This window comes from Haliotis rufescens, unplaced genomic scaffold (genome assembly GCF_023055435.1).
Source record: "Haliotis rufescens isolate VD_foot unplaced genomic scaffold, xgHalRufe1.0.p SCAF_23, whole genome shotgun sequence".
NCBI lineage: Eukaryota > Metazoa > Mollusca > Gastropoda > Lepetellida > Haliotidae > Haliotis > Haliotis rufescens.
In genome coordinates, this window is record NW_025963924.1 from 6,709,686 (window position 1) to 6,831,581 (window position 121,896).

General features: G+C 39.6%; 8 protein-coding genes and 1 long non-coding RNA gene across 12 annotated transcripts; 5 read left to right on the forward strand and 4 right to left on the reverse strand.

Annotated features, from left to right (window-relative positions):
- The first annotated feature begins 18,125 nt into the window (after positions 1–18,125).
- Positions 18,126–21,082, forward strand: LOC124129134. Its single transcript, XM_046492630.2, has 3 exons — positions 18,126–18,258; positions 18,822–18,876; positions 19,150–21,082. The coding sequence occupies exons 2-3, from the start codon at positions 18,847–18,849 to the stop codon at positions 19,975–19,977; spliced, it is 858 nt and encodes a 285-aa protein (XP_046348586.2). The 5' UTR covers positions 18,126–18,258; positions 18,822–18,846; the 3' UTR covers positions 19,978–21,082.
- A 5,328-nt stretch (positions 21,083–26,410) lies between these two features.
- LOC125383499 lies at positions 26,411–46,601 on the forward strand. The gene is made up of 3 exons (XM_048401822.1): positions 26,411–26,419; positions 26,628–27,984; positions 46,565–46,601. The coding sequence occupies exons 1-2, from the start codon at positions 26,411–26,413 to the stop codon at positions 27,456–27,458; spliced, it is 840 nt and encodes a 279-aa protein (XP_048257779.1). The 3' UTR covers positions 27,459–27,984; positions 46,565–46,601.
- Positions 36,965–46,557, forward strand: LOC124146542. The gene is made up of 11 exons (XM_048401739.1): positions 36,965–36,985; positions 38,028–38,058; positions 40,563–40,596; positions 41,182–41,249; positions 41,420–41,510; positions 42,878–42,912; positions 43,169–43,235; positions 43,438–43,454; positions 44,224–44,398; positions 44,945–44,999; positions 45,198–46,557. The coding sequence occupies exons 3-11, from the start codon at positions 40,592–40,594 to the stop codon at positions 46,023–46,025; spliced, it is 1,341 nt and encodes a 446-aa protein (XP_048257696.1). The 5' UTR covers positions 36,965–36,985; positions 38,028–38,058; positions 40,563–40,591; the 3' UTR covers positions 46,026–46,557.
- Positions 46,602–53,664: 7,063 nt separating the features above from the next.
- LOC124128578 lies at positions 53,665–63,257 on the forward strand. Its single transcript, XM_048401740.1, has 10 exons — positions 53,665–53,686; positions 54,635–54,679; positions 57,770–57,837; positions 58,008–58,098; positions 59,447–59,481; positions 59,736–59,802; positions 60,005–60,021; positions 60,772–60,964; positions 61,539–61,593; positions 61,861–63,257. Exons 9-10 carry the CDS (start codon positions 61,564–61,566, stop codon positions 62,656–62,658), a joined length of 828 nt encoding a protein of 275 aa, XP_048257697.1. The 5' UTR covers positions 53,665–53,686; positions 54,635–54,679; positions 57,770–57,837; positions 58,008–58,098; positions 59,447–59,481; positions 59,736–59,802; positions 60,005–60,021; positions 60,772–60,964; positions 61,539–61,563; the 3' UTR covers positions 62,659–63,257.
- Positions 63,258–66,219: 2,962 nt separating this feature from the next.
- Positions 66,220–73,895, reverse strand: LOC124128579. Its single transcript, XR_006860208.2, has 4 exons — positions 73,804–73,895; positions 70,862–70,948; positions 70,241–70,296; positions 66,220–67,166 (listed from the first exon to the last, which is right to left on the reverse strand). It is a non-coding gene; the product is annotated as an uncharacterized LOC124128579 (long non-coding RNA).
- Positions 73,896–74,396: 501 nt separating this feature from the next.
- On the forward strand, positions 74,397–75,803 carry LOC125383500. The gene is made up of 2 exons (XM_048401823.1): positions 74,397–74,400; positions 74,803–75,803. The coding sequence occupies exons 1-2, from the start codon at positions 74,397–74,399 to the stop codon at positions 75,801–75,803; spliced, it is 1,005 nt and encodes a 334-aa protein (XP_048257780.1).
- A 5,940-nt stretch (positions 75,804–81,743) lies between these two features.
- LOC124146509 (universal stress protein PHOS34-like) lies at positions 81,744–88,419 on the reverse strand. Of its 2 annotated transcripts, XM_046516826.2 has the most exons (4): positions 88,263–88,417; positions 85,020–85,106; positions 82,955–83,046; positions 81,745–82,497 (listed from the first exon to the last, which is right to left on the reverse strand). In XM_046516826.2, the coding sequence occupies exons 1-4, from the start codon at positions 88,330–88,332 to the stop codon at positions 82,303–82,305; spliced, it is 444 nt and encodes a 147-aa protein (XP_046372782.2). In that variant the 5' UTR covers positions 88,333–88,417; the 3' UTR covers positions 81,745–82,302. The 2 variants fall into 2 exon arrangements, with proteins under 2 accessions (XP_048257557.1, XP_046372782.2); XM_048401600.1 differs by lacking the exon at positions 85,020–85,106 and having other exon boundaries at positions 81,744–82,497; positions 88,263–88,419.
- A 2,075-nt stretch (positions 88,420–90,494) lies between these two features.
- On the reverse strand, positions 90,495–102,406 carry LOC124146540 (universal stress protein PHOS32-like). Its single transcript, XM_046516859.2, has 4 exons — positions 102,239–102,406; positions 96,100–96,186; positions 93,750–93,841; positions 90,495–91,834 (listed from the first exon to the last, which is right to left on the reverse strand). The coding sequence occupies exons 1-4, from the start codon at positions 102,306–102,308 to the stop codon at positions 91,640–91,642; spliced, it is 444 nt and encodes a 147-aa protein (XP_046372815.1). The 5' UTR covers positions 102,309–102,406; the 3' UTR covers positions 90,495–91,639.
- A 5,590-nt stretch (positions 102,407–107,996) lies between these two features.
- On the reverse strand, positions 107,997–118,918 carry LOC124146538 (sulfotransferase 1B1-like). 3 transcript variants are annotated; one of them, XM_046516857.2, is made up of 7 exons: positions 118,771–118,918; positions 116,510–116,676; positions 116,041–116,197; positions 114,890–115,071; positions 112,203–112,306; positions 109,533–109,713; positions 107,997–108,645 (listed from the first exon to the last, which is right to left on the reverse strand). In XM_046516857.2, exons 2-7 carry the CDS (start codon positions 116,670–116,672, stop codon positions 108,548–108,550), a joined length of 885 nt encoding a protein of 294 aa, XP_046372813.2. In that variant the 5' UTR covers positions 116,673–116,676; positions 118,771–118,918; the 3' UTR covers positions 107,997–108,547. The 3 variants fall into 3 exon arrangements, with proteins under 3 accessions (XP_046372813.2, XP_048257699.1, XP_048257700.1); XM_048401742.1 differs by having other exon boundaries at positions 116,041–116,275; XM_048401743.1 differs by lacking the exon at positions 118,771–118,918 and adding an exon at positions 118,589–118,723 and having other exon boundaries at positions 116,041–116,275.
- Positions 118,919–121,896: the final 2,978 nt, after the last annotated feature.

The window sequence follows — 121,896 nt, forward strand, 5'->3', positions numbered from 1 at the left end:
AGTCCATAACGTTTTATTGTGAGCTCTTCTCTAAAAGTGCTTAGTGTTCGACTCCCATTTCCAAACACGTAGTACTTCATCAACAATCCACATACCTCTAGTGCAGTGGTCTTCCGGAAGATCTTACTCTTGACCGTATTAGACAACTGACGAGTGCACGCCTGACCTGTGACCTCGTTGCAACCCTCATGAGGTGTTTGCCGAAGGGAGAGGGGTAGGAAATGTGTGCTCCAGCCCAGCGCAGAGCTCGCGACACACTGTATACTGAATGTTGTATACAGTATATTGCAGTTGATATACTGTATACTGCATGTGATACTTATTAGCGGAAATGTTGCAACTTTCAAGATTCAAGATTCAATTTGCATTTATTTCATATACAACAGACCGCCGTCATATATCACTGGAATACTGCTGAGAGCGGCGTTAAAACAATTTGTTTTCATAATGGAGCGCTGCAGTCATTTAAAATAGAACCGTAAAGATATGTAGTACCAACTCACTCACTCTGTTTCGAATATTCAGCAGAAAATATATTATTAACCAGGTCTTTGGGAAGAGATATCAGATTTTTATAAGCAGTCACAGGGATGATAAAGGACCCCTCGCTGATTAGGTTCTTGTTTACTTAAAAACAGAGTTGGCCATGTTAGATGATATAACCAAAATCCAGGAGCTCCGGCGGGGGGCAATCTGGTCTTGTTAGTGTATGGTATGAGCTGTGGCGTTGACCCAAGAGAATAATGCAAAAAATGAGACCAACTCAAGTCTATAATGATTGGGAAAGTCTAGATTTCCACAGCCCTAGCCTGAAATTAAGAATTGTTCTTGGCTCCATTTTAATTGTATTATGTTCATTTTGTAGACATCGACCAACCAGGAGAGAAATTGATGGAATATTAATATCACATTTTACCACTGATCCAGTTAAATTCATCACACAATAGTATTTGACATTACGGCATTTGATTATTAGGGCATGATCATGTACATGTTCACTGTAGTAATGTACACACCAGTCAACTTGATTATAATTTTTATTATAGTGTAGCGCGGCATCAACGATTACTTTATGATATCCTCACTTGTCATCGATGTATTGACATCGAACAATGGACGACAATTCGAAATTCTCATAAATAGCTTCAATAGGGACAGCGCCGGTGTCAGTACAATTTTCCTAGTTAAAAATATGTCTCTACAAAATATAGTCTGAAGCAGACAAGAACAATATTTTTTTATTAATGCTTACCTTCATGGATAGAACTGAGGCAATCTAGGCTTGCCAAATCGTTCTAGACTTGACCTGGATTCCTTTTAAATTTATTCTCTATGGTCTGGGAGACGAACGGGCGTCAGTATCGCATGGAGAACTGGGACAGCCTGAATAAGTGTAATTGGATATCATGTGGAGTTTCGGTTTTGGGCTGTTTGCTGAATAGAACAAGGGCTCACGAACAAGGGCACAATGTAGAGATTAAATCATTACCACCTCTCTTTATATCAGATATGTTATTGTGATTTGACATCTCTTTTGGAGAATTGCGAGTTATGTATACTCTGTATTCTTTCGTCATGGTAGCATATATATTTTCTATGTTGCTTTTTGAATTATCAACAAATAATGATAACTACAATGTAAACCTCTCTTGGGAGATATACATAATACTACTGAAGGGCATATCTGAAAAATGGGACTTATCGACAAATATTTCTTTCTTAAATACTACCCGTTACAGGCATTCTGATCATTATATTATACTTTGTACAGTTTAAAAGTCAAATAATGGCAAATTGTGTATCTTTCTACATTTTGAATTAATTATATTTCTGCAATAAAACCTTAGCATCAGATAGTGATATAAACGAATATGATCTATACTGTCATAAATGAATTATCAATTTCGTATTATGAATTAGATAAACAGAAATATGATAGTAAAACTAATTATTTTAATCTGTTCGTGTGAGTAGGTAACGAGAGATCTAGGCAACTCACTAACGTAGCCATTTGTGAAAAATGAAATATTAAAAGTTTAGGGGGTTGAACATGTACATTGAATGACAGGGAAGAAAGCAACGCAATAATTAAATTATGAATCAAATTATGTTATAAATATAACAGAAAATATAGAAATATAAGTTTAATTTATCATTGTTGGAAGGTGTTTAATAATAGATTTTGTTTGTTTGTTGTTTAACGCCGCATTCAGCAATATACCAGCTATATGACGGTGGTTCGTAAATAATCCAGTCTGGACCAGACAATCCAGTTATTGACATCAAGAGCACCGATCTACGCAATTGGGATACGATGACATGCATCAACCAAGTCAGCGAGCCTGACCACCCGATTACGTTAGTCGCCTTAGTACAAGCATGGGTTGTTGAAGGCCTATTCTAACCCGGATCTTCACGGGTATTTTTTCAATAATAAGGTACAATGAAATTCTGTATATGTCCATAATAAGTGTGTATAAGTAAATGGATGATATATCCATACACGCCAATTAAATGGCTGCATATGGTTCTTTGATGAACTCTTTTAAAAGTCTATATTTCAAGACATGTATTTGATATTCATAATAACTCCACAATAGCTACACAATGGCGACAAAACGGTACCAGCATCACAGATATCTATATAGTTACTTTTAAGTTAAATCATGTATCTAAATAGTAAATTAGAAGGATTAAAAATATACACTTCCCACACTTTTCGGGTTTTTTTTCGTTTGGAGAGAGGAGTAGTGACAGTAGTGACTGGTATCTGATGGGTGCAAACAGGTGTCGAGTGGCTGTCTGAGATGGCTCTAATTTCGTAGCTCTAAAGATCACGACGGCGATACAGATCGTGATGTAGTCCCTGAACCATATTATTTTCCCTTCCGCCCAGGCCTTACTGCAATGCTATAGCCCCAAATGAAACAAGCCTAGATGTTCAACGGGTTCAGGCTGAAATTTCCATCTCACTAGGGCTCCTTTTAAATTTAAATATAGTTTCTCGTTTTAACCAAAATAACGTATTTTCAGAGACTAAGCGTTTGTCTAACCGTGAAGTACAACTATTCAAAAGATACCATGCATGTCTATATTTCTTCAGACAGACTCTCCATGTTCATATCTATATGTATCAAAAGACAAATGAATTAAATATTACAGCACTGGTGAATAGTTTATATGCGCATGTAAGCGTCCATCTACAATATCCTTTGCGCAAAATACATATATACTGATGAATTAACGTAGTAATACTACGCAAATACATGCCCAGATGTATACATAAGTTTCATCTCGTGATCTTTATTCGTGCTTTTAGCTCTTTTTCTACATTATATTATGGGGTGGTACATCACACCAGAAAGCCAGGTCCAAATTCAAGTCATAATTTCATGGTCCGTCTAGTATGTTGGAAACCAATATCGCAACATGGCTGAATATTGCTAAACGTGGTATTTACCCGATTACTCACATAATTATTCCATTTTCTTCGTGCACGTTCTACAATCATCTACGATCACTATCTATAAGGAGGTATATCTATATTCATCCAAATGTACACACATATATGTCCACATACATATGTATTAAGCAAGTCCCACATTCTTCCTTAAAAGATAAATGCTAATCATTTCCTCGGTATGTATTTATATATGTAAAAATCGTTTTTATGTCAACGCTGATGCAGTGAACGTACCACAGACCTGATGCTAGAATAACATCTTATCTCTGAAATGAACATATTTTACAGAAAAAACCCAGTTGTTAAACAATAATTATAAAATATAGCAAAAAAGGAGCCTTTTTCTTCATTTTGCCAAATTTTGGGCTGTATTGGACATATTTGTTTCAGGGTCTGTATGACAGACACACTTATTCTTTAAAGTATAAAGATAAGTACATGTAAGTATAGATGTGGTATATATTCAAATATGTTTGTGATTAACCCGACCTTGAAAAATATTGAAGGGTGAGTGGTAACTATTTATGTCATTATTTCGAATTAGAATGATAGCACATCAGAAAAGCATGGCACTTTAAAATACGTATCTTGTTAGCCTAATAGTGTTTTAAGTAGGAGCAACATGTATATCGAGAGTATAGGTTTGGTGCGTGACTTATCACACAGTACTTTCAGAAAGTGTGCATGCTCTGTTTATCGGGAATAAATGACATGAGGCGATTCATGCGGGTAAATACGATTTACTTCAGAACTAGTATAGATTACTTTAGGTTAGGAGAAAATGTAAGCAAGCTTCGTGCTCAGGGGGTTGTTTGGGCGGGTTTAAAGGATTCGGGTCCTGGCTTGGTCTTTGTATAGGACGTGTAGCTGGCAAATCCAGGTTTGACGTATCAATGACCAAAATGATGTCTGATGCAATTCTCTATTTTCACTTGTACCGTGTGTTTCCGTGCCTTTTCGGGTGAACAACTGGCTTGCCTTTGCATGTGTTTGTGACGGGTGCCACTAGTGGATCGGGATGAGCTCGCCTTTTCGCGAGCACCCAGTGTCATCATTTTATAAGGTGAATAATGAAACATGCATGCTCCTTGTGTTGTCGGAATCGTGCAGTTGGTGCTCCTTTTGGCAAGGGTTTCTTGTGATGATGGAACGGCTTCTGTCGTTTTTGTCAACTGATATAATCAAATGTGATATAATGTCAGGTTATATGGTCATGTAATTAAGAAACAAACCGCGAGTGGGAGTTGTTTATTGTACGATAAACAACGACCACGACTCATTTATTTCTTATATGAGATATCAACATTACGTACGACCGCGGCAATGCCAGATAAATCCATTTTATGAACAGGAGGGTTTGAATTTGGTCTTTCCCGCATATTCCGTTTTACGTTTTTTCCGTTTTTGTTGTTCTTTGTGTAACGCCGCACGCAGCAATATTCCAGCTATATGACGGTTGTCTGTAAATAATCGAGTCTGGACCAGACAATCCAGTGATTGATATCACGACCACCGATCCACGCAATTGGGATCAATGACATGCATCAACCAAGTCAGCGAGCCTGACCACCCGATCCCTTGAGTCGCCTCTTACGACAAGCATAGTCGCCTATAACGGCAAGCATGGGTTGCTGTAAATCTATTCTTAACCGGATCTTCAAAGGTCAAGTGGGATTCAACTGATATGTTAAGATGAAATAAAACTGAATTATATGTGCTGTTTACATATCAAAGTTTGCCAAATTGTTACAAAATGTTTGGCCACAGCAAGGCTACGTATTTACAACTTATTGTGGTAGGCACAGTATAACTCATGATTCTGGACTGAGGGAGGGCCGTTTTCCTCCTTGTGGGTCACCTGCTTGGCAATATGGGACGGGAAAACTGCAGGGGGTGAGGGCAGTTAAGTTGATGGTACAGACAGATAACAGAGATCATTTTACAAATGTGAAACCTCATTCCACAAAGGAAGAGGCGAAAGCTGAAACTTGGTGAGATTTACAGAACAAAGGCAGTTATTTCTAGTTTCTTACTGACTCTCGAGGATACATTTAATAAAAATTCGTGTGTGCGACACGGCCACCAGTCACTAAATTTGGGTCACAATCTTTCATTTGTCATCTGAAATACAATCCCTTCGTGTACTTGTGCTTCCTGCTCAAGTTACCAAACACATCCTGTTTACGTACACGTGCAAGATATATATTACGCCGAGGAGAATTTACGATTATACGTTGATACGTCCAACTGCTGGCCTGGTACGCAATGTCATATTTCTTATCGCCAGGGATCACAGGTGTGATACCAGTCTCCCTCAAGGAGACGTCTGATTAAACTCTTTGCTTCGTCAATGCTTCGTCAAGCCCAAACCGGTAACTGGTACCACTAGCAATGATACAATGGCGTACAAAGACTTACAATGAGTCAAGCATCCGTCACTCTATTTCCATTTTGATTGATAGATGGATAGATTGATACATTGTGAGTGAGTGAGTGAGTGAGTGAGTGAGTGAGTCGGGGGGTGAGAACGGGGGGAAAGATGATGGATTTAACAGTAAGTTATCTTGAGAGGGACGGTTTTCGTAGGCAATAGATGGATTAGCATATGAACCATGATTCTCTTTAGGTAGAAAAAGATCTATGATGTTCGACCTGGTAGAAGTGTGTAATCAAACCGCACAGCATTGGTCTTTGATTGACTGTGGCGTCAAAACAAACTCATTCATGTACTTGATCTGAATGTTCATCTTTATTGTTATGGATAGTCACGGAGCCGTGATCCAGAGAACAGGGTCTCATTAGATAAAAATGAAGTAATAATAGGATTACCAGAAAAACGGGGTATAACACCCAAGCCAATAACCTCCCCTCAGGAACACCAGAGTAAGTCAGTACAAGATTGAAAACTGCCCCATAAGTATATATGACAGGCTATTCGGGTATTGTTACTTGTATATGTGAAAACAAAGTAATTAAAATTAATAGCAAAACTGATGAAAGTCACCAATAAACGTGTATAAGTGTTATATCGTCAATGCAAAAATAATGATTGTTGTCTTTAGTATTAACATTCAAATACGTGATATCTGTATTAGCGATATTGTCTACGTTCCACCATTGAGTAAGCGTTAGCCTTACTATCTCGTAGTATAAATGTTGCAAGAAATTGTATTTCTGATGACATCACGATACAGTTTTTTACGATGCATCACGTCTGCACCAGCGCTTGATACCAGCCTTGTGTTTGGGTGTTTCAGTAGTTTACATTGCTGTTCTTGATGTTGTTGAATAAACTTTGATACTATGAACAATATAAGGTTATATGAGAGTATGACTTTAGAATGGTAACATGCGTTAATGTATATCTGATATAAATATATATATATAATAGGATGACATAAATAGAACAATGAGTAGTACGTCCAAAGTAGTGTATAGGCAACATTTAAAAGTAGATGAAAGAACACAATCGTCCGGAATACAATGTATAATTCTAGTGCACTTCCATGGGACTATATAGCATACAATAAGCTTTCGGGTCCCGTTTGGGTCGGTTTGGGTGGCAGCTTAGATATCCATAGAGTAGGTTCATCTCGGAATCTCCCATATAACTGGGGCTCCTCTTCAATTTAAATGGAGTTACTTGTTTCTTTCAAAACTATACAGTTTTAGAGACAAAGCATTAGTCTGAATAGATATCACCAGTTTGGAATTTGAAACTAATCTGTTTACTGTAACAGAACACTGTTTAAGTGTCATGTACAAATGAGAAAGTGGAATCCCGTCAATTAGGCGGACGAACCTTAAAACTATTAATAAACATTAAAATAAGCAATTTCGGGAAAATGTATATGCATATACTATCTGGCAATAAACACCAAGATCACCTTCTACAAAAATAAGTTTTAAAAGCCGGTTGATATTCTTTTGCGTATTTGACGATTATATAACTTTCGAAAGTATAAATCCTTTTCCTATACTTAGACGTTCCTGAGCCTTGCGCTTTCCTAATTATTTTGACTAAATATATTACCGTTATCATTGTATTTGTTAATGGGAAAATACGCGCCGATCAAGTACGTGCCATAAATTAAAGCGACATTGTACGATTCCGAACTCATCACGAGACTGTGTTTATGAATCACTGTCAAATAGTGGCGACATATAGTGGAAACAATACGCGAAATCGCGCATGCACAGAACGGAAAATTTGGACAAGGCATTAAGCAATCCGCATGCGCAGAACGATTGATTATAGTACCTCCGCTAAGCGCTTCGAGTACAGCGTCAAACTCGGGCCTGTAATCTAACACGCGAGAACTGACCAATGAAATCTGAGAAGTAGGAATACCGGTAGACGCTGTTGCTTGATTGACAATGCCAATCAAGAAAGGGAGGAGCTTGATGATATCGTTCTCTCCCAGTAAATTCCGATGTCAAATAACGACGTTATTTGGACGGAAAAACGATGGTTTGAAAGCGTCCAAATAACGTCGTTATTCCGTCCAATGACCATATACGGAAAAAAACCGACGTTTTCGTGTTTGCAGTGAGAGTGCCTGCGGCGTGTTCTGACGTTGGCGTACACGTCGATCGACTTCACCCCAGAGATGTTTGATTGGGTTGAGATCTGGAAATCTCGACGGCCAGGGCAAGTCGTTGATGCTGGCATTATTAATGTAATCTACCGTGACATGAGCTATGTGCGGTGGAGCGTTGTCCTGTTGAAACAGCTCCCTCTGGCGGTCAGTGATTGGAAGAAGGTGAGGTTGAAGCATTTGATTCATGTAGCGATTTGCTGTCAAGTTTCCCTTAACCAAAACCAAGTCAGACCTCGTGGTGTAGGATATTGCCCCCACACCATGGCACTACAGCCACCGAAATTGTCGAATTCACGTACACAATGTGGGGCAAAACGCTCATTTCAATGACAATAAACACGTTGTCTTCCATCTTGCCAGTGAAGAAGACATCTGATTCATCGCTAAACGATACTCGTCTCCAGTTTCTCAAATTCCAAGGCTGTAAGGTTTGACACCAACGCAAGCGTCCCTGTCGATGGATCTGTTGCAAAACAGGGACGATAACTGGTCTTCTGAGTCGGATTCAAGGCTCACGAAGATGGTTCCGGACAGTCTGGTCTGATATCCTCAAACCAGGGATGCGTCCTGCAGTCTCCGTAGCTGTGGCAATGCGAAGACGTACATGTAGGTGGTACAGTCGAATGTAGCGATCCTGTGCAGGGGTGGTAACTCTTGGTCGGTCGGTTCTCGGAAGGTCTGCAGTGGAATTGAACTGTGTGTATCAATAACATATCCAATTTATATACCGGATTTTTGTGTGTAATGAGGTTCAATGAACTTCATACTACCTGTGCGTTTCTCTTTTTTGAAGAGTGTATATGCACACAGTAAACTACGTTTATAATGAACACGCTTAAAATGAACTGTTGGATATAACGGAACTGTTTCCTGGTGCCGTCCATTTTCTGTATATATGATATACATATGCTTAAAACGAACTGCGGTTATAACTACTTATAATTAATGGTGCTTTTGAGTTCGTTATAACCGTAGTTTACTATACTCTTAAAACAACTGAAACTTGACACTGACTTTCAAAATGTTATATGATGCGATTGTTACAAAATAGGACACAGAAACCATAATTGAAACACTGTTTGAAGATCAATGTACACAATGTTCAAAACATTAATCGTGTCACCTAAACAGACACACGCACACGATACAGTTAATGTCACATGGGTACAGAAAATGTCAGTATCGGTTGTGCCCACCACGTGCATCAATCACAGCTTGACACCGACGTCCCATAGACGCAATCAAGTTGTCAATAACACGCTGTTGGATGTGCTGCCATTCATGCTGAAGTGCATCAAGAAGCGCCGGAAGTGTTCGGAGCGGTGGATTCCTTCTGCGAACGCGTCGATCCAACTCGTCCCACATATGCTCAATCGGGGACAATCTGGTGACCGGGCTGGCCTAGGTAATGTCTGGATGTTGTTGTGCTGTAAGAAGTCTTGACAAACACTTGCAATATGCGGTCGAGCGTTGTCCTGCTGGAACTGTCCGCCATGAACGTTGACGTGAGGAAGAACTTAAGGCTGTAGGATCAAGTCTCTGTAACGCACACCTGTCAATGCACCTGCCACATGCACGAGAGGCGTCCTACCACCGTGATGAATTCCGGCCCATACCATGACACTCCCGCCGCCAAATGGGACAACCTGCTGCACACAGTTGGGGGCGTAACGTTCACCCCGACGTCTGTAGACACGTGCGCGTCCATCAGCAGGTGTGAGTAGGAAACGGGACTCGTCAGTAAACAGTACATTTCTCCACCTTGCACGTGCCCATCTAACCCTCTGTTGGCACCAAAGCAGACGGTCCGCCAGATGACGTGGGGTCAATACATGACGTCGAACAAGTTTTCGTGCAAAATGTCCAGCCTCCCTCAGTCTGTTGCGTACCGTTTGATCTGATATTCTGCGTACCCCAGGGATCTGTGTGGTTGTAGACGTGGCTGAGGTAGTGCGGTCTCGGAGATGTCGCAGCCGGATGTATCGATCTTGTGCTTGGGTTGTCACCCTTGGTCTTCCTGACCTTGGTTTGTCGTCAACTCTGTTGTGTTGTCGTATCCGGTCGGAACGCTTTAACATGGTGTCACGTGGGCCGTAAGTTCGACATTGTACACAAAGGTTGATATTAGTTAAATATATACATGAAGCGTGTGTTCCTTCTTTTTTTTAAGTGAATCTAATATTTTGTTAATGAAACATGTTTTATTTTTGTAAGAAAAATTGTATATGTTATTACGGTATGATCATGAACATAATGAATGTTTCTTTTTCAGACGAATGAAACCATACAAGCATTACATTTGTGAAGTTAGAGCTTGCAAAGGGAAAATTGAAGTTATGTTCGAAGAAGGTTGTTTTATTATTCATTAAAGATGAAACAATATAATCTGATCATGTAAGTCAGGAAAAATAAGATAACGTACGCTACCTTGGCTCAAAGCAATCCATAAAGCATCCATATTAATACATTCTACATGAAATTCACATCGCTTAAATGATTTCAATTTGCTTCTTCAGTTGATGATGTTCTATGTGGTATGTGTACGAACGAAAACCATCGTTGTAAACGCGTCACAGTTTCACCCATGTGTGGAGAAGGGTAAGTATTGTTGCAGATTTTTTACACAGTTTTGTGTATCCTTACTTTAGAATTAGTGAGTTGAGATTTATCTGGTCCTACATCTCAACCACGTGCCGCGGATCGAATATTCTATTACGTCCACCAAAAGTAAAATATATCTAACGTGTGGTTCCTTTCGCCATGTTCATGCCTTATGATGTATTTGAAATAAAGTAATAGGATTCGAATGTTTATCGTTATTTCGTGCCACCTAGCAGAGCCACAAAACCCATTATAAAATTTATAGAAAATATAAATAGTTTAAATTTATTCATATTTGTCTACCAGCAAAATTTATCGTTGATGAGTTAAGAAAATAAATTGATACAACTACAAATATCTAAAAAAGTAACTGTTAATTTTATACAAGAAAAGTGATAAAAATTGTTACAAATAACACAATAAACAGAGCATAGAAGTACATACATGTACATGTTACAGTAAAACAAAATAGTTACATATTTGCAACAGATTTGGCATCTATTTTCACCCAAATTCAAATAAGTCCATACCAATATTGAAATATAATGTCTTTATTACATCTACCCAATCTAATTGGCTAGCAAGCCATCTGCAGATCTTGTGCCAAATTACTAAAAGTTCGGCAACATTTAAAAGTTTCAATTCTACAATCATATGAAAGATGCAGGTACATTGTATGCATGTCAGCTCAGGAATGACAAGGTTACTGGTTGTGTACCTGAAACAAAAATAGCTACCGGCCATTGTTCTTAAAGTGATCAGACCGTTGCAATACTCTAAAATTCACCCCCAAATGTACGCCAAAAGTAACATAGATAGAAAGAAACGAAAGTGCTATTTTCGATGGCAACAATCAATAACTAACCATACTGTCATAAACAATATGAATGAAATCAATGAAATTTCATCCCGCTGTCAATACCGACATGTTTCGCGGTCTGTAAATTCTATAAACCCGCGACAAGGCACCGACCGGTGTTTGACTGAGAGAAACAGTGTTTCCTCTTTTCAATTGCCACAAACTAATGTGTCCAATTATGTGTGGTACAATACAATTCCAGGTCAGTAGTAAGAACTCTTATGCCAAATTTAGCAGACGCATACATTTTCTGAATTGATAATAATAATACGGGTACATGTTAATCCGCCTATTTAGATTTTCTGTTTCAAATAGATCCTAGGGTCTGATGCCAGTCTCCGACTGTGCACAGGTGTGACGTAGACTTGTCTGTCCCTATGTGCAGCCAACCAATTTACTTAATGATACATAGCCGTATTTGAACCAAAAGATAAAATATTAAACGAGAATGCAAGAGAATAAAGGGCAAAGTAGCTATGAAAATATAAATGGACCACTGAAAATCAGTGATGACATCAGGCGTTCGCGAAAAGGGCTCGCTACCTACGGGTAGCACTCCTCATGTACTCCTGCCACACGACGACTGCTTGTGAACAAACAAGATAATCAAGTGATCGATAGACCAGAAAATACAATGAGGCGATAGTACGAACGTTTGGGATGACATCAGACAAAATGCCCACTTGCCCTCGACATAATGAAAAAGAAGTGTATTGAACTCCAATGGCGACCACAACAGGAAGTATTTGTATAGCCCTGTGACAACAATCACAAGAGGCGACCTTTCTTTCAGTCGCCATACAGAGAGTACCGCAATAGGCCGCAATAGGCCGGGTAGTTAAACTCAAATGAGTGAGCAAGCGAGTTAATATTTAACGTCACTTTGGCAGTATTTCAGCCATATCGTGACGAGAAGTTATACAATAATAACACATATGTTTAGACTAAATAAAAACATGTCATCGATGGACAGAACAATAACTAGAATATCACAGATTCGAATTAATACTGGTTGAAAACATTTAAGAGCAGAAAGTCAATGTTAACAACACAAAAAACAATGGGCTTGAGATAAAGGGAGATCACCATACCAGGGCCTATGGGGACTTACAGTGCCTTTATACTACGTTTAAATGTTTTGCCAGCATAAAAATACTTCGAATGATGTGGAACTTACTTACCCTCTTAGGGGGACAATACGCTACTTCAACCCCCCTTGAGGGTACCGCCACTAACAATCTAAGTTATTAATTAGCACTACCAATTTATAAAATGATACACTAAGTACATCTAAATTACTGAATTAATTCTATTTCTTTAAAAAAGCATATATTAAATGCGAATTTACATTACTAAAAAGATCCTTGATTGTTTTTACATTGAAATATTTATCCCTTGTGATGGCAAAATCAACACAGTCAAGCAGGACATGCCTGACCGTGATTCTTGCATCACAAGGGAGACAAAACGGAGGATCCTCACCTTTCAATAAATATTCATGGGTCTCGAGTGGCCAATATATACGAAATCGTTGTATAATAACCTCTTCAAATCTGGACTGTAACGGATATTTGGCTTAATTTCGGGTAATTTATTGATACCTACTCGGGTGTCTCACTTCTGATGCATAAGGTGTCTGATGTTACATCTGATGACAGATTTATAATCACTGTATGGGATAAAAAGTGGCGTCACAAATTTGTTGAGTGAGCATCGGCCATTGTGTTACCAATGATACCAACATGGGTGTGCAACTAACAAAAGAGGATGTCATATTGGCCAGTAGCAAAATCATTAAATAATTCAAGAATGTATGACTGTTTAATAATCTCATACCAACTTTGACTGAAGTAGGTCCGATAGTTTTTCAGATATTGTAGTAAACGTCGGTACCTTAAATTACCTTCCAGACTATAGCTTTACATTGAAAACACAGTATAAATAAGGATTGATCGATGCTGATTTACTCTAACGAGATTGATAAAGAAAGCTTCCGCCAATAGCGACTCAACTCAAAGTAATCGCGGTATACTTACCTTTAGCTCTAATATGTATGGACCACGTTCCTTGAACGGAAAAATACCGCCCACTTTAGCGATGTTATAACGATGTATGTTGCGATATATAACGATGTTCGGACATATCGTGCTGGTTATAAAATCGTGTATGTGAATGAAGCACAAACGACACCAGCACGATGGAAGTGCGAGCATACCACAAACCTACTACGAATATAACACGAGTTTAAGAAACCATGTCACTACGAATTCATCCCAATGTTGGCACGATATAGACTAGTTTCGTACGTGTTGAGTACGAGTTAGTTACGAGCTTACTATGACCTTAAACACGATCTCTACGAGTTTATCACGATGTCAACACAACTAAACCGCAAACACAGTGCTTTTTGCAGCAACATGGCACACCAGCACACCAGACTGTTGATTTCTGGTACAGTCGGTACGTAGTAGGGGTGGTTGCAGCCACCATCTTGGTTGCCCGCAGACATAAGTGAAGGGAAGAGGAGGACCGACGCCACGGTCAAGTCCAGCGCAAGGTTTGGGTGAGGACTTGGCTTCTACGTCGGCCGCAGCACCTTGCTGGAGGAGCTGGCACGATAGGACAGGATAAGACTTCCTGAACTTCCGGATCCGGAGTTGTTCCTGGAGCTTCTGAGTCGGTACGGCCCAAGCATAGAGAGGCAGTGGACCTTCATTAGGGTACCACTGGGGCCAACTCTACGCCTGGCGATCACTCTCTGCTCCGACTGGCAGCTTCTACAAGACCCTTGAGTACAGGTTCAGGTTCAGGGTAAACAACAACACAGTCTCCCATATTGTACTAGAACGCCAGACGAGTAGAGAACGGAAGCACAATGATTCTTGGACAAGTGGAACTTCCAAAACTGTCCTTGAAGCGCAAGCATGTTGCGATCGGAGCGCCCAGTGCTTCCGGATCCGTGTATTACAACTACAAAGGATTCCACACTGTGGTACACATGGCACTTGTCGACCGCGAGTACCTCACCCTCTCTACCTTCCCGGGACTCCTCCTCAGCTGCTGTCTTGTCCCAGCCTACTTCTTGTCATCCTTCGAGTTGGCATACTGATATTAAAACACCGAAAACCTGAAACTTGCTGCAAACTGATGACATTAAACTCAGAAAAATGCACTGGACTCTTCTGAAACTCGCTGTTAACTAATTGCTGGCGAGGGACGCAACCCGTATCTATACTCGTGATGATCGTGCTTCAGCCGCATGACCCGTGTGACCATATCCTAGCGAACTCGCGAAAAGTTCGTACTCAACACTTGATTATCGCAGTAAGATCGTGGAACATCGTAGCTAACTCGAACTATGCAAGTGTCAAGCTCGGGAAGACATCGGATTCACATCGTGTCTATCGTGAAAAGATCGTTTTCACGTCGGGTCGGAAATACTGCACGAGATCATAACGAGTGTAGTACGATATACTAGTATCAAGCTAACCACGAACAATACCGAGCACAACTCGTGTATAACACGAGCAGGACACGATGTAACTCGAGTATTGGAGATATTTTGAACATGACCAAAATATCTCCGACATCGCCAAGCAACCACGATCTCTTACGATGTATCAGGAGCCCATAACTTCGAGTATATCATGAACCAATCACGTGATACATCGTTGCCAACTTCGAGAAGGTGGACGGTTTGCATTAGTTTATAAACATAGCCTTCTTTGGTATAATTAAAATGATCTTTACACCTTCATGTAAAATGTTTTAGTTGAAACTTATAGATATAGGGCTAGCAAACATGACCCTATATATTTCAGTGGCGAGTCTGATGAGCTGGGACTTTGTTTAGGTGATGCAGGTAAGCACCATCAAAGCACATGAAAAAAGAGGAATTTTGATGTTATCTGAATTCAACATTTTGCATTTACACTAACTAATCTAAGTTTTAATAGTCAGTTTCCATATATAAAACAGTCACATATGAAATATTCATATATATGAGCGAGTGAGTTGGGTTTAACGCCGCTTTTAACAGTATTCCAGTTATATCGCAGCGTGTCAGCTTAATGTGGGAGGAAGGCCCGAAGTGATGCAGGCCTCGGACGTTTACCACTTCGATGAAACCCACGAGCACGGGTATGGTGCTGACAAACCTAGAAACATAATCGGGGCGAACCGGGATTCGAACCCACAATCATAGGTTTCTGGCATGCCCAAGTGACGCAACTCTGCACAGCGAATCGCGGCGCCTTGGACGACTGGGCCACCCGTGCCCCCTATACTTTAATACTACATCTATATTTATATTTATTGTTGTGTCCGCTTCCAAATTGTAACAATAAGTTTACCCATAAATCTATAAGGTCAGTGTGAAACCAACAAACAACAAAGAAATGATATTGAATTAACAACGTACAATAAACTCATACACTAGGTTTACAAATCAGTACAAACTGCTGCAAAGACTATACACATGGCAGACGACATTATAGAGGTGGGAGTGCAAAATTCATTCTCAGTACGATTACAATGGCAGTATAAAATACAATAGCAGTGGTAATAATATTCACCGAGCAGAAACAGTGGGCAAGTTTCCAAAATAGGCCCAGGCTTGATAATCAGGGCGGAAGCTATGATCCTCACACAAAACCTCGTCTTGATGTAATGTGCGACGTGATTGTCATAATCTTGCCCAACTTGTATAGTCTAAATACCTCGTAGAAAATTACATATATGGCTGGCCCGGTTTAGCTATCTAAGAAAATTCTAGATTAAACTTGACGCCAAAAAGGATCTAAATATAGTAACTTCCACACCACTGCTCACATTCGAAAGTAATACATTCCTGACAACTAATTAAATATTGTCAAAACACAATGCTACGAACTTCTACCGAATCTCATTTGAACAATGTAATAAGATTACAACATTGTTTAACAATACATTACACTGCCATATAACTACTAGTATATATGAATATTTTTTTCAGATTGTACGTGTACATATGATGAGTCATATTGCTGCACACCAGACATTTAATTCAGCCATGAGTAAGTAAAATAATCCTTTAGTATTATTGTGAACAATATTTGCGGATGAAAAATAATTTCTGTCATTCGGGGGGGGGGGGGGGGGGGGGGGGGGGGGTTGAAAATGGTCTTGGATATATCTATAACTAATCACACGCATCTGACAGTTAATCGCGACGGCGTCTGGACCAGACATTCCAGTGATTGGTATCATGAGCATCGATCCACGCAACTGGGATACGTATACTGTCTTCAAAGTTTATTGAATATGCATCACATGTATTACATATTTATCAAAGATGTCTTGCTTATTAATTCTCGTATGTCTCTTGCAGTTCTCGAACTGTACACTTCAACTGTGAGTATATAACCGTATTTCAAATTCATCATTGTACGTGTGAACAACATCTGGACAGTAGCAGTCCCGGTTGGCGATGAATAATAACATGTTCGAAGATGTGACTGCGCTTTGACTATTAAATGATAATGTGTCTTTCGAAATCTGGCTCTAATCTTCCGTCTTTATTTGATCTTAGTATGACTTTAAAGTAACTATATGCAATTAAGAATTTACATATCTACCCCAATAGGTCTCGTCAGAAACCTATGATTGTGGGTTCCAATCCCGGTTCGCCCCGTTGATGTTTCTAGATTTGTCAGCACCATACCCGTGCATATGGTAAACGTCTAAGACCTGCATCACTTCGGGCTTTCCTCCCACATTAAGCTGACACGCCGTGATGTAACTGGAATACTGTTCAAAGCGGCGTTTAACCCAACTCACTCAATCATACAATTACTCTCGAATATGCATCGTCAGGTTAAGATTCTTCCTACTGAATTCTTGAGGTACTCCTCGCTTGCATAGGGATCTGTCGGGCTTCTTTGATTTTCAATAATTTCTTGAAGTTTATTCGTTCTATTTATTCAACGGGTGGATTATTATATATTTTTATAGAATTTAATCTCACATCAGTTGCAAATATATATATTTATTAAACCATAGTGAAAGTATACCCCATTCTCAAAATAGGGAATATTACACTCGTCTTAAACAGATCACATCAGAAATTTCTATAATGAATAGTACAAACGATAACCACCTACTTCCTTGACCTAATTCATAATTTGTTAAACATATGGTTGTATTTACTGTATGTCTTTTAAGCAAAGTTTGTAGAAAGTAATCATTTCAAGTTGTCTAGATTCAAAATAACTTTGTTAAACATTTGATTATATTTACTTTATGTTTTTTAAACAATGTTTGTATGTACATCGACTATGAACTATCGTCAGAAAGTGAGTGAACTTTGCTGTACCGCCACTACATCGGTACTTTTAATCTTTCGGAATTATTAACACATTGAAAAGATAATCATAAAAAATAAAAAATTCCCATCCCACCTTAAATAAGAGCAAACCTGTATTGTAGACGTTCATTTAAGGTGGCAACAAGACTGGAACCTCGACAAACGAGCCTGGAGCCTCGACAAACGAGCCTGGAGCCTCGACAAACGAGCATGGAACCTCGACAAACGAGCCTGGAGCCTCGACAAACGAGCCTGGAGCCTCGACAAACGAGCATAAAGCTTCGAAAAATACAGAAACGTTGGTCGGAGGAGTGGTTGGAGGTCTCATCGGCGGAGTCATCATCACTGCTGTCGTCGTATTGCTGTGGCGTGTGTGTCGCAAAAGTAGAAGGTATGGACGTATGAGCTCACACAGGTGCTTATAAGACAACCTGCTACGTCAACAATTAATGTTCCAACAGAGGGAATGCAGCTGCATGAATTAACACGTTTCGTGTAGGAGATGGGTGGAACTGTAATCATTTAGTTGTACTGTAATTACTGTTTTCTTTCCTTGTATTGGATAAATTGGACCCCTAAACTAGTTCAATGGGACTGATATTAGGATCAGGTGATCACGAACATTATAGGTTTGTCTGATCGTTGTTTAACGCCGCACTCAACAATATTCCAGCTGTACGACAAAGGTCTGTAAATAATCGAGTCTGGACCAGACAAGAAAGTGATTGACATCATGAGCATCGATCTACCCGATTGGGGTAAGATGAAATGCATCAACCACGTCAGTGAGCCTGACCACCTGATCCCGCTAGTAGCAACTTACGACAAACATGGGTTGAAGAAGACCAGTTCTAACCCGGATCTTCGCGGGTACCAAAACTTACCTTATGAATGAATGCTTGTACATATTGTAATTTGACTGCATTTAATTGCCTGAAGTAATTCTTTGCACAGACATCAAGAAAGTACCGGAGAACAGATGGCAGACACTCACGCATACCTGGGCCCAGTACGTCCAGATTCAATACAGTTATAATCCTCATACAAGTTTTCTTTACACGTGTAAAGTTCAAAAACCTTTAATCTTTACGCTCTTCCCATAGATGTATTGTTTCACATATTCGCCTTCTGATTGAGACTTTCTCAAGAACAACATTAAGTGTAAATTGCCAATGGGTTCTTTTTCTATTCTTTCACAACGGATGAAAATTTGATTTTTTGAACTTGCTATAATATATAAACTATATGTAAGTAGTTAATTGGGTTATACCTCTATCCTTAGGGTCACACCAGCGACTCACAAGACAAAAAGAAAGGAGCAAATGAAAAGTCTTCCTCTGTCCCTGACGTAGTTAAGACTTCAGTAGGATCTGATACTGGCGAGTGTGCGATCATCTCAGAGTCTGGCGACCAGGGAGACTACACTGAAATTACAGATGACATCACTGGGGCAGCAGGAGGGGGTTCTGTGACAACAGCAAGTCATGGGATGGACCCACAGGGAGGACGTAAACCACAGCATGCTGCTGACAAACCTGACGGAGAATATAACACACTGGGAAATGCTACTGTGACCAAAGCAGATGCTAAGCATACCTATGACAGGTTGGGAGACACTAACCCTGACAAAGCTCGCCTCGGGCACACTGGGAACAGCGGATCAGGTGCAGATGATTTCTTCCTGGAGGAATCTGAAGGCAACTACAACAGACTAGGGCATGGTGCTACTGCTATTACGACTGGTGTCAACAGTGAGTACAACAGGCTGGGGGACACTACTGAGGCTGGAAATTCTGAATTAACGGACACAGATGCGCCATCTTTGGATTACTTAGTCCTCGAGGAACCTGCAGACACGTACAACAAACTTGGAGTTGATGGGGCTGCAACTACGACTGATACAAAGAATACCTATGACCGATTAGGAAACACGAATGTTGATACAAGACCTAGAGATTCGGAACCATACGAAATCTTGCTGAAGAAATCAGGTGACACCTACACCAAGCTCGGAGAGAAACCGTCTGCCGATGAAGTGGAACACACGTACAACAAACTTGGAGGTGCTACACACAAGAGAGAACCTGACGTCCCTCCTGATGGTACCTAGGGACCCTCGTCATAGGTCTCAGCATAGCATGTGTCTTATACATTCATTGTTTAGTTCTGCAATGTATATAGTACTCAACCATATTTTAGCATTATTTGTTTTAAGAAGTTTAGAAAATTGGAATGTGTGGTGAAACGTTATTGAGCAGTCTAGAGAACATAATAATTTTGTCATACATGTAGCTCATGAGAATAATTTTTTTCAATTCTGAGAGGTGCCTCTCTTTGGTGTGTATGTCCCATGTGAGGATTTAGTCACAGCAAATGAGGATTTCGTACGTAGGATATTTTTAGAAACTGACTACTTTGTGTTTGTGTTTGTGGTCTGTCACTGAAAATCCAATATTTTTATATTTGTCTGGTTGAAAATGTATCTCGGTCTGTGAAAACAGTCACCTAACCTGGTGATGTTTTCTTCTCATAATCGAAACTGTCAATGGACGCAAGAGAAGGCGTCAATATTTTCACTGGGACGCATGTACCTTTTTATGTCAACTATTTCTGAGGTCGGTAGGTTTTCAATTAAATCACAGGGAATATAAAAATAATAAATACATATAATTACATATATATACATACATGTATATTCGTTGTATTACCATCAGTTATCATGCCCTGTTACTATTATTATTATTATTATTATTATTATTCTTTCCTTATATTTATCTGAATATGTAATGCTTGCTGTATGTTGCACTATCACGTGGCTTGTTCTTTAATGTGTGTCTGTACTTGGAATATAACATTAAAAAATATGAAATAAATAATAATATTTTGCTTAGCTCAAACTGTAATAATTTCATACTTTGAAGTTTACACTGTTTCTTTCATGCTGATTGGCTGAAAGGGTAGTCACGTGATCTGATATTTGGAGTTCACACACGTAACATTTTTCACATTTTTTTTGCAAACTTTTTTTGTGAACTTTTGCCAGAACTACTTTCCGGGGTTTCCCCGAATTCTCGATCGGTGTTTACGATCAACTCGTTTTTCTATTTTCTTCTAAATCCCAGCATTTATCAGCAATATATTTAATTTAGTATTTTTGCCTGGTGTTGTAACATTTCACATGACTTATAAATAAATAAATGCTTTGGTTCTGGTGATTGATGTCGCCTGGCTGTCCTTGCGGTGATTTGGATATGGAATGGCTATCTTTCAATACTTAGAACGCAAGTGAAGAAAATTAATTCTGTAAAATTACTGAGGTGAACGAAATTAATTTATTGAGCGATATTGACTTTGATGTCTTGTTTTCGGAAATGAGAGGAATCTAGCACCAATGAAAACAATGTCGTATCCTGCTCAGATGTGGCCGCTGACACAGAGCAAACGCGACTGCTTCTGATCAATCCCAAACTAAAACCCGATTTACTATCGTATCGGGAACAAAATGGATTTTGATAAACCATAAAACATAAAAAGGTAAGGAAAGAAACTTAAATAAAAAAAACCCAACAACTTGCCTACCTGTTTTATCGATTGGTCATCGGAGACGAGTAAATATCCTTAGACGGAATTAGAAATCTAGATATATCTACTAATCCGCTTTCTGAGTTGGCCGACCTTCTCCGTGCATTATAGGCCGAGAAGCGGTGGCACAGTAATGAAGCTGGCATCAGGTCATACAGTAGGTCCATCTCAGGTGACAAGAAACACCAGCTACGCAAAGTATTACAGCACACGCGACAAATCCCAAACTCAAAATATAGCACCCTCACGTTGAAAATTAACACAAAACACACACGTTTCAGAGCACTCGGTTCAATCCCCACCAGTCCATTCCGCATCGTCCGAATTGGTTTGCGATTATCCAAACACAAGCAACACATTCATAAATCGGTGATATTCCCAATTTGCTAGTGCCATGAGAGGGTTCACGCGTCGGGTTGTTTTCCATAACTGCTCCATAAACTTCATTTTCAACAGCAGTAAGTATAAATTTCATCCTCAGTCATGCTCCCGTTCGACTCGAAATGCACCTATTTACAAACTTATGTGACGTCATATATAAATCCGCCCTTGAAGGCTGTCCTCGCCTCGGTGCATCGAGGTCATGTTTATATTTTTGTTCAACTTCCTGTAACCTATTTTCAAGATTTGGTTTTATCCCAAATATTGTTTGTCAATTTGTATCGAGAATGAAATTATGTTGACATATTACTAGATTATGTTGTATATATTCAAAGAACTATTTTCTTTGCGTAACTGAGTATGAGTGGGGCAACGCATGTGACCGAGAACCGGCAAATACCGACAAAATAACATTGTTGCAATGTTCTTCGGCGAAACCAGAGGACTTTAAATTTAAGCAAACATTGTTACGACATTATTCGGCGAGACCAGTAAACTACAAAGTAAGCTCGGAGGTTCACACAGTTTCACCAGCGCTTTTAAATCGTTCACACTTCAATGAACCCATGCAAACTGACGTTCAATTCTTAAGTGTTTACTAAACGTTTCATTTTTGGCATTCTCGAAGTTGGTGAGTAAATAAGTAAACATACAACTTTATTGAAAACAACTTCTGGTTTACTGCATTTAGCGACGTTTCTATGCAGATTCTTACATCGATGGAATGGTTTCAGCCAAGCGATAAGAGGCTATAGTCATCAAATGTTGTGATACTTATACAATATAATTGTTAATGCATCCGAACGTTCAGTAAGGGCAAGGCTTAAACAGCTGATTGGATACTAATGATTTGTTCGTTTGTTTGTTGTTTAACGCCGCACTTAGCAATATTCCAGATATATGACGGCGGTCTGTAAATAATCGAGTCTGAACCAGACAATCCAGTGATTGACATCATGAGCATCGATCCACGCAATTGGAATACGATGACATGCATCAAGCAAGTGAGCGAGTCTTACCACCTGATCCCATTATCACCTCTGACGACAGGCATTTTCCTGTATACCTTAAACCTTTTCTATTGCATAAAAAAGGTATCTGTACACAATTTTCATTTGGTATTAAGCTTGCAAGTGTGTGCGTGAATTTTCACGGGGTCAAAATTACTTAAATTGAAGGGAAAATGCATATAATTTGACAAAATTGGCTGTAACATTTTTATTAAGTCATTAAACTATCCAAATTATGTCTTTGATCATAGGTTGAATGTTCGGTTGTATGAATTTGGCAAGCAGTTTGTTTCATTTAACTGTTATTCTAATTCTCAGTGAAAACATTGATTAAAATGTTTTTTCTTCTTTTTCAAATCTTGTGAGTAGGTAAAACATTAATTCCATTGGATTTTGGCAATACAAACACTATAACTGCATATCAAAATCTGCATAGTCCATTGTGCTATCCTATACAGGAAACAAAATGAAAATATATTAAAAAGGGGCTGAGATATTGTATACAATGTTACCCCACCCCCTAAAACAAATTTTGACCAAAAATTGCTTATTGAGATATGGTGGTAGATTATAATAATGTAGTGGAATTATAACACACACAAATAATAAAATGATAAAGAAAAATGATGTTTCAAGTTTTTCTATGAACATCTATGGTGGCCATCATGAATTTCAAGAAGGCTGCCATTTTGACCTGTTTTCAAAATCAGGGTCTAATATAGTTCTTCAACATGGTCATGTAATATATCATATGAAAGCTGTTACATTGTCTTTTAAATGATGTACATTATTCACTGAGATCTGTGGTAAATTGACCCCTAACAATAAAACAAATGATATATTGAAAGCGATTTTCTCTAGCGACACCAACCCACCCCCAAAGTCAGATAACAATTAAAATTGACATAGTTTCGCTCAAAATCGTAGATATACTGCACTTTTGTCCGAGCATTTTACTAGTTTATCATTTGAGTGAATAACAACATATGTGAATACTTGAAGTATTATGAAGTATATAAAAATTACATCACAGAGTTAAGGGCTGTGAAATAATGTCACCTCAAGTCACCGTCAGAGTCCTTCTCTTCTGGAGAGGTAGGTAAGTTGTTTCTGTTTAGGCATGACATAGCACAATTGCATCAAAAGGAACATCAGATGTTGTTCTTGGCGCAGGTACACCTGGATGAGGAGCACCTGCTTATTGTATATTTGCGAATAATTCTAGACACAGTTAGACAACCAAAACCACATGTTATCATGGTTGGAAATGCGAATACAAAATGTCATCAGATGTAAAAAAAGGTGGTTGTTAAACAACAAACACCCAATCAGTTGTGTACTCAACAAAAATCATTTTATTTATTTTCTATTGTCAACCCTTTGTGATGAGGATGATATACATACCAGCCAAAAGACAAATTAAGGACCATCCGAATCGGCAATCACAATTGCATGGATCGATGCTCATGATATCAATCACTGGATTGACTTGTCCAGACTCGATTATTTACAGACCACCAACAAAAAGCTGGAATATTGCGGATTGCGGCATTGAAGAACAAACAAAGAAACGAAATATTGGACTTAATAATACACAACAGCCACTAATCTTGAGATGCACACAATATCTTTATTAAAAAGGAAACCCCAGGACGTTCTGATAATGATAATAAAGTCGAATGGTTTTTCACAATCAAGCATCCCCCTATCTCTATATTTTAACACAAGGAGTGCAACTACTATCGCCTATTACTCGTGGCACTCGTGGCACTGGTGGCACTTGTGTGTTTATGTGTAAAAGTGGGGTGTTTCATAGTAAAAATATATTTTAATCATAATCAGAACTACCGATTCCTGTGAAGAAACATACAGTGGATTTGTTGTTAGCTGATCAATCAAAGAGACCAAGTCATAGCCAAAGACTGAAGAGCGTAAACAGATGGAGGAGTACATCATGGCTACCCGCTACTACAGGAAGATGATGGAAATACCGCCCCGAGATAAAAATGGCATCGTTGGTTTACTTATGAAAGTGTATACGATCGGTGAAATAACGGACAGAATATAACAAAATAATCGGGGAATACAGTGGACACAGATATGATGTAAAATACAAGAAAGAACATGTTTTTTACCAGGTGATAGTTTCTTGAAATTTCCTTTTTCCCATATAAAAAATACGGTGGTTGTAATCCATAAAAAAGTAGGTGTGTTCCATTATGAAAAATAGAGTGACTTGAGTCAACTGAGGTAACCACATTTCTGGCAACCGGGGTTGATTAGAGTCAATCTGAGTTAACCAGTGTTAATCAAGGATAACCTAGGGCAGTATCCGAAACAGCTCATAAAATGCAACCTTAGATCTACTAGTTGCTGCCAGCAAACAGAGATACCCAACAACCCTACAACACACAACTTGAGTTAACAAGTGTTATATTTCTTGACAAAGCTCACTCCTGCATTTTACCCTTATATTGCGATTGTGAACATCGCTGTAGAGCCATCACATCGATACTTTTAATCTTTAGAAATTATAGTTAATTTGGTTTAAAAATAATAAATTTCCATCATCACTTAAATAGGAGCAAACCTGTTTCTTTAAAGGTCGCCGTGGTTAGCGTGGCTTGACAAACGCTCCTGGAACCCCGACGAACGCTCCTGGAACCCCGACGAACGCTCCTGGAACCCCGACGAACGCTCCTGGACCTCCGACGAACGCTCCTGGAACCCCGACGAACGCTCATGGAACCCCGACGAACGCTCATGGAGCCCCGATAAACAATCCTGGAATCTCGACAGACAAGCATGGAGCCTCGCAAAAGACAGGAACATTGGTCAGAGGAGTGGTTGGAGGTCTCATCGGCGGAGTCATCATCACTGCTGTCGTCGTATTGCTGTGGCGTGTGTGTCGCAAACGTAGAAGGTATGCACGCATGAGCTCACACAGGTGCTTATAAGACAACCTGCTACGCCAACAATTGATCATGTTCCAACAGAGGGAAGGCAGCTGCAGAAATTGACAGGTTTCGTGTAGGAGATGGGTGGAACTGTTTTCATTCTGTAATTAATGTCTTCTTTCCTGGTAGAGCGTATTGGATAAATTGGACCCCTAAACTAGTTCAAAGGGACTGATATAGGGATCAGGTGATCACGACCAATATAGCTTTGTCTGATCGTTGTTTAACGCCGCACTCAACAATATTCCAGCTATATGACGGTGATCTGTAAATAATCGAGTCTGGACAAGACAAGAAAGTGATTGACATCATGAGCATGGATCTACCCGATTGGGATACGATGACATGCATCAACCACGTCAGTGAGCCTGACCACCTGATCCCGCTAGCAGCATCTTACGACAAACATGGGTTGAAGAAGACCAGTTCTAACCCGAATCTTCGCGGGTATCAAAACTTACCTTATGAATGAATGCTTGTACATATTGTAATTTGACTGCATTTAATTGCCTGAAGTAATTCTTTGCACAGACATCAAGAAAGTCCCGGAGAACAGATGACAGACACTCACGCATACCAGTACAGTTATAATCCCCATACAAGTTTTCTTTACATGTGTAAAGTTCAAAACCTTTAATCTTTACGCCCTTCCCATAGATGCATTGTTTCACATATTCACCTTCTGATTGAGAATTTCTCAAGAACAACATTAAGTGTAAATTGCCGGTGGCTTTTTTTCTATTCTTTCACAACGGATGGAATTTGATTTTTTTGAACTTGCCATATAAACTATAAGTAAGTAGTTAATTGGGTGATACCTCTGTCTTTAGGGTCACACCAGCGACTCACAAGACAAAAAGAAAGGAGCAAATGAAAAGTCTTCCTCTGTCCCTGACGTAGTTACGACTTCAGTAGGATCTGATACTGGCGATTGTGCGATCATCTCAGAGTCTGGCGATCAGGGAGACTACACTGAAATTACAGATGACATCCTGGCAGCAGGAGGGGGTTCTGTGACAACAGCAAGTCATGGGATGAACCCACAGGGAGGACGTAAACCACAGCATGCTGCTGACAAACCTGACGGAGAATATAACACACTGGGAGATGCTATTGTGACCAAAGCAGGTGCTAAGCATACCTATGACAGGTTGGGACACACTAACCCTGACAAAGCTCGCCTCCGGCACACTGGGAACAACGGATCAGGTGCAGATTATTTCGTCCTGGGGGAATCTGAAGACAACTACAACAGACTAGGGCATGGTGCTACTACTATTACGACTGGTGTCAACAGTGAGTACAACAGGCTGGGGGACACTACTGAGGCTGGAAATTCTGAATTAACGGACACAGATGCGCCATCTTTGGATTACTTAGTCCTCGAGGAACCTGCAGACACGTACAACAAACTTGGAGTTGATGGGGCTGCAACTACGACTGATACAAAGAATACCTATGACCGATTAGGAAACACGGATGTTGATAGAGATTCGGAACCTTACGAAATCTTGCTTAAGAAATCAGGTGACACCTACACCAAGCTCGGAGAGAAACCGGTTGCCGATGAAGTGGAACACACGTACAACAAACTTGGAGGTGCTACAAACAAGAGAGAACCTGACGTCCCTCCTGAAGTTACTGAGGGACCCTCGTCATAGGTCTCAGCATAGTCTTATACTTTCATTGTTTAGTTCTGCAATGTATATAGTACTCAACCATATTTAAGCATTATTTGTTTTAGGAAGTTAAGACAATTGGAATGTGTGGTGAAACTTTATTGAGCAGACTAGAGGACATAATAATTTTGTCATACATGTAGCTCATGAATATCATTTTTTTCAATTCTGAGAGGTGCCTCTCTTTGGTTTGTATGTCCCATGTGAGGATTTAGTCAAGTTAATGATTTCGTACGTAGGATATGTTTAGAAACTGACTACTTTGTGTTTGTGTTTGGGGTCTGTCACTGAAAATCCAATATTTTCATATTTGTCTGGTTGAAAATGTATCTCGGTCTGTCCTTTGGTCAGAAATTGTAAATAAAAATTGTAGGATTTGAAAACAGTTACCTAATCTGGGGATGTTTTCTTCTCATAATCGAAACTGTCAATGGACGCAAGAGAAGGCGTCAATATTTTCACTGGGACGCATGTACCTTTTTATGTAAACTATTTCTGAGGTCGGTAGGTTTTCAATTAAATCACAGGGAATATAAAAATAATAAATAAACATACATATAATTACATGTATATATATATATATATATATATATATATATATATATATATATATATATATATATATTCGTTGTATTACCATCAGTTATCAAACCCTGTTATTATTATTATTATTATTATTATTATTATACTTTATTTATATTTATCTGAATATGTCATGCTTGCTGTATGTCGCACTACCATGTGGCTTGTTCTTTAATGTGTGTCTTTACTTGGAATATAACATGAAAAAATATGAAATAAATAATAATATTTTGCTTAGCTCAAACTGTAGTGTTTACTAAACGTTTCATTTTTGGCATTCTCGAAGTTGGTGAGTAAATAAGTAAACATACAACTTTATTGAAAACATCTTCTGGTTTACTGCATTTAGCGACGTCTCTATGTAGATTCTTACATCGTTGGAATGACTTCAGCCAAGCGATAACAGGCTATAGACATCATATGTTGTGATACGTATACAATATAATTGTTAATGCATCCAAACGCACAGTAAAGGGCAAGGATTAAGCAGCTGATTGGATACTAATGATTTGTTCGTTTGTTTGTTGTTTAACGCCGCACTTAGCAATATTCCAGCTATATGACGGCGGTCTATAAATAATCGAGTCTGAACCAGACAATCCAGTGATTGACATCATGAGCATCGATCCACGCAATTGGAATACGATGACATGCATCAACCAAGTCAGCGAGTCTGACCACCTGATCCCGTTATTCACCTCTGACGACGGGCATAGTCGCCTTTTACGGCAATCATGGGTTGCTGAAGACCTATTCTACGGGTCCTGAAAACAAGGCTTCCTGTGAGAATAGTGACCCTAATAACTTACCCTTGGCGGCAAAGATTGGGGTGGGCTAGACAACAGCATGGTTTACAGACGCATCAAGGTTTTGTCTCCGATTTACAGATGGCAGAAAACGTTGTTGGCGACGTAGCGGCGAGCGGTATGCCAGGGCAACAATTCTTGACCATGATCGGTCTGGGGGCGGTAGTGCCATGGTGTCACTGTAGGGCAGTGTCACACATGACAGGCGAACTGATTTGGTTATTGTGAAAGGAGCATCAATCCACGCACTTCGGATGCAAGTGTGTGCGTGAATTTTCACGGGGTCAAAATTGCTTAAATTGAAGGAAAATGCATAATTTGTCAAAATTGGCTGTAACACTTTTATTAAGTCATTAAACTATCCAAATTATGTCTTTGATGACAGGTTAAATGTTCGGTTATATGAATTTGGCAAGCAGTTTGTTTCCTCTTACTGTTATTCTAATTCTCAGTGAAAACATAAAGCGATTCTCAGTGATAAATTGTTTTTTTCTTCTTTTTCAAATCTTACGAGTAGGTAAAACACTAATTCCATTGGATTTTGGCAATAAAAACACTATTACTGCATATCAAAATCTGCATAAACCATTGTGCTACCCTATACAGAAACAAAATGAAAATATATTTAAAAGGGGCTGAGATATTGTATACAATGTTACCCCACCCCCCTTAAACCAATTTTGACGAAAATTGCTTATTGAGATATGGTGGTAGATAAAAAAATAATGTAGTGGATGAGTGGGATTATTGCAAGAATGCTTCAAAACACACAAAAAATAAAATGATAAAGAAAAATGATGTTTCAAGTTTTTTCTATGAACATCTTTGGTGGCTATCATGAATTTCAAAAGGCTGCCATTTTGACCTGTTTTTAAAATCAGGATCTAATATAGTTCTTCAACATGGTCAGCTAATATATCATATGAAAGCTTTTTACATTGTCTTTTCGATGATGTACATTATTCACTGAGTTCTGTGGTAAATTGATCCCTAACAATAAAACAAATGATATATTGAAAGCGATTTTCTCTAGCGACACCAACCCAACCCCTAAGTCAGATTTCAATTAAATTTGACATAGTTTCGCTTAAAATTGAAGATATACTGCACTTTTGTCCGAACATTATGTGAATACTTGTAGTATTATGAAGTATATAAAAATAACATCACAGGGTCAAGGGCTGTGAAATAATGTCACCTCAAGTCACCGTCAGAGTCCATCTCTTCTAGAGAGGTAGGTAAGTTGTTTCTGTTTAGGCATGACATAGCACAATTGCATCCAAAGGAACATCAGATGTTGTTCTTGGCGCAGCTACACCTGGATGAGGAGCACCTGCTTATTGTATATTTGCGAACAATTCAAGATACAGTTCTTAATACTTCAATGGATACCCTCAACAAATTCTATCAAATGTCAGGACTTAAAATAAATGTAGAAAAAACAAAAGCAATTTGGATAGTATCATTGTCTGAAAGTAATCTAGTTTTAGCACAAGACTTTAAACTTGATTGGCATAAGGGAGATTTTGAAATTTTAGGGATAACTTTAAATACATCATTGAACAACCTTTGGGTAACAATACTAGAAAAAGAATAGAACATATTAATAGACTACTAGCTAATTGGCGTAGAAGAACCTTAACTCTTATTGGAAAAATGACGGTTATCAAAACTCTTGCTATATCAACTCTGGTACACATCTTCTCTGCTCTACCCAATCCACCTAAAGCTTTTATTACCGACCTAAACACATTAATTTTTAGATTCCTTTGGAATAACAAAAACGACAAAATTAAGAGATCACCTATTAGTAGAAATTATGAAGATGGAGGTCTAAGGATGATAGATATTGAATGTTTTATCAATGCTCTCAAACTATCTTCATTACAGATTCTACAACAATCTTCCCTCTAAAACATCTTTTCAAACTTGGTTCTAATGCTGTAGAATGTTTATCTAAACATGACAACCCTTATTGGAGAGATGAATTGTCTGCTTGGAAGATATTTTACCAAAAAATGAAGGAATTTGTATGAATATGATTTAGACCACATTCTGAATCAACCACTGTGGCTGAATCATTTATTTAAATCATCTTATATTATAAAAAACTGGTTTAATCAAGGTGTCCAGAGTGTTAGAGACCTTTGCGACAACAACGGTTTTCTTAGTTTTGAAAATTTCAAACAAAAATATAAGATCCAGGGAACTTTTCTAGACTTTCAAAAATTACTGAACAATATTCCAAAGAGTTGGAGATTTCAAATCAGAGACAAAACCCTTGATGTTAATGTAGTTCAGCTGAACAATATATGTAAACACTTCTTTAATAACGTTAAAAAATCAAGGACTTTTTATGATGAACTAATTAGGAAGGATACTGTACCGAAATCATTAGAACACTGGAATATAGTTTTTGCTCAAGGTTTGGATTGGAAAGATATACTTCTATGTTATAGAAAATGCACGCGCGATTGTAAACTTTTAGATTTTCAATATCGATTTATAAACGGAATAATTTACACTAAGAAAGAATTATTCAAGATGAAACTGTAAAACTGCTTCTGAAGATATGTCTCATGTATATTTCGATTGCCAATCTGTTCAACAATTTTGGCTTAAAATTGAAAACTTCCTAAATAACAACCTGCAAACAAATTTTATCCTTTCGAAACTTAATATCTTTTTTGGTATTTCCACTCAAAACCATGTAACAAATCATATTATTATACTAGCAAAAAGATTCATCTACATATCAAACATAAAACAACAAGATTTATCTTTCGAGCAATTTCTTTCACTACTAAAAGACACAATTTGTTTGGAAAGTTTTATCGCTAAAAAAAAATAATCAATTTAACCAATATGCTCAGAAATGGCAAAACTTACATCTCATAATCTAACGAAGCAGTTGAAACATACTACCTGTTAGTTATCATCTATTTCTTGTAAACAAATATTTATAATCTCCCTCTAAGTTTGAGAAGATGACATATCCTACACAACCTGCCTGTCCTCACCTATGAAAACTATAACTTGTGTTAATAGTGTCATATATATACATGTTAATACCTACACTTGTAACAATATACATGAAATGGAATAATTAAAAAAAAGATTTAAAAAAAAAATTAAAAAAAATTGACATAGTTTCGCTTAGAATTGTAGATATACTGCACTTTTGTCTGAGCATTTTACTAGTTTATCATTTGAGTGAATAAAAACATATGTGAATACTTGTAGTATTATGAAGTATATAAAAATTACATCACAGAGTCAAGGGCTGTGAAATAATGTCACCTCAAGTCACCGTCAGAGTCCTTCTCTTCTGGAGAGGTAGGTTAGTTGTTTCTGTTTAGGCATGACATAGCACAATTGCATCCAAAGGAACATCAGATGTTGTTCTTGGCGCAGCTACATCTGGATGAGGAGCACCTGCTTATTGTACATTTGCAGGTGAACAATTCTAGACACAGTTCATAATGTTACTTTAACAACCAAAACCACATGTTGTCATGGATGGAAATGCGAATACAAATTGTCATCAGATGTAAAATAAGGTGGTGGTTAAACAACAAACACCATATCAGATGTGTACAAAAATCATTTTATTTATTTTCTATCGTTTTAAAATGTCTTCCAACTGTCCGCTCTTTGTGAGGATGATGATAAACATACCAGCCAAAAGACTACTCAAATCAATTAAGGACCATCCGAATCGGCACACAACCCAATCAATTAGGTCAGCACACAAAACATGTATACCATTTAGTTTGGAACTAAATTCTGAACAGCACTCTGTAGAATACTATTAAAAGAAGTTCAGGACCACAAGACAACCCTGTGCTTGTAGTAAGAGGCGACTAACGGGATCGGGTGGTCAGGCTCACTGATCATGAGTTGGTTGATGCATGTCATCATATCCCAATTGTATGGATCGATGCTCATGATATCAATCACTTGAATTTCTAGTCCAGACTCGATTATTTACAGACCGCCGACATATGGCTGGAATATTGCGGAGTGTGGCATTAAAGAATAAACAAAGAAACGAAATATTGGACTTAATAATACACAACAGCCACCAATCTTGAGATGCACACGATATCTTTAATAAAAAGAAAAACCCAGGACGTTCTGATTATGATAATAAAGTCGTATGGTATTTCACAATCAAACATCCCCTTATCTCTATATATTAACACCAGGGGTGCAATGTCATCTCTTCATATTTCGCCTATTACTCGTGGCTCTCATGGCACTCGAATGTTTATGTGTAAAAGAGGGGTATTTCATTGTAAAAATATATTTTAATCGTATTCGGAACTACTGATTCCTGCGAAGAAACATACAGTGGATTTGTTGTCAGCTGATCAATCAAAGTTCAAGTCATAGCCATAGACTGAAGTGCGTAAACAGATGGAGGAGTACATCAAGACTACTACTATGCACACAACTACAATTTACTTAATACACAACTCTACAAACAACTTCTGTTTAATCCAACACACTCGTACACAGGTATTTACTCGTTACTCCAAAACACTACTAAGCACACAACTACTTTTGCGTAATACACTAATATACACACAAATACTGTTTACGCAATACAAAACCATACAGGCAACTACTATTTACTCAATACACTACTATACAGACATGTACTGTTTACTCAATACACAACTATACAGAGAACTACTGTTTGCTCAATACACTACTATAGAGACAAGTACTGTTTACTCAATATACTACTATACACACAACTACTGTTTACTCAATACACTACTATACACTCAACTACTGTTTACTCAATACACTTCTATACAGACAACTACTGTTTACTCAATACTCTACTATACACACAACTACTGTTTACTCAATACACTTCTATACAGACAACTACTATATACTCAATGGACAACTATAGAGACAACCACTATTCACTCAATACACAGCTATAGAGACAACCACTGTTTACTCAAAACACAACTATACAGACAACTACTGTTTACTCAATACACTTCTATAAGGACCACTACTATTTACTTAAAACAGAACTATAGAGACAACTACTGTTTACTTAATACACAGCTATACACACAACTACTGTTTACTCAATACACTTCTATACAGACAACTACAGTTTACTCAATACTCTACTATACACACAACTACTGTTTACTCAATACACTACTATACAGACATCTACTGTTTACTCAATACACAACTATACCGACAACTACTGTTTACTCAATACACAGCTATACAGACAACTACTGTTTACTCAATACACTTCTATACAGACAACTACTGTTTACTCAATACTCTACTATACAAACAACTACTGTTTACTCAATACACTTCTATACAGACAACTACTATATACTCAATGAACAACTATAGAGACAACCACTGTTTACTCAAAACACAACTATACAGACAACTACTGTTTACTCAATACACTTCTATAAGGACAACTACTATTTACTTAAAACAGAACTATAGAGACAACTACTGTTTACTTAATACACAGCCATACACACAACTACTGTTTACTCAATACACTTCTATACAGACAACTACTGTTTACTCAATACACAACTATACAGACAACAACTGTTTACTCAAAACACAACTATACAGACAACTACTGTTTACTCAATACACAACAATAGAGACAACTACTGTTTACTCAATACACAACAATAGAGAGAACTACTATTTACTCAATACACAACAATAGAGACAACTACTGTTTACTCAATACACAACAATAGAGACAACTACTGTTAACTCAATACACAACTATAAGGACAACTTCTGTTTACTCAATACACTTCTATAGAGGGAACTACTGTTTACTCATGATCAATACACTTCTATAGAGGCAACTACTGTTTACTCAATACACAACTATACAGAGAACTACTGTTTGCTCAATACACTACTATAGAGACAAGTACTGTTTACTCAATATACTACTATACACACAACTACTGTTTACTCAATACACTACTATACACTCAACTACTGTTTACTCAGTACACTACTATACACACAACTACTGTTTACTCAATACTCTACAATACACACAACTACTGTTTACTCAGTACACTATTAAACAGACAACTGCTGTTTACTCAATGCTCTACTGTACACACACCACTGTTTACTCAATACACTACTATATACTCAACTACTGTTTACTCAGTACACTACTATACACACAAATACTGTTAATTCAATACTCTACAATACACACAACTACTGTTTACTCAGTACACTATTGTACAGACAACCACTGTTTACTAAATACTCTACTATACACACTACTGTTTGCTCAATACACTACAATACAGACAACTACTGTTTTAACATTGATATACAGACAACTACTGTTTACTCAGTACACTTATATACACACAACTACTGTTTACTATATACAGAACTATACACACAACTGCTGTTTGCTCAATACACTACTAAACACTCAACTACTGTATACTCAATACACTACTGTACACACAATTTCTGTTTACTCAATACACTACTATACACACTACTGTTTGCTCTCATACACTACTATACAGACAACTACTATTTGCTCAATTCACAACTATACATCCAACTTCTGTTTACTCAATACACTACTATACACAATACTATTGTTTGCTCAAAACACTTCTATACACTCAACTACTGTTTACTCCCACACAATACAATACACACACCTACTTTTTGCTCTAATACACTAATTTACACACAACTACTGTTTGCTAAATACACTACTATACATACAACTTCTGTTTGCTCAATATACTGATATACACACCACTGTTTTCTCAATATACTACTATACAGACATTTTTCTCAAGCACACTATTTTACTGACAACTGCTAATCAATAATACAGCACATGGAATTTATTGCTTGCACAAAAGAAAATACTTTGTTTTAAACGTTTTAAAACATATTTCTGTACATAAAACAGGGACTTTTGTACCAGATGTATTTCACAATTGAACATAAACGAAGGAAAATAAATGTGTTATGATTATTACAGCCATGGGTACTATACAACATTCATATATTTTTTCAAATATCTTTAGGGGCCGTTGAAGTGTTATCTGTTTCTGTACATTACATGAAGATCACATGGATTCACATGGGGACAGAACATAAACTGGCCATTGCTTAGCTTGGGTATTGTTTTTTTCATGACATGATTATTTTGGCACAGAAAAGTAAATATAATTTTGGTAAAGTTTTACGAAATTGCAGTAATCATCTGCGAAACAATGATAAATATATGGTTATGCAGGCATCACCTGAGTCAGAAATACTCCTTGTCGGTCATTTGAAACATTAGGTATACCAGGGTTTCTTCCCTTGTACTGCAGTTAAACGAAATGTGTACACGTAATACTGTTTGCCCGAATCCGATGTTCACAAGTATTGCATGTGGCACCGACCCGTGAAGATCTGGGTTAGAATGGGTCTTCTGTAACCCATTTTATACCATAAGATGCGATTATGCTTGTCATAAGAGGCGACTAAAGGGATGGGGTTGTCAGGCTCGCTGACTTTGTTGATGCATTTCATCGTACAAATTACATAGATCGATGCTCATGTTGTCAATCACTGGATTGTCTTGTCCAGACTCGATGATTTACAAAACCCCGTCATATAGCTGGGATGTTGCTGAGAGCGGCGTTCAACAACAAACAAACAATTGCGCACTGCGTTTCAAATCACACTTTCGGTCACTGTGACATTGAAGATTCAAGGTAAACCAGTGCAGTATTTCAAGTGTTATTTGTTATTTTTAAGCGGCATTGTTGTTCCAACATTTGTGATAAAAGATGTAGCTAGATAAATAACACTTTTGATATGACAAAGTCTACACTTTTCCCTGTCCACAATGCGTGGCACAAGCCATGAATCATTTTACAACTTCGTGTGTACAGGAAAACATTTAAACACAGCAAATAAGCAGTGACTGTAAAGTCACGATTTTTCCTGTCCCGTGTTACGTAACACCCCTTGACAGCGGACGAAGCCCCACCCTATTCATTGTAATCAGAGCGTTACAGTCTTTTATACAAACAACATGTGATTGAGGTAAGGATATACTTCCCGGTCTGATCTGTGTTGGTATTGCTCAAGGTACCGACACAGTAAGATCGACTCCAGTCAACTAATTTGAGGTCAGTTTCAATATACCTACTTTCTGTGACAAACGTTCATTTCTTTCAACTCTGGAGGAAAGTGTGTTACATGCATATAACTCATAACCGCTTCGAGTGGCCTCATTAACTAAGTGGTCAGAAATAATCAGGAATGAATGTCATTTGATGGAGGATTTCCGAGTGCGGTTTATCAGAAACACTGCTGATGGTTTGGTTGAGTTGCTAGCAGTGTAGTCATTGGTCACTTCGTACAAGTTTCATCCAAATGGGTTTATGGTTCCATATCTATGTACTGTACTACTTTCCTTCTGCATATGAGACTTGATAAGAACGCTTCACAGACGAACCAAGATTAGGTGTTCGTCTGTAAAAGCTGACAACTCTACAGATTATGACAGGGAACAGACCAATACACGGTATAAGAAATAACAGATCGGGAATTATGCATAATATACGGCCTTAAGCAGTTATAGATGGATCACGGGGAGATGGATTAGCGAGGTCCACTTGAAATTGAAGTTAAATCATTATGATGACGTCACGCTTTTGTTGTTGTTGATTCTGAGCAAGGATTTCCTGAATGTGTAAAACTGACACAACTGTAGGTCATTATACACAATTAGAGAGAGATTAAATATAACTATAACATGGTTTTAGTCAGAGAAATCACTCGAATCCGGAACTAGAATCACCAGATTCTCACAATTTCCCCAGTATGTATTACCAACACGTAGTTAGTCAGTGTTGATATGGCAATGTTTACATGTATATGAAATCAGCAGGAAAACATGCCGCCATATCACTGAAGTTACTTTCCCAGCCCGTGTACAAATATACCGACAAACACTACCGCTATGTAAAGCATGACTGAACACGAAACACGCGCCTGTTCTGTTACTTTGGCTAAAGGTTTTATCACTCTAATCTGCCTTGAAATTGTCGTTTTTTTCACACATTACATATTCTCATTACAGATTTCTGACCGGCGTAACAAATGGAGGGAGTGTATGTATTTGTAGGTATGGAACTGTGCACAGCTTCATAATATCTAGTTAGATTGTTATTAGTATATGCAACATTTCTGATAGTTTTAGCCTTTATTGAAATTTTGCGGTTTGTGTAAGTTTCAACATGAATTTATTTTGCTCATGATGAGTCGCTCAAGGCAGAGATTTCATATGAGTGAGTTGGGTTTGACGCCGGTTTTAACAGTATTCCAGTTATATCACGGCTTGTCAGCTTAATGTGGGAGGAAAGTCCGAAGTGATGCAGGTCTCAGAAGTTTACCACTTCGGTGAAACCCACGACCACGGGTATGGTGCTGACAAACCTAGAAACATAATCGGGTCGAAACGGGATTCGAACCCACAATCATAGGTTTCAGGCGTGGATTTCTTATGAACATGGAAAGTGTTTTGTCGCTGTTATTTACATCAGAAATATGGACAGGGACTTTGTTAAGTGTCGATTCCCAAATTGAAACAATATGTTAATCCTGAAATCTGTACATAATAGAACTTAGTGTGAAACCAACAAACAACCAACAAATGTTATACAATCAACAAATATATTACAAAACTCACTAAGTTTACAAATCAATACAAATTACTGCACATCGATTACAATTACAGTAAACAATAGAGTAGTAGTACAATATTGAATGGCAATAAATAATATGATGGCAGTGTTCAGTATCATATACAAAAATACAGTGGTGACAGGAAAAGTCAGTGATAATATATATTCACCCAGTGGCGACAGTGGTCAAGCTTTCGTGATGGACTAGGCAGGCAGTCAGGGATGATGAGCGATCCTCACATAAAAGCTGGTCTTGACGTGATGAAAATGCACGCGCATGCGTGTGTGTGTTACGAAAAGACGCTATTGTATCCTTATATACTGTCCAACTGACTTTGATTACTTGCTCGACAGCGCTGTAAGGCTCTGTACAATGCACAACGTGTCTCGCCGTCTCCGGAAGGTACCACACCACTCTTAATATAGTAACTGACTGACGACTGCATACGTTAACAAGTACTACATACCTGACGACTAATCACTGCCCAAATACAATGCAATGAACGGCTACCGAATCTCTACAGAAACAATGTAACACCGTTACAATCATTGTTAAACAATAAAACACACCGCCATATAACAACTTATGGACACGTATATGCTGTTTACGAGATATTGGACATATGGGTTGATTTCAATACCCTCTATAGTCGCCACCATTTTTATAATTTATGCTTAGTTGTATTATTTTGTGAACTGGCAAATATATGAAATGAGGAATGCTATAATCAATTTACATTCAAACTTTCAATGATTTGACAAGAAATATACTCTTCAAAAAAAGAAACGCAATGCGGACATTGTTGGCCATAAAAACAAAATTGGCGGACCAAAATTGGATGTGCAAAATAAAGAGGTTTAATATGTTATAGTGTCAGTGACAAATTTCCCGGATCAAAATGATCCCAGCAAGGACATGCAAACCATTATTCAGGAAACACGTACGATTAGGAAAAACGCACCCAGTGCATTAACAAAAGGACCATGGAACTGCACGCACTGCACTATGAACGGTATTAAAGTGCAGGTTCTCGTTGCCTGGCATCCGCGTCAATCGAACAGTAACAGTTCGACAACATGTCAAGATAATCAGAAGTGCAAAGAAACAACGTCATAGGCCGCTTGCAGGCAGGGGAATCCCGTTCAGCTGTAGCCAGGGTCTCCTCCGTCGAGGGGATGGAAGACCACGGGTCTACAGACGTCGGGGAGAACGTAACGCCGGAAACTGCGTACAGGAAGTGGACAGGTTTGGTGGGGGTAGCTTTATGATGTGGACGGATATATCTCATCATGGCAGGACAGGTTTGGTCCATATCCAGGGCAACCTTACGCCTCAACGATACATCAACGACATTGTCCTACCTCACGTCCTCCCAATTGCAGCCAACGGCAACGGTGTTTTCCAGCAGGACAGTGCTCGACCGCATACAACACGGATCACAAGAGCCTGTCAACACAACAACAACGTTAATGTTTTCCCCTGGCCCTCCAGATCCCCGGATTTGAACCCGATAGAGCACCTGTGGGATGAATTGGATAGACGGCAACGCCGACGTCAAACACAATCCCAGACGTTGCAGCAGTTGGCTTTTCCGTTGCAGGCCGCGTGGGCTACCATTCCCCAGGATGTGATTCGCATACTCGTCTCTTCCATGGGCAGGAGATGTCAGGCCGCTATCGATTCCAGCGGGGGACAAACGCGTTATTGATTGTAACTGACCTACACCTTGGACTTTTCCTATGTATCGATAACTGAGATGACTACAATCACCAAGTGTTCTCTCCACAACATTTTTGGCTCAATACCTTGTACGGTTCCTCGTATAAATGTATTTCCTACCTCACACAAATCTGGCTTTGCGTTTCTTTTTCTTGAAGAGTATAGTTTTTTTTAAATGAATGTGTACTTTACTGAGCATATTTATGTTTAGTTTCCGTCATCTGGATCTGTGTTGCATCAATGTCGTAAGTACGGCATAGCAATGAGTGCTTATTTGAATTGATTTGTTCTGATACACCAGTATATTGATCTAAAGAATTTACAAAGACATTGATTCTCAGTGCATATCGGTTATCTTGCATGATATACACATATCTGTTATCTTGTATACCTATATCAATATATCTGTTTTCTTGGCAAGACTATTAAACACCAGATAATTTGGGTTGTACTTTTCCCATTCCCATTCCCATTTCACATTCACGGTCGAGCATATAAAAGAGAAACGAATGCAGGAAAGATAATCATATATTTTTGTATGACATTATGTCATAAAGAAAATACATTAAGCCAAATTTCATCGCGTATTCTATACGTGTGGTTCAACGCAGGCCATAAGTTCGCCATTTTACACAAAGGTTGATATTACTTAAATATATACAGGTAGCATTTGTTCCTTCTTTGTTTTGAGTGAATTTGATAAGTTGTTGATGAAATATGATAGCAATTGGTATGTCTTAAACGATATGACGTATATTTCAAAGAAAGTTGGTATTTCTCATTGTTGTTATTAGGTATGATCATGAACATATTGAATATTTATTTTTCAGACAAAAAGAACATATAAGGAAATACATATGTGAAATTAGTGCTTGCAATGGACAACTTAATGTTGAAGGTAGTTTTATTATTCATTAAAGATGAACAAATATAATCTGATCATCTAACTCAAGAAACATAAGATGACTTACGCTACTGTTGCTCAAAGAAAATTTTAAGGCAACCATATTGATAAACATTACATGAAATTCATTTAGCTTCAGTGATTTCTGTATGTACTTTCTTCAGTCAATGGTGACCCTCAAAATTGTGACTGCCTTACTGAGGATAGAGGACACTGTGTTGAACTTGTCATAGATTCATCCACGTGTGGAGATTTGTAAGTATTGACAGGTTGTCTGTCCCTATGTTTAGCGAAACATACATGTATTTGATAATAGCTTTATTTGAACCAAAAGATAAAACGAACGTTTTGGGATGATGTCAGACAATAGGCCTACTTGCCCTCATCAAACATTCTGCAAACGAATTGTGTCTGTCTCTAATAGAGCGCGTCCGATGAAGATTCCGGGTTAGAATAAGTCTTCAGCAACCCATGCCTGTCCTGAGAGGTGACTAACGGGATCCGGTAGTAAGACTTGGTTGATGCATGTCATCGATCCAAATTGCATGGATCGATGCTCATGATGTAAATCACCTGATTGTCTGGTCCAGACTATTTACAAACCGCCGTCATATAGCTGGATTATTGCTGAGTGCGGCATTAAACAACAACAACAACAACAACAACAACAACAACAACAACAACAAAAGTGAATTCGAGAGCATATTACAGCCCCATGAATTTCAGTTGCTACATAGAGCACCGTATTTCCTCGATTAATCGCCGAGTAACGGAGTATGTGAAAACAATAAACACCGAGTCTTAAACGCCAGGTAGCTAAAGACAAATGAATGAAACAGTTCGAGTTCCACAACTCATACATATTACATTTCAACTAATGTATGTGTACAACATATTGTCTCCGGAAAACAGAAGCATGTTACAGCTGCAGAACTACGGTACCGAGGATGGATTGAGGAAGAATGTCTGAAAGAAATATACGCCAGGGCGTATAATCGAGGAAATACGGTACTAGCTATGAAGTTCATGTCGCTCGTGAAATAAACTGAAAAGTATTTAACCGGGACAATAAACATGATAATCATTTATTTGAAGCTTATTTTTCCAACTTTTATGATACAACAATAAGGAATGATCGATGATTTTTTTAATGAGATCGGCAAAGAAAGCAGCCGCCAATAGCGACTCAAGGGGGGCACTCTACAATATCGCGGTATCGCTGTTTTCAGGGATGATACGTGTGGAATATATGCTTGAAAGTACTTCCTGTTAGGAATGATGCATAATTATTATGCATACGACATAGGTTGGGTCAACGGAGACCGTCCAAACAAATGTGTTTTTTTCTAACCCTTTTCGAATGGATTAAGGGGTAATGCTAACTTAAAAAAACATTTCTGAAATTTATGAACATATCGTGCTCAGATTTGCATAAGTAAGCAGCCGACAGGGGGTGTGGATTACAAAATTTTCCGAGACCGCGATGATATAGAAATTGAGAATACTTGAACGGGGAAAAATAGAGTTGAAACACATAGCTACATAGCCTACACGTTTCTTCATGTCAAATGTTTTAGTTGAAACTTATAGTTAAAGGGCTACCAAACATTACTGTATTTCAGGTTTAACACTGGCGGACATGGGCTGTGTTCAGAAGGTAACCACCGTCTTTGCATATGATAATGAAAAAGAGAGGAATTTTGATTTTACCTTACTATACATAAACACTTTGAATGGATTCGAACATACCTAAGTTTTAATAGTAAGTTTTAATAAGGAAATCAGTCACATATGTAATATACATATAAGCCCCAAAACAAATTTAAATATCCTCTCTCATATATATATATATATAGAATATTTAATTTTATTATTGTTATATTGGCTTGAAGAAATACATATTTTATTTTCAGATAAACCCTGTACATGTACAAATCGTGGGCTACATTGTTGCACATCAGACACCCAATTGAAGCAAAGGTAAGTAATCTTTCAAAAACTGATGAATATATCTTCAGACAGACCAGATAGTTTTTTCAACTACACTAGCAAAACCAGATCTTTTAAAAGAAAATGTCGGGGTCAATTTTTTTTTCTATGTGGACAGTCCCCCCCACGCACCACAACGTATACTTACATATTAAAAATGTCTTGATTATTAACTCTCATACGTCTCTTGCAGCATCCTACACTTTAACTGTGAGTATATGTATTTTGGCTAGTGATATTCGCAATCTGGCTCTAATGTTCTGTCTTTATTTGATCTAAGTATGACTTAAAATTGTCCTTATGCAATAAAGAATTCACACATTTGCTCTCGAATATGCATCGCCAGGTTATTATTGTACCTATTGGACACTTGAGGTATCTCTCGCTTGCATAGGGATCCACAGGGCTTCTTTTTTGTATTTCAATAGTTTTGAAATTTCCTTTTTCCCAGTGATTGATGTGGGTATGTAGAATTTTGGTTTGTTGCCAGGAAATATCGGGTTCAGGATGGTCATAATATTGTTATTTTAGTACATTAATTCAACCTTATGTAATCCATTAAAAAGTAGGTGCGATTCAGTATGAAAAATTGATTGACTTGAGTCAACCAAGTTAACCTTATTTCAGGCAACCAGGGTTGATTAGAGTCAACCTGAGTTAACCAGTGTTAATCAAGGATAACTGAGGGCAGTATCCGAAACAGAACATTAGATCTTCTAGTTGCTGCCAGCAAACAGAGAAACACGACAACCCTACAACACACAACTTGAGTTAACAAGTGTTTCATTTCTTGTTCTTGACAAAGCTCACTCCTGTATATTACCCTTATATTACGGTTGTGAACTTCGCTGTAGAGACACCATATCGATACTTTTAATCTTTTGAAATTATCGACGTAATGAAAAGATAGTTAATTTGCTTTAAAAATAAAAAGATTCCATCATCCCTTAAATAAGAGCAAACCTGACGTTCTTTAAAGGTGTCAATCAGCATGGTGCCTCGACAAACAAGCCTGGAGCCTCGCAAAAGTCAGGAACATTGGTCGGAGGAGTGGTTGGAGGTCTCATCGGCGGAGTCATCATCACTGCTGTCGTCGTATTGCTGTGGCGTGTGTGTCGCAAACGTAGAAGGTATGGACGCATGAGCTCACACAGGTGCTTATAAAACAACCTGCTACGTCAACAATTGATCATGTTCCAACAGAGGGAATGCATCTGCATGAATTGGCAGGTTTCGTGTAGGAGATGGGTGGAACTGTAATCATTATATAATTACTGTCTTCTTTCCTGGTAGAGCGTATTTGATACATTGGACCCCTAAACTAGTTCAAAGGGGCTGATATAAGGATCAGGTGATCACGACCAATATAGCTTTGTCTGTTGGTTGATTAACGCCGCACTCAGCAATATTCCAGCTGTACGACGAAGGTCTGTAAATAATCGAATCTGGACAAGACAATCCAGTGATTGACATCATGAGCATGGATCTACCCGATTGGGATACGATGAGATGCATCAACCACGTCAGTGAGCCTGACCACCTGATCCCGCTTGTGACAAGCATTGGTTGCTGAAGACCAGTTCTAACCCGGTTCTTCGCTGGTACCAAGATAGGTGCATCACCAACTTACCTTATGAATGAATGCTTGTACATATTGTAATTTGACTTCATTTAATTGCCTGAAGTAATTCTTTGCACAGACATCAAGAAAGTCCCGGAGAACAGATGACAGACACTCACGCATACCTGGGCCCAGTACGTACAGATTCAGTACAGTTGTAATCCTCATACAAGTTATCTTTAAATGTGTAAAGTTCAAAACTTTTAATCTTTACGCTCTTCCCATAGATGTATTGCTTCCATTATTCACCTTCTGATTCAGTTTTTTCTCAAGAACAACTTGCGGTATAAACTATAAGTAAGTAGTTAACTGGGTTATACATCTATCCTTAGGGTCACACCAGCGACTCACAAGACAAAAACAAAGGAGCAAATGAAAAGTCTTCCTCTGTCCCTGATGTAGTTAAGACTTCAGTGGGATCAGATACTGGCGAGTGTGCGATCATCTCAGAGTATGGCGACCAGGGAGACTACACTGAAATTACAGATGACATCACTGGGGCAGCAGGTGGGGGATCTGTGACAATAGCAAGTCATGGGATGAACCCACAGGGAGGACGTAAACCACAGCATGCTGCTGACAAACCTGACGGAGAATATAACACACTGGGAGATGCTATTGTGTCCAAAGCAGATGCTAAGCATACTTATGACAGGTTGGGAGACACGAACCCTGACAAAGCTCGCCTCCGACACAGTGGGAACAACGGATCAGGTGCAGATGATTTCTTCCTTGGGGAATCTGAAGACAACTACAACAGACTAGGGCACGGTGCTACTGCTATTACGACTGGTGTCAACAGTGAGTACAACAGACTGGGGGACACTACTGAGGCTGGAAATTCTGAATTAACGGACACTGGATCGCCATCTTTGGATTACTTTGTCCTCGAAGAACCTGCAGACACGTACAACAAACTTGGAGTTGATGGGGGTGCAACTACGACTGATACAAAGAATACCTGTGACCGATTAGGAAACACGGATGTTGATAAAAGACCTAGAGATTCGGAGCCTTACGAAATCTTGCTTAAGAAATCAGGTGACACCTACACCAAGCTCGGAGAGAAACCGTCTGCCGATGAAGTGGAACACACGTACAACAAACTTGGAGGTGCTACACACAAGAGAGAACCTGACGTCCCTCCTGATGGTACCTAGGGACCCTCGTCATAGGTCTCGGCATAGCATGTGTCTCAAACTTTCATTGTTTAGTTCTGCAATGTATATAGTACTCAACCATATTTTAGCATTATTTGTTTTAAGAAGTTAAGACAATTGGAATGTGTGGTGAAACTTTATTGAGCAGACTAGAGGACATCATAATTTTGTCATACATGAAGCTCATGAATATCATTTTTTTCAATTCTGAGAGGTGCTTCACTTTGGTTTGTATGTCCCATGTGAGGATTTAGTCAAGTTAATGAGGATTTCGTACGTAGGATATGTTTAGAAACTGACTACTTTGTGTTTGTGTTTGGGGTCTGTCACTGAAAATCCAATATTTTAATATTTGTTGGGTTGAAAATGTATCTCGGTCTGTCGTTTGGTCAGAAATTGTAAATAAAAATTGTAGGATTTGAAAACAGTTACCTAACCGGTGATGTTTTTTCTCATAATCGAAACTGTCAATGAACGCAAGAGAAGGGATCAATATTTTCACTGGGACGCATGTACCTTTTTATGTAAACTATTTCAAGGTTTTCAATTAAATCACAGGGAATATAAAAATAATAAATAAACATACATATAATTACATGTATATATATATATATATATATATATATATTTATTCGTTGTATTACCATCAGTTATCAAACCCTGTTATTATGATTAATATTATTATTATTATACTTTATTTATATTTATCTGAATATGTCATGCTTGCTGTATGTCGCACTACCATGTGGCTTGTTCTTTAATGTGTGTCTTTACTTGGAATATAACATGAAAAAATATGAAATAAATAATAATATTTTGCTTAGCTCAAACTGTAGTGTTTACTTAACGTTTCATTTTTGGCATTCTCGAAGTAGGTGAGTAAATAAGTAAACATACAACTTTATTGAAACCATCTTCTGGTTTACTGCATTTAGTGACGTCTCTATGTAGATTCTTACATCGATGGAATGACTTCAGCCAAGCGATAACGGGCTATAGACATCATATGTTGTGATACATATACAATATAATTGTTAATGCATCCAAACGTACAGTAAGGTCAAGGATTAAGCAGCTGATTGGATACTAATGATTTGTTCGTTTGTTTGTTGTTTAACGCCGCACTTAGCAATATTCCAGCTATATGACGGCGGTCTGTAAATAATCGAGGATGAACCAGAGAATCCAGTGATTGACATCATGAGCATCGATCCAGGCAATTAGAATACGATGACATGCATCAACCAAGTCAGCGAGTCTGACCACCTGATCCCGTTATTCACCTCTGACGACGGGCATAGTCGCCTTTTACGGCAATCATGGGTTGCTGAAGACCTATACTACGGGTCCTGAAAGCAAGGCTTCCTGTGAGTATAGTGACCCTAATAACTTACCCTTGGCGGCAAAGATTGGGGTGGGCTAGACAACAGCATGGTTTACAGACGCATCAAGGTTTTGTCTCCGATTTCGAAAGGCAGAAAACGTTGTTGGCGACGTAGCGGCGAGCGGTATGCCAGGGCAACAATTCTTGACCATGATCGGTATGAGGGCGGTAGTGCCATGGTGTCACTGTAGGGCAGTGTCACACATGACAGGCGAACTGATTTGGTTATTGTGAAAGGAGCATCAATCCACGCACTTGGGATACGATGATATGCATCAACCAAGTCAGCGAGCCTGACCACCCGATCTGGTCACTTGGCCACCAGCAGAAAAGAGCCTTAGTTTAGATTTTCGTTCTCACATTTTCCTGTGTACCTTAAACCTTTTCTATTGCATAAAGAAGGTATCTGTACACAATTTTCATTTGGTAGTAAGCATTCAAGTGTGAGCGTGAATTTTCACGGGGTCAAAATTGCTTAAATTGAAGGAAAATGCATAATTTGACAAAATTGGCTGTAACACTTTTATTAAGTCATTAAACTATCCAAATTATGTCTTTGATGACAGGTTAAATGTTCGGTTACATGAATTTGGCAAGCAGTTTGTTTCCTCTTACTGTTATTCTAATTCTCAGTGAAAACATAAAGCGATTCTCAGTGATAAATTGTTTTTTCTTCTTTTTCAAATCTTACGAGTAGGTAATACACTAATTCCATTGGATTTTGGCCATAAAAACACTATTACTGCATATTAAAATCTGCATAAACCATTGTGCTATCCTATACAGAAACAAAATGAAAATATATTTAAAAGGGGCTGAGATATTGTATACAATGTTACCCCACCCCCCTTAAACCAATTTTGACGAAAATTGCTTATTGAGATATGGTGGTAGAGTATAATAATGTAGTGGATTCGTGGGATTATTGCAACAATGCTTCAAAACACACAAATAATAAAATGATAAAGAAAAATGATGTTTCAAGTTTTTTCTATGAACATCTTTGGTGGCTATCATGAATTTCAAGAAGGCTGCCATTTTGACCCGCTTTCAAACTCAGGATCTAATATAGTTCTTCAACATGGTCATGTATTATATCATATGAAAGCTTTTTACATTGTCTTTTCGATGATGTACATAATTCACTGAGTTCTGTGGTAAATTGATCCCTAACAATAAAACAAATGATATATTGAAAGCTATTTTCTCTAGCAACACCAACCCAACCCAAAAGTCAGATTTCAATTAAATTTGACATAGTTTCACTCAAAATTGTAGATATACTGCACTTTTGTCCGAACATTATTTAAATACTTGTAGTATTATGAAGTATATAAAAATAACATCACAGAGTCAAGGGCTGTGAAATAATGTCACCTCAAGTCACCGTCAGAGTCCATCTCTTCTGGAGAGGTAGGTAAGTTGTTTCTGTTTAGGCATGACATAGCACAATTGCATCCAAAGGAACATCAGATGTTGTTCTTGGCGCAGCTACATCTGGATGAGGAGCACCTGCTTATTGTGCATTTGCAGGTGAACAATTCTAGACACAGTTTATAATGTTACTTTAACAAATAAAACCACATGTTATCATGGATGGAAATGCGAATACAAAATGTCATCAGATGTAAAATAAGGTGGTGGTTAAACAACAAATACCATATCAGATGTGTACAAAAATCATTTTATTTATTTTCTATCGTTTTAAAATGTCTTCCACCTGTCCGCTCTTTGTGAGGAGGATGATAAATATACCAGCCAAAAGACTACTCAAATCAATTAAGGACCATCCGAATCGGCACACAACCCAATCAATTAGGTCAGCACACAAAACATGTATACCATTTAATTTGGAACTAAAGTTGGTTGATGCATGTCATCATATCCCAATTGCATGGATCGATGCTCATGATATCAATCACTTGAATTTCTAGTCCAGACTCGATTATTTACAGACCGCCGACATATGGCTGGAATATTGCGGAGTGTGGCATTAAAGAATAAACAAAGAAACGAAATATTGGACTTAATAATACACAACAGCCACCAATCTTGAGATGCACACAATATCTTTAATAAAAAGGAAACCCCAGGACGTTCTGATTATGATAATAAAGTCGTATGGTATTTCACAATCAAACATCCCCTTATCTCTATTTATTAACACCAGGGGTGCAATGTCATCTCTTCAAATTTCGCCTTTTACTCGTGGCTCTCATGGCACTCGAGTGTTTATGTGTAAAAGAGGGGTATTTCATTGTAAAAATATATTTTAATCGTATTCAGAACTACTGATTCCTGCGAAGAAACATACAGTGGATTTGTTGTCAGCTGATCAATCAAAGTTCAAGTCATAGCCATAGACTGAAGTGTGTAAACAGATGGAGGAGTACATCAAGACTACTACTATGCACACAACTACAATTTACTTAATACACAACTCTACAAACAACTTCCGTTTAATCCAACACACTCGTCCACAGGTATTCACTGGTTACTCCAAAACACTACTATGCACACAACTACTTTTGCGTAATACACTAATATACACACAAATACTGTTTACGCAATACAAAACCATACAGGCAACTACTGTTTACTCAATACACAACTATACCGACAACTACAGTTTACTCAATACTCTACTATACAAACAACTACTGTTTACTCAAATACACAACTATACAGACAACTACTATTTACTCAATACACTTCTATACAGACAACTGCTGTTTACTCAAATACACAACTATAAAGACAACTACAGTTTACTCAATACTCTACTATACACACAACTACTGTTTACTCAAATACACAACTATAGAGACAACCACTATTTACTCAATACACAGCTATAGAGACAACCACTGTTTACTCAATACACAACTATACCGACAACTACTGTTTACTCAATACACAGCTATACAGACAACTACTATTTACTCAATGGACAACTATAGAGACAACCACTATTTACTCAATACACAGCTTTAGAGACAACCACTGTTTACTCAAAACACAATTATACAGACAACTACTGTTTACTCAATACACTTCTATACAGACAACTACAGTTTACTCAACACTCTACTATACACACAACTACTGTTTACTAAAATACACAACTATACAGACAACTACTATTTACTTAAAACACAACTATAGAGACAACCACTATTTATTCAATACACAACTATACACAAAACTACTGTTTACTCAATACACTTCTATAAGGACAACTACTATTTACTCAATACACAACTATAAAGACAACCACTTTTTACTCAATACACAACTATACAGACAACTACTGTTTACTCAATACACAACTAAAAGGAAAACAACTGTTTACTCATGATGAATACAGTTCTATAGAGACAACTACTATTTACTCTCAATACACAACTATACAGAGAACTACAGTTTGCTCAATACTCTACTATACACACAACTACTGTTTACTCAAATACACAACTATACAGACAACTACTGTTTACTCAATACGCAACTATACAGACAACTACTGTTTACTCAATACACAACTATAAAGACAACCACTGTTTACTCAATACACAACTATACAGACAACTACTGTTTACTCATGATCAATACACTTCTATAGAGGCAACTACAGTTTACTCAATACACAACTATACAGAGAACTACCGTTTGCTCAATACACTACTATACAGACAACTACTGTTTACTCAATACACTACTATGCAATCAACTACTGTTTACTCAGTACACTACTATACACACAACTACTGTTTACTCAATACACTACTATATACTCAACTACTGTTTACTCAGTACACTACTATACACACAAATACTGTTAATTCAATACTCTACAATACACACAACTACTGTTTACTCAGTACACTATTGTACAGACAACTACTGTTTACTCAATACTCTACTATACACACTACTGTTTGCTCAATAGACTACAATACAGACAACTACTGTTTACTCAACATTGATATACAGACAACTACAGTTTACTCAGTATACTAAAATACACTCAACTACTATTTACTCTATAGAACACTATACACACAACTGCTGTTTACTCAATACACTACTAAACAGACAATTACTGTTTACTCAATACTCTACTATACACCCAACTACTGTTTACTCAATACACTACTATACACACAACTACTGTTTACTCAATACACTACTATACACCCAACTACTGTTTACTCAATACACTACTATACAGACAACTACTGTTTAATTAATACTCTACTATACACCCAACTGCTGTTTGCTCAATACACTACAATACAGAAAACTACTGTTTACTCAATACTCTACTATACACCCAACTACTCTTTACTCAATACACTACTATACACACAACTACTGTTTACTCAGAACACTACTATACAGACAACTACTGTTTACTTAATACTCTACTATACACACTACTGCTTACTCAATACACTACAATACAGACAATTACTGTTTACTTAACATTAATATAGATACAACTACTGTTTACTCAGTACACTAATATACACACAACTACTGTTTACTATATACAGCACTATACACACAACTGCTGTTTGCTCAATACACTACTATACACACAACTACTGTATACTCAATACACTACTATACACACATTTACTGTTTACTCAATACACTACTATACACACTACTGTTTGCTCTCATACACCACTATACAGACAACTACTATTTGCTCAATTCACAACTATACATCCAACTTCTGTTTACTCAATACACTACTATACACACAACTATTGTTTGCTCAAAACACTTCTATACACTCAACTACTGTTTACTCCCACACAATACAATACACACACCTACTTTTTGCTCTAATACACTAATTTACACACAACTACTGTTTGCTAAATACACTACTATACATACAACTTCTGTTTGCTCAATATACTGATATACACACCACTGTTTTCTCAATATACTACTATACAGACATTTTTCTCAAGCACACTATTTTACTGACAACTGCTAATCAATAATACAGCACATGGAATTTATTGCTTGCACAAAAGAAAATACTTTGTTTTAAACGTTTTAAAACATATTTCTGTACATAAAACAGGGACTTTTGTACCAGATGTATTTCACAATTGAACATAAACGAAGGAAAATAAATGTGTTATGATTATTACAGCCATGGGTACTATACGACATTCATAAAAAATTTCAAATATCTTTAGGGGCCGTTGAAGTGTTATCTGTTTCTGTACATTACATGAAGATCACATGGATTCACATGGGGACAGAACATAAACTGTCCATTGCTTAGCTGGGGTATTGTTTTTTTCATGACATGATTATTTTGGCACAGAAAAGTAAATATAATTTTGGTAAAGTTTTACGAAATTGCAGTAATCATCTGCGAAACAATGATAAATATATGATTATGTAGGCATCACCTGAGTCAGAAATACTCCTTGTCGGTCATTTGAAACATTAGGTATACCAGGGTTACTTCCCTTGTACTGCAGTTAAACGAAATGTGTACACGTAATACTGTTGGCCCGAATCCGATGTTCACACGTATTGCATGTGGCACCGACCCGTGAAGATCTGGGTAAGAATGGGTCTTCTGCAACCCATTTTATATCATAAGATGCGATTATGCTTGTCATAAGAGGCGACTTAAGGGATCGGGTTGTCAGGCTCGCTGACTTTGTTGATGCATTTCTTCGTACAAATTACATAGATCGATGCTCATGTTGTCAATCATTGGATTGTCTTGTCCAGACTCGATGATTTACAGACCCCCGTCATATAGCTGGGATATTGCTGAGAGCGGCGTTCAACAACAAACAAACAATTGTGCACTGCGTTTCAAATCATATTTTCGGTCACTGTGACATTGAAGATTCAAGGTAAACCAGTGCTGTATTTCAAGTGTTATATTGTTATTTTTAAGCGGGATTGTTGTTCCAACATTTGTGATAAAAGATGTAGCTAGTCTATCTTTTCCCTGTCCACAATACGTGGCACAAGCCATGAATCGTTTTACAACATCATGTGTACAGGAAAACATTTGAACACAGCAAATAAGCACTGGGTGTGTAAAGTCACGATGTTTTCTTATCCCGTGTTACGTAACACCCTTTGACAACCCTGTTCAGTGTAATCAGAGCGTTACGGTTCTATACATACAACTTGTGATTGAGGTAAGGTTATACTTCCCGGTCTGATCTGTCTGTGTATTGCTCAAGGTACCTTCACAGTAAGATCGACTCCAGTCAACTAATTTGAGGTCAGTTTCAATATACCTACTTTCTGTGACAAACGTTCATTTATTTCAACTCTGGAGGAAAGTGTGTTACATGCATATAACTCATAACCGCTTCGAGTGGCCTCATTAACTAAGTGGTCAGAAATCATCAGGAATGATTGTCATTTGATGGAGGATTTCCCAGTGCGGTTTTATCCCAGGAACACTGCTGATGGTTTGGTTGAGTTGCTAGCAATGTAGTCATTGGTCACTTCGTAAAAGCTTCATCCAAATGGGTTTATATGGTTCCATATCTATGTACTGTACTACTTTCCTTCTGCATAGGAGGCTTGGTAAGAACGCTTCACGGACGAATCAAGATTAGGTGTTCGTCTGTAAAAGCTGACAACTCTACAGATTATGACAGGGAATAGACCAATACATGGAACAAGTATAACACATCACAAATGGTGCATAATTTACGGCCTTAAGCAGTTATAGATGGATCACGGGGAGATGGATTAGCGAGGTCCACTTGAAATTGAAGTTAAATCATTATGATGACGTCACGCTTTTGTTGTTCAATCTGAGCCAGGATTTCCTGAATGTGTAAAACTGACACAACTGTAGGTCATTATACACATTTAGAGAGAGATTAAATATTAACTATAACATGGTTTTAGTCAGAGAAATCACTCGAATCCGGAAGTAGAATCTCACAATTTCCCCATTATGTATTACCAACACGTAGTTAGTCAGTGTTGATATGGCAATGTTTACATGTATATGAACAAGCAGGATAGCATGCCGCCATATCACTGAAGTTACATTCCCAGCCCGTGTACAAATATACCGACAAACACTACCGCTATGTAAAGCATGACTGAACACGAAACACGCGTCTGTTCTGTTACTTTGGCTAAAGGTTTTATCACTCTAATCTGCCTTGTAATTATCGTTTTTTTCACACATTACATACTCTCATTACAGATTTCTGACCGGCGTAACAAATGGAGGGAGTGTATGTATTTGTAGGTACGGAACTGTGCACATCTTCATAATATATATAATGAGATTGTTATTAGTATATGCAACATTTCTGATAGTTTTAGCCTTTATTGAAATTTTGCGGTTTGTGTAAGTTTCAACATTAATTTATTTTGCTCATGATGAGTCGCTTAAGGCAGAGATTTCATATGAGTGAGTTGGGTTTGACGCCGGTTTTAACAGTAATCCAGTTATATAACGGCTTGTCAGCTTAATGTGGGAGGAAAGTCCAAAGTGATGCAGGTCTCAGAAGTATACCACTTCGGTGAAACCCACGACCACGGGTATGGTGCTGACAAACCTAGAAACATAATCGGGTCGAAACGGGATTCGAACCCACAATCATAGGTTTCAGGCGTGGATTTCTTATGAACATGGAAAGTGTTTTGCCACTGTTATTAACATCAGAAATATGGACAGGGACTTTGTTAAGTGTCGATTCCCAAATTGAAACAATATGTTAATCCTGTGAAACCAACAAACAACCAACAAATGTATACAATCAACAAATATATTACAAAATTCACTGAGTTTACAAATCAATACAAATAACTGCACATCGATTACAATTACAGTAAACAATAGAGTAGTAGTACAATATTGAATGGCAATAAATAATATGATGGCAGTGTTCAGTATCATATACAAAAATACAGTGGTGACAGGAAAAGTCAGTGATAATAATATATATTCACCCAGTGGCGACAGTGGTCAAGCTTTCGTGATGGACTAGGCAGGGAATCAGGGATGATGAGCGATCCTCACATAAAAGCTGGTCTTGACGTGATGAAAATGCACGCGTATGCGTGTGTGTGTTACGAAAAGACGCTATTGTATCCTTATATACTGTCCAACTGACTTTGATTACTTTCTCGACAGCGCAGTAAGGCTCTGTACAATGCACAACGAGTCTCCCCGTTTTCGGAAGGTACCACACCACTCTTAATATAGTAACTGACTGACGACTGCATACGTTAACAAGTACTACATTCCTGACGTCTAATCACTGCCCAAATACAATGCAATGAACGGCTACCGAATCTCTACAGAAACAATGTAACACCGTTACAATCATTGTTAAACAATAAAACACACCGCCATATAACAACTTATGTACACGTAAATGCTGTTTACGAGATATTGGACATATGGGTTGATTTTAATACCCTCTATAGTCGCCACCATTTTTATAAGTTATGCTTAGTTGTATTATTTTGTAAACTGGCAAATATATGAAATGAGGAATGCTATAATCAATTTACATTCGAACTTTCAATGATTTGACAAGAAATATACTCTTCAAAAAAAGAAACGCAATGCGGACATTGTTGGCCATAAAAACAAAATTGGCGGACCAAAATTGGATGTGCAAAATAAAGAGGTTTAATGTGTTATAGTGTCAGTGACAAATTTCCCGGATCAAAATGATCCCAGCAAGGACATGCAAACCATTATTCAGGAAACACGTACGATTAGGAAAAACGCACCCAGTGCAGTACAAAAGGACCATGGAACTGCACGCACTGCACTATGAACGGTATTAAAGTGCAGGTTCTCGTTGCCTGGCATCCGCGTCAATCGAACAGTGACAGTTCGACAACATGTCAAGATAATCAGAAGTGCAAAGAAACAACGTCATAGGCCGCTTGCAGGCAGGGGAATCCCGTTCAGCTGTAGCCAGGGTCTCCTCCGTCGAGGGGATGGAAGACCACGGGTCTACAGACGTCGGAGAGAACGTAACGCCGGAAACTCTGTACAGGAAGTGGACAGGTTTGGTGGGGGTAGCTTTATGATGTGAACGGATATATCTCATCATGGCAGGACAGGTTTGGTCCATATCCAGGGCAACCTTACGCCTCAACGATACATCAACGACATTGTCCTACCTCACGTCCTCCCAATTGCAGCCAACGGCAACGGTGTTTTCCAGCAGGACAGCGCTCGACCGCATACAACACGGATCACAAGAGCCTGTCAACACAACAACAACGTTAATGTTTTCCCCTGGCCCTCCAGATCCCCGGATTTGAACCCGATAGAGCACCTGTGGGATGAATTGGATAGACGGCAACGCCGACGTCAACCACAATCCCAGACGTTGCAGCAGTTGGCTTTTCCGTTGCAGGCCGCGTGGGCTACCATTCCCCAGGATGTGATTCGCATACTCGTCTCTTCCATGGGCAGGAGATGTCAGGCCGCTATCGATTCCAGCGGGGGACAAACGCATTATTGATTGTAACTGACCTACACCTTCGACTTTTCCTATGTATCGATAACTGAGATGACTACAATCACCAAGTGTTCTCTCCACAACATTTTTGGCTCAATACCTTGTACGAACGGTTCCTCGTATAAATGTATTTCCTACCTCACACAAATCTGGCTTTGCGTTTCTTTTTCTTGAAGAGTGTAGTTTTTTTAAAATGAATGTGTACTTTACTGAGCATATTTATGTTTAGTTTCTGTCATCTGGATCTGTGTTGCATCAATGTCGTAAGTACGGCATAGCAATGAGTGCTTATTTGAATTGATTTGTTCTGATACACCAGTATATTGATCTAAAGAATTTACAAAGACATTGATTCTCAGTGCATATCGGTTATCTTGCATGATATACATATATCTGTTATCTTGTATACCTATATCAATATATCTGTAATTTTGGCAAGACTATTAAACACCAGATAATTTGGGTTGTACTTTTCCCATTCCCATTCCCATTTCACATTCACGGTCGAGCATATAAAAGAGAAACGAATGCAGGAAAGATAATCATATATTTTTGTATGACATTATGTCATAAAGAAAATACATTAAGCCAAATTTCATCGCGTATTCTATACGTGTGGTTCAACGCAGGCCATAAGTTCGCCATTTTACACAAAGGTTGATATTACTTAAATATATACAGGTAGCATTTGTTCCTTCTTTGTTTTGAGTGAATTTGATAAGTTGTTGATGAAATATGATAGCAATTGGTATGTCTTAAACGATATGACGTATATTTCAAAGAAAGTTGGTATTTCTCATTGTTGTTATTAGGTATGATCATGAACATATTGAATATTTATGTTTCAGACAAAAAGAACATATAAGGAAATACATATGTGAAATTAGTGCTTGCAATGGACAACTTAATGTTGAAGGTAGTTTTATTATTCATTAAAGATAAACAAATATAATCTGATCATCTAACTCAAGAAACATAAGATGACTTACGCTACTGTTGCTCAAAGAAAATTTTAAGGCAACCATATTGATAAACATTACATGAAATTCATTTAGCGTCAGTGATTTCTGTATGTACTTTCTTCAGTCAATGGTGACCCTCAAAATTGTGACTGCCTTACTGAGGATGGAGGACACTGTGTTGAACTTGTCATAGATTCATCCACGTGTGGAGATTTGTAAGTATTGACAGGTTGTCTGTCCCTATGTTTAGCGAAACATACATGTATTTGATAATAGCTTTATTTGAACCAAAAGATAAAACGAACGTTTTGGGATGATGTCAGACAATAGGCCTACTTGCCCTCATCCAACATTCTGCAAACGAATTGTGTCTGTCTCTAATAGAGCGCGTCCGATGAAGATTCCGGGTTAGAATAAGTCTTCAGCAACCCATGCCTGTCCTGAGAGGTGACTAACGGGATCCGGTAGTAAGACTTGGTTGATGCATGTCATCGATCCAAATTGCATGGATCGATGCTCATGATGTAAATCACCTGATTGTCTGGTCCAGACTATTTACAAACCGCCGTCATATAGCTGGATTATTGCTGAGTGCGGCATTAAACAACAACAACAACAACAACAACAACAACAAAAAAAGTGAATTCGAGAGCATATTACAGCCCCATGAATTTCAGTTGCTACATAGAGCACCGTATTTCCTCGATTAATCGCCGAGTAACGGAGTATGTGAAAACAATAAACACCGAGTCTTAAACGCCAGGTAGCTAAAGACAAATGAATGAAACAGTTCGAGTTCCACAACTCATACATATTACATTTCAACTAATGTATGTGTACAACATATTGTCTCCGGAAAACAGAAGCATGTTACAGCTGCAGAACTACGGTACCGAGGATGGATTGAGGAAGAATGTCTGAAAGAAATATACGCCAGGGCGTATAATCGAGGAAATACGGTACTAGCTATGAAGTTCATGTCGCTCGTGAAATAAACTGAAAAGTATTTAACCGGGACAATAAACATGATAATCATTTATTTGAAGCTTATTTTTCCAACTTTTATGATACAACAATAAGGAATGATCGATGATTTTTTTAATGAGATCGGCAAAGAAAGCAATCGGCAATAGCGACTCAAGGGGGGCACTCTACAATATCGCGGTATCGCTGTTTTCCGGGATGATACGTGTGGTATATATGCTTGACATCACTTCCTGTTATGGATGATACATAATTATTATGCAAACGACACAGGTTGGGTCAACGGAGACCGTCCAAACAAATGTGTTTTTTTCTAAGCCTTTTCGAATGGATTAAGGGGTAATGTTACTTAAAAAAAACATTCCAGAAATTTATGAACATATCGTGCTCAGATTTGAATAAGTAAGCAGCCGACAAATTACAAGATTTCCCGAGACCGTGATAATGTAGAAATTGAGAATACTTGAATGGGGAAAATACAGTTGAAACACATAGCTACATAGCCTACACGTTTCTTCATGTCAAATGTTTTAGTTGAAACTTATTGTTAAAGGGCTACCAAACATTACTCTATTTCAGGGTCCACACTGGCGGACATGGGCTGTGTTCAGAAGGTAAACCGCGGTCTTTGCATATGATAATGACAAAAAGAGGAATTTTGATTTTACCTTACCATAACATAAACACTTTGAATGGACTCGAACATACCTAAGTTTTAATAGTAAGTTTTAATAAGGAAATCAGTCCCTATGTAATATACATATAAGCCCCCAAACAAATTTAGATTTTCTCTCTCATATATGTTTAGAGAGAATATTACTTTTATTATTGTTATATTGGTTTGAAGAAATACATATTTTATTTTCAGATTTACCCTGTAAATGTACAAATAGTGGGCTATATTGTTGCACATCAGACACCCAATTGAACCGAAGGTAAGTAATCTTTCAAATACTGATGAATTTGTATTCAGACAGACCAGATAGTTTTTGAGCTACACAAGCAAAACCAGATCTTTTATACAAAATGTCGGGGTTATTTTTTTCTATGTGCACAGTTTCCCTCCACACACGCACCACAACGGTTTCTTACATATTAAAAATGTCTTGATTATTAGCTCTCATATGTCTCTTGCAGCATCCTACAGTTTAACTGTGAGTATATGAATTTTGACTAGTGATATTCGCAATCTGGCTCTAATGTTCTGTCTATAAAAGTATGGCTTAAAATTGTCCTTATGCAATAAAGAATTCTCACCTTTGCTCTCGAATATGCATCACCAGGTTATGATTGTACCTATTGGACACTTGAGGTATCTCTCGCTTGCATAGGGATCCTTTTTTTGTATTTCAATAGTTTCATGAAATTTCCTTTTTCCCAGTGATTGATGTGGGTATGGAGAATATTGGTTTGTTGCCAGGAAATATCGTGGTCAGGATGGTCATAATATTGCTATTTTTTTTGCAATTAATTCAACCTTATGTAATCCATAAAAAAAGTAGGTGCGATTCAGTATGAAAAATTGAGTGATTTGAGTCAGCCAAGTTAACCGTATTTCAGGCAACCAGGCTTTATTAGAGTCAACCTGAGTTAACCAGTGTTAATCAAGGATAACTGAGGGCAGTATCCGAAACAGAATATAAAATCTTCTAGTTGCTGCCAGCAAATAGAGAAACACGACAACCCTACAACACACAACTTGAGTTAATAAGTGTTTCATTTCTTCACAAAGCTCACTCCTGCATATTACCCTTATATTGCGGTTGTGAACTTTGCTGTAGAGACATCATATTGATACTTTTAATCTTTCGAAATCATCGACGTAATGATAAGATAGTTAATGTGCTTTAAAAATAAAAAATCCATCATCCCTTAAATAAGAGCAAACCTGACGTTCGTTAAAGGTGGCAACAAGCATGGTGCCTCGACAAACAAGCCTGGAGCCTCGACAAACAAGCCTGGAGCCTCGACAGACAAGCATGGAACCCCTCTAAAGACAGGAACATTGGTCGGAGGAGTGGTTGGAGGTCTCATCGGCGGAGTCATCATCACTGCTGTCGTCGTATTGCTGTGGCATGTGTGTCGCAAACGTAGAAGGTATGGACGCATGAGCTCACACATGTGCTTATATGACAACCTGCTACGTCAACAATTGATCATGTTCCAACAAAGGGAATACATCTGCAGGAATTGACAGGTTTCGTGTAGGAGATGGGTGGAACTGTTATCATTCTGTAATTACTGTCTTCTTTCCTGGTAGAGCGTATTGGATACATTGGACCCCTAAACTAGTTCAAAGGGGCTGATATAAGTTTCACGACCAATATATAGTTTTGTCTGTTCGTTGATTAACGCCGCACTCAACAATATTCCTTCTGCATGACGGCGGTCTGTAAATAATCGAGTCTGGACAAGACAATCCAGTGATTGACATCATGAGCATGGATCTACCCGATTGGGATACGATGACATGCATCAACCAAGTCAGTGAGCCTGACCACCCGATCCCGCTGGTAGCTTCTTACGACAAGCATGGGTTGCTGAAGACCAGTTCTAACCCGGATCTTCGCGGGTACCAAAATAGGTGCACCACCAACTTCCCTTATGAATGAATGCTTGTACACATTGTAATTTGACTGCATTTAATTCCCTGAAGTAATTCTTTGCACAGACATCAAGAAAGTCCCGGAGAACAGATGACAGATACTCACGCATACCTGGGCCCAGTACGTCCAGATTCACTACTGTTATAATCCTCATAAAAGTTTTCGTTAAATGTGTAAAGTAAAAAACTTTTAATCTTTACGCTCTTCCCATAGATGTATTGTTTCACATGTTCGCCTTCTGATTGAGTTTTTCTCAAGAACAACGTTAAGTGTAAATTGCCAGTGGCTTTTTTTCTATTCTTTCACAACGGATGGAAATTTGATTTTTTTTAAGTTGCCATATAAACTATAAGTAAGTAGTTAATTGGGTTATACCTCTATCCTTAGGGTCACACCAGCGACTCACAAGACAAAAACAAAGGAGCAAATGAAAAGTCTTCCTCTGTCCCTGACGTAGTTAAGACTTCAGTAGGATCTGATACTGACCAGGGAGACTACACTGAAATTACAGATGACATCACTGAGGCAGCTGGAGGGGGTTCTGTGACAACAGCAAGTCATGGGATGAACCCACAGGGAGGACGTACACCACAGCATGCTGCTGACAAACCTGACGGAGATTATAACACACTTGGAGATGCTATTGTGACCAAAGCAGATGCTAAGCATACCTATGACAGGTTGGGAGACACTAACCCTGACAAAGCTCTCCTCCGACACACTGGGAACAACGGATCAGGTGCAGATTATTTCGTCCTGGGGGAATCTGAAGACAACTACAATAGACTATGGCGTGGTGCTACTGCTATTACGACTGGTGTTGACAGTGAGTACAACAGGCTGGGGGACACTACTGAGGCTGGAAATTCTGAATTAACGGACACTGGAGCGCCATCGTTGGATTACTTTGTCCTCGAGGAACCTGCAGACACGTACAACAAACTTGGAGTTGATGGGGATGCAACTACGACTGATACAAAAAATACCTATGACCGATTAGGAAACACGGATGTTGATACAAGACCTAGAGATTCGGAACCTTCCGAAATCTTGCTTAAGGAATCAGGTGACACCTACACCAAGCTCGGAGAGAAACCGTCTGCCGATGAAGTGGAACACACGTACAACAAACTTGGAGGCGCTACACACAAGAGAGAACCTGACGTCCCTCCTGATGGTACCTAGGGACCCTCGTCATAGGTCTCGGCATAGCATGTGTCTTATACTTTCATTGTTTAGTTCTGCAATGTATATAGTACTCAACCATATTTTAGCATTATTTGTTTTAAGAAGTTTAGAAAATTGGAATGTGTGGTGAAACTTTATTGAGCAGTCTAGAGAACATCATAATTTTGTCATACATGTAGCTCATGAGCATCATTTTTTTCAATTCTGAGGCTGCCTCTCTTTGGTGTGTATGTCCCAAGTGAGGATTTAGTCAGAGTAAATGAGGATTTCGTACGTAGGATATTTTTAGAAACTGACTACTTTGTGTTTGTGTTTGTGGTCTGTGACTGAAAATCCAATATTTTTATATTTGTCTGGTTGAAAAATGTATCTCGGTCTGTCGTTTGGTCAGAAATTGTTAATAAAAATTGTAGGATTTGAAAACAGTTACCTTATCCGGTGATGTTTTCTTCTCATAATCGAAATTGTCAATGGACGCAAGAGAAGGCGTCAATATTATCACTGGGACGCATGTACCTTTTTATGTAAACTATTTCTGAGGTCGGTAGGTTTTCGATTAAATCACAGGGAATATAAAAATAATAAATAAACATACATATAATATATATATATATATATATATATATATATATATATATATATATATATATATATAAACGTTGTATTACCATCAGTTATACTCTGTTATTATTATTATCATTATTATTATTATTATTATTATTATTTAGCATACCCTGTTATTATTATTATTATTATTTATTTATCTGAATATGTAATGCTTGCTGTATGTTGCACTATCATGTGGCTTGTTCTTTAATGTGTGTCTGTACTTGGGATATAACATTAAAAGATATGAAATAAACAATGATATTTTGCTTAGCTCAGTATAGTGTTTACTAAACGTTTCATTTTTGGCATTCTCGAAGTTGATGAGTAAATTAGTAAACATACAACTTTATTGAAAACAACTTCTGGTTTACTGCATTTAGCGACGTTTTTATGTAGATTCTTACATCGATGGAATAGCTTCAGCCAAGCGATAACAGGCTATAGACATCATATGTTGTGATACATATACAATATAATTGTTAATGCATCCAAACGTACAGTAAGGGCAAGGATTAAGCAGCTGATTGGATACTAATGATTTGTTCGTTTGTTTATTGTTTAACGCCGCACTTAGCAATATTCCAGATATATGACGGCGGTCTGTAAATAATCGAGTCTGAACCAGACAATCCAGTGATTGACATCGTGAGCATCGATCCACGCAAATGGAATACGATGACATGCATCAAGCAAGTGAGCGAGTCTGACCACCTGATCCAGTTATTCACTCTTACGACAGGCATAGTCGCCTTTTACGGCAATCATTGGTTGCTGAAGACCTATTCTACCCCAGATCTTCACGGGTCCTGAAAGCAAGGCGTCCTGTGAGAATAGTGACCCTAATAACTTACCCTTGGCGGCAAAGATTTAGGTGGGGTAGACAACAGCATGGTTTACAGACGCCTCAAGGTTTTGTCTCCGATTTACAGATGCCAGAAAACGTTGTTGGCGACGTAGCGGCGAGCGATATGCCAGGGAAACAATTCTTGACTATGATCGGTATGGGAGCGGTAGTGACATGGTGTCACTGTAGGGCAGTATCACACATGACAGGCGAACGGATTTGGTTATTGTGAAAGGAGCATCAATCCACGCACTTGGGATACGATGATATTCATGAACCAAGTCAGCGAGCCTGGCCACCCGATCTGGTCACTTGGCCACCAGCAGAAAAGAGCCTTAGTTTAGATTTTCGTTCCCACATTTTACTGTATATCTTAAACCTTTTCTATTGCATAAAAAAAGGTATCTGTACACAATTTTCATTCGGTAGTAAGCTTGCAAGTGTGTGCGTGAATTTTCACGGGGTCAAAATTGCTTAAATTGAAGGAAAAATGCATAATTTGACAAAATTGGCATTAACATTTTTTATTAAGTCATTAAACTATCCAAATTATGTCTTTGATGACAAGTAAAATGTTCGGTTATATGGATTTGGCAAGCAGTTTGTTTCATTTAACAGTTATTCTAATTCTCAGTGAAAACATAAAGTGATTCTCAGTAATAAATTGTTTTTTCTTCTTTTTCAAATCTTGTGAGTAGGTAAAACACTTATTCCATTGGATTTTGGCAATAAAAACACTGTTACTACATATCAAAATCTGCATAAACCATTGTGCTATCCTATGCAGAAAACAAAATGAAAATATATTTAAAAGGGGCTGAGGTATTGTATACAATGTTACCCCAGCCCCCCTAAAACTAATTTTGACGAAAATTGCTAATTGAGATATGGTGGTAGATTATAATAATTTAGTGGATGAGTGGGATTATTGCAACAATGCTTAAAAACAAAAAGAAACATAAAGAAAAATGATGTTTCAAGTTTTTCTATGAACATCTATGGTGGCCATCATGAATTTCAAGAAGGCTGCCATTTTGACCTGTTTTCAAAATAAGGATCTAATATAGTTCTTCAACATGGTCATGTAATATATCATATGAAAGCATTTTACATTGTCTTTTCAATGATGTACAATATTCACTGAGTTCTGTGATGATATATTAAAAGCTATTTTCTCTAGCGACACCAAACCCAACCCCAAAGTCAGATTTCAATTAAATTTGACATAGTTTCGCTCAGAATTGTAGATATATTGCACTTTTGTCCGAGCATTTTACTAGTTTATCATTTGAGTGAATAAAAACCTATGTGAATACGTGTAGTATTATGAAGTATTTAAAAATTTACATCACAGAGTCAAGGGCTGTGGAATAATGTCACCTCAAGTCACCGTCAGAGTCCATCTCTTCTGGAGAGGTAGGTAAGTTGTTTCTGTTTAGGCATGACATAGCACAATTGCATCCAAAGGAACATCAGATGTTGTTCTTGGCGCAGCTAAACCTGGATGAGGAGCACCTCCTTATTGTACATTTGCAGGCGAACAATTCTATACACAGTTCATAATGTTACTTAAACAACCAAAACCACATGTTATCATGGTTGGAAATGCGCATACAAAATGTCATCAGATGTAAAAAAAGGTGGTTGTTAAACAACAAACACCCTATCAGTTGTGTATTCAACAAAAATCATTTTATTTATTTTCTATTGTCCGCCCTTTGTGATGAGGATGATATACATACCAGCCAAAAGACTACTCAAACAAATTAAGGACCATCCGAATCAGCACACAACCCAATCAATTAGCTCAGCACACAATACATGTATACCATTTAGTTTGGAACTAAATTCTGTACAGCACTCGTATGCTTGTCGTAAGAGGCGACTAACCGGATCGGGTGGTCAGGCTCGCTGAGTTGGTTGATGCATGTCATCGATCCCAATTGCACGGATCGATGCTCATGATATCAATCACTGGATTGACTTGTCCAGACTTGATTATTAACAGACCACCAACAAAAAGCTGGAATATTGCGGAGTGCGGCATTAAAGAACAAACAAAGAAACGAAATATTGGACTTAATAATACACAACAGCCACTAATCTTGAGATGCACACGATATCTTTATTAAAAAGGAAACCCCAGGAAGTTCTGATTATGATAATAAAGTCGAAAGGTATTTCACAATCAAGCATCCCCCTATCTATATATATTAACACAAGGAGTGCAATCGCCTACTACTCGTGGCACTCGTGGCACTCGTTTGTTTATGTGTAAAAGTGGGGTGTTTCATAGTAAAAATATATTTTAATCATAATCAGAACTACCGATTCCTGTGAAGAAACATACAGTGGATTTGTTGTCAGCTGATCAATCAAAGAGACCAAGTCATAGCCATAGACTGAAGTGCGTAAACAGATTGACGAGTACACAATGGCATCCCGCTACTACAGGAACATGATGGAAATACCGTCCCGAGATAAAAATGGCGTCGTTGGTTTACTTATGAAAGTGTATACGATCGGTGAAATAACGGACAGAAGATAACAAAATAATCGGGGAATACAGTGGACACAGATATGATGTAAAATACAAGAAAGAAAATGTTTTTTACCAGGTGCTATGCTGAAACGGTATTAACATAGAAACAGTGATTGATGGTCGTAAAAAATTACACAGATACATAAAATGGATTTTTAGAGCATTCTCAAAATAACATGTTACTTATTGTCAAATTTCTCAAAATGTCAATATTCAATAGTTCTGGAATTGATTTCCCCTCAAAGACGTGATATGGGGACCATTCGTGACCACTCGGGTCATTCCGGGACATGATGCGATGATTACGGAAAGATGCGAGAGGTGACAAATGGTGATGCGCGTGTCAGTTGAAGCAAAAACAAGTCTTGTACTTGAAGTTCATATCTGTATCCACTTCACCACAGGGATGCCGCTCGTTGTGTTCTGCTACAGGGCTAGTTCCAGCGCCACCCAGCCACCGTAGACCCCCACGACGCACGTTATGAAGAAGACGACGTTGCTGGCACCACTCTATAACATGAAATGGTGGGTGAGTGAGCTAATAAATAAACCTGCAATTCATTCCAATAAAGTATCAGACCTCTTCTAGGGCCACTGTGATTGTGAACAGTAGCTATTTTAATAGTCAATGTTGACAGATTAGATAGCATAAGGTTTATTATTTCAACTTCATTATTATTGAGGACATATCGAAAGTGAATCACAGTTTAATCTGCAATTTCGTAAAACTTTACCAAACTTATATTTACTTTTCTGTACAAAAATAATCATGTCATGAAATAAACAGTACCTCAACTAATCAATGGCCAGTTTATGTTCTGTCCGTATGTGAATCCATGTGATCTTCATGTAATGTACAGAAACAGATAACACTTCAACGGCCCCTAAAGATATTTGAAAAAAACTATGAATGTTGTATAGTACCCATGGCTGTAATAATCATAACACATTACTTTCCTTCGTTTATATTCAAATGTGAAATACATCTGGTACAAAAGTCCCTGTTTTATGTACACAAATATGTTTTAAAACTTTAAAAACAAAGTATTTTCTTTTGTGAAAGCATTGAATACCCTGTGCTGTATTATTGATTAGCAGTTGTCAGTAAAATAGTGTGCTTGAGAAAAATGTCTGTAAAGTAGTGTATTGACAAAACAGTTGTGCGTATATCAGTGTGCAAACAGAGGTTGTCTGTATAGTAGTGCATTGAACAAACAGTAACTGAGTGTATAGTAGTGTATTAGAGCAAACAGTAGGTGTGTGTATGGTATTGTGTGGGAGTAAACAGTAGTTGAGTGTATAGTAGTGTATTGAACAAACAGTAGCTGTTTTTATAGTAGTGTATTAGAGCAATCAGTAGGTCTGTGTATGGTATTGTGTGGGAGTAAACAGTAGTTGAATGTATAGTAGTGTATTGAACAAACAGTAACTGAGTGTATAGTAGTGTATTAGAGCAAACAGTAGGTGTGTGTATGGTATTGTGTGGGAGTAAACAGTAGTTGAGTGTATAGTAGTGTATTGAACAAACAGTAGCTGTTTTTATAGTAGTGTATTAGAGCAATCAGTAGGTGTGTGTATGGTATTGTGTGGGAGTAAACAGTAGTTGAATGTATAGTAGTGTATTGAGCAAACAGTAGTTGAGTGTATAGTAGAGTATTGAACAAACAGTAGTTGAGTGTATAGTAGTGTATTGAGCAAACAGTAGTTGTGTGTATAGTTGTGTATTGAGCAAACAGTAGTCGCCTGTTTAGTCGTGTGTTGGATTAAACATGAGTTGTGGGTATAGTAGTTTATTGGAGTAAACATTAGTTGTCAGTACAGACGTATATCGATGACAAAGTCAGTTGTCAGTACAGACGTACATCGATGACAACGTCAGTTGTCAGTACAGACGTATATTGATGATAACGTCAGTTGTTAGTACAGACGTATATTGATGATAAATTCAGTTGTCAATACAGGTGTATATTGATGATAACGTCAGTTGTCAGTACAGGTGAATATTGGTGATAACGTCAGTTGTCAGTATAGGCGTGCATTGATGATAGCATCAGTTGTCAGTAAAGACGCATATTGATGATAACGTCAGTTGTCAGTAAAGACGTATATTGATGATAACGTCAGTTGTCCGTACAGACGTATATTGATGATAACGTCAGTTGTCAGTACAGACGTATATTAATGAAAACATTAGTTGTCAGTATAGACGTATTTTGATGATAACATCAGTTGTCAGTAAAGACGCATATTGATGATAACGTCAGTTGTCAGTACAGACGTATATTGATGATAACGTCAGTTGTCAGTATAGACGTATATTGATGATAGCGTTCAGTTGTTAGTACAGACGTATATTGATGATAACGTCAGTTGTCAGTACAGACGTATATTGATGATAACGTCAGTTGTCAGTACAGACGTATATTAATGATAACATCAGTTGTCAGTACAGACGTCTATTGATGATAACGTCAGTTGTCAGTACAGACTTATATTGATGATAACATCAGTTGTCAGTACAGACGTATATTGATGATAACATCAGTTGTCAGTACAGACGTATATTAATGATAACATTAGTTGTCAGTATAGACGTATTTTGATGATAACATCAGTTGTCAGTAAAGACGCATATTGATGATAACGTCAGTTGTCAGTACAGACTTATATTGATGATAACATCAGTTGTCAGTACAGACGTTTAATGATGACAACATCAGTTGTCAGTACAGACGTATATTGATGATAACTTCAGTCGTCAGTACATACGTTTAATGATGATAACATCAGTTGTCAGTACAGACGTATATTGATGATAACTTCAGTCGTCAGTACAGACGTTTAATGATGATAACATCAGTTGTCAGTACAGACGTATATTGATGATAACTTCAGTCGTCAGTACAGACGTTTAATGATGATAACATCAGTTGTCAGTACAGACGTATATTGATGATAACTTCAGTCGTCAGTACAGACGTATATTGATGATAACTTCAGTCGTCAGTACAGACGTTTAATGATGATAACATCAGTTGTCAGTACAGACGTATATTGATGATAACTTCAGTCGTCAGTACATACGTTTAATGATGATAACATCAGTTGTCAGTACAGACGTATATTGATGATAACTTCAGTCGTCAGTACAGACGTTTAATGATGATAACATCAGTTGTCAGTACAGACGTATATTGATGATAACTTCAGTCGTCAGTACAGACGTATATTGATGATAACATCAGTTGTCAGTACAGACGTATATTGATGATAACTTCAGTCGTCAGTACATACGTTTAATGATGATAACATCAGTTGTCAGTACAGACGTATATTGATGATAACTTCAGTCGTCAGTACATACGTTTAATGATGATAACATCAGTTGTCAGTACAGGCGTATATTGATGATAACTTCTGTCGTCAGTACAGACGTTTAATGATGATAACATCAGTTGTCAGTACAGACGTATATTGATGATAACTTCAGTCGTCAGTACATACGTTTAATGATGATAACATCAGTTGTCAGTACAGACGTATATTGGTGAAAACGCTGGTATGGAAAAATATGAAGGTCTTACCCCGGTGGTCGTAGACATTGTGACAGTCGTTGAGTCAGTAGCCACCGTCGAATTTGCTAAAGGATTTAAGTAAGTCGTTTAGTCAACATTATAACAAATTCTGCAAGTTTGATAATGCAAGTTTGAAAATGATGACATTATTACCGATTTTATTTGCAACAAAAGGATACACAGAGATTATAGTACTCTTTAGAAGCTATCGGGAAGTACTCGCATTTGAACAGATTGAAAGTGACAAGAACATATTTACAGTGTTCTTGTTGGCGAACTTGTTGGGAACGTCTTACTCAAAGGAAGTCAGAGAACACCCGATTCTTTTATATCTCTCTTGTCATGACACATTGCCTAAAGTAATATGAAAACAATATCTGATGTTCTTTACCTTCATTAGAGTAGAACCTATGAGGAACACTACTTCGCACAAGGGATTCGATAAACCGGAATTGAATAAACCCTGATTAACGAGGTTTCACTGTGGGTTATAAAGTTTGAGCCAGCAGTCAAACAAAGCGATGTTTGAAGTCTACCAATTTACTGAGCTTAGTGCTCTTTAATCATGGCGTCATAATTTAATCACATGTCTCTTGTGGAGACATATCAGCAAACAAAAAGCGTACTTACCTGTTGCTGCCAAGGGACTGACAGCACAGAGCGCGATAATAAGAATGGCAGCCAAGGTAAACTTCATCGTTCTTGTTGATTGGGAATCTGAAATCAACATGTTCGATTCCTACAGGCATTCACTCAATATTGTTTGCAGAAAACAAGAAATGTGGAGTTGGGCAGGATAATGGCGACTGTAGGGCCTTTGGTTTGTGGATAACAATCACGTCTACTGGAGACTGTAGAACCTAGGGGTAGAGGACAACGCCACGTCTACTGGAGACTGTAGAACCTATGTATTGTGGACAACATCACGTCTACTGGAGACTGTAGAACCCAGGGGTAGAGGACAACGCCACGTCTACTGGAGACTGTAAAACCTAGGGGTAGTGGACAACGCCACGTCTACTGGAGACTTAGATTCAAGGGGTAGTGGACAACGCCACGTCTACTGGAGACTTAGATTCAAGGGGTAGAGAACAACGCCACGTCTACTGGAGACTTAGATTCAAGGGGTAGTGGACAACGCCACGTTTACTGCAGACTGTAGAACCTAGGGGGAGAGGACAACGCCACGTCTACTGGAGACTGTAGAACCTAGGGGTAGTGGACAACGTCACGTCTACTGGAGACTGTAGAACCTAGGGGTAGTGGACAACGCCACGTCTACTGGAGACTGTAGAACCAATGGGTAGAGGACAACGCCACGTCTCCTGGAGACTATATAACCTAGGGGTAGAGGAAAACATCACGTCTACTGGAGACTGTAGAACCTAGGGGGAGAGGACAACGCCACGTCTACTGGAGACTGTAGAACCTAGGGGTAGAGGACAACGCCACGTCTACTGGAGACTTAGAACCTAGGGGTAGAAGACAACATCACGTCTACTGGAGACTGTAGAACCTAGCGGGAGAGGACAACGCCACGTCTGCTGGAGACTGTAGAACCTAGGAGTAGAGGACAAAGCCACGTCTACTGGAGACTGTAGAACCTAGGGGGAGAGGACAACGCCACGTCTACTGGAGACTGTAGAACCTAGGGGTAGTGGACAACGTCACGTCTACTGGAGACTGTAGAACCTAGGGATAGTGGACAACGCCACGTCTACTGGAGACTGTAGAACCAAGGGGTAGAGGACAACGCCACGTCTCCTGGAGACTATATAACCTAGTGGTAGAGGACAACATCACGTCTACTGGAGACTGTAGAACCTAGGGGGAGAGGACAACGCCACGTCTACTGGAGACTGTAGAACCTAGGGGTAGAGGACAACGCCACGTCTACTGGAGACTTAGAACCTAGGGGTAGAAGACAACATCACGTCTACTGGAGACTGTAGAACCTAGCGGGAGAGGACAACGCCACGTCTGCTGGAGACTGTAGAACCTAGGAGTAGAGGACAAAGCCACGTCTACTGGAGACTGTAGAACCTAGGGGTAGAGGACAACGCCACGTCTACTGGAGACTTAGAACCTAGGGGGAGAGGACAACGCCATGTCTACTGGAGACTGTAGAACCTAGGGGTAGAGGACAACATCACGTCTAGTGGAGACTGTAGAACCTAGGAGGAGAGGACAACGCCACGTCTACTAGAGGCTGTAGAACCTAGGGGAAGAGGACAACGCCACGTCTACTGGAGACTGTAGAACCTAGGGGAAGAGGACAACGCCACGTCTACTGGAGACTTAGAACCTAGGGTGAGAGGACAACGCCTCTTCTACAAGGGATTGTAGAACCTATGTGTAGTGGACAACGCCATGCCTAGTAGAGATTGTAGAACATAGGGGTAGAGAACAACGCCTTTTCTACAAGAGGTTGTAGAACCTAGGAGTAGAGAACAACGCCTCTTCTACAAGAGATTGTAGAACCTATGTGTAGTGGACAACGCCATGCCTAGTAGAGATTGTAGAACATAGGGGTAGAGAACAACGCCATACCTACTGGAGACTGTAGAACCTATGTGTAGTGGACAACGCCATGCCTACTGGAGATTGTAGAACATAGGGGTAGAGAACAACGCCACGTCTACTGGAGACTGTAGAACCTATGTGTAGTGGACAACGCCATGCCTACTGGAGATTGTAGAACATAGGGGTAGAGAACAACGCCTTTTCTACAAGAGATTGTAGAACATAGGGGTAGAGAACAACGCCTCTTCTACACGAGATTCTAGAACCTATGTGTAGTGGACAACGCCATGCCTAGTAGAGATTGTAGAACATAGGGGTAGAGAACAACGCCTCTTCTACAAGATATTGTAGAACCTATGTGTAGTGGACATCGCCACGTCTTCTAGAGACTGTAGAACCCAGAGGTAGAGGACAACGCGACGCCTAGTAGAGACTATAGAATCTATGTGTAGAACACAACGCAACGTCTCCTAGAGACTGTAGAACCTAGGGGTAGAGGACAACGCCACGTCTACTTGAGACCGTAAAACCTAGAGGATGTGGTGAAGGTTCAAACCGCCTTCAACAGAAAGTACGTACTTGAAAATTGGATTTAACCGAAAATTACAAACGCTATGACAAGTTTACAAGGCTCAAAACAGTTTTGAAACTTTAGGTCCAAAACACAACTATGATTCCCGTATCAAATACATCATAACAGAATATCTATTTCGTGTTTGTGTCATATTTAGCCACCATCAAACATGGGTGTACACCCCATTTTGCCCGGCAGTTTACTATGAGGGACCGAGATGGTGTGGAGGGTAGTGGGCATCGCGTCATCTCATCAGACACAGAACACACTTGCATTGTGTTTATAATACCGAACTTTATCTACAAATGTATGACATTCTTATTTCAGCCTCCTTCGTATGTTACAAAACGTTATTATATCAAATGGCACTGCGCACACAAATCTCAAACTATTACCTGGGGCTGAATCACTTCTAGGTTGGAAGTTGTTATCAAATCTTCCCTCAATCGACTTTTCACGAGCACAATGTACCTACCTCTGAAGCTTTCAGCTGATCGTCTTGTATAGCCAACTGACTGACTGATATAGGAGATTTAACGTGCGCTTTCCGACTGTAGCGTATTTCGCACACGGGTACAGCCAACCCTGTACAGGGTCTTTTATGTCGTCTTTTAGACGAGTTTAAGTTTAAATAGGGAAGTTAATATTAGAAATGAATTATTTTGCTCAACCTATATATACGTGTCATTGGCAATGTATATCAAACACAACTAACTAAGGTAGAAATATAATATTTAGGTATTTAATATGTTGTTATTAATGGCTTGAGATTATTTTACAAATGATATAGTTGATCAAGCCCCCCTTCCCAATAGACTGGACCACCCTCCAGTAATTAAATAAGATTGACTATTTGTTGTGTTCACCCGGATAACGGTCCCTGACAACTGTGGTGATACATAATGTGAGACAACATATCGGCAAACACATGCTCCCTTTGTTATTCATAAGCACTGGAGAGTAGATCAAATACCTCCCCCAGTTCAAGATGCATGACAAAGCTGGAAACCCTGGATACCGCTGTATAAATAAACACTATCTTTTTATCAAATTGCATTGTTTTCATACATGCGTAAGAGCTGTATTAACCAGTGAACTACGTAAGTTCAATACCCCAAGGTTTTTCGGTTTTCTTTTCGTGTGTCAATTTCAGAATTTTGAATTTAATTGAAAATATTGAAACGTAAGAAGATGATAAGCGGTGACACACCACATCGGGGTCGATTGCAGGACATCACGTGGATTCTTTCATGTGAGAATAATTACACCGAATAATAATTTGATTGTACCAATACCCGGATGGTTGGTCTCATATAAGAGCACATGATCTCTCTAGGATTCTTCTGCAAAACAAGCGCACGGTAACCCGATAAGGGTTCTTTAGAAGTACAAGAGCATGTAATCCCTATAGGATCTGTAGGATTCTTCTGTAATACAAAATCATGACTCACTATAGGATTCTTCTGTAATACAGAGTGCGGAATCACTACAGGATTCTTCTGTAATACAGAGTGCGGAATATCTACAGAATTCTTCTGTAATATAGAGTGCGGAGTCTCTACGGAATTCTTCTGTTATACAAAGTGCGGAATCACAACAGGATTCTTCTCTAATACAGAGTACAGGATCACTACAGGATTCTTCTGTAATACAGAGTACGGGATCACTGCAGGATTCTTCTGTAATATAGAGTGCAGAATCTCTACAGGATTCTTCTGTAATACAGAGTGCGGGATCACTACAGGATTCTTCTGTAATACAAAGTGCAGAATCACTACAGGATTCTTCTGTAATACAGAGCGCGGGATCACTACAGGATTCTTCTGTAATACAGAGTGCGGGATCACTACAGGATTCATCTGTAATACAGAGTACGGACTCACTACAGGATTCTTCTGTAATACAGAGTGCGGGATCACTACAGGATTCTTCTGTAATACAGAGTACGGGATCACTACAGGATTCTTCTGTAATACAGAGTGCGGGATCACTACAGGATTCTTCTGTAATACAGAGTGCGGGATCACTACAGGATTCTTCTGTAATACAGAGTACGGGATCACTACAGGATTCATCTGTAATACAGAGTGCGGGATCACTACAGGATTCTTCTGTAATACAGAGTGCGGGATCACTACAGGATTCATCTGTAATACAGAGTGCGGGATCACTACAGGATTCTTCTGTAATACAGAGTACGGGATCACTACAGGATTTTTCTGTAATACAGAGTGCGGGATCACTACAGGATTCTTCTGTAATACAGAGTGCGGGATCACTACAGGATTCATCTGTAATACAGAGTGCAGGATCACTACAGGATTCTTCTGTAATACAGAGTGCGGGATCACTACAGGATTCTTCTGTAATACAGAGTGCAGGATCACTACAGGATTCATCTGTAATGCAGAGTGCAGGATCACTACAGGATTCATCTGTTATACAGAATGCGGAATCACTACAGGATCATTATGAAGTGTGGTATTATTTGACTACTATAAAAATGACGCAGAGTGAGCTGTAGGCAGAATGGGGGTGAAGTGTAGAAATGGGATTGTACGTGGTGGATTATTGGAGAATATATCACACGAGCACATCACACACACAAAAATACATGCACACACGCTCTCACACACGTCATAGTAAAACACGAGGATACACATTCCATGACATCAAGCTGTTGTCAAATATCATTACTATGTTACTAAATTTATATGCAAACATTACACACTTTAGGGAAGTAAATAGGATTTAGGTGTGTGACTTTCACCAATAAAGAGAACAACCTGAAAGATAACGGGACGCCCATTTTCACTTTGCTCGGTTAAATGAGAGCCAAAATCTAAGGGTACAATCGACGCGAATAGCTAGATGCTTGTTCATGCGGCGTTAAACAATACTCGCTCAACCACTCCGAAAATATATATATATATATATGTTGTAACATCCTAATCAATACAAATATAATTAATGATAATAATTAAGCGACAAAACCCTTTTTATATCCAATAGAAATAACTGCATAAGGCAGAGTCGATTGTACGATTTCGACTATATCATGAGCAAGTGTTTATGAATCACTTTCAATGATACCAGGTGTTCGCGAAAAGGTGAACTTATCCTGCCCCATCGGTGTTATTATTACTTGCTATGTGATTTTGCAATGTATCTAATATACTACACACAAAGGAGAAGGAGACATGTGATATGGTATGTTGTATGTGACGTTCGTTGTGAACTCTACTATCAGCGTAATTGGTTTATTTTATTTTTTTCTCCATAACCTAACATAAAGTTGTCATTTGTTGTAAATTCAAAATGAAATCGGCTATTAACTAAAGATGTCATAGATAGAGGTGGCGCGGAGAGACTATAACGGAGTGTTTGATTTATGAGGCATGATCTATGCCAGTATATGTAGGGACGCATATGTTATATTTGTTGTTCCAGATAATAGGTTAAATGGTAATGTGCAATATCAGGAACTCTGATAATTATATTTTCAAGGGTACAGAATGTGATTTACACATGAGTGTGCTTTAACAAAAGCAATGAAATCCATTCCTTGATTATAAATAATCTGAGCTAATAGCATTGTCCATTGTACGATTTGGATTATATCATAAGCAAAGTGTTTATGTACAGTAAAGAACGGTTATAACGAACTCAAAGGGACTACTAATTTTAGTTCGTTAGTTCGTTATAACCGTAGTCCGTTATAAGCATTTATATAGCATAACTACAGCAAATAGTCTGGACCACAAAAGTAAGTTCGTTATATCCGTCAGTTCGTTATAAGCGTGTTCGTTATAACCGTAGTTTACAGTATAACTATGAAAGATAACAGATGTTTGCGAAAGGTGAGCGTATCCTGACCCACTTGTGGCACCCGTCACGAACACATGAAAGTCAATTGCCCACCTAAAAAATAATATAAATAATATATGTGGTACAAGTCGAAGTTGGGAAAGGCATCGGACATGATTCTATTCCCCAATCCTGTTGTAGTCATAAATCAATAAACACAATGAAACCAGTGTGTGTGAGGTTATACAGAATGTAAATTATAATAATGGCTAACGGTATTTCAGTCAGTATCACAGCTGTTGTCCCGTGAGGGAGACAGTATAGCATTTGTACTGACAAACCAATAAGCGTAACCGGGGCATGTTTCCACGCATGATTATAAGGTTCTGGTACGTCTGAGGTCCAATGCCCAACTGTGGAGAGCGAGTGTGGCTCGTAAAAGATGAAAGCTACCATTTGAAATAACGAAGTAGGTTCTAGTTAACCTCACACCCTTAGCGGAAAAAGTGCATGTTTATAAAGACTCCATGGTACTCCTAGAAGTGAGTGAGTGAGTTGGATTTAACGCCGCTTTTAACAGTATTCCAGTGATATCCAGTCAGCTTAATATGGGAGAAAAGCCCGAACTGATGCAGGTCTCAGACGTTTCCCACTTCGGTGAAACCCACGAGCACGGGTATGGTGCTGACAAACCTAGAAACATAATCGGGCCGAACCGGGATTCGATCCCACATTTATAGGTTTCTGGCCTGCCCAAGTGACGCAACTGCGCGCCTTGGACGACTGGGCCACCCGTGTCCCCGATACTTCTAGAAAGGAAAGTTCACTCTATTTTCCCCATTGACTCCTCAATGGACTATTTAGTTCAGCATTTACTGGGACTTATTTCTGTAATGGTCACACACATATCATAAGAATGAGTTAGGTATGGTAGTCAAAGCTGTCTGACATGTTTTTACAGTTTATGAAGCTTCGAACTGTCCAAAATGTTTTTCATGCACAAAACACACGCTCTGTCCACTTGAAGGATTTTTTTGGTATGAAGTTTGTATGTGACTTTTCCCCTCCCTGTTCTGAAACATCTTTGTAAAATTAAATATAACTGATTGTATGTATTTAAGTAAGAATAAATCCTACATGGAAATAACATAATTTTTTATTCCACTGATTCACGTATCCACCAGCGCACACGGTAAACGTGTAACCACATAAACACAGTGAGAGAAACAACGAAGCATGGCATCGTGTCCTGAAGTTGATGGAATCAAACGTCATATCAACTGTCAACTATAATATTCCGAGCAGGAAACATTGGAAAACATAACGATCGTGTCTTTTGTGCGAAGTATCATCAATTTGACTGGGGGTTATCAATCAATGCTGTCGTGTAATAGCTGTACAGTAACGCAACAATGTTAATGGTTATTCACAATTACAAATCGATATTTTGATTGAAACGTAGTAACTGTCACAAGACTATCGTTGTCACAACAAAATATTCTGTTTACGGCTAATATGTAAAATTGTATTGTTTGTCCACTGCACATCTACGTTAAAGTTGACGAGTTGATTTATTCATCTGGAATATTTTTGTAAAGGCCAGTGGCCAATTGTCAACGGGAATCGTTATAGGAATTACTAATGCCGATTATATAATGGTAGCCCACTAGGATACCATGCCGAAAACAAGTACCATCTTTTAACGTCTTTTGGTGAGACATGAGCCCGGGGATCGAACCACCGACCTTCTGCTCTCCAGACAGATGCTTTTTCCACTGGACCACGGTCCAGTCCTTCATATTAAAAAATGTTAAGGACAGATATAGTATTAAGTAATATCATGTAATGGATTATTATCAAGGCAATAGTAATAATTTAAATCCTTGTTTTCCTCGTTCTAATTGAAATGATTCTATTCTATATATAATAGAAACATTTCCAACACGGTCTAAATAGTTATCACCGCGGCGGAAATAGTTTTCTGTATTTTCATTTTAGTTTTTGACATTTTCGCTTTAGTTTTTGACATTTTCATTTTAGTTTTTGACATTTTCATTTTAGTTTTTGACCTTTTCGTTTTTGTTTTTGACATTTTCATTTTAGTTTTTGACATTTTCAATTCACTTTTCAGCGATTCAATATCTTCTTTATACATGATTTATCACATATTTGTATTTACAAGTTGTGTTCATTTGCAAAAGGTTACGATAACAGTAAGTGAAATATCAAAATATTGAAAAACGGACTCCATGTCCCTTATGGGCCACCGTAAATAACACATGAAATACACCCAAAATGAAAAGTAATTTCGAAAGAAATGAAAGAGCTGCATCCAATAGCAAAATTCAGTTATTGATCAATCTGTCATATAACAGTAATATGAATGAAATCAATGAAATTTCGCTGTCAATTACGACATGTTTTGCGGTCTGTTAATCCGGACATACTTCCGCGACAGCACTGACCGAGAGAGAAAAGGTGTTTTCTTCTTAAAATGCGACAGCTGATATGTCCAATTTACAACCGATTCCGACACAAAACCATTTCAAGTCACTTGTAAGAGCTTTTATGCAACTTTTAGAAGACTTGATACATTTTCTAAATTAACAAGCATGAAATACTTATATCCCCTGCTAATAGGATGTCCGGTTGTGTGCAAGGCAAGAAAATTCGTACGGTTTTCAAGATGTGCTCCGGAAACAAGTCAAAGTCGTTGCCATGGAAACTCGAATTTTCAACACTAGACCTATCTATGTGACAAGTTTGGTTTAGGTAACTGTTTTTTTAGTTCTGCTCCGGAAACGAAACGTGACGGACGGACAGAAGGACGGGCGGGACAGCACTCATTCCTATATTCCCCTTCCACTTCGAGGCGGAGGATAATAAATTATACTCATACATGGGCAGCTGCCTATTGAAATACAAATATTTCAAGTAGGTCCTAGGGTCTGATGCTAGACCCCCAGATGAAACACAGAGAGCAAACCATTAACGTCTGTTCCAAAGCGTCGCGGACTGCACGAATGTATAGTTTTGTCTGTACCTATGTGTAGCGATGCTCATGATATCAACCACAGGATTGTCTGGTCCAGACTCGATTATTTACAGACCTCCGTCATATAGGTGGATTATTGCTGAGTGCGGCAAAAAACCCCAAATAAAATGTATCGGAAAAATAACAGGAAATATTATAACAGCCCCGTGATAGCAATCACTAAAGCCGACCTTTCTTTCAGTTGCTTCATGTTTTGATTCAATTTGTTTGTTTCTTGTTTAACGCCGCACTCATCATAGCTATATCATGGCGGTGTGTAAATTCTCGAGGCTGGACCAGATAATCCTGAGTTTGATATGACGAGCATCGATCCACGCAAATGGGATATGATGAAATGCATCAACCAACTCAGCGAGCCTGACCACCCGATCCCGTTAGTCTCCTCTTACGACACACACAGTCGTCTTTTACGGCAAGCATGGGTTGCTGGAGACCTATTCTAACCCGAATCTTCACGGGTCGTACAATGTATGAAGCCCATACTTGGTACCCCCAGACGTAATATGACTTGAATATTGATAAATAATCTATCAGCTAATCATTTAATATATTTCGTCAATGCAAGAGAATATCAAGTTTTGATTATCCGCCAAAACAGATCCGATGTGGCGCGAAGGGCGAAATAGAGTTGAAAATTAAATGAATGGACAACTGAAAACCAGTGATAGACGGGGCCACTGAAGATCAGTGATGACACCGGCTGAGACATGCATCTCCACGGATAGAACAGACAATTATGTTTGTTGTTTAAAGCTGCACTGTGATATTTCAGCTAAGTGACGGAGGCCTGTAAATAATCGAGTGTGGACCAGACTATCCAGTGTTCAACACTGTGAACAACGAGCCACGCCGTCCGAGTACGAGGACACGCAACCAAGTCCTCGAGTCTGACCACCCGATCCATTAAGTCGCCCCGTATAACCAGCATAGGCTGTGGACACCTCTTCTAACCTGGAGGAGCGGTCGGGTAGCCTGGTGGTTACAGCGTTCGCTCGCCACGCCGAAGACCCGGGTTCGATTCCCTACATTGGTACAATGTGTGAAGCCCATTTCTGGTGTCCCGAGCCGTGATATTGCTGGAATATTGCTAAAAGCGGCGTAAAATCAAACTCACTCACTCACTCTAACCTGGAATCCCCATGTTGGTAGAATAGATAAGATGTCAGTATCATTGCTAAAACTATTTATTGCCAGGGTATCTGTTGTAAAGAATTTCATTGGCCAACGAATACATGAACTGGAAGTCGATTGGCATATTTTGATGAAAATGAGATCCAGTGAAATATTAAAACAGAACAGTAATACAGGTTTGTTCTTTGATACACAGCACATTACAAACAGCGAAGCCTTTGGATGTCACATATTATGCACGAAATACCATCACAATTGTTGCATAATAAGATTTTGTTGTTGTTTTGTTAATCTGTCAATTTGTCTGTTCGTTGTTTAACGCCGCACACGGCAATATTCTAGCTATGTGACGACAGTCTGTAAATAATCGAATGTGGACCAGACAATCCAGTGATTGACATCATAAACAACCGTCCACACAACTGGAATACGATGACATGCATCAACAAAGTCAGCGATTCCGTAAGTCGTCTCCTTCAACAAGCATAGGTTGCTGAAGACCAATTCTAACCCAGATCTTCACGAGCATACTGCCATTATGCTAATAATTTTACACCAAACCTAAGGGTGCATTACTTCTGCATATAATCTACATTGCTATACTGATATAACCGTTAAACCCCATATTCACTATTGCAACCTAGCAATTTAGATAACAAACGGTTCAACAAATGAAATTGGTAGAAAAAATTCAAGCCAAAAAATATATAATCTCGTTTTTCAAACATATACTGAAACAACAAAGGTAGTGATCATGAATGTTTGGGGATATTTTTATGGAATTGAGGACAGTCTTCACGACAAAAAAACCCTAAACTTTCTTTATGTCATTGAGCATATGTTATTATGTAACCTATCGATAACTGTCGTGTGTTTATCGGTCAAAAGACAACATGTCTAAATAAACATACAACATTTTTGCTTTTTTTCTATCTGCCCCCTAGTGACACAAGCAGAGTGTTGAGGTAGTGGTGAGAGACGTCACTCCTTGTAGATGAGGGTGGGGATGTGGCAGTGATGGAGGACGCCGTCGCTCACGCTGCCGAGAATGGTACGCTTGATGGTGCCCATCCCACGGGTGCCCATCACGATGATGTGAGCATTGATCTTCTTGGCGTGGACGCAGATTTCGTGCCACACTTCCTTGCCTTTCAACTCCTCGAACTGATGCTCGATCTGGAAAAAGTTAACAAAGCGAAACTGAAAACGGGTCTGCAACAACATGGCGGCCACTCCCATTTACGATAGAGTGTGCGAGAATTTCAACAATGAAAAACTAATTGACGCGCAAAAGAAAGCCCCCCCCCCCCCCCCCCCCCCCCAATATTCTTCATATCCATCTCCCTTACTCACATCCCTGTTTAATGTTAATGTTTGTTTTTTGTTTAACGCCGCACTCAGCAATATTCAAGCTATATGACGGCCGTATACAATAATCGTAAAGTGGCGACTGATGGGATCGGGTGATCAGGTTCGCTGAGTTGGTTGATGCATGTCATCGTGTCCCAATTGCGTGCACCGATACTCATGATGGCAATCACTGGACTGTCTGGTCCAGACTCGACTATTTACAGACCGCCGTCATGTCGCTGGAATATTGCCGAGTAAACAAACAAAAAACAAACACACTTACCCCAAATTCCTTACAAATGGCATCGTATTTTAATTTCATCTGCTTCGTAGAGGCACTGGTCTTGTCAACAAGTTCCTGGCGCCGTGCAGGGCCTGTGACAAAGAACAAGAAGTAAGTTACAGGGTATATCGGGGTGAACAGGGTGGTCTTATCATGCCTTACGCTTAAATATCGTACAGGGCTGCATTCCTGGGTATTGAAATGTAATGAGGGTAGTATCACCTCGTCACTGGGGGAGTATTCACTTGTCACTGGGGTAGTATAAATAGAGAATACTACACTCATTCTCGTTAGATACCATTTTTACGAAACGAGTGGACTTTCGCTCGGTCAGATACCATGGAAAGTTCATGAGTTTCGTAAAAATGGTATCTAACGAGAATGAGCGTGGTATTTTATTAATAACCCACGTTAAATATGCATGTAAGTGTAAATACATAACAACTTTTGTTCGTTGACAGACCAAACTGAAACCGGTTGCAAACTCTGGTTGCGCATGAATATAGATATATGCCCAAATATGAGCATTGTTGACATTTCTATGCATACGCATTAACAACATGCGCCTGCAGTTGTGTTTGCAAACATAACAGCGCCGACGCCTAAGATCCTTTTGGAAGAATTTCTTCAGCTTATGAGAATTCAAGCGCCATGTTGTTAGTACGCAGGACACCTATAAGAAAATCTGAAAAGTCACATTAGCGCCGCGCTTTGAATATCGGACCAACAGTCAGTCACTCGCACTGCCGGGGTCCCGTCTGTGCATTCGAAAAAATTCGGTTTCCTTGATCTATCAGCTGAATTTATATCATGTCCGTGCCATTTTGGAAGAGTGAAATCAGAGTTTTCGCCAAAGACATTCATGTTTACTGTACCACCCTTTACTGAAGACGTGAAAATCAACACGCTCAAGTCTGCTTGCATGTCAGTGACAGCTTCGAACGAAGGGCAAGGTCACCACCGGAATAAGAAAAGACAACCGTGATCTACTCAGCGTTTTACGTTAGAGATAGGGAATGTTATTGTTCACCTTTGGGATATTTTGGGCCACATAATCAGAAATCAGCCACACTTCTACAGAGTTTTCGAATGATTTGTATCGGAAATGTTCATTTTGAGTGATCTGGTTGTGAACAAACAACTCCCGAAACAGTGCCACAAAATACGCCTCGAAGAGGACACTGATGGCACAACCGGATCATCCCAAGTAAGTCTAGATATCTGTCCAGATAGTTTAAACTGACTACATTTCACCACGCTTATCCTTTTACATTAAATCAAAAAGGAAGTTGCGAAAGTAGTCGGGTGCGTCACGCTCGTTGGGACCCCCGATCTATTGAACGGTAGTCGTACATTGAAAAAGGATATAGCTCGATTATATAATGTCTGTGGAAGCTCAATGCATAACTTATATAGGATGCAAACCGAATTTGATGCGTGTGACTATCTTGTTTAGTTCAATAAAGTGTTTGTTAATATCTCTCGCTCACATGAGATTGCTTCAGCTCTGCCTTGTAGTTGCAAAATTAATGACGTCTCGCGATTTTTTTATGAATAAAAAAAGGAGTCCCGGTGTGACAGAGTTTGCGGTTATCCAATCAAAACGAATAAAACAAGGTCACCCTTGTACGACACACGTGTGACGTACGGATTTAGTATCTTACCACCTGTATCTCCACCACGTGGGTAAGAATCACTCGTCACTGGGGAAGTGTTCACTCATCACGAGGGTAGTATTGCCTCAGCACGAGGGTAGTATTCAAAGGATGATCATCTGACTCAGACGTTCGAGAATATTCGATAGACGTGACAACCAATGAATATTTTTTTTTTTAAATCCTGTAGAAAAAACACATACCCTAACGTTTCTTCCCAAAGACTACTCGGACACTCTCAAAAGTGAGGGGGGCGGGGTTAACGTTGAGCTGAGGAAGGTAAGTCCGACACAATTTTGGAACGACATCAGGAATATATATATTGCCTGGGATCGTCTTGAGCATGAAGTTTAGGAGAAACCCCCATACCCAACAAGTACTCTGTGACTGGTGGGGGTGGTAGTACTCACTCATCATACGATCGTCGTCCCCCCAGTATTCCGGCACGTGACAGATTTTCACCTTGTGGAGTGGCTGATTGAATCTGGCGAGGTACCCTGTTATCACATAAAAATGTGCACATGAACAAGGTTCTTGTTTGTTTGTTTGATGTTTAACGCCGCACTCAGCAATATCCCAGCTATTCGACGGCGATCTGTAAATAATCGAGTCTGGACCAGACAATCCAGTGATTGATTTCATGAGCATCGATCCACGCAATTGGGATCAATGACCTTGTCACTAGTCGATTGTTTACAGACCGCCGTCATATAGCTGGAATATTGCTTAGTGCAGCGTTAAACAACAAACCAAACCAAGAAAACATTACAGTCAATCAAGTTTATATACATACACAACATAGAATGACACATGCACATCGTAGAATGGAACGAATGCAAGATCACTCACTCACTCTCTTTAAAATAAGATATTTTACTCCGATACGATGCCACCTCAATGGAGGTCGCGTCAGGTGAGCTTTCAAATCGGCCAATCGGCGTCATGCTTCTAAATTCTCGATACGAATGAGGGTTTGTTGGTTGGTTTGTTGTTTAACGCCCTGTACTCAGCAATATTCCAGCTATATGACGGCGGTCTGTAAATAATCGAGTCTGGACCAGACAGTCCAGTGATAGATATCATGAGCATCGATCCACGCAATTGGGATAGATGACATGCATCAACGAAGTCAGCGAGCCTGACCACCCGATCCCGTTAGTCGTCTTTTACAACAAGCATAGTCGCCTTTTACGTCAAGTATGGGTTGCTGAAGACCTATTCTACCCCGGATCTTCACGGGTCATACGAGAGAGGGAAGCATTCAGACAAGCATATCTGATTTCTGTATCTTTGATAAAAGTTATATTTTGTTCAATACTACTGAGATGATATCTCTAGTATTCTTTTGTTAATTATGCAATGATCCATTCTCTTTCACAGAAATTAAATTTTAACTTCAAAGAGATTCGTTTATTGTAGATGGTCCGGTTTTCGATCACTCAAAAACACCCTTGACACTAGGTTGGTTTGTTTTCTATGTGGTTTAACGCCGCACTCAGTAATATTTTAGTGATTGACATCATGAGCATCGATCCACCCAATTGTGATAGATGACATGCATCAACCAAGCCTGACCACCTGATCCCGTTAGTCGCCTCTAACAACAAGCATAGTCGCCTTTTACGGCAAGCATGGGTTTCTAAAGAGCTATTCTTCTCCGGATCTTCACGGGTCGACACCCAGTTGTCTCAAAGAAGCGCTGTCATGGACGTTTGTAACAGTTATGTGAACAACGGGTGTAGTTAAGGTATTTTCAAACCAAGCACCAGGGATCAACAAACAAACAAACAAACAAACAAACAAACATTAGGAACGTGTAATCGCAGGGTATGAAACTCCCAAAATTTTCAGCCAGACCACAGGACTGGCTAGCTGAAATACTTGCCAGCCCTGACCAAAACCTGCCCGCCCACTATAATCATATGTTTCTCAGGATAATTAAATTAAAACTTTAAATCGAATTCATTGAACATGAAGTAATGCAAGAAATGAAATAGCAAACACTTTTTAGGTCAGATTTGTATTTAATATCCTAGAATACATCATGTAAATAATGCTTATCATATGGAAATATTTAGACTATTTTTACATATGAAATATAACCCGACCGTCGGGCAGGGGGATTTGAAAATCTGGCAGCCCGAGTTGAAATCAACCCGTCTCGGACGGTCGGGCAGGCAGGTATTTCGAACAGTGGTAATCGACAGTTACCATACATGTCTCTATAACCACACACCTGTTTCTATACGACGTACATCGACATACATGGGCGACAGTCTTCAACACAAAGTAACAATATGGCATATTTTACAGGGCCTGAATATACATTGTTACCTGTACACGGATCTGAAGGCGACCTACAGAGAGTCGTTATGTACACGACAGAAGTTACCGACACCACATTCTCTGGAGCAGGTAGGAGCGAAACTGGTGCGAGCGTTTCAAATCTGAACAAGCGTCTTTGAATATCATGACAAAGGAAATGTGTAAATATGAAACACTATTACAGAATATAGTGCCCCGGTACAGCCTTTTAAGGTGGTTTGAATATCGCTGACTGTGGAAGTCCTATGACGAGTAGAAAACACAGCAAGCATTTAGAAACAAATTTAAACATGCTACGAACAGGTTTAAATTTGTCAACGAAATGACTGAAATAAATATTTTTTTTCGGTTCGTATTCTCTCCACAATAACCACAGTAATTCGCGGACATTTTAACTCATATTTCCTAAAAGGTGATACACTTGTTTCAAAGAGTTTTGTTTATTTGTTTGTTTGTTTGTTGTTTAACGCCGCATTCAGCACTATTCCAGCTACACGACGGCGGTCTGTAAATAATCGAGTCTGAACCAAACAATCCAGTGATTGACATAAACATCGATCCATGCATCAACCAAGTCAGTGGGCCTGACCACCCGATCCCGTTAGTCGCCTCTTGCGACAAGCATGGGTTAAACCCCATTTCACCTCACCTCGTAGTATGTCACCTTATATTTGTTTGTTAGATATCATGTGTTGGTGGAACAAACATTCATACAAATGTGACCCTTATGGCTGTTTGTTTGTTTGTTTGTTGTTTAACGCCGCACTCAGCAATATTCCAGCTATATATGACTGTGGTCTGTAAATAATCGAGCCTGGACCAGACAATCCAGTGATTGATATGAGCATCCATCTACGCAAATGGCATACGATGACATCAACCTAGTCGCCTTTTACGACAAGCATGAGTTGCTGAAGACCTATTATAGCCCGGATCTTCTCGGGCCACTTATATATCATTGCACTTACATAGCGATGACAATGCACGTGGGTTTGTGACTGCTTGTTCTGGTCCGGATTGTGATACCATGCCGCAGTTTAACATGAATATCACACCCAGACACAGCATACTGACTCCCAGCCGAGAAGTCCTTGTTAATTTAACCCCTTCGTGCCCGTGCGAGCACCAGGCACGGTAACAAAAAGTATTTTGGTATGAAGCGGCCGCGGATCCTTAGTTCATTATTAATTAATAACAACCAATGATAATGATGAATGAAACAGCATGCATTATTTACAGGGAGGTGTTTTGATACTGACATACGAAAAGTGCTTCTCACTAATTACTTATGCACCACGGGTGCAACTGTAGCAATGTTGCATACTTACATCTGAAAGCGCGTTCGCTCAAGTCACTGGGATCAACGGCAACCAGGACTTTAGTTTCTCCGCCTGCCATTGTAGATTATTGAGCGTGCTGTCAAGAATGTCCCTTCGTTGCTGTTCAACACCTGACTGTCGCGGGAGTCAGTTTAAGTGATGAGGTCAGAAGGGGTTATTGTAGCCAACTGCGCATGCTCACACTCGGGTTAAGACGTGGGCACCTCTTTGTAAATATTGCAGTTGCATTTATGAAGTGTAACATGAAAAAATCACTGCAATTCTGATTTTATTTTAATTTCATAATTATAACAACAGTCTAACGTATTTAATATATGTTGTCTTATACAACTACAAGACGCATGTGACAGCGCATGTCTCCAAACGAAGGTATTCTATGGCTTCGTTTCTTTGTCTAGTTTAGTACGTACTTGTGTACATGTATGCATTTCTTCATGTTGAATGGTTAGTAGGACATTGGCAAGGAGTTATGTAAAGTAAGCATGGCCACGAGTCTATGGTTCACTTGTTAAGCTGGTGTCACGCTTGACGGAGCATTGCGCAGTGCTGGCCAACTGCAAAGCAGGTTTTTTATCTTATCTCTTGGGCCAAAACAACAGGTATTTTTTAACATGAGCTGGTCTGTCTCACAGTCCCTGAACCGTATTTTTTTCTCTTTCGCCCAGCCTTACTGTTATGGTATAGCCCTAAATGAAGCAAGTCTAGATTTTAGGGCTCAGGAATCTCCCATCTCACTGGGGCTCCTTTTCAATTTAAATGGAGTTGTTTGTATCTATTGTCACCGAGTCGTAAAACGTGTCGGTCTAGTGACCGCACCGCTTACCCGCTTTAATGGTTCTGTTTCCGAAGCCGAGCGGAGGGGGCACGGGTGGCTCAGTCGTCTGAGGCGCCGCGATTCGCTGTGCAGAGTTGCGTCCCTTGGGCACGCCAGAAACCTATGATTGTGGGTTCGCCTCGATTATGTTTCCAGGTTTGTCAGCACCATACCTGTGCTCGTGGGTTTCACCAAAGTGGTAAACGTCTGACACCTCCATCACTTCGGGCTTTCCTCCGAAATTAAGCTGACACGCCGTGATATAACTGGAATACTGTCAAAAGCGGCGTTTAACCCAACTCACTCACTCACTCGGTTGTCGTTGTACAGTGTCATTGCATTCTAAGTTAGAGAATTAGTGACGCTCATATTTTGCGATCTTGTGATTTAATGGCATACTCTTACCATGTATTGACTTGATTTTTGTTTTCTCCTATATGTTCGCTACCTTATTCATGTGTTGAAATATTTTGTGACTTGTTTTTCAAACATTAAGGGAACTTATATACACTCAGATTTATACTGTATCTATGGTCATATTTGCGTCCTCAATAATTGTCCATAGCTTTTTGTAAATCTTTAATGACACCGTTGGATAGCTTATGTTCAGCGCTTTATTTTGATACTTACAGCCAATTTCTGGTGTTTCTGGTGTTCCTCGCAGTGATACTGCTAGAATATTGCTAAAAGCGCGTAAAACCATACTCACTCACTCACTGACACTTACATCTTCCGTCTGGACATTGTAGTTTGTTTGCTATACGTGTTTTCCCCATGGTAGGAAACAAGCTTTGGCTAAGCGCCCCAGACTATTCTATTCTCCGGCTGACCTGCGAGATTCTCTTCCTACTGTTTCTCTGCTATATATATTTGGGTGTGTTTTGGTAATTGTCAGTTTATGGATGTTTAATTCGTTATTTGGAAGTCTTTGCAAGAAACCTTAGAAATGCTCTTTGACAATATATAAATTTGAGAATGTCAGTCTTTGACAGCATTTTTGTGCTTACACTTTAATTTCGCTTAGTTACGCCAGGACTCCCCACGTCGTTAGAACAGATGAGAAGTCAGAATCATTGCTAAAACTATTTAATGTCAGGATATCTGTTGTATTGGATTTCATTTGTCGCCAACGATGAGATGAACTGGAAGTCCATTTTTGACGTTTTCTTTCGATTGGCATCTTTGATGACTGACATGATATCACATTTTCATGAAAACGAAATCCAATCAAATATTGAAATTGAACAGTAATACAGATTTAATTTGTTCTTGAATACACCGCACATAAAAAAGGATGTGCAATATTTCTTAAAGATTTGAAATGAAAGGTGTTGCACTTGTTTATTTAAAAAAGAAGAAGTTTTCTTATTAGTGTTGTTATCTTGTCAATGACTGAAAAGCAACAATAACGAAATATTTTTTATTACTTAAATGCACATTCTCCGATCAATCGGCTGGGTTTATGCAAGTTTGACGTGTGTGATATAGTGATGTTTGTTAATCTTCTACTGTGGCGTGTTGGTTAACAGTACGATGGATACAGAGGCAGACACACTGACCACAGTATTGGACTGTTTCAGCACACCATACAGCCATATGTTAACGAATAGACTGAACTAGGAGTTCACGTCATCACGACACACTCACGCAGGGGCGTCGCCATGGCTACCTTTGTGCGACGTCACGGCTAGCAATACGTGGGCCAGGATCGCGATGTGGTCTGACGTTATATCACATTGAGCAAAACATTTGGAAGTCACATGTTGATATTATGCACGAAATACCACCACAATGGCAGTATAATAAGATTTTGTTCTTGTTTTGTTGTTTAACACAACACTCAGCAATATTCCGACTGTATGACAGCGGTCTGTAAATAATCAAGTCTGGACCAGACAATCCAGTGATTGACATAAACATTGGTCAACATGCATCAACCAAGTCATCAAGTCACCAGACGATCACGTTAGTCGCCTCTCACGACAAGCACAGGTTGCTGAAGACCAGTTACACCCCGTATCTTCACGAGTATGATAAAAGGTTTACAAAAACATATGTGTACAAATCTGCGGTAAATAGTCTACAAACTGCCATTACGCTAATAATTCCAGAATTACACCAAACCTAAGGGTGCATTACTTCTGCATATAATCTACACTTCTATATTGCCGTTAACCCCGCATTCACTATTGCGACCTAGTAACTTAGATAACAAACGGTTCAACAAACAAACTGGTAAAAAATCTCAAGCCTACAAAAATATATATTAAATCTCGTATCAAACATATCCTGAAAAAAACAAAGTAAGGGATGATAAGTGTTTGGGTATATTTTTTGTGAAATCGAGGGCAGTCATGACGACAAAAAGTATCCCTAACCTTCTTTGTTCAGTATATGTCATTGAGTATATGTTATTATGTAAACTATCTAGAACTGTCGTGTGTTTATCGGTCAGAACACAACCTCTCTACATGAACATACAACGTTTCTGCTTAATACATCGTATCTGTCCTCTAGTGACACAAGAGTGTTGAGGTAGTGGTGAGAGACGTCACTCCTTGTAGATGAGGACGGGGATGTGGCAGTGATGGAGGACGCCGTCGCTCACGCTGCCGAGAATGGTACGCTTGATGGCCCCCATCCCGCGGGTGCCAATCACGATGACGTCAGCATGGATCTTCTTGGAGTAGGCGCAGATCTCATGCCACACTTCCTGGCCCTTTAACGCCTCAAACTGACTCTCGATCTGAAAATTGACAAAGCAAAACCTGAAAACGGGTCTTACTGAAACTTTGTAACAATGAAAAGTGTTTTCGTGTGAAGAACTCGTTATCATCAGTGGGGCTTGGGTGGCCCTGTCGTCAGTTGCGTGCCAGAATTATTTTTTCGTGGGTTCGAATCCCGGTTCGCCCTGCTTATATTTCTAGGTTTGTCAGCACCGTATCATGCTTGTGGGTTTCACCAAAGTGGTAAACGTTCAAGTCCTGCATCACTTCATACTCATATCAACAGTGTGTGTAGTCCTCCTCTATATCTCAAGAGCTCGAATCCCGGTAAACCTACCAACCTCTAGATTCATTCCCGTGGTTCTCGCGATCTCAAATTACCCGCCCTTGATTTTCTTTTCCCAGTTTTATTTGTTACGCTACTCAATCTTAACGGACCAATCAGAATGCGAGTTACAAACCAACCTCAATGTGGGTTGGCGATATCAACAACATGGCAGCCACTGCCATTTACGATAGAGTTTGCGAGAAATTCAACATTGACAAAAAAGGTGACACGCAAAATGCCCCTAAAAATATTCATTTATGGGAAGGGTGTCTTCATATCCACCTCCCTTACCCACAACCCCTTTTCCTTATCTTACATTTGATTGGTCGGTAAAATGTTAAGGAAAATCAAGGGCGGGTAATTTAAGATCGCAAGAATCGTGGGAATGGATACAAGGGTTAGTGCTGGTTTACCCATCTTCTTGAGAAAAGAGAGCTAACTAACTATAGCTATTATGTCCAGTAATACCTTGCCGAACTAAGCTGTAATTATGTTATATTTTGGCTGGACTAATGAGTCTATGCACAATCCAATCAAAATGGCGTATGGACACCCGGTTTGTAAACTCCCGTTCGGTCGATTGCAGGATTTGCAAAGCATGTGTACCGCCAACAGATATTCCTTTTTTCAATATTTTAAACAATGTGCTCTCCTGATCTGACCCGTTTTATTAGAATGTAGATCTTGATTATTGATCAGATCGTCTTCACTGGGCGCCGCCATTTTGTTTGAAGCAAATGCAAGTGATATGAGAGGTGGAATCTGATTGGTCAATAGGAGGGACATAGAGGGACATGATTCGTAATAGTCATTGGTGGCGCTACGATCGAGCGACGAAATTGAAGCCTTGTTGGGCAAGGGTGGAAACTGAACTTTTACAGTCAGTTTGCTCCCTTGCTGCGGGAAGATTGGGTTTACCGAAATGCTAGTCCTGAAGGTGAGGTGGTGAGGTGAAATGGGGTTTCACGTCGGGTCCAAGATTATTGCACTTATATAGCGACGTACATGCACGTGTGTGTGTGTGGCTGCTGACCAGTCCTTGTTTTAGCCCTTTTATGCCGGGCGCCAGACAGGGTAACAACAAGTTCCATCTTTTAACGTCTTTTGGCATGACGCGGCCGGGAATCGAACCCAGAACCCTCCTCTCTCCGGGCGGACGCTCTACCACTAGACCACGGAGGCGGTCTCCTAGTCCCGAAGGAATCAGGCATGGAATAATAATGGTTTCCGACTTCGTTTATGTTCTTTCAGTGCCAAGTCAATCATGTCTACAGTTTGTAAATGCCACTTAAAGATATTCACGAAAAAGCACCACAACGTGAATATAAAAGTGACACATTTCTGTGATCATTAGAAATTCATTGCACGATTCTGAATATTCCTAATCTATCATAAGCATGGATCAGTATCAAAGAGTGATGGTACCAGGTGTTCGCGAAAAGGTGAGTGTATTCTGACCGAGCGGTGGCTCCTGTCACAAACACATGCAAGGGCAAGTCAACTACAAGCGAATGCTTTATCCACTAGACTACCCCGTCGGCCCATCTGTTTCATTTCTGACTTATTCCAATGTGCGATATTTTCACGAAACTGTTTTTCTACCTTACCCCAAATTCCTTACAAATAGCGTCGTACTTTAATTCTGTCTGCTTCGTTGTGGCATTGGTCGCTTCAACAACTTCTTGCAACCGTGCAGGGCCTGTGACAAAAAACAAATAGTACTCGCTCAACAGGCAGGAAGGTAGGGTAAGGGGGTGGGGGTGGTAGTACTCGCTCATCAGGAGGGAAGGTAGGGTATTGGATTGGGGTGGGGTGGTAGTACTCACTCATTAGGCAGGAAGGTAGGGTATTGGATTGGGGTGGGGTGGTAGTACTCGCTCATCAGGAGGGAAGGTAGGGTATTGGATTGGGGTGGGGTGGTAGTACTCACTCATCAGGCAGGAAGGTAGGGTATTGGATGGGGGTGGGGTGGTAGTACTCACTCATCAGGCAGGAAGGTAGGGTATTGGATTGGGGTGGGGTGGTAGTACTCGCTCATCAGGAGGGAAGGTAGGGTAATGGATGGGGGTGGGGTGGTAGTACTTCTCATCAGGCAGGAAGGTAGGGTATTGGATTGGGGTGGGGTGGTAGTACTCACTCATCAGGCAGTAAGGTAGGGTATTGGATGGGGGTGGGGTGGTTGTACTCACTCATCAGGCAGGAAGGTAGGGTATTGGATGGGGGTGGGGTGGTAGTACTCACTCATCAGGCAGGAAGGTAGGGTATGGGGTTGGGGTGGGGTGGTAGTACTCACTCATCAGGCAGTAAGGTAGGGTATTGGATGGGGCCAGGGTGGTAGTACTCACTCATCAGACAGGAAGGTAGGATATTGGGGTGGGGGTGGGGTGGTTGTACTCACTCATCAGGCAGGAAGGTAGGGTATTGGGTGGGGGTGGGGTGGTAGTACTCACTCATCAGGCAGGAAGGTAGGGTATGGGGTGGGGGTGGGGGTGGGGTGGTAGTACTCACTCATCAGACAGGAAAGAAGGGTATGGGGGTGGGGGTGGGGGTGGGGGTGGGGTCGTAGTACTCACTCATCAGCCAGGAAGGTAGGGTATTGGATGGGGCCGGGGTGGGGTGGTAGTACTCACTCATCAGGCAGGAAAGTAGGGTATGGGGGTGGGGGTGGGGGTGGGGGTGGGGTAGTAGTACTCACTCATCAGGCAGGAAGGTAGGGTATTGGATTGGGGTGGGGTGGTAGTACTTACTCATCAGGCAGGAAGGTAGGGTATTGGATTGGGGTGGTAGTACTCACTCATCAGGAGGGAAGGTAGGGTATTGGATGGGGGTGGGGTGGTAGTACTTCTCATCAGGCAGGAAGGTAGGGTATTGGATTGGGGTGGGGTGGTAGTACTCACTCATCAGGCAGGAAGGTAGGGTATGGGGGTGGGGTGGTAGTACTCACTCATCAGGCAGGAAGGTAGAGTATTGGATGGGGGTTGGGTGGTAGTACTCACTCATCAGGCAGGAAGGTAGGGGTGGGGGTGAGGGTGGGGGTGAGGGTGGGGTGGTAGTACTCACTCATCAGGCAAGAAGGTGGGGTATTGGATGGGGGTGGGGTGGTAGTACTCACTCATCAGGCAGGAAGGTAGGGTATGGGGGTGGGGTGGTAGTACTCACTCACCAGGCAGGAATATAGGGTATTGGATGGGGGTTTGGGTGGTAGTACTCACTCATCAGGCAGGAATATAGGGTATTGGATGGGGGTGGGGTGGTAGTACTCACTCATCAGGCAGGAAGGTGGGGGTAGGGGTGGGGGTGGGGTGGTAGTACTCACTCATCAGGCAGGAAGGTAGGGTATTGGATGGGGGTGGGGTAGTATTACTCACTCATCAGGCAGGAAGGTAGGGGTGGGGGTGAGGGTGGGGTGGTAGTACTCACTCATCAGGCAGGAAGGTAGGGGTGGGGGGTGGGGGTGGTAGTACTCACTCATCAGGCAGGAAGGTAGGGGTGGGGGTGAGGGTTGGGTGGTAGTACTCACTCATCAGGCAGGAAGGAAGGGTATTGGATGGGGGCGGGGTGGTATTACTCACTAATCAGGCAGGAAGGTAGGGGTGGGGGTGAGGGTAGGGGTGGTAGTACTCACTCATCAGGCAGGACGGTAGGGTATGGGGATGGGAGTGGGGTGGTAGTACTCACTCATCAGGCAAGAAGGTGGGGGTAGGAATTGGGGTGGGGTGGTAGTACTCACTCATCAGGCAGGAAGGTGGGGGTAGGGGTGGGGGTGGGGTTGTAGTACTCACTCATCAGGCAGGGAGGTAGGGTATTGGATGGGTGTGAGGTGATAGTACTCACTCATCAGGCAGGAAGGTGGGGTATTGGATGGGGGTGGGGTGGTAGTACTCACTCATCAGGCAGGAAGGTAGGGTATGGGGGTGGGGGTAGGGGTTGGAGCGGAGGCTAGGTGGTAGTACTCACTCATCATCCGCTGGACGTTTGCCCAGTATTCCGGCACGTGACAGATGTTCACCTTGTGTTGTGGCTGGTTGAACTTTGAGAGGTACCCTGTCATCACATGAACATGTACAGATCAACATAAGTGAGTGAGTGACTGAGCTGTGTTTAATGCCGCTTTGATTAGTATGTCAGTTATATCACAGCTTGTCAGATTATTGTCCAAAGTGATGCAGGTCTCAAACGTTTACCACTTTGGTGAAACCCACGAGCACGGGTACGGTGCTGACAAACCTAGAAACATGATCTGGGCGAACCGGGATTCGAAACCACAATCATAGGTTTCTGGCGCGCCTAAGGGACGCAACTCTGCACAGTTAATATCTGTAATCAATTTTGTTTAAATACATCTTCCCGTTAAAAGATCAAATAATAATTTCTCCCTTCTCGATATGTCATTCCAACACCAATCTGATATTCCTAATCATAAAAACCGCGGTCTGTCTCCATCGTCAAATACAATCCATTACGAGTTATCAATACCCTCCCAGTGCCCCCCTTTGTCCGAGAGTCAATATCACCATGTTTCCCTCAACCGCGAGTCGATACATACAGGGGTGCTGACATGGAATATTTCTGACAGTGATCAAAGCAAAAGTCAGATCTTATTCCTGCAGCTGGATGCCTTGACAAATGACATTTTTCTTCAAGAATTTCAATAAAATGACTATTTGGTAATAACCGGGAGATTTCCGATATGGAGCTGGCGTTAACTCCTTGTTAGCTTCGTCTGAATATCTTGCGCATTCAACCGAAAATTAGAATAACCTCCTTTAGATACTTCTGATATTAATAACTACGCTAAAACAAAGAAACGATGATTAAAATTTAGCCGTTACCGTAACGTTACAGTTACGGTGATGCCACGATAGTCTGTAACTACTCGAGTTATCTCGTGTTCGAGATAAGAGTGAGTGAGTGAGTTGGGTTTAACGCCGCTTTTAACAGTATTCCAGTTATATTGCGGCGTGTCAGCTTAACGTTGGGGGAAAGACCGAAGTGATGCAGGTCTCAGACGTTTACCACTTCGATGAAACCCACGAGTACGGGTATGGTGCTGACAAACCTAGAAACATAATCGGGGCAAACCGGGAATCGAACCCACAATCATAGGTTTCTGGCGTGCCCAAGGGACGCAACTCTGCACAGCGAATCGCGGCGCCTTAGACGACTGGGCCACCCGTGCCCCCTCGAGATAAGATAAGTACTGATATTATCCGTCGTGACAATAAGGATTCTACTGGATCCATAAAGTTACATAGTCTAAAACGATATTTCAGGTCAAAACAGTTTTAATTAACGTGGCTTAATTGAACTAAGGTTGCAAGGTGTGTGTGTGAGTTTGAAAGGAATGAATGAGTATTCGTTAACGCCATCTCGAACCGTGTTTCAGTTATATGACGGCGTGTCAGCTTGAAGTCGAGGAAAGCTCGAACTGGTGCAGGTCTTTTGACGTTTATCACTTTGGTGAAACCCGCGATCCAGATTATGGTGCTGACAAACCTAGAAAATAACAGAGCACATTTGGGACTCTGGGACCACAATCATCGGTTTCTGGCACGTGTAAGGGACGCAACTCTACCTTGCGAATTGTGTCGGCTTAGGCAACTAGGTCATCCGTCCACCCGGATGAACAAGAACCGTCGCTGAAAGCGTTCTACTGCCTGGTCTGGCCGTTACATATATATATATATATATATATATATACAGCTATAGATGTTTGACCATGCATTGCCACGGGCCAGCGGTCATCACTGACCTTTTCAACCTTCTATGCCTGCTTTCAGCAAGACAAAGATTGAGCAGGGCGTACAAATATCCCCGACTTCGTCTCTAACTTATTTCTAACTTCTAAACATGAAAATAGACATATTTTCTCAGAAAATCCATTTGCCAAAATCAAATTTTGCACTGCCCCTCTCCTTTTGGTATAGAAACTGGACCGCCAATTGAAAAAGAACCAATGAAGTAGTTTTAGGCCAGGGGTATAAAAGTACACTTATATATTGTTCCACTCCATTGAAAAAGGGGAAGCGGGGTCGGGTGGATGAGCTGAAAGCCGCTTTGAACAATGTCGATATCCCAGTATCAGGCTACAGGCGATTTTACTCACCATAATGTCAATCGCTAGCTTGCTTGCTTGTTTTTTAACACCGCACTCAGCAATATTCCAGCTATATGACGGCGGTCTGTAAATAATCGAGTCTGGACCAGATAATCCAGTGATTGACATAAACATCGATCCACGCAATTGGGATCGATGACATGAATCAACCAAGTCAGCGAGCCTGACCATCCGATCCCGTTTGTCGCCTCTTACGACAAGCATGGGTTGTTGAAGACCTATTCTACCCCGGACCTATGTGATAAACCACTGAAAGACTTGTAGTTATATATTTGATACAATTATGATTATTCGTTTGATAGGCAATACTTAGAAGTTGACGGATGACAAAGTAGAGATTTTCTCTACTTTGACCAAGGAACAACAAACAAACAAACAACCAAAACATAAAGAACAAGTTATGTGTTGTTGCCATGCATGTCTTTATCCTAACGCCTGTGTCTACACGTTCTACTACACCAAATCAGAATCAGTCGTTCAACAAGCAGTTTTCGCAGACTGAATCAGCTGGCAGCTGTGATCAGATGATTTTGCGTACGATTTTAAAGGTACATCCGTCCAGTAATTAAAACTGAGTCAGACCATGTTTCTCTATATTTAGTGCTCTCTTTTTTAACATGACTTATGCTGAATGGGACCACAGCTATTTTAAAGTGACATTTGCTGCGGAAGTGAGGGTGGTCTGTTTCGCTTCCTGTACTCGTAAAAAGGCGGACTAATCTAGTCATTTTTTAGTTTTTATTACTGCTTTAAGGTCAGGTTATGCACACATGCTTAGTTATTTAAAAAATATATATAACGTTACTATAGAAGTCTATGGGAAAACATTTGGTTGTGTGTAACACATACGACAGATATCGACAGGTATAGGCGACAATGTTCAACACAAAATAACAAGTAGCAGATTTATGTTACATGTCCTGTACTTGCACCGATACCTTACCTAGATCTGAAGGCGACTTTTAGCGACTCGTTACATCCCAAAACACTATTCAAAAAGACCAAATATGTTACAGCTCCAGCAATTATTTAACTCCCTTAACATATCTGTCCTAAAAAAAGATATGTAAATTTGTTTACTTTGTATTGAAAACTGTAAAAACTCCCGGTTAACCTTTTTTCGACGCCATTTAAATTACAGTTTGTACCTCATATTCCGATGCACTCGGGCTGAGTGAGTGAGTGAGTGAGTTTGGTTGTACGCCGCTTTTAGCAATTTTCCAGAAATATCACGGCTGGGGACACCAGAAATGGGCTTCACACATTGTACCCATGTCGGGAATCGAAACCTGGTCCTCGGCGTGACGAGCGAACGCTTTAACCACTAGGCTACCTGACCGCCACTCGGGCTGAGAGAAATACAGTGCTGTTCTTTCATGTCACCGACACCACATTCACTGAAGCGGGTGTTGGCGTAAACTGGTGCGCGCGTATCAAATCTGCACGAGTGTGTCTATGCGATGACAAAAGATACGTGTGAATATTTACACACTTTTTACAGAACGTAGTGTAAACAATGCCTTTAACCTCCATAGAACCATATAAGGTGGGTTTGCTATATCGCTGACAGTGGAAATCTAGTGACGAGGAGAAAAAACAGCAAGCATATTAAACAAATTTAGACATGTTGCAAACATGTTGAATTCTATAATAATTGAATACTCGTTTTTTGTTCGTCTTCTCTCCTAAATAGGAAGAGAGTAATTCGCAGACAGTTTAACTCGTGTTTCCTGTATGCTACACCGCATCCGTTGTGTAGTGGATAGAGCGTCTACCGAAAGCGGAAGATAGTGGGTTCGATGCCCGGCCGCGTCATACCATAATACGTTTAAAGATGGTGATCGTTGTCATCCTTCCTGGCGGTCGGCATTAAAGGGCTAAAACAAGGACTGGTTGGCTTGAAGTCAGTATACTGTGTCTGAGTGAGGTATTTACGTTAAACTGCGGCTTGGTATCTCATGTTATAGTGTGAGTGAGTGAGTTGTATTTAACGCGACTTTTAACAGTATTCAAGGTATATCACGGCATGTGGGAGGAAAGCCCGAAGAGATGCAGTGTCTCTGGGGCGGTGGGGGTAGCCTAGAGGTTAAAGCGTTCGCTCGTCTCGCCGGAGACCCGGGTTCGATTCCCCACATGGGTACAATGTGTGAAGCCCATTTCTGGTGTCCTCCGCCGTCATATTGCTGTAATATTGCTTAAAGAGGCGTAAAACCATACTCACTCACTCACTCATCCTAACCCAGTGGTTGATAGCATGACCACCCTGCCATCCGTCTGGGTACGATGAAACATCATCGGACAAGTGATACATTTTAGGTCTTTTTATTTTCCAATACAGAACAGTCATGGCTGTCAACGTATTTCCAATTGTTTACCACACTATATAAATATTATATCAATTTATACCCAATTTGCTTGAACATAAATAACGCTACATATCAAATTATATTTAATTGCTTTGTTTGTTGTTTAACGCCGCACTCCGCAATATACCAGGCGGTCTGTAAATAATCGAGTCTGGACCAGACAATCCGGTGTTTGACATCATGAGCATCGATCTACACAATTGGGATACAACGACATGTATTAACCAGGTCAGTGAGCCTAAGCACCCGATCCCGTTAGTCGCATCTTACGATCAGTATCGGTTGCTGAAGACCAATTTTAACTCGGAACTTAACGGTTACATTGAATTAACCCACATAACAAGTTACTTGAACCGGCTTTATACATTTGATTTCCCATTCCATTTAAAAAGCGATGGGTATGCCATAGATTTAAGCATTCGGTTGTCAGATCGAAGATCAAGGTTCAATTCCACTATGGTTAAAACGTGTGAAGCCCCGGTGTAACCATTCATCATAGTGCTAAAACGGCGTAAAACTATACTCACTCAGTTCTATATAAGACATGGCTGACAATATTATAAGAGGCATGAAATTAGTTTCAACCGAACAACAGTGAGGTGAGGTGAGGTGAGGTGAGGTGAGGTGAGGTGTGGTGAAATGGGGTTTAAAGTCGCGTCCAAGATTATTTCACTCATTTTCGACATGTAGTTGTACAATGCCGATTTTAAAGTGCTAGGCCAACGAGATACCATGCCGCAGTTTAACATGAATACCCCACTCAGACACAGTATACCGACTCGAGCCGACCAGTCCTTGTTTTAGCCCCGTTGTGCCGAGCGCCAGGCAGGGTAACAACAAGTACCATATTTTAACGTCTTTTGGTATGACGCAGCCGGGATCGAGCCCCGGACCTTCCGCTCCCCGGGCGGACGCTCTACCACTAGACCACGGAGGCGGTCCCGGACAACAGTTGAGTGTGTGTACTCTATCAGCTGACAGACCCCGCACACGTGGTTGTAAGCACTGACAGTAAACATTATAATGGATACAGTACCTCTGTACCGCTACCTTGTATTTAATCCCATTAGTGCTTGTGTAGGATCGATAATGAGTCGTGTACTATCAACTATATTAATGTCTCGATGCACCAACGTTGAGAAAACAGATCGATGATGGCGACGCACTCCCAGCGTTCAAACCATATGCTTGCAGTAGGTATACAGTCCACGGGAGGCGACATATTGCCGAGACATGGACCCACGCATGCACGCATGCACGCATGCACGCACTCACCTCTCCCCCCCCACCCCCCACCCCAGCTTTGCCTATTACTCCTATAACAAAGCCATATATCGGTGTCAGGACTGTATCACTGACAATGTATATGTTAAACCAAGCAGTGTTCGTGAGTATGCATAGAGGCCTATACATCTATGCTTACTCGGTGGGTCACAGCCACAGGGTTATGCATTACTAAGTTAAATATATCTCTATAACAGCCAATGATACAGATGCACGAATAGCATGCGTTTTATACAATGTGTGTGTTTTGATAGTGACCTACGAAAAGTGCATCTCACATATTAATCCCTGCACCACGGGTGCAACTGCTGCAATGTTGCATACTTACATCTGAAGGCACGCTCGCTCAGGTCACTTGGATCAACGGCAACCAGGACTTTAGCTTCTCCGCCTGCCATTGTAGATTGTTGAGCGTACTGTCAAGATTGTCCCTCCGTTGCTGTTCAACACCTGACTGACGCGGTAACAGGTTATTGAAGTGGTGAGGTCGAAAGGTCAGGGTTGCGGTTATTGTAGCCAACTGCGCATGCTCACACTCGGGTTTAGACATGGCCTGCTGTTCGTAAATATTGCAGCTGCGTTTATGAAGTGTAACACGAGGAAATTCACGGACAAACACAACAGGTCGTTTTGTATATAATCTTAAAACATAAGTTGTCAACAGATCTCGACGGGTGTATGGTGTGATTTACCCTGTGTGTGAGTCTATGTACCCCGAGCCGTCAGGCTCACACACAGGGTACATCACACCATACGTCCCGGGCGATGGGTTGACAACGGGCGTATGTTACCGACATTTATACAGCAAAACCTTTTACAAAAAAAACTCACAACGGATAATGAACCAGGAAGCCATTTTGACAGCTAGCAGACGACACAAACGAACCGAGTTACTTCCCGTTACCAAATGCATGGGATAAACACCGGCTTAACGATCCTTATTCAAGATAAGTAAGTTACATCATGTGTGTTCCGATTGATTTCTAAGAGGGTCACATGAGTGGGCGACATAGAAAATAATGGCCCGCTCCTTAAACTATCAGAATTGTTTCACGCCGCGTTCAGCAATATTCCAGCTATATGACGGCGGTCTGTAAATAATCGAGTCTGGACCAGATAATCCAGTGACATCGTGAGTATCGATCCACGTAATTGGGATTACGATCTTACGACAAGCATATAATCGCCTCTTGCGGCACGCATGGGTTGCCGAAGATCTATTCTACCCCGGATCTTCACGGGTCGGATGTGTATGTATGTTAGGGCATCCCCACCCTCCTCCCTCCCTAACAGGGGCGGTGGGGTAGCCTAGTGGTTAAAGCGTTCGCACGTCAGGCCGAAGACCCGGGTTCGATTCCCGAGATGGCTACTGAGATTGCCCCAAGTAAGATAGGATTTTAATAAGATTGGGACTGTGTGAGTGAGTGTGTTTGTATTGATATTGGGTTTTATTTTTAGTATTTCCTCTTTTTCTGTACATGTTTTAAACTTCTTAATAACTTAAGTGTCTAATAGGTAGAGTCGCGCGGTATTACATGTAAACCACGATTTGGTATACTGGTGAATGCGTATTACAATATAAATGTGGAAAGTACCGGGCCATATTGGCCGGCCATTGCACATATCCACGCCATATATCTAGTATTGTATATGCTGTACAGGGCGTTGCATTGTTTTTCTTCTGCTTCTGCTTCTTTTATGATGTTAATACTTCATTTATTGATATCAGAAAATATTATTTCGATTTTATTATAATTAATTATTAATATATAAAATAGTTTTTGATATCACAAGTAACAGGTGCTGTTTGACTATATACATGTATGCCCTATTTTGTATCAATAATTCATTCATTGATATCAAAAATGAATTATTGATCACAAATCTGATTTTATGTCCTGAAATAATTATTGATTAATATAAATATGTATTAATATTTACGTATAGGACGAAAGTCAAGAGTGATGCCTGACGTTTGTCACTTTGTTTAAACAGATGAGCACTGGTAAGTATAGATCAATATCGAGTCAAAACTGACCTTATCAAGTACCGCCAGATCCGGACAGCTAAAAGGGACGTATCTCTGCGGCGCCGAAGATCAGATCAATGAATCCACCCACAGTTTGGAAAGGTGAGAGCATAATTGTGTGTCGCTTTTGCAATATTACAGCAACATCACGACGAGGGACACCAGTAAGAGTTTCACATATTGATTGTATGCATGTGGGAATCGAACCCGGGTCATCGGCGTGACGAGTGAACACTTTAACCACTGGGCTACCCCTCCGCCCCCAGTTTGGAAGATGATTCTGGAGAAATGTTAATATCTCCAAATCTGCTTCCATGGCCTGTCATCGATAACTCGGGGACAATAATGACTCCCATCCTATTTAATCCTTAAGCTGGTCAATATCACAGATCCCCTGATGGTATAATATTGTGAGAGAGGAAAGAAAATGTACATTGTGTAAAAAATTTATATGTGATGAAATGCACTTTTTATTAGAATGTCCAAAACTCTCAGAAATTAGAAACAAGTTTTTGCCTCAATACTACTGTATGTATCCTTCTGCCGTAAAATTCTCTCATTTGATGTCCATTACTTATAAGCCAACTCTATTAAAACTGGCAAGTTATATAAGATCATGTATGGAAATGTTCCACTGACATGTTTTCTTCATTGTATCTTATTCCTGTGTCCAATTACATCTCTGTATCACTGCCGTGATTTACGAGAATAAACATCATTCAGAAGCGTAAATCAATAGTGTTTAGCCGTCACAGTAGCACTAATTGTAAAAGGACGAATAAATTAAGATATATTCCTGCGAAACAAACGAGTTAACAAGCTAACCTATGTTTTTCTCCTTATTTCTATTGATTTGGGGACGCGTTCACTTGTACTGACAGTTTCCAAGGCAACCAGAAGACCCAAAGGCCATGATATATGTTATGACCATTTATAGATCATCATGGCTGTCGCAGGTATTGACTCTCTGATGAAGAGTAAGTTGTGTTTAACGGTACTGTGAACAATATTTCACAACACGTCAGCTTAATATGGCAAGTGAGTGAATGCTGTGTAGAGCCGCAACCAGCCAAATCAGACACACCAGTGGTTTGCAAATATGATTTTACATTCCGAGCAATGTCCCGCGCCGTAGCAGTACGATAAGATTTAACAAAGAGCATTGTAATCTGTGATTCGAACCCACGCCTGTAGGATCCTGGAACGGCTGATGGACGAGGCTCTGCAATCAAAGCGAATTCTGCCCCAGTATTGACAAGTGCATCTTTAAAAGAGTAGTTCAACCCGTGGGGTTTCGGGGTGATAATATAGGCCCCGTGCAATCTATGCTTGTTGTATGAGGTGACGGAATGGATCGGGTGCTTAGACTCGCTGACTTGGTTGATGCATGTTATCGTATCCCAATTGTGTCGAATGATGATCACTGGATTGTCTAGTCCAGACTCTGTTATTTACAGACAGTCATGTAGCTGGGATGTTGCTGAGTGCGGCCTTAAAGAAAGAAAGAATGAAAGAGAAAACAAAACAAACAAACTCGCAAAATAACTTTTAACAATTGTTCTGAAGCTATGTTGTTTTATTACATTTGGCTGACTAGGTTTAAAGTATTTTAATTCATATAATTTTGTCTGCCTTTTATTACAAACACACGTCTTTCGTGGAACAAAGAAATATCTTAGAGTTGCGAGACGTGGCCTTAGAATAATTATTTTAAAAATAACTTTGTCATTGATAATATTTGAGTTAAGAATGTAATCACTTTCGAGTTAGTTTCTTAAATGACAAACGTTAACTTTGTTGACAAAGAAATTCATGTGTCAGTTATTTAAGATATGACCATTCAATATTGTTGTTTGTTTGGTTTTTATATTGTTTAACGCCGCATTCAGCAATAGTCCATCTATATGACGGCGGTCTGTAAATATTCGATCTAGTGGTTGACATCATGAGCTTCGATCCACGCAATTGGGATACGATGACATGCATCAAACAAGTAAGCTGGCCTGACCACCCTATCCCGTTAGTCACCTCCTACGACAATCATAGTCGCCTCTTACCGTTAAATATTGAACATTCCAACTCACAAATTAACATTGCATTACAAACAGTTGATTCTTCCATGCCGTGACACATCGTAAGACTTGCCTAGTTACAACCGTAAGCTTATAATAATCAAGCAAGCGCGCATGGACTGGTAAACCAGTCTGTGTGGGTAATAAACTAGCAGACACTTATCCTAAATTGGTGTTACACCAATGTTCAATTGCTCAGAAAATTTTAAAGTGTGTTCAAATGCTTGTGAAGATTTCATCATCGGAGAATAAAATGCAAGTATTCGTTTCGTTATTCTTGCTTCTTATTTACAGGAAACCAAAATGACGTTGACAATACAATTCAATTAAACGCAAGAAGAAGAATAAAATCATTGCACCACTGATTTCGTTTCCTACATGACCCATTGATTGAGGTGAACTTGGGTCACATTCGTAATAGATTTTACGGCTGCATCTACAAATAAACATACTTCCAAACGTGGACGTGTTGAAGATGCACAGACACTCGTCAGACAGGCGCTACGACGCATGCTGTGGCGATCCCAATATGTTAACAGGTATATAGTTTGTCTTTGCACGTTGGCCACAACATACACTCCTGTCAGCCACATGACAAAGATAATGTTACAAGCGACAGCATCACTCTCGCGCGAGAACTGCTCATATGTACATAATCTTGAGCTACTACGATCTCATTATACGAACAAATAAAATATATTACTCTCCGTGAAGATCTGACGTATGAGGATTTGTTTGTTTAACGCCGCACTCAGCAATATTTCAGCTATATGACGGCGGCATCCCCATAGGAAGACCAATCAGGTAAACTTTTATATCAGCCAGTCAGCGTCTCGGCTTGTAATATTTCGAAAACGAATATAATCGGGGAGTTCCGAATGCAAAAGCATAAAGCCGCATGTTGTCTAAAATGTGCATATTTTATACATCCTGTTGTTTCTGAGCGTCATGGCATTTACAACCAAAATGGTTGTACTGTCGAGGGTATATTTGTGTTCTCTATCGGTTTTCTTTTGCTGAGGTCGAAATTTCCGAATCGAGATGGTAAAGAAATCGTTTCTGAAAGCTGACATCTGACTGTTTCAAGAACCAAAGCATCCTTCACTATCTCCAGGGTTCGCTTTTCGGTAAACTTACACTAACTTCTGGATTCATTCCCCTGGTTCGCACGATCTTAAACTACACGCCCTTGACATATGCGGAGTTAAGCCTCCCCTGTTTGAAAAAGTACATAAGGTCTCATAGCTCTCATATTTACAAATTGCACGAGGACAATCTCGATCTGTAGTCATGTTCAATATTAACCTGGGGATGTACTGTTGGATTGAACCCACTGGCACACCCACTGCTAACGGAAAACACCCTTTGGTATGGCCCTCACCTCCGTTTTAAGCCTCAGACAACGAAACGAGAGCAACTGTTTATTTCTGTGACCAATGATTGTGTAGCGTGAGTGAGTTGGGTTTAACGCCGCTTTTAACAGTATTACAGTTATATCAGGGCGTGTCAGCTTAATGTGGGAGGAAAGCCCGAAGTGATGCAGGTGAAACCCACGAGTACGAATATGGTGCTGACAAACCTAGAAACATAATCGGGAGTCGAACCCTCAATCAGAGGTTTCTGGCGTGCCCAAGGGACACAGCTCTGCACAGCAAATCGCGGCGCCTTAGACGACTTGGCCACCCGTGCCGCCCGATTGTGTATCCCCCACACAGTGGTTAGTGTGTGTGTGTGTGTGTGTGTGTGTGTGTGCGTGTGCGTGCGTGTGTGTGTGATTGTGTGTGATTGTGTGTTCTAAATTGAACAACATACAAACAAACCACTTGGAACGATATATTAAACGGATTACCATCAGCCAAGTCACTTAACCTGACTTCTGATCTAATTCTGTTGCTCCTTACAAGCAATAGAGTGCTGGGGACCTGTTTTACCCTGTGTCCTCACGGGGCTCCAATATCACAGACTTGATTAAAAAAACCCAACTCTTCAATACTAAACATTTATTCTATATTGTTATGTTTAATTTCTTCAAAAGTACTCCATCAAGAAGCTACAAACATCTGATTCGTCAATGAGCATACATGTCTTGGGCAAAAATATTAATATGTGTTTTCCATTTCAGTCCATCCTAAAATAGGGCAGGTTGGTCGTTTTTTTATTTTGTTTTTAATTTTTCTTTCTTTGAAAAACAATAATATGCAGTCGTTCAGTAAAAAAAGCTGTTTTCAAATGAACATTAAGTGGTGTAATATTAAAGTTAATGACTGGTATATCTATAGTGAAGCTCAACAAATGAACGCTGTGGCATAAAATACGAAAACCCTATGGTACTAGCGAGAAAACGGGAAAAAAGATTAAACTTTAGTGTCGGTGAGGAAGAAAAAGGTTCAGGGTCGGGGCTCCAAATCAGGGTCAGTCGTGAAACTAGAAACACAAATGTTATTAGTTTGTAGGTGAGACAAATCTGAACTCTATCCATGGTAACATGAATTTCAACATCTGATACACAAGGTTGTCTCCGGATTGTAGAACCGCTTCAATAAGGAAATGGATGATTGTACAACTGCTGGTAGACCACGTCGAACCTTTCACTCTGCGCAACAGTAAACCAGTTCTTCCAGTCACCCGTTTCTCCTGAAGACAGAACTCGGTCTATAGTGTGCATCAGGATCTACTTGCATTAAGCGACCTTAGTTTTAAGACGATCGTAACTCCCATACTCTAACATAGACTTACGATTGTCGCAGCGCTAAAATGAAGGTGCCAATTCCCAACTCTAGGTATCCGGCATACCACTTAAATAATTTTTCTTTGCATCCAATTTAAGAACTCTTGAGTCATATTAGAGTAAATAACTAGTACAAGTGGTTTTATATATATATATATATATAATGCATGACCATTCGAGCTCATAAACTTAGGGTTAATTATATGGAGTTCTCACTCTTTGCTTGAAAAAAGACGAAAACCAAATTACAACATTGAAATATTCTCTAAGATCGCATCCAGCGTACCAAAAGGATGCTGAACCCTCTAAGATCGCATCCAGCGTAACAAAAGGATGCTGAACCCTCTAAGATGGCTTTGTGCAAGTTAGGCCAGGTTTAAAATAATTACAATAATGTAGAATATATTGCTTAGCGAAATACTAAAATGTGTAACGGTTTTGCGTAGACACAAACGAGAATAGAGAATGATAGGTTATCTCCAAATAAATGAAAATGTGATTTTTTTAAAACACACTGGTTGGTGAATTATAAAGTAAATGCTGAATGCCTCATTTCAGACCGTGGGTAGGCAGGTGAAAAAAACGCTTTGTGCTTAATGATTAACAGAATTCTTTACAAGCATGTGTCGCAAATCTGGATGCCGAAAAACATGGAAAAGAGGCACTGAAATGTGTAATAAAAGTATTACATTTTAACTTTGTCACAGCGCCAGTGAGCAACTGTCGATGGATATTAGGCGCTTTACAAATCAATTATTATTATTATTATTATGCTGACCAAGTTATTCCGTACCTTTTCTGAAGTAGCCGGATGACCCTTCCCTCCATCGGTTGTGGAACGTTTGGTCTTTGATGTTTTCAGAGGCGTATTTTAGCTTAGAAAAACTACATGCATCAGCTATTTGTTCATACACATCACCAGAGAGAGGGCGATTGATGAATTCTGCCAGGCGCTGGACCTCCCTCACAGCGTCCTAAAAACAAGGAAGAATACATAAAGGACAGGGAAATAAATAAATATAAATCATTGCAACACAAAGGGTCATTTCATACACTGAAAAGAGAAAAAAAAAGAAGAGATTAACTGTAAAAAAATAGATTAGATTAAATTCCGATAAACATAAAACGCCAATGCCAGAGAATAACAAGTCTCGATTATTGGATCTAAAAGGAAAATAGCGGTGAACTTATTTGAATGGATGACTGAAAATAAGTGATGACACCAGGTGTTCCAAACACCTGTCTAAACAACACCCGAGGTATCGGAGCTTCACAGAACAACACATTGTTCTACAATTTGTTTGTTTGTTGGTTAACGATGGCAGGCAAGTACGAGGTCTTGTATATTGTCCATGGTACCCGATCCAAGTTAACGGCATCCATGACATACATATGAATGCGAGTGACCTATTCTAACCCGGAAATATTTTGTTTGTTGTTTGTTTAACACCTGTGATGTTGCTGATGGCCAGATCAACGTCTCCAGCTGTACGGGGACGATGACACAACATACCAAATAAACTGCTGGGCAAAAGAAAGTATACACACATGTTTTGATGATGACTACAAATGAAACAAACAAGAAATAGTTTTTCGATGGTGATGTATTTGATATTATACGGGTATCATGGTTTTCGACCTTGAGCTTGCAGTGTTTAGGCGACTATATTCAGCCTTTTAGCGTTTTTATAACGTTTGTATATAGTTTTTGTTAAAAATAATTTTCAAGTACCGTATTCGACGTAATAAGCGCCCCGCTCTTATAAGCGCCCACGGCGATATTTGCTAATATATTGGCTAGTGAACAATCCCAATGCAATTAGCACCCCTTCCGATTGATTAATGTACACAAGACTTATTTATTCGTGTATAATACGTGTGTTATATGCATCTTTAATTATGGGAAATTAAATTCTGGAAAAATATGTCTGTTGTATATAAACATTTCAGGCTGTCAGCATAAGCCACGAAATTAACGATCTTTCAGCTCTGTTGTTTTTCATCAAACTTATATTCTAATAAGAGGCCCCTATTTCTTATTTTCTTATTATGTCGAATATGGTATATACTTTCTTTTGCAGGGCATTTTAGTTTGTGTATGTACCAAGTGAGGATGCACCCGATCCCCCTTATAGTTAGCTCTGAGAACAATCTTCCCAACCCTAAACTCCCTCAGGGGTGATGCGTGTTTTGCTTGACTTTGCTTATAGGGATCCGTATTAAAGTGCAGCAAAGATTATTTTACCAATGGAAGTATGACTTGACAATTTGTCAAAGAAGTTGGCCTGTGTAATAAAATGTAAATATGTATATAAATAACATGGTATTTTTGTCTTTCTAATTGTCGTCAGGTATGTTTTACATGTATCTATTAGGGTTATTTTGTATATGTATTTAATCAGTGATACTCAGCTATTTGAATAGACAATGCCTTGTGGAAAGGATTCAACTGTAACATATGTTATATTTGGGATTACACTTTCTTTGTTAAGTACAAATTCTGGCACATTTTTGGTGGAGTCCAATCCGGGATTAGAACCCACACTCTCAGACACCTAAGTCACCAATTTTTATGATTTGTTGTCGCTGTGTAGCTGTGATGTGGTTATGTCCCATTAGTTAGACGTCCCATTAGTTAGACGTCCCAATTGTTAGACATTTGTATTTAGGCAAAGAGGGAATTCAATATACCTACAGGTGTAATGGATCAGTCCTAATTAGATTAAAGTACTGCGTAGGGATAGGGGACTCACAGTTTAGGGAGTATATATGTTACAATTTCGTTTAATTAACCCAAATCACCTTACTCTCAGTACAGGTTCAATAGGCATGAGATTAACTATATAAACTATGGAGTAGCTTAATAGTCTTACTGTATGATCAGTTGAAGGAGTTGAGTTTAGATTATATTACTCATCAAACAAATAAATATGATAATGGGGTACGTATCATTATCAGTATCGATATGGCTGGTTTAAAGAAAGTAGAGTACATCACCTCTCGGCGTGGAAGTAAGCAGTTGATATTAGATGGATAAATTTACAACAGAAACCGCGAGAGGCAAACCTGCACACCTTGGAGATGTGTCGTCAAGACGTGCAATGAGAAATGTACGACAGTCGGTGATAAATAAACTGCAACAGTTATTAAATGTAAAGTGTACATTACCAAAAACTGTCACAAAGTGTTGTTACAAACTGTATAAAATTTATCAAATGGAAAGTGTCATTAAATGTTAAGTATAATATTAAAGTATCTATTTAAAGCTGCGTTGCTTTGTTTGTCAGATCTTATCTGGACTATTCCATTTTAAAGTCTGAGATAACAAGCATAAGGATTAGTGTGCACTCAACCGTTTAAAGTGTTGTTATAAGCTGTCTAACTATTGGGACGTCTAACTAATGGGAGGACACCTGTGATGTTGTCAATGCGACGTTAACAGACTGTGTGGCAATGTACTTACCTTCTTGAGATCTTCAAACTGTACTTGTAGGAATGGAACATCTGGGTGTTCTTGTGGAAATCTGTTCCAGCGAAGACTGTGTTCCATGACAGAATCAAATGGCACTGAAATTGTCAGCATCGATACACAAGAGATGTCAGCATTGATAAACCATGTGACACTAACACTGACATACATAATGTGATGTCTGCTTTGATATACACCACTTGATGTCAGCATTGCTATAAACCACTTGAAGCCAGCATTGACACAAAGCACTTGTGACGTCAGCATGGTTATAAACCACTTAATGCCAGAATTGCTATAAACCACTTGAAGCCAGCATTGACACAAAGCACTTGTGACGTCAGCATGGTTATAAACCACTTAATGCCAGAATTGCTATAAACCACTTGATGCCAGCATTGACACAAAGCACTTGTGACGTCAGCATGGTTATAAACCACTTAATGCCAGAATTGCTATAAACCACTTGAAGCCAGCATTGACACAAAGCACTTGTGACGTCAGCATGGTTATAAACCACTTAATGCCAGAATTGCTATAAACCACTTGAAGCCAGCATTGACACAAAGCACTTGTGACGTCAGCATGGTTATAAACCACTTAATGCCAGAATTGCTATAAACCACTTGAAGCCAGCATTGACACAAAGCACTTGTGACGTCAGCATGGTTATAAACCACTTAATGCCGGGATTGCTATAAACCACTTGAAGCCAGCATTGACACAAAGCACTTGTGACGTCAGCATGGTTATAAACCACTTAATGCCAGAATTGCTATAAACCACTTGAAGCCAGCATTGACACAAAGCACTTGTGACGTCAGCATGGATATAAACCACTTAATGCCAGAATTGCTATAAACCAATTGAAGCCAGCATTGACACAAAGCACTTGTGACGTCAGCATGGTTATAAACCACTTAATGCCAGAATTGCTATAAACCAATTGAAGCCAGCATTGACACAAAGCACTTGTGACGTCAGCATGGTTATAAACCACTTAATGCCAGAATTGCTATAAACCACTTGATGCCAGCATTGACACAAAGCACTTGTGACGTCAGCATTGATATAAACCACTTAATGCCAGAATTGCTATAAACCACTTGAAGCCAGCATTGACACAAAGCACTTGTGACGTCAGCATGGTTATAAACCACTTAATGCCAGAATTGCTATAAACCAATTGAAGCCAGCATTGACACAAAGCACTTGTGACGTCAGCATGGTTATAAACCACTTAATGCCAGAATTGCTATAAACCACTTGATGCCAGCATTGACACAAAGCACTTGTGACGTCAGCATTGATATAAACCACTTAATGCCAGAATTGCTATAAACCACTTGAAGCCAGCATTGACACAAAGCACTTGTGACGTCAGCATGGTTATAAACCACTTAATGCCAGAATTGCTATAAACCACTTGATGCCAGCATTGACACAAAGCACTTGTGACGTCATAAACCACTCAATGTTAACATGGATGCTGATTAAGTTATGGCAGCATTGATAAACACCACGTATGATAGCAGCATGCATTTAAACCACGTGGTGTTAGAATTGATATACTCGTCAGAGAAATTAAATTGCTGTCAGAAGTAATTCTTTGCATGTCCATACTGTTCGCTAGCACCCGATGCCATCACTGATTTTCAATGCTCCATGCAAGAGGAGCAGTTATTTTTATATTTAACTGAATGAGTGTGTATGGTTTTACGCCGCTGTTAGCAATATTCCAGCAATATCACACAGAAATGGGCTTCACACATTGTACCCAAGTGGCGAATCGAACCCGGGTCCTCGGCGTGACGAGCGAACGCGTTAACCACTAGGCTACCCCACCGCCACCTTTATATTTAAGAATGGATTTGTTTTAAACATACTTTTAGCTTGAACTAGAGCCACATACAATATTATTAATATGGATTGTCATTCTGATTCATAATACATCCGAGATGAATGACATAAGTATAAGTGACGAGTGAACGCGTTAACCACTGGGCTACCCCACTAACTCCTGTATATTTAAGAATGGATTTCTTTGAAACATAATTGAACTTGAAATCACATATAGTCTGGAAGGTAATTTAAGGTACAGATGTTTACTACAATATCTGAAAAACTATCGGACCTACTCCAGTCAAAGTTGTTATGAGATTTTTAAACAGTCATACATAACTGGATATTACTCAATATTACTTGATATAACTCATCTCGAAAGGGTGCACGGGAATCACGCACGCACGAATACGGTTGAGTTGATTGGTTCAACTGTGTCATGTGACCCTTTGACGCAGGGGTAGCATTATGCAGCTGGCTGTTTCAATGAATGCTTGTTCCACCCATGACGAACATGTCAGGTTGTTGATGAAATATAGTGATAGCTAAATAGACAGATTTTTTATTCATGCACCGATTGTCTTTAAATGTAATATCCAGTTATGTTTAATAATCTCATACCAACTTTGACTGGGGTAGGTCCGATAGTTTTTCAGATATTGTAGTAAACGTCGGTACCTTAAATTACCTTCCAGACTATACATGTATTTGATCACAACTATAAGAAGCACTGTAAAATTACAATATTATTATGATGGATTTTCATTCTGATTCATAATACATCCGATGCGAAATGAACCATTGTTATATCCAGGAACATATCCCGTGTTAGACAGTACCGTTTCCCTTGATGTGGGCGTCGACATAATTATCCCAGGAACCAACGAAGGCCGGATCACGTGACTTGTCCACCCAGTTCTGATTGGTGTGTTGAACAAAGAAGGACACCACGGCATCTTTCGGATTTCTCTGGACGTTGACAACACGACACTTCCGGTTCCATATATCTTGTGGTAGTAAGCTTTCAATGAAATCATGAGTGAGTGAGTGAGTGAGTAAGTGGGTGGGTGGGTGTGTAGGTGTGTATGTATGAATGATTTTTAAATCAGCGAGTGAGTTGTGAGTGAGCAAGGGAGTGAGTGAGCGAGTGAGTTTTTATAATAACAATTATATATTTATTCATTATTTAGTGATTTATGATAACAGTTCAGTAAATCTATGTTTACCGATATCCTCTAATCCATAGTTTTGGTACAGTGAAACCTCGTTAATCCGGACAATCAATTTTCCGGACGATTACTATTGGGAGCGTCTATATAAAGAGGGGCAGTACTCATTTGCCATGACTCGAAATATTTGATTTCAATTTCAGTTGGAATTGCATATCAAACGGATTAGCGGTTGAACTTTACAAGGTTCCGTGAAGTGTTCCCGTGACAAATATTTATAAACTGTCGGGCAAAAGCAGTATACACCCATTTTTGATGGTGGTTAATCAAATGAAAAAATAAAACAAACAAAAAATCATTATAGAGGTATCACAGTTGTGTTTTTGGAGTTTGCAGCGTTTCGGCGACTGTTTTCGGTCTCTTATTTGCATAATATTATGTTTTTGTGGTTAAATCCTTTGGTTTGTTGTTTTACGCCGCACTCAGCAATATTTCAGCTACATGACGTCGGTCTGTAAAATAATCGAGTCTGGACCAGACAATCCAGTGATTGATATCATGAGCATCGATCCACGCAATTGGGATCGATGACCTGCATCAACCAAGTCAGCGAGCCTGACCAACCGATCCCGTTAGTCGCCTTTTGCGACAAGCATGGTCGCCTTTTATTGGTAAATCCAATTTTCAAGTGTATGCTTTCTTTTGCCGACAGTTTATATTGAAATAAACTGTCATGAAACTATATTTTGTTTTGATGACAAACACGAATAGCAGGGTGGTCATGTTGTGCCGGCCACTGGTCAACTGTCTGGTCAACTCACTCTGGGGTAAGATGGGTGAAGATGATCCTGGGGGAAGGGAGGGTGTCAAGTTCGTCCTCCGTCCGGGACTCATAGAAGGAGCAATTCTGCCAGTGTTTGGCATACTCCGGTTCTCCTGCCACGGCCATGTTCAGCATTTCCCACACCCAGTGCGTGCCTGTACGGAGAGATGTGCGGTGAGTGACTGAATTGATGTACGTGTCAGTCAGCACTATTCCAGCAAAATCACGGCTGTCTGTAAAAGAGTGTGTTTCGGTGTGCTGGCGATTAGGTGTCTCACTCTGGCAGTGTGGGTTCGTATCCCGGACAGGACTCAACCCAAAAAAGTACGAGAATCTGTACTTTACTCAGAAAGTGTTATCCCAAATATAACATTTGTTACTTTTGACCGCTTTCTAAATGGCATCGTGTGTTCATACCAAATCAAGACGACGCTCAGTTCCATTTTCTGCATGAACACGGATCTCACCTGACTTGGGATACGTGCACACAAATATGTCATCATCTCGTACTCTCCGCTCCTTCATGGACGTGATGTGGTGGAGGATGCCGGCAGGCATGACGAGGCCTCCCGTCATCACCAGCTGGAGACTGAAGCCAGCTGCCATACCTTCATCAGCCCGTGTACTCATGTTTCTACGGAGAAAGACAATCTAATAAAAATAAATGAAGTGAGAGTTGATTATTTTACGCCGCAGTCGATGACAGAAATATTCACGGCGACCGGAACCCCTAAGGCGCCGCGATTCGCTGTGGAGAGTTGCCTCCCTTGGGCACGCAAGAAACCTATGATTGTGAGTTCGAATCCCGGTTCGCCCCGATTATGTTTCTAGGTTTGTCAGCGCCATACCCGTGTTCGTGGGTTTTACCGAAGTGGTAAACGTCTGAGACCTGCACCACTTCGGGCTTTCCTCCCGCATTAAGCTGACACGCCGCGATATAACTGTAATACTGTTAAAGCGGCGTTAAACCCAACTCACTCACTCACTCTGAACCCAATTGGGAACGGATGAGACCCAAGATACCTCCACGTATGCATGTCCTATAGCTAGCATTCTACTGATTGATCGGGTGGCCAGGCTAGATGACTTGGTTGATAACGTGTCATCGTTCCCCGACGTCGTGGATAGTTACTCATAATATCAACCGCTGGTTTGTCTGGTCCAGACTCGATAATTAACAGGCCGCCATGATATAGCTTGAATATTGTTGAGTGCGGCGTAAAACAACATACAAACACGGCAACCTGTAAATAACTGAAAAACATGTGGGTGAAGGCATGAGCACATATCCACGTCATCGGGGTCTGACTATCCGGTCAATGTGAGTGACCTCACACGACAAGCATAAGTTACTTGGGAACCAGTTCTACCCCAGAATTCCATAAGGAAAGACACAAACAGGTTTGAGGATAAAGCGATGATCTTTTAATGTCAGTCATAATTTCTGCTTGACGTTATGGTAGTAAAAGGGTTAGAACAATGTTTGCCCTCCACGTAATAATAATATGAACGTTCTTCTGTACCTCCCCCCGGGACCCTCACTGTTAACTGGGTCAAATTGTTCACCACGACACAGCGTCCAGCTTAGTGACATATAGGCACACTGTTGACAGGGGCTGGACGTGTTTCATTCATACAATGAAGGCTCGTCTGGTGTTCCAAATTACGTCTAAGTTACACCTGTCTCTGATTACATCCGATCTACAGTAGAACTCAAATACCTCTAATATGTTAGCGAGGTAGTCCATATCCAATATGCTATCCATACGCCGGAGCATAAATAACCATTTGGATATACCTAGCTGTCTGAAGCACTCTACTTAATAAAGTCATAACGCATTACGTGCCAAAGTCATAATTAGAGCATTACTTAACGTGGTCATAAATCACTACTTAACGCGGTCATAAAGCACTACTTAACGCGGTCCTAAAGTACTACTTAACGCGGTCCTAAAGTACTACTTAACGCGGCTAAAAGTACTACATATTGCAGTCCTAAAGCACTACTTAACGCAGTCATAACGCACAACTTAACGCAGTCATAAGCACTACCTAACACAGTCACAACGTACAACTTAACGCAGTCACAACGCATAAATTAACTTACCGTAGTCAAAATGCACTACTTAACGCGGTCATAAGCACTACTTAAAGCCGTCATAACGTACTACTTAAACGCAGTCATAAAGCACTACTTAACGTAATATTTGCAGTCTATTTAACACAATATTTGCGCTCTAAGTAACGCAATGAATGCTCTACTTAACTAATCATAGCGCTCTACTTCATGCAAGTACCAACTCTTCTTAACGCAAGGAAAACTCAATTTTAACGCAATCATAACAAACAACCAAACGAACTTAGCATCCCTTAAGGGGACGTCCATTGTTAACATGTCCTCAGGAAGATCAAAAAACACGAATTGAATTCACTCGACATGCTAAATGTTCGGAAAATAGTGTATATTGACACATAAAACGCATGCTTCCTCCTTTAAGAGGTAAAATTGCATTTCGTGAAGCGGCGACTGAAAAAGAAGAAGTTACCTGTCCCCCAAACTCCTACCCCAACACCGTTCCCGGATCCGCCACCTCCCACTGACTGATCTGGAGCAGTAAACTTGGTCTCAGCATACCCTGGCTGCAAGGTGCCCCTCTCGATTAGTTAACCTCAATATCCAAAGATGTATCCACGTCTTGACCCAGAATACCTGGACATATATACTTACATTCCGTTTTAGTACCCCAGCTTCACTTTTCACTTTTTCTACTTCAACACACTTTAGAGAGAGAGAGCTTTACTGACAAGGAAATTGGCAATATGGCAGAGCACGATGACACGCAGTCCAGATTACAGGGGCCCTCAAGGGGTCAGTATCAGAACGCTACACATATTTTGTTGATTTTTGTAAAACATAGCTAGAGCGTACTTCTTTTTTGTGTATTCTGAAGTTCAAGTAAAAATAAAAATAAACTATTGGGCAAAAAAATATACACTTGAAAACTGGATTTTCCGATGTTAATAAATGTGCGAATATTGATTCATCACAATTCCAGCCATATCACACCATAAAATAAAAAACATGAATTAAACTACTCCGATTAAACAAGTAAGGTAAGATTATTTGATTAATTTCGGTATTTTTAAATTAAAAAAAAAAAGTTGATAAAAGTCGGAATTGATCCAGGATATCGATCCGATCACTTAGTACACTGGTTCTCTTTGAAAATAAGAGTGAAACAGAAAATGGGAGAAAAAGGATAATTATTCAAATATTCTCTTTTATGTGATAAGAAATACGTAGAATTGATCAGATGTACAATAGAAGAAACTATTAGCCCATGCAAAGGTGACACAGATGGATTTATAACAACCTTGTTCTCAAAGATGTACTTGGCAAGCCTTCAATCAGCGTTCAATGTTTTACAGAGTATATTATTGAGATAAGGGGCACGTCCATTAAGTATTCACAAAGAAAGAAAATGGATCGGACAGAAAGAACTTTATCACGACGCAGGACGACATGTAGAAACAAAACTAATTGACACTATTGATCTGACAAATAACTTGTCAACTCTAAGGATAAAATGGGGTTCACTCTCTTTCTCAAGAAAACTGTACATTTACGTTTCAGGAATGTGAACAAAGCTGTGATTACGCATAAACTATTTTCTGTTATAAATTCATGCAAATTATGGGTAACACTATTGACAAATGTAAAAGAAAAAAAATAATTCTTCTTGGGACATTTCATTTATCTTCAATGGAAGTTTGTTTGTTGGTTTATTTGTTGTTTAACGCCGTACTCAGCAATATTCCAGCACCATGACGGCGGTCTGGAAAAAATCGAGTCCTGACAAGATAACCCAGTAATTGACATCATGAGTGATCCACGATGACATGCATCAACCAAGTCAGCGAGCCTGACCACCCGATCCCGTTAGTCGCCTCTTACGACAAGCATATTCGCTATTTACGGCAAGCAAGGGTTGCTGAAGACCTATTCTACCCTCGATCTTCAAGGCATCTTGAAACATACATTAGCACATACAACCTAGGTTTCATCTGTACTTACATAGTTATGAAGAGTGAAGTGAAGGAGTTTGTCCTCTCAAAGAATAATCCTATCATCTGTGATTTCAAAACATCTACACGATCATCAAATGTCAGGACTTAAATATAATGAAGGAAAAGTTAATTTTTGCCTGTTCAAATACACAGACGTTTTTTTTTCTGTTGCCACGCAGAAATTGTACGATCACAAGGAATATTAGGACAGAATCGCTGAATGACTTCAGGGCCCACTTGCACAAAACTATCTTAGCGCTAAGACCATTGTAAGCCTATGTTAAAGTATGGGAGTTAAGATCATCTTAGCACTAAGATCGCTTTGTGCAAGTGGGCCCTGGAGGTAGTTGTGTAACATATGTTGTTTCAAAGCACGCCAATCATTTTTGAAAAAATAAGTACATTGGTCATCGTCCTTCGGTTAAAAATGAACGTCTCAGTACCCTAATGGTTTCCATTCATGGCGATAGTATTCCTTATTTAAGTGTGGTGAAGTCCCGAAAGTTTCCTTATAATCGAAAATAAGCAACAGCATACATTAACCGGACCGCCTCCATGGTCTTATGGACCCGTGAAGATCCGGGGTAGAAAAGGTCTTTAACAACCCATGCTTGCTGTAAAAGGCGACCCCGTAGTCGCAAAACTTGTAGAAGAAAACAAACTGTGGTTGCATGAGTGCAACGGTCTTGGACGCGACGTTAAACCCCATTTCACCTGCCTGGGATGTAACCACCGACCTTCTGCTCTCAAGGGCGGACGCTCCTTGGAATTGGACGCACATCGAATGTGTCCAGTACACTGTACCCTTCCTTTAAAGAAAACTGAGCTAGACAGACCCTTGGAGAAACCGAACGTTCGTGAATGTCAGGTGGATGATGAAGCGTCTCGATGTCGACTCAATCTGTGACCGAGGGGGAAATCAAATGCGAGATTGTTTTGGCTCTGCGGTAAAAGCGCAGAAAAGATGCATAGATAATCTCCCACGAGTACCTTTTGATATCTTACGCATCAATACGAGTCGACAAAAGTTTAAAACTCTGAGCCTTGCCGAGCAGTTTAAACTTTTATCGACAGGTGTTGATACATTTTATATCAAAAGACACGGGGGTATGATTATATTTGTCATCCACAATCCTTTTTCTACCATGTTCAGTTTGTAATCAGACGCGCTGTCCACGGACACCTCCCTCTAAGGATTGCCAAAACATGCCTTGAAGAACTAACAAGACAGTATTAACGACCCAGATCACCGGGTCATGTCACGGTGACACACAATCTGCCAAGTCAACAAGTGACTGCCTGACCTAGCAGTGAAACAATACCTATGTACCGCCCAACTTTTACTATCCCACAGCCACTGGTCGGTAAAACATAGAGCGCTAATACATAGATAGGGTTCACGCCTTCATGAGGTTTTACTAAAGGTAGGGACGGTCGGGTAGCCTAGTGGTTAAAGCGTTTGCTTGTCACGCCGAAGCCCGGGTTCGATTCCCTACATGGGTACAAAGTGTGAAGCCCATTTCTGGTGTCCCCCGCCGTGATATTGCTGGAATATTGCTAAAAGCGGCGTACTTACTTACTCACTCACTCACTCACTCTACTAAAGTTCAATGCTCATTTTGCAATGTTGGATATAGATGTTGGTGACTAAATTAAGCGTAATTTTTTTTTTAATCTGCACATAGCTTTTGCCCGATCACTTAGACGTTCTTAAAATAATGATTTTCATTTCAATTTTTAAGATTAAAAAAAGTTAATGTTGGCTTACGAGTATCGGTGCCCCACA

Excerpts from the sequence above, each read along its gene's own strand:
- LOC124129134 (XM_046492630.2), top strand. The coding sequence starts at position 18,847 with ATGGCAGACACTCACGCATACCTGGGCCCA. Across the intron at positions 18,877-19,149 it reads CTCACGCATACCTGGGCCCA|GGTCACACCAGCGACTCACA; the intron begins GTACGTCCAGAT and ends CTCTATCCTTAG.
- LOC124146540 (XM_046516859.2), bottom strand. The coding sequence starts at position 102,308 with ATGGCAGGCGGAGAAGCTAAAGTCCTGGTTGCCGTTGATCCAAGTGAC. Across the intron at positions 96,187-102,238 it reads GAGCGAGCGTGCCTTCAGAT|GGTACCTCTCAAAGTTCAAC; the intron begins GTAAGTATGCAA and ends ATGTGATGACAG. Across the intron at positions 93,842-96,099 it reads AAACGTCCAGCGGATGATGA|GCCCTGCACGGTTGCAAGAA; the intron begins GTGAGTACTACC and ends TTTTTGTCACAG.
- LOC124146542 (XM_048401739.1), top strand. Across the intron at positions 41,250-41,419 it reads TGGACAACTTAATGTTGAAG|TCAATGGTGACCCTCAAAAT; the intron begins GTAGTTTTATTA and ends TACTTTCTTCAG. Across the intron at positions 42,913-43,168 it reads ACATGGGCTGTGTTCAGAAG|ATAAACCCTGTACATGTACA; the intron begins GTAACCACCGTC and ends TTTTATTTTCAG.
- LOC124146509 (XM_046516826.2), bottom strand. The coding sequence starts at position 88,332 with ATGGCAGGCGGAGAAACTAAAGTCCTGGTTGCCGTTGATCCCAGTGAC. Across the intron at positions 85,107-88,262 it reads GAGCGAACGCGCTTTCAGAT|GGTACCTCGCCAGATTCAAT; the intron begins GTAAGTATGCAA and ends ATGTGATAACAG. Across the intron at positions 83,047-85,019 it reads GGACGACGATCGTATGATGA|GCCCTGCACGGCGCCAGGAA; the intron begins GTGAGTACTACC and ends TCTTTGTCACAG.
- LOC124128578 (XM_048401740.1), top strand. The coding sequence starts at position 61,564 with ATGACAGATACTCACGCATACCTGGGCCCA. Across the intron at positions 61,594-61,860 it reads CTCACGCATACCTGGGCCCA|GGTCACACCAGCGACTCACA; the intron begins GTACGTCCAGAT and ends CTCTATCCTTAG.
- LOC124146538 (XM_048401742.1), bottom strand. The coding sequence starts at position 116,672 with ATGAGTACACGGGCTGATGAAGGTATGGCAGCTGGCTTCAGTCTCCAG. Across the intron at positions 115,072-116,040 it reads TTCACCCATCTTACCCCAGA|CTTACTACCACAAGATATAT; the intron begins GTGAGTTGACCA and ends TTTCATTGAAAG. Across the intron at positions 108,646-109,532 it reads ATCCGGCTACTTCAGAAAAG|GAGAAACGGGTGACTGGAAG; the intron begins GTACGGAATAAC and ends TTCTGTCTTCAG.